Genomic DNA, 144,179 nt, shown 5'->3' on the forward strand with positions numbered 1-144,179 from the left:
CCCACATACAAAATAGAAAGAGAGATCAATTTCAATATGTATGTAAACAACACTGATGAAGTAAAAGAAATATGGGCAGTCAGACAACTTGACTCTGAAAAAAGTTCATTACTGTTCAAAACCAAAACAGTATTGAAATGTCAAAGAATTCAAAAATCTAATATTTAGTGATAAATTGCCTAAAAAGGGAAACAAATTGATAAACAAAGCTGAGAAATAAGTCTACTTTTTAGATGAGATATTTATTAAGACAACTATTCTGAGGGGGGGGGAAATACCAATAAATCTACATTTTGGGAATATGGAGCTCAAAACTCAAATAAAAAGTTAAATTAGCTGAGCACTATGAAGCTCACTATGAAGGTTCCTGTAGATTGAAAGTAGAAATGTATAAGACCTAGATATACCTCCAAATCTATAGCTCAAAGAATCAGACAGAATAAAATAGGTCCCTGCACATATATGTGTATCTCAACACTATTCACAACAGCCACAATTTGGGATTAATATCATTCACAGATGAACGCGTGAAGGAAATTTCCCATCTACGCTCACCGCGATTTTATTCGGCACAAGGAAAAAATTAATCTATGTAATTTATAGAAAAATGAGGAAACAAGAGGTCATCACGCTAAGTGAAATAAACCAGGTGCACAGATATAACTATCATGGTCCTGTCATGTGTACGTTTTGAAAACAAAAGGGATAAGACAGCAAGAGGACACCCACTTAGAATATGGAAAGGACAAAAGTGCTATGGATGGTGATAAAGGGGGCAATAGAGGGGATGGATATGACCAAAGTACATTAAAACCCTGCGCAGAAATGTCACAATGAAAACTCATTATTTTTATAATTTATGCTAATAAAATAGAATTCTATAAGGCCTAAAATAAAGATGAGTTTTGTTTGCTTTTATTAAATGCTACAGACAATGAACTACTTTAATTTATGGGCATTTAAAAGAACTAAGTGATATGTTTACAGACTATAATCTGGGTAGGCTATAGCATCCACCTCAATTCTCATACTGTTATTATTCATTGAAGGCTAGAAATGATCATAATGAGTGAGTTAACCCAGAAGCAGAAAGACTTAAATGGTATATACTCACTTATATCTGCATATTAGCCCAAGGGGCATGTCCCACGAAAGCCTTCACTTACCAGGAAACTGAGACAGAGGGGAGGACATTCTAGTGGGACTCTAGATGAGAGAAGCATGGGAGAATGGCAAAGTAGAAGGATCCAGAAGGTCCTAGAAGCCTACAAGTAGAACATTATGATAGGCAGATTTGGGCCCAGGGGTCCCGCTCAAACTAAGGCACCAGCCTAGGACAATACAGGTGGTAAACCTTAAACTCCTACCCAGATCTAGACAATAGACAGAACACTCCCCACAGTAGAGTGGAGAGTGGGATATGACTTTCTCACATACTCTGGTGCCTCACCTTTGACCATTTCACCTGGAGGGGGAGACCTGGTGGCACTCAGAGGAAGGACAGCAGGTTACCAAGAAGAGACTTGATACCCTATGAGCATATACAGGGGGAGGTAATGCCCCTCAGCAATAGTCATAGGGGAGGGGAATAAGGGGAAAATGGGAGGGAGGGAAGAATGGGAGGATACAAGGGATGGGATAACCATTGAGATGTAACAATGATAAATTAATTTAAAAAAAGGAAAAAAAGAAGGATCATTTCATCACTATCGAAAAGATGATTGATTTTTTTTTTTTTTACAGTAAGATATCATGTTGGTTTTCTTTCAGGCTCTGATCTATCCTTAAACTGAAGAGATACTTAAACTTTCAAGGTCCTAACTGTTGACTTCCTGTTATCACCAAGCACTGGGCTTTATTTCCTGTCATCTTGACCCATTGAGTTCACAAATACAGCCACTCCCCAGCTCCAACAGTTTTACAACTGTCTTAATGTTGGATGTCAACTTCTGGGCTGTACTTAGTTTTTCCAATTGGCAATTTTTGGCAGTGTCTGACATGAGGTAGTCTGAGCTTCCTTGTGGCTTGCTAACGTGTAAAATTTATTTTCAGGATTTTATCTATGAAATCAGCAGGTTTTCAATGAGCATTTGTTGCAGGAAACTGAACATCTGTAGTATGAACCAGTAAGGGCAATCCTGAAGCTACCCACAAACTCAAATTCGATCAATTAGAATCTATTGCATTACATGCTTCTGGGTTTTTGTTTTTTGTTTTGTCTTTACTAGGCCTGTATGTTCTCAAAGATCAACTTTTTTATTTCAATATTTGGCATTATCGCTAGGATGTTAAAATGGATATTAGCAACAGAGCTTTACTTAATATCAAAACAAAATTTCTTCCCCATTCTTTTTTAAAATCAATTCATTAATTTACTTGACCTCCTGACTCAGTTTCCTCTCCCTTCTCAGTATTCCCTCCCAACTTCCTCCCCCATCCTCTTATCTTCCTTATCTCTTTGAAGAAGGCAAGGCCTCCCATGGATATCAACTAGCCTTGGCATATCAAGTTTGGAGTAAGACTAGGTTTACCCTCTTGCTCCTACAATCCTTTCTCACCCTCTCCTGCAGCCTAATGTTTGGCTATGGGTCTCTCCATCTATTTCCAATAGTTTATGTCTGAAGCCTCTCTGATGACAGACTCCTGTCTGCAAGTATAATAGAATAACATTAACAATATCGGGAGTGGACTCCCTCTCGTGGCATGGCTCTCAAGCTGGACCAGTCACTGGTTGGCCATCCCCTCAATTTTTGCTCCCTCTTTTTACACCTGTACATCTTGTAGATGGAACACATTGTAGGTCAGAGGTTTTGTGACCCAGTCCCTCAATTGGAAGTCTTTCCTGGTTATAGGAGATGTCTGCTTCAGGCTCCATATACCTCATTGATTGGAGTCTTAGCTCGGGTCCCCCTCATAGATTCTATGAGTTTCCATTGTTCTAGGTGTTTCTAACTCATGCCAGAGGTTCTCCACCCCATTCCAGTTGTGTCTCCCAGTGCTGTCTCCTTCTGTCTTCTCTCCACCTGATCCCTCTTGTTCCCACTCCAATCCCAGCCTAGTGCAGTCCACTGCCCCCATCTATCCAGGATAAATATTCTACTTCCCCTTCTCATTGAGATTCAGGTGTGTCTCCTTGAGCCTTCCTTGTTACTTAGCTTCTTTGCATCAGTGGACTGTAGCATGGTTATTCTTTACTTTACTGCTAATATCTACTTATGAGTACATATCGTGGTTGTCTTTCTTAGTTTGGGTTACCTCTTTCAGGATGATATTTTTCTAGTTCCATTCATTTGCCTTAAAATTTCATGATGTCATTTTTAAAGAACTGAGTTACACTCCATAATGTAAGGGTGATTTGATAAAGTGTAATTTTCTTTATCTGTTCTTCTGTTGGAAGACATGTATATTGTTTCCAGTTTCTGCCTATTATGAATAGAGCAGCAATGAACAAGCTTGAGCAAGTGTCCTTATACTAGCATGAAGGATCCTTTGGGTATATACCTAGAAATGGGTATACCTCCATCTTTAGATTATAAATATTCCCTTCTTTCTGTGGAACCACCATATTGATTTCCATAGAAGCTATTCAAGTTGCTACACAGGAATTTTTGAGTGTTCAGCTTGCCCCGAATCCTTACTATCATGAGCTGTCACTTGTATTATTGATCCTAGCCATTCTGAAAGGTGTAAGATAAAAACCCAGAGTCATTTGATTTGCATTTCACCTGATGGCAAAAGGTGTTGAACATTTATTTAAGTTATTACCAGCCAGTAGAGATTCCTCTGTTGAGAATTCTATGTATAGATCTGTACCTCATTTTTAATTAGGTTATTTGATATGTTGATGTCTAGTTTCTTGAGTTCTTTATATATTTTGTATATCTCCTCTCTGTTGGATGCAGGGTTGGTGGAGAGCTTTTCCCATTTTGTAGACTGCCATTTTGTCCTTTGACAGTGTCTTTACCCTTACAGAAGCTTTTCAGTTTCATGAAGTTTCCTTTACTAATTATTGTTCTTGTTGCCTGAGTTATTGGTGTTCTGTTCAGGAAGTTGTCTCCTATGCCAATGCATTCAATGCTATTCCACACTTTATTTTCTCTTAGGTTTAGTGTATCTGGTTTTATATCAAAGTCTTTGATCCACTCAGGCTTGAGTTTAGTGTGGGATAATTAGGGACAGTCTATTTGTATTACTGTGCATGCAGACATTCAGTTAGATCAGCAACATTTGTTTAAAATTCTCTCTTATTTCCCTGTATAATTTTGTCTTCTTTGTCAAAATTCTAGTGTCCATACATGTGTGGATTTACTTTCGGGTCTTCAATTCAATTCCATTGAATAACCTGTCTGTTTTTATGCCAGTACCATGCAGTTTTAATTACTATTGCTCTGTAGTAAAACTTGAAATCATGATGATGTTACCTCTAGAAGTTCTTTTATTGTACAGTATTGTTTGATATCCTGGCATTTTTTTCCCTGATGAACGAGTATTGTTCTTTCTCCATTCCTGATTACTTGCAAAGTACATCATTAGACATAAAACAGGACAAGAAAGAAATATTGTTTTGAAATATGATTTTTTAGTTAGAGCTCAAATACTTTGTCATATATTTTATTTTTTAAATTTCATCTAACTTGTCTTGGTACTGAGGTTGAAATCTAGTACTACTGAATTCACTGAGCTTGATCCCAAACCCTTGAATGTTCAGGTACTTTAGAATGTTTGTATTAATGTTATGAGGTATGAGCAACAAATAAAAGTTATTATTTTAGTTGTTCAGTTGAGTGTAAATCCTTCATAAACACAAAGTAGTTGTCCTTCCAGCAGAAGAATAAAAGAGAAAGAAATCCTGTTATTTAACATAATTTTTTCACTTCTTAAATTTTTGTGGCCTGTTGCTATGGAAACTTCACTATTCTATCTCTAGACAAATCACATAATTCATCTGCAGTATACAAAATGGAAAATTTACTGCAGGCAAAGAAGGCAAGTAAAGGTTCTATCCACCAGTGTGATTAGCACTTCACAGGCTGAGGCAGCTCCCAATAGGTTCTACTTTTTATGTTGGCAATACCAAACAACAGAGACACATTTGTCCTGAAAACTGAATACATTAATGCTGAACTAACACTTTTTTTTCCTTTTTGAGACAGGGTTTCTTTGCATAGCTTTGGCTGTCCTGGACTCACTATGTGCACTAAGCTGGCCTCGAACTAACAGAGATTCACATGCTTCTGCCTTCTGAGTGCTGGGATTAAAGGCATGCACCACTGTGACCATCTTGTGCTAACACTTTTAAGGGTTAAGAAGAGAGACTGTCACAGGATAATACAGAATTTGTCTGAATTGATAAATATGGTCTCTTCTCCCCAGTGTCTCATCCTTATGCTATACAGTTTATTGTTACTGATACAGAATGCTTCAGGATTTCTAAGTCTATATTTTTCATTAGATGTTGGAAAACCCAATGCTTATTTCAGAATTATGCATGATGAGTGACAATTGTATATAGATGACAGGTGGATTGTGGATTATGAGTTAGAAAGTTTACTCTTTATTTATCTCATTTTATACTTAATATGGGAAGATAGTGGTTATTATTTGCATGTAACTCTCTTACACACACAAAATGGACATTTATCTAAATACTTTACTATATTAGTTTATTTTCTAAGATTACCTTAAAGACAGTTGTTTCTAGATCAACTTGTCCCCTACAAACAAGAAATCAAAAGATACAAATATGTCTTTTATGTTTAGTTAGTAAATGGGTCATAATACAATAAGTGAACACAGACTCAAGTATATCTCAACTTTCACTCAATAGTTGGTCAGATTTCAAATCAGACTACTTTTCTTGTCCTAAGAAGGTGCTTTAAAGCTTTGTGTGTTTTTACTGACACAGAGTCTTATGTGGTCCATGTTGATCTCCAACTCACAATGTAGCCGAAGTTGAACTTGGTCTTCAGGTCCTTCATACAATTTCATGAGTGCTGTGATTAAATGGCTTCTACCACCATTCCAGGTTCTACGCGGCACTTGAAACCTAACTCAGAGTTTCATGAATACTAATTAAGCAATATCAACTGAGCAGCATTCCAATCTATTATGTCTTCTTTAGTTATCCTATAACTATGATGTTTCTCTTGCACAGAGCTATGAATAGAGATTTTTTTTTGGCATGGTGATAAGAATTAAACCACAAGCTTTGTTCATGGTAGCCATATACCCTACCACCTGGTGCATAAGAGGTTTGTTAGTTACTACTCTTATTGCTGTGACCAAATATCTCCCGGAACAACTCGAGGAAAGAAAGATTTGTATTAGTTGATGATTTTAGAACTTTTCATGTATGGTTATTAAGTCCCCAGAGCTTGTATTGTCATGGCACCAAGAGAAGGCAGAAGAGTATTTTCACTTCACCATTACCAGAAGCAAAGAGAGTACCAAGAGGGATGCAGGGAGAGATACATCTGAAACAATCACTCTGAGTGCCTTTCTTTCTTGTAACAATATCTCATCTCCTAAAATGTCCAAAAATTCACAAAATATTGTCCCTTCTTTAAAATAAATGTATGCAGTACACATCATGTCTATATGGTAACAAAAGACGCACAGCCACTATGCAATGGAATATATTATATCTTCATATCCAAATGTACACTTTTGCTGCCCATGTGACTTTCTGATATGTACTTAAGTACTTTTTAGTTTTATAGTTTCAAAAATTGACAAAATGAAAATATTTTCCTCAGAAGATTCTAGAAAGAAACAAAGGAATCACTGTACAGGACCATACAACTGCTAAGCAAGTCTTAACAGTGACAAGTATTTCCATATATTTATTCATTTATGTTGAAATAGAATCCTATCTTTACGTATATAAATAGTATTTTTTTCATTGTGGACAAGGATATCTAGTAGAATACTCATTTTGAAACTGTGGTCCCCAAACAAACCATGGAAGAACAGCTCAGAACAGAAATGAAAACCACATTGCTGGTGCTAGGATATCAGCTCAACCACGAAAGTTCTTGCTTTGTAAGACTAAGCACCAGAGTTAAATCAACATCACCCACATAAAAGGCAGACGTGGTAACATTTGCCTGTCATCCTATCTCTAAGAAGGCAGATAAAAGGATCCCTCCTAGGGGCTCTCTAGCCAAATCAGTGTAGCTGAAAGGTCAGCTAAAAACCTTGTCTGAAAAAAATAAGGTGGGAAGAATGAAGAAGATAAAACCAGGCTTAATCTCTGCCCTCCACACATGGCTCCACATATATACACACTACATGAACACACACACACACACACACACACACACACACACACACACACACACACGGTGGAGGGGGGAGAGCATTGTAAGTCCTTATTTCCAGGTTGACCTAGTAAACAAGAAACTCTGAAGATGTAGTCCCCAAATATTTATAATCTAACAGGTCCAGTGCACACCAAAGCTTAGGAAACAGCATGGGAAAGTAAAATAAAATGTTTGTCCTACTTTTATCCACAGCCCATTCTGCCTGAAGATGATTTTGGAATCTATCCACAATGCAGTGATTTTCCTAGAGTCAGTTCACACAGCTTCAAATGGATGCCGCAATCACGCTGTTGCTTTGAGCCCATGTAATCACTAAGATTCTTGATTAATAGCTAATCATTTCATCTTGACTTCATTTTAGATGATCAATTATTTTATAATGATTTCCTCTTCTGTGGAATGAGATGCAACACTCTCATTATCAGGGCTATTATAAAACACTGCTGGAATTTCTCCAGAGTTGAAGTACAAAGAACCTTCGAGATGCTCCTAAAAGCAGGCTAGCCTCAATTTCAGCATTTAAAAATGCAGTATTGAATGGAGATCTTTTTCTACCCTAGCCCTTCACTTCTTAATAAGATTCATAGTGGAAAATGAAATATCAGAAACTTTCAAATTAAGTAAGATTCCATTTGGACCTGAGTGAGATATTTAAAATGAAATTTTAGCCTCAAAAGTGAAAATTAAGCTATTTCAGGTAAAGATATTGAATTAAATGCCTTTTTATCCATGTTGGTTTTGCAGATGAAAGGGCTTAAGTGATTTAAATGTCTAAAGTTATTTTAACCTCCATGTGTCTCTTCTTTTATGCTGTAAGCTGAGGAGTTATTTCATTGATCTCAAAGATTTCTTCAAACTAAAGTAAAGAGCAATGCACCAGACCTTTTGAAAACAATATTGAAATCAATAAATAGAATGTGTAAGTCTTTCACATGTTTTGAGGAGGGCCCTCAATTATTACCAAGTGAAAACGTTGAGTAAAACCTTTTAAATCTACAGAGGAAGCATCATATTTTCGGGAATCTGAGAATGCAGTTCAGTGGTAGAGAATATACTTTGGAGTTCAAGACCCAGTCACAGCCCTGCTCCCATATTCAACCAAGGTATAGACTTTATAATCCTTACTGGAACTACAGGCTTTTGAAGTTATATGGAAGCTCCTTGTTTGATCAGGTGGAAAGAAATCCTAATTAGGTGATAGACAGGTATTTCTCTGTTTTCCTATTTCACCCTCCTCTGGTTTTCAGGTGTACTGATAGTACACCTCTCACACAGAGGCAAATAATAATCTTCACGTATGGATTTAAAAACTGATGAAATATAACAATCTAATACTTAAATGCTGCATACAGAGGGTGCTTTGTTAGTGTGTGTATCCTAGAACATATTCTTGGAAGTTTTCTTACTAAAACTGTGGATTCTTGAGATGAGGGAGGACTTTAGCTCTTTGAAGGGCTTCCAGTGAGCCCAGCACAGTGGCATACAATTATAATACCAGAAGTCAGGGAGCCAGAGGCAGGCAGAAATCTGTGAGTTCGAGGCCAGCCTGGAACACAAAATGAGTCCAGAGATTGTGCAAGCATGAGGACCTGAGTTCAATACGCAGAGTCTACGCTTTAAAAATACGATGAACGGTTTTTACATCCCCTTGTAATTCTAATGCCAGGAAAATGTAGAGAAGTAGATCCCAGGGACTCACTAGTCCAGCAAGTATCGCCATATTTGTGAGTGCTGGGCCAGTAAGAGACCATGCTTCAAATTTAAACTTATTTTGCATCACTATACAAAATTCTCTAACAATGAATTAAAAATAACCTTAAAAATAAAAATTAAGGCCTTAATTTGAGGAGTAGATTCAATAATTTACTTTTTGTCCTATCATCCTTATATATTTCTGTATTCCTTCTTTTTTTTCAGCCCCTATCTTCAAACATAAGAAAGAAAGATATAGGAAAAGAGAGACATCCCTAAGTCCAACCTCATTTTCTCTCTGAATAAGACCAATAGTAACTGATAACCAACTCCCAGTGAAAATAAACACATATAGCCCAAGAACGCAATAAAAAAAAAACCTACCAAACCCCATTTAAGGGAAATACGGTGTCATTCTCTTAAGGGTTTTTCTTGATGATTTGGGATGAATATTACATTTGTAGGGACCACATAAAATTGGGGAAAATGGTTAAACAAGCTAACAATAGTATTTGTGGTCCAGTTTGTAAATGTTGAGAAATTCCAGGTTTAACAAACATCTGTTTAGGACAGTCTGAAATGCTGGACCAATTGGAATTGAAAGATTTCTTCAAAGCTGTCCTGTTCTAATGAGGCACAGCAACTGAAGCATTTGGTTCTGGAACATGAAGCATGCAGGATGTCAGCATCTAGCATGCTGAGAAGAATGAATCCTGTCAGGTCTTATCCAGCATCAGTGCCTGGTTCTTTTGTTCTGAAAACATATAATTTCTCACAAGCATTATACAGTTCCAAAATAATAAATGTATGAGGTGTGTAGAATGCACAGCACAATTAAGGCTGGTTCTTTGCTCTTTGTATGAACAGAAAAAAGACATTGGTAAATCTTCATTCACGCCATATGAAGAGTGGCATCTAATAATAAGTCACAGGGATTCTGTGACCAACAAGAATGCCTATGCATAGACATTCATGTCTCAACCAGTCTCCGAGCTATTCCCATATAGTAGGATTAGCAACAAGTATAGAATTAAAATTTAAGATTATCCTTTACATATATTATATACATATATATTTCTATAATAATATGAGGTATTGTACCCATACAACTCAAGTTGAATACAAGGTTTACCTCCAATATTTTGAAAGTGCTTTGCAGGCTTTTTAGGATAAGTAAGTTATATGAGTTAATTGTTATTTGATTAAATCATAGTCATGTCAATTACTAGTCTATTTTTATCACAAGAGAATACATCTTAGGTTTAACAGATAGATATGATTCTATAGATAGACAATGTAAAACAGTTAGATAAGGTCTTAAGAGACCTCAGAGATCTACAGGATATGGCATTGAAAGATGCATTTACTATTTTAAAGATTCATTGACAATAAGACAGGTTAACTCCTGGCAACACCCAGCCTACCTCTTGACTACCTCTTGAAAAACAAAAGTCTCAGCCTTCTATACGGCAAACTAATCCCATCCTGCAACTGGTATAATTGTCATCATCGTGGTGTGTTAACATTCCTGGGTAGAACACAGACGTGGGTGCAGCTTGGGAATCTGCCTCTTCATCTCACGCTAAAGTACCACTGACAATAAATCAGTGCGAATTTGTATAAATGCTTATTTCTAGTATAAGCTGAAAAATATGAAATATCTCCTATATTTTTTTCTAAAAATCAAATGCAATGTTTTATTCCTGTGAAGTGAAAAAATAATAATCATTTCACTGAATGTCATAGGAAGCATAAGGTCTCTGAAAAAACAGGCATTTCTTGTTATAAAATAAAACGATTTATATTCAGAGAATTTCTTTGGGATGTTTTCCTTATGACTTGCTAACATACATGAGTAAAAAGAGAATAAATGTGATAGTTCTTATTTTCAATGGGATAATTTAACAGCTGTGTTATAGCTTTATCTCTCTAATTTGTAAGCTATTAATTCATTGCCGGACCAAATTCCTTCATAGTGACAAAACAGGAATTATTTCCGAGCAACATGAAATTATTGACACAAGCATTCAATCTTCAGCACTTACACAAAATGCAAGATGGAGAGGAGTTAGTAGAAGGCCCATGATACACGTAGGATCCCAAAGCCTAAAAGCTACATAGCTACATATGTGGCCTGCATGCAGCCTGTGATTGGACAGTCATACTGAGCCTTTCTTGGCTGGAAATATCTACAGAGTCCCATTTACAAAGAACCCTACAAACAAGTTCCACTTTATTTTGATTCAAGATGAATAGGTGTATGTAAGAAAAGAAACACACACACACACACACACACACACACACACACACACACACACACATGAGTTAGAATTGTCTTTACTTCTTCCAAATCCCCTGAATTTTGTTATGATTTTAGAACTTATTAAATTAAGATATAGTAACCTCAAGGACAGCTTTTATCTGAACTAGACAGAGCGCTACTTCGGGCAAAGTAAACAAAGGAAAATAAAAGTATAAAAGTGTCCTCTCCACTGAAATGTCTGTATTTCTTAAAAAAAGAAAAAAGAAAAAAAAAGAAAGAAAGAAAGAAAAAAGAAAAGAAAAAGGAAAAAAGGAGAGGATATTGGTTTGAAGAAAAAAAATCAGCTATTTGTGTACTAAAAATGAAGAAATGAAGGTGTTTGCTTAAGGTTAGAGTTGGTAAAGTTGAGAAGATAATTCCTAAACTGTATCCCGTATATAGTGAATACATGCCAATAAATGTGAGCATTTGGTGACAACACCCAGGCTTACAGTGTGGCCTCTGGAAAAATGCAGAGGCTTCAAAATGACATGAGCCTGTCTGAAGACACCACCATGAACTCATGTCATAGCTATAACAAACAGTAATAACTCAGATGACTCAGTATACACAAGACCCAAATAAGCTGGTATTTGAAAGCAAACATGTATCGCATTCTCTAAGATTTCTAGTAGTTCTCGCAATGTAAAAGACCATTACAAAACTGCTTATATCTTTATGACACTTAGGGACTGAACATGTAAAACATTTATTTAGAGAAAACATTTAGGTTTTTTTATTTAAATAAAATGTACCATTCATGTCTTCTCTTTTACGATAGAACTTAAAAATAATACAACTGCTAAAAATCAGAATAAAATATCAGACACTGGAAGTCATGTATGTTAGTGGAAGTTTAAAACTTCTTAAAGGTTTGAGATACATAGACTCAGAGTGAGAGCCAGCCTTGGTTACTTAATGAGACCCACTGTTAGTTTTCTGTGAAATGTCTCCTTTAAGTTCACATAGTTTAAAACACATTACTAGATGGTGCTATTCTGGAAGTTTATGGAACATTTAAGAACTGTCAGTAAAAAAGAGGGTCGGGGAGTGCCAAACCCGGGGGTTTACAGCCCAGCCACTCTTTCAGGCCCAGCCTCTCCACTTCCTAAATACCTAACTAACCAGCCATCCCATGCTCCCATTGACACAATGGCAGCCACCGTACCTTCCTTGCCATGGCGGCCTTTGTGCCTGAATAACTGTCCTCTTCTTTAATTTGTTTGTCATAGAATCAGTCAAATGATGAGAAAATAAAAATAATATAGATAGACCCCATGTCAAAAGAAATCACTTATGAGTACATATTAAGAGGGTATTTTGTATTCATGAATATGTTCTTTTGTTTTTTCTCTCTCTGTTCCATGTTACATGATTGAAAATTTAAGCAACTGGGTATTTGATTCTATTTATCTGTATCAGAGGAAGTTCATAACTTTACCGACTGTGCCCATGTGTTCGGGGTAGGAGGTTGTTCTTGCTCTGTGTAAAGTAAAGGACCACTGGGTTACAGATCATTGCAACAAACTCATCACTAATAGGACCCTGGTTGGGAAGAAGAGTTTTGGTAGGAGGAAAAGCGATGCAGTACTATAATATATAACAATAATATTCATTGCATGGATGTATGGGACAGTGACAGAATAAATAATAACTTTTAAAAAAGCATTAAATGTAGTGAAAAATTAAGTAGTACATATATGGTAATGGCTTTAGTTGAACAGAAATAAAATAGAAGTTAAAATATAAATAATATAAATAATGTAAATAAACTAGAAAAAACTCCTCTGAGTTTTATAGTCATTAACAGTCTCAGCTTTTCCAAAGATCTTAATTATCTTTTTATGTGTTTGAGAGCTGAGGGGAATTAGGAAGAAATTAAAGGCATGATTTTTAATATAGTACTTTCAATTCATACTTGAATTCCTTTCATATACTTCCAAACACAAATGAGATATAATATGTCACAATTATACAAATCCCCATCTAACTTTCTAAGTTGAAAGAAATATGAAAGCACTTGAAAAACAGAAAATAACAATATTCTCAAAAAGTTATTAAGTTTTCTGAATTTTATGCCCTCCACATTGTTACATGGAAAACAAAGAAACTTGAAGATAAAAGAGAGAAAAACAAAACTAATTTGGAGAATAGACCATCTGCCTTGCAGAAACATTTTTATTTTCCCAGAGCTTTCCTATGGATAGATTTTATTGCTTTCTTTGATTAGTATTTTAAAAATGAGAATATTATCTCCAGACTGCTGAAATGTAAAGGTCCCAGGTTGGGGTAAGGATTTCTGTCTTTTCCATGTTTTGGTGCCTCAATTTAGCATTGTAAATACAGAAGTACTCTTCCTTGAGCTTTGCAAACTGCTGATGAACAGGAGCCATGGCTCTTGTTGCTAGAAGCACAGTTTAGAACTCCAGGTTGTAATCCCAGCTAATAAGCAAGAAATCCTTGATGCCTTTGATGTTTAAACTTTTCTTATACCTTGGGATTGCTGTAGATATTTTTGTAGCCTGAATAAAAAAGTAGGGTTTTCCCCTTTATTTCCTTTCTTTTCCTACTTTTTACCTTTTGTGTGTGTGTTGGGGGGGTATTGGAAATCAACAACTAGGCTGCACATATGCAGGTTCTATCACTGAGTTACAACTGTGGCCTGATTTAACTAATTTCTTAGTTAATGTGAATAATATTGTAATAAATATAAGCATGAAGCTATGTTTGTCGAACTGTAGACATAGATGCTCTAGTTGTAATTATTGTATCCTATAATAATTCTTTTTTTGACTTTACAAGGAACCCCTACAGTGTTTTGGATAATAGTTGCACTAGTTTATCTTCAGAGTGCAGTAACTTCCCTTTCCAGGCCCTCACCAACATTTCTCATCTTTTATCATTGAGATAACAGCAGTTCCAGTGTTAAACCTCCCAGGTTTCTACTCTCTGGGCCCGGAGGAAGAAAATTGATGCAAGTTATTAAAAATTACCATTCCCTCTTTAACATTCATCTTGAATAGAAGTTTAGTTTAGGTCTTGAATTTCCACACTCACACATATGACTGATACAAAGAGTAATTTATTATTGGACATCTTTTGCCCCAGTTTCAAGTGGAATATTATCAGATTTCCAAACTTTGACAGGCTAGGGGCAGGAAGCTTTGGTTCTGTACAGCTGAAAAAAAAAAGGCAACAATATCTCAATTTATCCATCTCCATTTGATATAAAAGGGGAAATATAATTATGTTTCTGTCAGGGATTGGTGAAGAAGGTACAAAATATGCCAATTCTTTTAGCAGAGAAATTTCAATGTAAAAAATTATTAACTTAAAACTGAATAGAAAGAGCTAGGAAGGGAAAGAAGACAGAAGAACTAAGTGGTGGGTCACGAGGTAGTCAGGGGACATCATATACAGTGGACAGCCCCCAGTATGGTTAGGCATCAGCCAATCAGCTGAGGATGTATAAAGTAGGAGACTGATATCTTCCAGGAAGAAAGCATTCTGCCTCTAGACTAAATTTAGACTTGAATCACAAAATAAATTCTGTCTTGGATCCCAATCCTGCTAGTCTACCTTTCCAATTTCAGAATAGCTTATGGTTATAATTTCCTTAAAGTGTGTCTAAATAATCATATATACTTTATACATATATACATATACATATATATATGTATATGTATGGAACAGGGTGTGTATACACACACTTATATGTATTATCCTAATTAAAATATTTGCAAATAATCCCTACTAGACTAAGATGACTGGGGCATCCAGCCAATCTTTCTCTGCTATTTGATATAGTGCTAGAACCTAGGAAACATTCGATAAATATTTGTCAAACAAATTAATGAATGGTAACATTTAAACTTTTCCCACAAAATGAAATGAATATTGTCTCTTCACAGGAAAATGATAAAAAGCAAACAATAAAAATGGATTATTTCACATGATATTTGTGTGCCCACACCAGCGATTATGTGTGCATGTGTACTCATTTATGTGTGTATAAAAATTGAAGTCTACCCACAAATGAACAGATAGAAATAAGGATGAGAGGAAAGGATGTGAGATATTCATTGTTTACTAAGTATATTTTCCATACTTCAGATATGTCAATGTTTCTCTACTTCTTGTTTCTGTTCAGTCAGAAAATAAAGAATGATTTGCTTACAGCCTTCTAAGGACAATATACTGCTTAGAGCATAGAGTCAAACTATTGGCGCTATGATTTGTAATGGGTTCCTAAGATTCATTGAGGAAGTAATGATTTTAAAAGCAAAGTATATAACAAAAGCTGAGGTGTTGGGTAGACAAAGAACTTTTATGGTTGTTGTTATCTTTTTGAGCATATAAATGTAATGTTCATATATTCAGGAGTGATATAGTTCTGTTTCTAGTGTCTGTTGTTTGTGCTGGTATTTAATGATGGAATTTGGCCTCTTTATATATCCAAACTTCAAAATTTGAGCTCAAACATAGGGTTGAAACTAAAGATAATGAATAAAAAATATCTGGAAGATTCTGAGAGCAGACTTACATGAAGAGGAGATGCTGGCAAGTACACCTGTGGAAGTGGACATGTTTTCTCACCCACAATGTGCAAGCTGGTTATTGGGAGGGGAAGCACAGCATTCACAGAGCAGAGCTACCAAAGAGAATAAAGCATGGAGTCACAGAGGCTATTGTTAGGCCTTGAAAATTAATCATATTTTGAACTTGTTTGAAACAAAATGCCCTACTTTTCTTTCTGTTCCTTCCTTGTCAGATAATAATGTATCAATGGCCCTAGGCCTGCCCCACCATTGTACTGGGGAAGTGATGCTTGTCCTACAAGGTCCTCAGGTTGGCAGGTGAAAAGCAACTGTGTCCCATGGTGAACCATACCCATAGTTTCATTCATACTTAATTTTGATGGTTTAGATAAACAGATCTGAAAACTTTTTTTGAAGTGACATTTAAATGGAATCTAAAATTAATGCTGGCTAAGTCCATATTCTTTGTGATGTTGGCATATAGATGTGAATTTAAGCAGTCAATAATGCTGGGTAGAATGGTGTTCCTGAACAGTTCGCATCTTCCCACAATATCAGAATATGACTTTATTTGGAAACAGAATTTTTTAGATATGATCAAGTAAAAAGATATTATGTTGGGTCAAATGGGCTTAAATCTGATACGACTAATGTCATTATAAAACAAAGAGGGACACAGAACTGCAGCCATGTCCACAAGGTAATATAAAAACAGAAGTAAACTTTGCAGGGATGTATTTAAAAAGCCAAAGATTTCCAGTGGTTGCTGCCAAACAATAGCAAGGCAGGGAAGAGGGAACTCTTCAGGCACACCCCAGAGAAAATATCTTGATTTCAAAGCTAGAGCATGAACAGAAAACATGTCTGTGGTTCTATGTTACTAACTCTGTTATAATGTTTCACATAGCCTTGGGAACCTAGTGTCACTATGAAATGCTTGGAGCTTATGTGACATAATTTCAGTTTAATTTTCCTTGTGTAAGTACAGAAGTCTGGGATTGTGCCATAGTATTAAGTATATGCTTAACTTTATTAAAAGATAGCAAACTGGCAGTATTTCAAAGTAGTATCTTTGTATTACCAATGGGTTTTTATCAGTTTTTTTTCCAGTGTCTTCCCAATGCTTGTTATTTTGGTCATTATAATTGTAGCCTTGGAGGAGGATGTCTTCTCATGTCCCACTGTGATTTTAATTAGTGAAGTATTTAATCAAGTATTTTCCTAACTTTTAAAATTTTACTGATATGCAACATTTGCATGAGCTCTTTGTTTGCAGAATACAAGTCTTTTGTCACACACACACACACACACACACACACACACACATACACACACACACACACACACACACATACATATGCACACACAGAGACATACACCAAATATACACACTTGTATTTTTATTTCCCTAACTGTGTCTTTCAAAGATCCAGCTCTCAGTTTTTTGTGAAGCCCATTCATCTGTATTTTTGTTTGGTTGGTTTTTTTCAATAGTTCACATTCATTTTTGTTTGTTTGTTTATTGTTCTAAAAGCTTACATGCAACAAGGCCACAAACACTTTTTTTTCTTTTTTTAAAATTTCCCATCATACTGTCAATTTAGGTCTATATTACTTTTAATTTAGTTTTCATGTGTGATATGAGATGACTGACTTTCCATTACTCACCCTCTTCCTTCTGTCCCCACAATAGTACCAAGTACCCACTGGATCAGCTCTGAGACCACACAGGCACTGAGACAAGAGTGTATTCTTCAGATGCTCATTTGGAGAATCAGCTGAGCATAGAGAACAGTAAATGTCTTTGTTGAGCTGCTCCAGAGGTGCCCACTACCCGTTCACCCACACACCTACCTCATCTTCTATAAAGCTCCTTCTTGCATTTCAGGCATCTCTGTGTTAAAGAAAAGCTTGGTTTCTGATTTATCATTGTTTAGACATGGCTAAGAGCATAATTCAAAAACTATGTGTAGATACCTCACTTGAATTCTGAGTCTGTTTTCAAGCATTCTAGCCATGATAGCCAAGGTTCCAGTATTAGGAAGAAGCTACTGTGTGTCCCTCACTATTTTCCTCCAACTCCCTCTATTGCTCCTCACCCTTTATCCTCAGAGTTATTTATACTCAGAATATTCAACAGACATGGGTCTCTTCATTAACCACCATTCACTGCTAAAAACAGCTTCTTTGACTAATATTGGGAGCATCACAAATATATATATATATAAACAAAATAGTTAGAATATAGTTCACAGAAAAATATCAATAGGTTCACTTCAGCTTCAAGGCCCCTGCAGGGTCTGTGTAAGAGAAGCAGCAAGAAGAGCTTCATGGGTCAGTGAGAGTTTGACTTCCTTTTGTTCTACATCCAAAAAGAGTGGTTTCTTCAGCAATAGGGACAACTATCTATTTATGATCACCACTCATCTCACTGAATGTCACATGGGAACAAATGTACAAGACTAATCTATTGGGGCTCAAGAAGAGACATTTTTTTCTGTAACAATAGTTTCTGATAATGTACTATGCTGGAATACATAGATAAATAGACTGGCCATAACACATTGAAGATGAAGAAAAATATGATCAGATGTGAAATGTAGATGTGACATTAGAACTGTGGAATGATTAATAGATGAGAACAAGAATGCCAGGAAAAAGATTTTCATTAGAGAAATTATAAACTCTTAGAACTGAGAAAGTAGAATGGAATTTGAGGCATGCATCTCTGTACAGTGTTCTAAAAGAATATTTGGTTAAAAGATACAACCTTTTCTTTTTGGTATTGCCAGTTGTCTCTGTCTCTGTCTCTGTGTGTGTGTGTGTGTGTGTGAGAGAGAGAGAGAGAGAGAGAGAGAGAGAGAGAGAGAGAGAGAGAGAGAGAGAGAGAGAGAGAGAGAGAGAGAGAGAGAGAGAGAAGAGAGAGAGAGAGAGAGAGAGAGAGAGAGAGAGAGAGAGAGAGAGGGAGAGAGAGGGAGAGAGAGGGAGGGAGAGAGAGATTTCTTGGATTCATCATTTTCTTTGACTGATGTATCAGTTTCTTCTATTATATTTTCTACACCTGAGATTCTTTATTTCATCTCTTGGACTTTGTTGGTGATGCTTACATTTGTTTTTTCTCTTCTCTCCCCTAGGTTTTCCATCTCTAGGAGTCTCTCAGATTGTGTTTTCTTTATTGCTTCTACTCCCATTTTCAAGTCTTGGGCAGTTTTATTCATTTCCTTCATCTATTTAATTGTGTTGTTCTATATTTCTTTAAGGGATTTCTTCATTTTCCACTTAAAGGCTTCTGTTTTATTGTATTTTCCTGTAATTTTTAAGAGATTTATTCATTTTATCCCTATCAATCATCTTCATAAGATTGGATTTAAGGTCATTTTCTTGTTTCAAGTGTGTTAAGATTTCCTGCACTTACTACAGTATGATAGCTGCATTCTGGTCTTGCCATATTGCCCTGGCTCTTATTGGTGTTCTTATCCTAGCCTTTAGTCATCTTATTGTCTTTGGTATTGGCAGGCATCAGGTAACTTAGGCCCAGTTGTGGGCCAGAATATAAAGTGTGGAGGAGAAGCTGTAGTTTATCTCTCAATGGAAGTGTTTTAGAGCAACCAGCGGGCCGGTTGGCGGGTGGGATGAATATTACCTTGTGGTCCCTGATGGCCCTGTGATTCAGAAGATAGAGCAGGCAGGGTGGAAGGCATGGCTCACCGCTGCTGTACTTGCCCAGGAGTCTATGCAGGAAGGGGTGGTGCATAGAGGTCTCACCTGTCTCTCCCAGGTGGCCACCATGAACATCCAGGGATGGGGGTGGCTGTACTATCACCTAGAAATGGGGTGCTCAAAAATCAACTTTTAATTAGCATTGGATTGATTACTGTGTACATTCATCTCTTTGTCCCCTCGTACTATTATTTGTTCATATATTATGCTTCTCAGAAAAGTTGTAGAGTCTAGGCTTTGTTCCAAAATGATTTTTTTGCTTGCAACAAGAAAAACATGTCATTTTTTTCAGATAATATTTTTGTTACTCTCTTGTATTTTTGTTTTGTTTGAGATTTGGAGGAAAACACTTTTATTATCAAGTAGTGAACTTTATATTTTTCCATTATGAAGCCTTCTACTATTTGATTCTTAAAGCTTTCTCTTATTTACCCTGAGCATGGTAGCACATGCCTTTAATCCCAGTACTCAGGAGGGAGAGACAGGGTGAGTTCAGTGTCATCCTGGTCTACAAAGTGAGTCCAGGAAAGCCAGGACTAAAAGAGAAACCCTTTCTTGAAAAGAAAGAAGTTATCTCTTATTTATAATTAGACAAAATTTGCCCCATATTCTTCCTGGCTTTATGTTTAGTTGATTTTGTTTTGGTGGTGTTTTTGTAGTTGGTATGCCTATTTGCTTTGACATTCAATTTCACCAGAATTAACTTTGTCCCATAGGTCCAATATTTAAAACTATTATTTTTCAAGTGAACAACTATTATTATCACCACCATGTTCAACTTATTTATAAAATAATAATAACACTGGCCTTTATATTTTCCTCTTTTTATTTTAGTGGGTGTGAATGGTTTCATTGTTCATGTAGGTGTAGTGTTTTCCTTGTATGGGGTAAAAAAACAAACAATCAAACAAACAAAAACATGTATCCCAGGCTGGTCTTGAACACCAGATCTTCCTGCCTCTGCCTTCTTCAGCAAATCCTACCAGCTTGAGCCACCAGAGGTGGCACATTTTCCTCTTTTTAATAACTGAAAGTGCCATTTAAAAAAAGATGGGATAACCATTGAGATGTAACAAGAATAAATTAATAAAGGAAAAAAATAAAAGTGTATCTCTGAGCAAAACTAAAATAAAAAAATTTCAGCTAGTTTCACAAGAAAAACAAAAATGTATTCTAATTACAATATTTCTCACTTCCCTTTTTCCCCTTAAACCCTCCTGTATATGATTCTTTGCTATCCTTCAAATTCATGACTTCTTTTCCATCAATTGTTATGGCATATATATGTATTCGTATATACATATATACTCACAAATGTAACTTGTTGAGCTTATATAATGTTACTCGTGTGTATGTTTTCAGGACTGACAGTTTGGTGTTAGACAACTAGTTGGCATTCTCTTCCCTAGTGAGGGCCACGTAGACTTACTCAGTACCCTGTAGCTCTTTGTGTATGGTTGAGGCCTAGCAGGCTTTTCACAGCACAGTTTGGAATACTAGTAGTTGTCATCCTTGTTATGTTCATGTTTGGGTGGTAATGTTGGTGGGACTTTACAAGTATAGCACCTTATGTTTCCAGACACAATCACAGAAAAGTCTCTGATGCTCTGGCTTAACAATACTTTAAAATCCTCTTCTACATTTTTGTCAGAGCCTAGGGTGCAGGAGTGTTTTGTAGATGTATCGACTGAGACTAAGACCCACAACTCCGGATTTTGATTAGTTGTGTTTTTCTGTAGTGGTCTTTGCCTGTTGCGAACAGAAAGTTTCTTAATGAGGAGTGAAGACTACACTTATCTGTGTGTGTAATCTGTGGGTAGACTGTAGTGAGGGTTTATGATGGTTTAGTAGACTATGCTTATAGATTATCCTCCAATAACCATGATTGTCTTAGCACTGAGTGGTATCTAGGTTTCCAGAAGCAGGTATGGTACCCTTGTTGAGGGTCTTAAATCCACTAGAGGACTCTTGGTTACCAACAAGGTATGTATGCCACTGTCACACCCATAGTGTTACTGTGGCATGCTAGATATTGATGTGGTTCACAGGTGTCATATCTGGGTGGGACCATTGGTTGTCTACCTCCTTTGACTTCTTGAATGGTACCTTCTGGTACCATGAAAGGTAGACGTCAGAAAGGGGCATTGAGATCAGCTCCAGCTCCAGGCCTCTGGGTCCTGTTTCTGAAGTATATAGTGTATAGTGTATAGTGTATAGTGTCTTCACAATAGGGACTTATCATCCACCTCTTATAGGTAAGCAAGGGCAGCACAATTTTTGCTACATGTTTTGGGAGATTCTTAGGCATCCCTGGCCAACAACTCTAGAGAAGGCTTCTCATGTCTTATATTAGGGTTTTGGCTAGGTGGCCTCTTAGAAAAAGTGTCATCATCTCAAATGAGAAGAGGCCATTAAAGCTATACATGTACATGCATACACTGAGTTACATGCATATTATGTTTGCTTGTTTTGTAAACAGTTAACAGTATGATTCCTAGTGGCGTTTTTAGAAATCTATATTGTTATTTTAATTCACTCCCTCCAGGTCTTTCCCCTTTCCCAAGGAGCCCTCTTTCCCTATTTTTCCTATCAGGTATCAGTTGTATCATGATTCTCCTTTTCCCACCTTCTTCTGTATTCGCCTCCCTCCTCCTCAGTATGGAGTTCCCAGTCTTCCTTCTTTTCTTCTGTCAGATTACTGTCCTGTTAATCTGTTTTCTGACAGAAGTCCACCAGTATAGTTCAATGACTGAGATGTCACTGAAAATAAATTGGTAAGTCATTGCCAAATATGTATTTTCTTACATTTTGATTTTTCTTAGTAACTTTCATTCTATTTGTTCTTTCGGAAGAATTTTAGAATTTTTGTTATAGTCTCATCCAAAATCCTTCATGCATTTATTAACATATCCAAATTACAAACTAACTATGGAAGAAATTATATGTTTAAGTTAGTTTAGAGTGAAAAATTCTGTAATAGGATAAATGAGCTCGTTTGGATTGTGGATTCTCTTCCTTTTTCAAATAGGTAAATTCTATTCAATTTTCAACATATTGAGTGTTATTGCCTTTTCTTTGTAATTTTGATTTGAACTCTCACTGGTTAGAATAAAGTTTCATTTTAATCTCCCATATTAATATGTATATCATTTTAGTGTCACTGACTGAAATTTCACGATTGTATTTTTACCCATACTATGATTTGATCATCAATGTTACCTCTGTCATTGAACTCTTAGATGCAAGACAAGTGGATTGTTTTTCTTTATCTCAAAGCAAAAATATCTGTCTGGTCCTTAGACAATATTAACTACGTGTTTATTGAATTTGTATGGAAATTTGCATTTCTTTATTTTTCAGATAGACATATTTTGTTACACATGTATAAAACAAACTACCTACAGCAAGGAGAACCATGTGACAATCATGAGTTCTATAAATGTTACATTCATAGGGGTTTGGCTATTTGTATTTGTCAAGTTTGAAGTAAGTGTCTCTCCTGTCTTGTTAGGTCTAAATTTCTGAATGAAATGCAATATCTATCCTATCTCAACTCTAATAACTTAACTCCTTTATCTTGATCTAAAAAGATCTTATCTTGTAACCAACTAAACTTGATTACAAAACATAGAGGGAGGATAGAAAAACAGCTACATGATTGAACCTATTCCTTAACTCTAGGCCTTAATTGTTACTTATAATGAAGGTTATGCCTAAGTCATTGGTATAGAATTTAGTATATTGATACAAAACATGGGCATGTCAAATACTTTTCAGATTCTAGCACAAGAATACATATCCTAAGTCTAACAGAGAGATATGACTCTATCGATATACGTAGTAAATAGTTAAATAAGGTCTTCAAAAGTCTCAGAGACACACAGAATATGGCATTTAAAGATGCTTTTATAATGCTAAAGTTTCTTTGACAAACAAGACAAGTTAACTCCTGCCAACACCCAGCCAAGCTCAAAGAAAATGATGAGCATCAAAGAGCCTCCTTATGGAGATGGCTTCAAATGTGGCAAACCAGCCACTGGGCAAAATGTCCTAATTCCTGCCAGAAACAGAATTCTGCCTAAAACTGGGCACCTTAGATGGAGGCAGAGTTGATAGCCACACTCTGCCAAGACAGGGTAAGCAAGTCTTCTATAGTCCCTGCCTTGCAAATAAGTCTGGCAAAGATATTGTTCAGAAGGCCAAAGATGAGGCTCCAAATTTATAGAATATTGGGTGACTGTTCAGGCAGTAAACGGTCTCAGTCAATTTGTTCATTTTGGAAGCTGCTAACCTGCACTGCTGGTTCACTCGGGTATTTAAGTTTTATTCTTTCTCAAGTCTCTGAGGGGCATTGAAGATCAGATAGTTTGGTTTTATAATCAAGCCTTCCTTTTTTTTTAATTAAAAATTTTAAATGTTTTACATATATACTTATATTATAACACATATATACAATAAGCTACTGATAGCAAGAAGAACCATAACACAATCAGGAATTATATTAAGGATACATTTTTAGTGATTTAGTTATTTGTATTTAACAGCCTTGAACAAAACATCTTTCCTATCTTGGTACATCTAAAAATCTGAATGTATAGTGTGTGTGTCAAGAATAATCTTACATTTGATTTCTATACCCACTGTATCTAAAATTAAACTTATTTTGCATCTATATAAAAATTTTCTATACCAATGAATTAAAAATAACCTTGCAAGTAACAAATGAGGCATTAAGTTGGGGAGTAGATTCACTAATCTACTTTTTGGTCTATCTTCCCTATATATTTCTATATTCCCCCTTCTTTCTTTTCATCCTCTATCTCCAAACTTAAGAGTGTAAGATAAAGGAAAAGACAGATATCGCCGAGTCTAACCTTGTTTTCTTTCTAAATAAGACCAACTCCCATTAATAATAACCCCCTATAGCCCAAGAGAGCAACCAAAATCCTACTTGGCTCCCCTTAAAGGAAATGGGGTATCGTTCTCTTAAGGTTTCTTCAGGCTAATTTGGGATTAATAATACTTTTGTAGGGGCCCAAATAAAATTGGGGAAATGGATAAATAAGCTAGGAATAGCACTTGTGGTCCAGTTTCTAAATGTTGAGAAATACCAGTCTTATTTAGAGTCCTGTATGGGACAATCTCATATACTGGACCAATCGGGATTGAAAGATTTCTTTGAAAGTGTCCTGAGAACTGTCTTGATCTGATGACAAACAATTGAAGCACTTGGTGCTGGAAAATGAAGGATACAAGATGTCAGTGACCAGTATGCTGAGAGGAATACATCCTGCCAGGTCTGATTCAATGTCAGTGTCTGGTTCTTTTGTTCTGAAAGCATATACTTTCTCACAAGCATAATACAGTCCTAAAATTATAAGTGTATAAGGTGTGCATGATGCACAGAACAATTAAGGCTGGTTTTCTGCTCTTTGTATGAGCAGAAAAAAAGGACATCTGTAAATCTTTATTCATACCATATGGAGAATGGCATCTAATAGTAATTCATAGGGATTATGTAGCCAAAAAGAAGCATTGTCTATGCCTAGACATTCATGTCTCAGACATATCAGAGCTATTTCCATATAGTGAGATTAGCAATATAAGTTACCTGCTTTTTCTGCAGTTTAAATTCTTCTCATCCCTCCTGTATCCCCCTCCCTCATTCTCTCCTGATATCCCATCCCTCCCTCATCCCTTCTCCCTCCCTCCCTTAGTCCTCAGAAAGGGAAGCCCTCCTCTCCTAACATCTAACCTCAGCCTATTAAGTCTCATCTGTACTACCTGTAACCTTCCTCTGTAGCCTGACAAGGCCACCCTACCAAGTGGAAGTGATCTAAATTCGGTGGCCAGAGTGCATGTCTGAATTAGTCCCTACTCTCCACACATGGGACCCACAAGGAGACTGTGCTACTACAGCTAAGCAGAAGGTATGGGTCCACATCATACATGGTCCTTGGTTGATGTTTCAGTCTCTGTGTTGAAGTGTAGTTATCCTGTATTATGTGGCTAATATCCGCTTATGTGTGAGTATATTCCATGTGTGTCTTTCTGAGTCTGGAAGAATTTGAAGATTTATGAAGTTGGAATGATTGGGAGAATCAACATAGTAAAAATGGCAATCTTACCAAAAGCATTCTACAGATTCATTGCACTTCCCATCAAAATATGCATACAATTTTTTATCAGCCTTGAAAGGTCAATTCTCAACTTCATATAGAAAAACAAAAATAAAAACCCAGAAGAGATAAAAAGATCCTGTATAATAAAAGATCTTCTGGATCTCCATCCAGGAGCTCAAGCTGTACTATTGAGCAACAGTAATAAAAACTAACATGGTACTGGCATAATAATAGGCTGGGTGATCAATGGAATTGAATCAAAGACCCAGAAATAAACCCACATACCCCTGGATACTTGATTTTTGACAAAGAAGACAGATATGTACAATGGAAAAAAGATAACATCTTCAACAAATGATGCTCGTCTAACGGGATGGCTACATGTAAAAAATGAAAATAGATCCATATCTATCACCCTGCATGAAACTAAAGTACAAATGAATTAAAGTTCTCAACATAAACCAGACACACTAAATATGATAGAAGAAAAAGTAGGAAATAGCCTTGAGATCATTGGAACAGGAGACAACTTCCTGAACAGAATTCCAACAGCTAAGGCCCTAAGATCAACCATTAATAAATTGGACCTTGTGAAACTGAAAAACTTCTGTAAGGTGAAGGACACTGTCAACAGAACAAAACGACAGCCTACAGACTGGGAAAAGATCTTCATTAATCCCACCTCTGACAACAGGATAATATCCAAAATATATAAAGAACTCAAGATATTAAACACCACCAAACCAAATAATACAATTAAAAATGCAGTACAGAACTAAGCAGAGAATTTACAACAGACAAATATCGAATCACTGAGAAACACTTAAACCCATCAGAATGGCTAAGATCAAAAATTCAAGTGACACCACATGCTGGTGAGGATGTGGGGAGAAAGGAACACTCCTTCATTGCTGGTGGGAATGCAAACTAGTACAACCACTTTGGAAATCTATCTGGTGCTATCTCAGAAAAATGGGAATAGGGCTTCCTCAAGACCCAGCTATTCCACTCCTTGGAATATACCCAGAAGATGCTCCAGCACACAGCAAGAAAATTTGCTCAACCATGTTCATAGCAGCCTTATTCATAATAGCCAGAACATGGAAACAGCCCAAGTGTCCCTCAATAGAAGAATGGATAAAGAAACTGTGGTACATATACACTATGGAATACTACTCAGTTATTAAAAACAAGAAAATCCTGAAATTTGAGGGCAAATGGATCAAACTAGAAATGATCACACTGAGTGAGTTAACCCAGACTCAGAAAGACTCACATGATATATACTCACTTATAATCAAACACTAGCCCAAAAGGGATGTCCCATGAAAGTCTTCACTTACCAGGATATTGGGATATATGCAGGGATTTCCTCTTGGGACTGTAGGTGAGAGAAGGATGAGAGAATGTGGAAATAGAAGAATCCAGAAGGTCCTAGAAACCTACAAGTAGAAAATCATGATAGGTGGATCTGTACCCAGGGAGGTCTGCTCAAACTACTGCAGGACAATATATGCAGTAATTATTGAACCTCTACTCAGATCTAGCCAATGGATAGGAAATTATCCATAGTCTGGTGCCCCATATTTGACCGTTTCCCCTTGGTGGAGAGGCCTGGTGGCATTTGGAAAAGAATAGGCAGGCTACCAAAATGAGACTTGATAGGCTGTGACCATATGGTCGGGGAGGAGGACCCCTTATGTCACAAACCTGGAGAAGGGGAATCGGGTGAAAGGTGGAGGGAGGGAGGAATGGGAGGAGACAAGCAAGGGGATAACAATTGAGATTTAATCTGAATAAATTAATAAAAAAAGAAATGCTCAGCATCTCCAGTTACCAGGAAATTGCACCTCAAAATGATTCTGAGATTCCATCTGACACCTATCCAAATGGCTAAGTTCAAAAACTCAAATGACAGCACATGCTGACGAGGATGTAGAATATGGGGAACACTCTTCCATTGCTGGTGGGAGTGCAAACTTATACAACCATTTTGGAAATCAGTCTTGTGCTTTCTCAGGAAATTGGGAATAACTCTACCTCAGGACCCAGTCATACCACTCCTGTGAATGTACCTGAAAGATGCTCAACTATGTTCATAGCAGTTTTATTCATAATAGCTAGAATCTGGAAATAACATACTTGTCCCTCAGTTGACAAATAGATAAAGAAACTGTGGTACATTTACACAATGGATTAGTATTCAGCTATTAAAAACAAGGAAATCTTGAAATTTGCAGGTAAATGGATGGAACTAGAAATTTAGAATTCTTAATGTATGATAACTATATTTAAGTCAGGAATTTAGATGAAATCAAAAATCAAAAATTTTATCTATCTCCAAGAAACAAATGTTTCTCAGTTCAAAAGCAGGTGTACTATGGCATCTCTATGTTGATGCCAGATAAAATCACATGTGGTAAATATCTTTGAAGCTAATTCTTACAGCCACTTCCACACTCATAGGCACTTTCAGTCCACTTTTAAATAACACCTCAATATTAAAACAAAAAACAAGAAAAACAAAGATTGAGCTGAAGAGATGGCTTAATGCTTAGGATTGTATACCACTCTTATAGAACACACGAATTCAATTTCCAGCACCCACATCAAGCAGTTCATGATGCCTCTGACCTATGTGTGTAACAGTACTTCTAGGCATATATGCTCCCATGCAAGTACATATAACTAAAAATAATTCAACAGATCTTAAAAGTGAACCCTGAAAAAAACAAAAAAACAAAAAAAAAAAAAGAAAATGAACCCTGATACTTTTGAAGATATCTTTCTCACATCCTGTATATTTACATGACTTTTTAAACTTTCATCATTATTTACTATTATATTGCACCTCCATTGTAAGTTTTTGATGGAGGTAGTGTGAGAAAACATGACGATCATTAAAAATGAAGAGGAAACACATAGGGTTATATATATTCAGACAAAGAGTACACCACTTCAGTTGATGGTCCTAGTGTGCTCTGAGACCTGATTCAGCTCAATGCAGGCTCTGGAATGAGACATGCAGCTATTCACCTGGCAAATGTGTTCTTGAATCTACATTAGTAGTGAAAAAATTTACTTAACTGCTTCCACTAGAAAATTACAAGATTACTCTAGCAGAGGCCAGTGCTAAGCCTTCTGTACAGAACAATTTCTGAAGGAGGCCAACCAGCCAACTGGGATAGTTACTACATCACTAAAACTCAATAAGTGATTTAACCTTAACAACATGGAAACTATGGAGGGAAGTCCGTTCATAAGAGATAAGAAAATAGAGCAAGTCCCCATTAGGGAATTTTCATAAACTTGGTCCAGGAATCCCACAGTGTCACCCTGGGAGTCCCACAATTTAATACCATAGAGCTACATACAGTTCAGTACCCTATGACCTGAGACTTTGGCCCAGACTAAATTTTGATTAACCAGAATTAATTGTATTTGGATGACCCTGGTTTTCATGGCCTATATTTGCATGGCTTTATTTGTATGGCAGAAATTATACAACTGACATTTAGATATACAGTGGCTCCTGCTAACCTCCCAGAACCAATGGGCCAATATGGATTGCCTTCTTTTGTAACTTATAAAATTTATAACCAAAAAACCTGCACAAAATATCACCTGAACCATAGAATACTCCTTTATAATAGACATCCCACAGTCCACTGGCTTTTGGATAGTTAATACTCTACAGACTGCCCAGCATGTATTCAGTAAAGTCATTTCCTATTCTGACTTGAAAGGTGAATTCATCTGCTGCCTGCTAAGCTCAGCATATGTATTTCCTTTCTTAATCTGCACCAATTTACAACACATAACTGGTCATTTTATCAGTCATTGTAGTCAATAATTAAAATGAGACAATTATTGTATACTTGTAGTGTCCATTCACCTTATATATACCAGAGCTATTGCAGGCAGTCTGCAGAACAGTCAAAGGAACTAGGTAAATCACAGATAATTTGTCAAATTGAGATTGGAGACTGTGCTGTATCATATATAGTAAACCCATCACTATGCTGTTAAATTACTAAAGGATGAGAAATTTTTTTTTTACCAGAACCCAGAAGTGACATTGGTACTGCTTCTCATCTTTATCATCCCTAATAATCCACTTACAGAGTTTTGCCTTCTGTTACTCAAACTTTAGTCACACTGCAGGCATTGTTATTAATGAGCAAGTGCTTCTACTAAGGATACTCTAAGGAGACCCCTGAACTTGAAGCCATAACTACAGTCTGTCCACTTTGTTCTTCTAATATCTTTGAGACAGCATGCAGAGAAAGTTCCATTAGGGACAATTGGTGCTGATTAGCATAATGGTTGGAAGCTGTTGCCACAAATTGGAATGGAGCAAGATTATCAGATGTCCTGGGACTTAACTTAGGTGCCAATTTATTTTCTCTGTCCAGTGATGAATCAGCTATTGTTGCCAACAAGTCTTTGCAAAGGCACAGTAATTAAGGGCTCAGATCATTTGGGAATACAGATCTGGGTCACCCCAGTAGACAAATTACCAAGACCAATTAAAGTGCTCACCAAAGTGGAATGTCCATTTTTAGAATGGTGACAGAGGAAGTAACAGTAAATGTGTGCAATGATGGCTATAGCTATGGTGTTCTCGGAATGTTTTATTTTCTCTAATCTGCACATGTTGTCTTTGCTCTGATTATGGCTACCAACAAGGGGACTACAATTGATTGGGTTCAAAAAAAAAAAAAGAGCACAAAAGGACAAGAGTGCTACAGAAGGAGAAATACAGCAATCATTTGAGCACTGTTAGGAATTTTATCAGATGCAACTTTTATTTTAGCTATGCTTACTTCAGCTCTCTTCCAATGAGCTTCATGCAGTTACAAAGGAAATCATCAGGCTCAGTTATCTTAACTCTTGCTATGCTTGCTCTTCCTGTTGGAAGCAAAGAATGATGTCATTTGTGAGCATCACCTGATGCTATATGTACACAGATCCAAAAGATGAAGCGGTTTATCAATCCACAGGAAAAACACTGAACCAAATGGAAATAGATCTAAGACATTTCACAATCTTTTTTGGATGGTCATTTTTGGAACAACCGAGAAGCCAGCAGCATATTTCTAAGCCACTCTTTTGTTCCTCTCTTCCTTCTGACTAGTTTCCCATTCTTCCTATTAGTGTTGGAATCACACTCGTCTGTAATGTACTCTTATGTAGGCTTTTTCTTGGGATCAATTTACTGTGGAGTGACCAGTGAGAACATTTCCATTAGACCAAGTCAAATCCTAGGTAATTCAATGATGAACCTGGCTTTAGAAACAAATGTGGTCTAAGGTGTGATCTGTCTATCTGCTGCACTCTGTTCATTGGCTCATTTCTTATTGAAGCTAATAAATTGATTACTAAAGCAAAGAGGTAGTTTAGATGCCCATTCTAGTAATCATGACTTTTTAATATTAAATATTTATTTCTTATAAAATTTGAAGTAGAAATAACATAATTAATTTAATAAATGACATATGAAATATATTTTTATAAGGAATGGAAACCTGACATATTATGTTGGAGAAGAATACCATCTCCTGTTAACAGCTTTCTATTTCATTTCCCTGGTTACCTTGAGAGGCTACTTATAGACTTAACTATCATAATAGCAGAAGTTGAAAGCATAAGAAATGTTCCTCTTTCTGCTTTTAAAGATTAGAGCACCAAAGGCAGGGGAGATTAAGTTACGCATCCAATCTCACAAGCTCATTTGTAGCAAACATTTAAATTATAACTAGATAATCTAGAAAACTGAGTGATTATGTTTCAGAAAAGTTTAAGCACAGATTCATAGAGGATCCTGGGAATTTTCATCAAGGCCTCCTGAGAGCCCATCTAATATTACATTACTACAGCTCTATATAATCATCATATCCAATGAATTAATTATGACACATATTTTCCCAATGTAATACAGATGGCTTTATCATATAATTTCAAGGTATATCTAGGAATGATTCATTGTTATTTTAAAGACACCTTTGCTTTTATTACCCAGAAGAAACTCTAGATAGATACATAAAACTGCTATCATTCAAAAACACATCATTGATCTAATGAGTCTCTTTGTACCTCTGAGTGTCCATCTCAGATGGAATTTTGACAAGCTAGATATAGTTCTAAATATTGAGTAAAATGGATATGCTAGTATTTCAGGGTCTGAGAGCATATCTTAAAGTATGTGCTGATATGTATCAGATCTGAATATCAGAACTCACTTATTCTCAGCAGTACAGATTAAAAACAAAGCATTGTGTATGATAGACAAGTGGCCCACTACTGATCTGTATTCTCAGGCACGCTGACCTTGAACTGGTGATCTTCCTGCCTTTGCTCCCCAAGTGCTAGGGTTATAGGCTCATAACTCATTTTGAGAAGTTCGGAAAACAATGTTTCTGAGAAACAGTGCAATGTGGCACCGCTTGACTTTCTTCCATAGAGTCCCTGACATACAGCTACACTCTCTAACTGACCTGCTGCCTAAATTAAGTACTGGGTCACCTGTTTTGGGGGGAAATAAACTGTCTTATTTGCTGAATATTGTTTTTGCTTGTAGTAGCACTTATTCCATTAGGAAATTCTCATTGTATTGAATTCACATATGTATTGAACAGAATAAATAGTAGGTTCCAGTTAGACAGTAAAATACAAAGACTATTATGTTTAAACAATTAGTTTGGTTAATTATATTTCCTATCTGAACCTCTTAAAACTAAGTAAAAAAATCTCACCCTTGAAGCATCTCAAAATTAAATAGGGAAACAAATGCCAATTAGTAATCAGCAAGAACGTCATGGTAGAGGTGCACAGAGGAGGCACCCGATCAAGGATTGTTTCCTGCAGATGACAGTATGTCTGCATTGAATACTAGAGGATTGAAAGGATTCCATAAATTATAAGAAAAAACAGTCTTCCAGAGAGTACAATATATAAAAGGTGGAGATGGTATAAAACAGTTAATAAATTATAACTAGAACAAAAGTCTGGCATAGAAGTCTGTGAGAGAGATTGGTCAATAAGTCTGACTAGACAAATAAGGCCAAATCGTAAGACAACCTAAAAGAAGTAAACAACAAGGTTTAGGGAGGATAACATTGTGCTCAGATCAATCAGCAACCAGGCAGTTATACATGCTAATCATTACAGCATTTTATTTTTGGTAAACTAGATGAAAGCTCTTCAGACCTCCCAATACAATTCTGCTACAGTACAAGAAATGGCACCTTTTAATACTGTCATACCTTTGCTTTCTATTGCTGTAATAAATACTATGACCAAATTCAACTTGGGGAGGAAAGAGTTTGTTTCAGCTAACAGTTGTAGTCTCTTGTGAGTGGAAGTGAGTACAGGAACTCAGATCAGGAAACTGGAGGCAGGCTTTGAGGCAGAGGTCATGGTGGTGGAACACTGTGCACTGCCTTGCTTGCTATGTCTCACGCAACCTCTTCTGTTATACAGCCCATGAGCACTTGCCCAGGTGTAGCACTACCCTCAGGGAGTTGGGCCTTCCTACAGCAGTTATGAATCATGAGAATGTCCTACAGACTTGATCATAGGCAAATTTTATGAAAAAAAATTTCTCAATGGAGGTTCCTTCTTCAAAGAGAACTTAGGCTGTTTCAAGTTGACAAAAGCAAACAAACAAATAAACAAACAAAAGCCCAGCCAACACAAAAATCATAGAGTTAAAGAAAGGCTTCCCCATGTTAAGTTTTCTCTCTACCCTAGAACATTTTCCTGTTAATTATCATAGGAAAGAAACACAAATTAAGAAAAAATACAGTAAAGCAGCCTTTACAGATGGTTACGTCCTCAGCTTTTTCATGTTGATTTCCTTTTGGTTATCTTTCTCTTTTCTTAATTAATTTATTTAGATTACAACTCAGTTGTTATCCCATCACTTTTATCCTCCCATTCTTCTCTCCCTCCTGCTCTCACCCTATTCCCTTCCCCTAGGTCTATGATTGAGGAGGACCTCCTCCTGATTATATGGTCATAGGCTATCAAGTCTCATCTTGGTAGCCTGCTTATTTTATCTTTGAGTGCCATCCTTTTTGATATCTTTCACTGGCTCCTACACACTATTACTTTCCTTCTCACTGTGACAAGACAATGGACAGAAACATAGGAAGACAGTTTCCTTGATCTCACAGTTGCAAATTTTGTCATTCCAGAGAAAGCACCTCACAGAGCCACATGTCCACACGAGCCTATACTGCAGTGCCATTATTATTTTTCTATTGCTGAGATAAAAGGCTGTAGCAGAGGCAACTTATAAGAATTTAATACAGAGCATTAGAGTCCATCATGTTGGAGTGAAGGCATGGTAGTAGGAGTAGCTCAAGCTCACATCTCAAACCACAAGAAGGGGGCAGAGAGAGATAATTGGGAATGGTGCAGGTCTTTGAAACCTCAAAGCTCACCCCCAGCGACATACCTCCTCAAAACCAAAATTCCCAATCCTTCCCAACTGGGGACCAAAAATCCAAACATAAGAGTCTGTGGGGACATAAGCATTGAAACCCCCATGTGTAGATTTTCACACTAGGAAACAGAACAGAACCAGAAGCCAGATCAGACAATAAGTTTCAAAGTCCACAGTGACCAACTGCGGCCAGCCAGTTCCTATACCATAAAGGTCTAAAACCTCCCAGAACTGTGACATTACTAAGTGTTTAAACACGAGAGATGATGGAGGACATTTCATACACACAGTTCACAACATTCAGCTGTTGGTCCCCATAATCTCATAATGAACAGTGCATTCAGCTCAACTTTATTTAAGAAATGTCCTTTATATTTTTCTTCATTGGCTACAGTAATTTACATTTTCACTAATACTATGAGAGAGTTCTCTTCTTCTCACATCCTCTTTTGTATTCACCATAATTTATTTTTCTTATAATAGTGGTTTCGAAATGATATCTCACTGTGCATTTGAGCTGTATTTCTCTTTTTATTTTTATTTATTTTTTTTAGGTTTGTTATCTTTTTTTCTCCTTTATTGTATTTCTCTTTTTAAATTAATTTTAAACCCACAGTGAAGTGTTTCATTATGACATTTTAGACATACACATTATTACACTCTGGTCTTTTTACTCCCTTCTTCTTACTGGATTCTGTTTATCTATGAATAATATTCTAATTACATGTCTCATATTTCATTCTCATTTCTCATAAACCCTTTTTATCCCTTCATTTCTCTTCTTCCTTGCTCACGGTGTGATTTCCACTTTTTGTAATAGGTATAAGTACATATGAATATATTTTTGTATAAATTTAAAACTAAAGTCCATTTATTGAGGAAATGACATCCCTTTTCCTGATTTATTTCACTTGACATAATAATGATAGTATTTTTTACAAACGTCATAATTCCATGGTTTCTTTTAGCTGCATAAAATTCCATTGTGTGTATTAGTACATTTTTCTTTTTTCTTCATATATTGATGGACACTTAGGATGCTCACCTAGGCTGTACTGACTACTGCAGCAATATGAATGGATACAGGTTACTCTGAAATATACTGACCTAGAGCCCTTCAACTATAAAGTTGGGTTATGCAGTAGTTCTGTTTTTAAGGGTGTTTATTTAAACATTGTTTATTTTTTATGTATACATTTATATTATTACACATATGTATAATAAGCTACTTATAGCAAGTAAACCATGATACAATCAGGGATTATATAAATGTTACATTCTTAGTGTTTTGGCTATTTGTATTTGACAGCCTTGAAGAAAATATCTCTTCTATCTTGGTCCATCTAAAATTCTGTATGTAAATCAATGTCTATCATATCTTATCATTATCAACTTAAAACATCTATCTAGACCTAAAAACATCTTAACTCTTAAACAACTAAGCCTCATTGTAAAACTAAACTATCTGATCTTCAACCCCATCTGAGACTGAAGAAGGAATAAAGTTGATTGCCTGAGTGAGTATACTGGGAGTGCAGGTTAGTAGATTTCCAAATGAGATGACAGAGGCAGTTTGCTACCTGAATAGTCACCCAAAACTCTATAATTTTGGAGCATCTTTGTCAGCCTTCTGGCCTAATATATCATACAGACATATTTTTGAGGCAGGAACTATTGAGGACTTGTTTACCCTTTGTTGGCAGAGCTTGGCCATCAACTCTGCCTGCATGCAAGCTTGCCAAGTTTTAGGCAGAATTCTGTCTGTGGTAGAAATGAGGACATTTTGCCCAATGGCTTGTTTGCCATATTTGAAGCCATCTACATAAGGAGGATCTTTGATGCTTATCATCCTCTTTGAGGTTTAACTTGTATAACTTATTTATCCTAATTAGCCTGTAAAAGCATTTTCAAAATATTGGAAGTGAATTTTTCTTATTCACTTGAATTATAAGTCAATTATATTACCAAGGATTTGAGGTCATTTTCTTGTGTCCCCTGGAGGGGGAGACCTGGTGGCACTCAGAGGAAGGACAGCAGGTGATGGAGAAAACAAAATATTCCATGACAAAAACAAATTCAAATAGTACCTATCCACAAATCCAGCTTTACAGAAGGTACTAGAAGGAAAACTCCATCCCAAAGGGGCAAGCTACAACCAAAACTACTCAGGAAATAGATAACTATACCATGACAAAAACACAACTACACAAATGCTCGACTGGAACCAACATCAAAATTAAGACTCTTAACAGTCACTGGTCATTAATATCTCTCAACATCAATGGTCTCAATTCTCCAATAAAAAGACACAGACTAACTGAATGGGTGCATAAACAAGATCCAACATTCTTCTGCATTCAAGAAACACATCTCACCCATAATGATACGCATTACCTCAGGATAAAAGTTTGGAAAAAATATTCCAAGCAAATGGTCACAAGAAGCAAGCAGGCTTAGCCATTTTAATATTAAACAAAATAGACTTTCAACCAAAATTAATCAAAAGGGATGAGGACGGACACTTCATACTCATCAAAGGTAAAGTCAACCAAGATGACATCACAATTCTGAACATCTATGCTCCCAAAAGAAGGGCACCCACATTTGTAAATGATCTGCTAAAAAGGCTTAAACCACACATCGATCCCCACACAATAATAGTGGGAGACTTCAACACCCACTCTCACTGAAGGATAAGTCATTGAAACAAAAACTAAGCCGAGGAATAACATCATTAACCAATGCCATGGGTCAAATGAATCTAACAGATATCTATAGAACCTTTCACCCAAACAAGAAAGAATATACCTTCTTCTCAGCACCTCATGGAACCTTCTCCAAAATTGATCACATCGTAGGTCACAAAGCAAGCCTCAACAGATACAAGAGGATTGAAATAATACCTTGTATCCTATCAGATCACCATAGGCTTAGGCTGCAATTCAACAACAACAGAAATAACAAAAAGCCTACACATATGTGGAAACTAAACAACTCTCTGCTAAATGACACCTGGGTCAGGGAAGAAATAAAGAAAGAAATCAAGGAGTTTCTGAAATTCAATGAAAATGAAGGAACAACATACCCAGATTTGTGGGGTACATTGAAAGCAGTGCTAAGAGGAAAATTTGTAGCACTAAGTGCCTTTAAAAAGAAAGCGGAAACATCACACATAAGCACCATAGCGACACAACTGCAAGCCCTAGAAGAAAAGAAGCAGAAACACCCAAAAGGAGTAGACGTCTGGAAATAATCAAACTCAGGGGTGAAATTAACAAACTAGAAACTAAGAAAACAGTGCAAAGAATCAACAAAACCAAGAGCTGGTTCTTTGAGAAAGTCAACAAGATAGACAGACTGTTAGCCAAACTAACTAAAAGGCAGAGAGACAGTATTGAAATCAACAAAATCAGAAATGAAAAGGGAGACATAACAACAGACATTGAAGAAATACAAAGAATCATAAGATCCTACTTTGAAGACATATATGCCACAAAATTTGAAAATCTAAGGGAAATGGATGATTTTCTTGATCAATTTCACTTGCCAAAGTTGAGTAAAGAACAGATAAACAAGCTAAATTGTCACATTTCCCCTACAGAAATAGAAGCAATCATTGATAGTCTTCCAACCAAAAAAAGCCCAGGGCCAGATGGTTTCAGTGCAGAATTCTACCAGACCTTCAAGGGCGAGCTAATACCGATACTCTTCAAGCTACTCCAAAAGATAGAAAGGGATGGAACATTACCAAATTCATTCTATGAGGCCATAGTCTCATTGATACCTAAACCTCACAAAGACTCAACAAAGAAAGAGAATTTCAGACCAATTTCTCTGATGAACATCGATGCAAAAATACTAAATAAAATACTTGTAAAATGAATACAAGAACACATCAAAGATATCATTCATCATGACCAAGTAGGCTTCATTCTAGGCATGCAGGGATGGTTTAATATACGGAAATCCATCAATGTAATCCACCATATAAACAAACTGAAAATAAAAAACCACATGATCATCTCTTTAGATGCAGAGAAAGCATTTGATAAAATCCAACACCCATTCATGTTTAAAGTTTTAGAGAGATAGGGGATACAAGACACTTTCCTCAACATAATAAAAGCTATATAACGCAAGCCAATAGCCAAAATCAAAGTAAATGGTGAGATACTCAAGGAAATTCCTCTAAAATTGGGAACAAGGCAAGGCTGCCCACTCTCTCCATATCTCTTCAATATAGTACTCGAAGTTCTAGCCAGAGCTATAAGACAGCAAAAGGAGATCAAGGGTATCCAAATGGGAAAGGAGGAAGTCAAATTATCCCTATTTGCAGATGATATGATAGTGTACATAAGTGACCCTCAAAATTCCACCAGAGAACTCCTACAGCTGATAAACACCTTCAGCAAATTGGCTGGATACAAAATTAACTCAAAAAAGGCTGTAGCCTTCCTATACACAAATGACAAGCTTGCAGAGGAAGAAATTAGGAAAACTACACCCTTCACATTAGCCACAAGCAATATAAAGTACTTAGGAGTTACTCTAACTAAGCAAGTGAAGGACTTGTTTGAAAAAAATTTCAAAACTCTAAAGAAAGAGATTGAAGATGACATGAGAAGATAGAAGGATCTTCCTTGCTCATGGATCGGGAGAATTAACATAATAAAAATGGCCATCCTACCAAAAGCAATCTACAGATTCAATGCAATCCCTATCAAAATACCTACACAATTTTTTTAAAGACATTGAAAGTTCAATTCTGAACTTCTTATGGAAAAACAAAAAACCCAGAATAGCTAAAACAATCTTGCACAATAAAAGGTGCTCCGGAGGAGTCTCCATACCTGATCTGAAACTGTACTATAAAGCAATCGTAATTAAAACAGCATGGTACTGGCACAGCAACAGGCTGGTTGATCAGTGGAACTGAATTGAAGACCCAGATATGAATCCACACACATATGGTCATTTGATTTTCGACAAAGAAGCCAAATCCATTCGATGGAAAAGGGATAGCATCTTCAACAAATGGTGCTGGTCTAACTGGATGTCTATGTGTAAAAAAATGCAACTGGACCCATATTTGTCACCTTGTACAAAACTCAAATCCAAGTGGATTAAAGACCTCAACATAAAACCAGAGACACTAAGTCACTTAGAAGAAAAAATGGGAAGAGCCTGGAACATATTGACACAGGAAACAACTTCCTGAACAGAACACCAAGAGCCCAGGTATTAATGTCAACAATTAATAAATGGGATCTCATGAGGCTGAGAAGCTTCTGTAAGGCAGGAGACACTGTCAAGAGAACAAAGCAACAGCCTACAGACTGGGAAAAGATCTTCACCAACCCTACATCAGACAAAGGTCTAATATCCAAAATATATAAACAACTCAAGAAATTAAAGACCACCAAACCAAATAACCCAATTGAGAAATGGGGCATGGAACTAAACAGAGAATTCTCAACAGAGGAATATCAAATGGCTGAGAAACACTTAAAGAAATGTTCAACCTCCTTAATCATCAAGGAAATGCAAATCAAAACAACTCTGAGATTCCATCTTACACCCATCAGAATGGCTAAGATCAAAAATTCAAGTGACACCACATGCTGGCGAGGATGTGGGGAGAGAGGAACACTCCTTCGTTGCTGGTGGGAATGCAAACTAGTACAGCCACTTTGGAAATCTATCTGGTACAGTCTCAGAAAACTGGGAATAGGGCTTCCTCAAGACCCAGCTATTGCACTCCTTGGAGAATACCCAGAAGATGCTTCAGCACACAACAAGAAAATTTGCTCATCCATGTCATAGCAGCCTTAATCATAATAGCCAGAACATGGAAACAGCCTAAGTGTCCCTCAATAGAAGAATGGATAAACTGTGGTACATATACACTATGGAATACTATTCAGCTATTAAAAACAAGGAATTCCAGAAATTTGTGGATAAATGGATTGAGCTAGAAATGATCATAATGAGTGAGTTAATCCAGAAGCAGAAAGACTCAAATGGTATATACTCATTTATATCTGCATATTAGCCCAAGGGGCATGTCCCACGAAAGCCTTCACTTACCAGGAAACTGGGACAGAGGGGAGGACATTCTATTGGGACTCTATATGAGAGAAGCATGGGAGAATGGCAAAGTAGAAGGATCCAGAAGGTCCTAGAAACCTACAAGTAGAACATTATGATAGGCAGATTTGGGCCCAGGGGTCCTTCTCAAACTAAGGTACCAGCCAAGGACAATATAGGCGGTAAACTTTAAACCCCTACCCAGATCTAGCCAATGGTCAGAACATTCTCCACAGTAGAGTGGAGAGTGGGATATGACTTTCTCACGTACTCTGGTGCCTAACCTTTGACCATGTCCCCTGGAGGGGGAGAACTGGTAGCACTCAGAGGAAGGACAGCAGGTTACCAAGAAGAGACTTGATACCCTATGAGCATATACAGGGGGAGGTAAACCCCCTCAGGAACAGTCATAGGGGAGGGAAATAAGGGGAAAATGGGAGGGAGGGAAGAATGGGAGGATACAAGGGATGGGATAACCATTGAGATGTAACAAGAATAAATTAATTTTAAAAAAAGGAAAAAAAAAGAAATCTTTCTGTGGTTTTGCCCCCGCTCAATTGCATGCAGCTTTCATAGACAATATCTGCCTGGGTCTGTGCAAGACCAACAGCAAAACAGCTCTATAACTCATGGAATGCAGCCCACAAGTTATCAAACCCGTGATGGGTGTTTCTTGGAGAGGCATAACCCTGAGAACTGTGTGTCCTGAGGACTTCATGCTATCATGGAGCATAGCTTTGCTTGTTACCTTTGTGGTCCTTATAATCCCCATAATATATGAATTGTGTGAATACTATAAAGGGGGCTCCCATCCCTTCCCTGGGCAGTATCATTGGCATCTGCAATAACAATGCTTGATCTCTTTCTGGCATTGCTGCTGGAGCAGATTAAGGATTCAACCACCATCTATGAAAACAACCTATGGATATAAATTGCTAACAATGATTACTACCGTTGGAAAGAATTTGGAAAAATAGATTGTTCAACAAGGTTAGATAGAGATGTTTTTGCTAGTGGCTCTGATGCAGAAAGTCTTAAGGAAGAATAGATTGTTTAGCAAAGGAAGGTAAAGATGTTTTTGCTGTTGGCCCTGATGCAAGACATCTTAGGGGACAATTGAAGTTAAGAGAAAGTACCCTCTTATTAGTAAAACTAGAGACTTTTTGAGGTTGACAAAGCAAGAACAATGGCCCATAGCAGCACTGGCTGATGTGACTCTTTCAAGCTGGGCTGGTGACTGAGATGATGATTGATTTCCTTATTCTATTTTTCTGCCCTCAGCTTCCTGATATGAGTTAATAAAACATATTAATGAGTAGATGGGCACCTTTAGGACTTAAAATAGATATGTCTGATTATTTTTATATAGGAGTTTAGATTTGTGATTCCTTTAAGCTCCTCATAAGATTACTTCTTAAGATAATTGATTCCTTCTTTGTAACTGCAAATTGCAGCCTTCCAGTAAAGAAAAGCTGGCTGAGAAATTTCCTTGCTTGCTTATACTCTGTTAATATGTAACAAGTTGCTTATGTACAAATGTATGTGGGTTCTCAGAAATAACTTGTTATTCATGTTTGTTCCTTACTCATAATACATAAAACATTTGGTCATGTGAAGGTATTGTGGAACATGATTTTTTTTTACGTATACCCATTGTAATAATTTATAGACAAATAGAATGTAAACACATTGTGATTTTTGTACTGTGTGAAAGACTTTGTTGGGCTATACACACTGTGAAAGAAAAAGGATAAATTTAGAAAGAGAAACAGGAAGAAGAAGGAGGAGGAGGAGAAGAAGGAGAAGAAGAAGACAGATTTAAAAAATAGGGATAAGGATGAAAATAAGAAGATAATAATAGAAGGAAGAATAAACACAGCTTGTTGAAACCTACCAGCTGGAGTCTGTCTTACTTCATCATCTAGTGTAAGTGTGTGTGTGTGTGTGTGTGTGTGTGTGTGTGTGTGTGTGTGTGTGCGTGCGTGTTGCTATATAACCCAGATTGGCTTTGAACTCACAACCCTCTTGCGAATGCCTCCTCAGTACTACTACTACCTGCATGAATCACCATACTTATCAATAAGTCATTTTTTTACCTGAATTATATTAATTATAAATCACAGTTAATGTTATATTTTAGATCTGAGAAAAAATCATGAAACTAAAACAGAAATTTAAAAAGCCAGTACATATCTACTATTAGTAAAATTAATATGTTCAATATGCTATATTATTGTCTTTTTACAGATCCACGAAATTTTATAATCTGGGAGTCTTATAAGTAGACTACGTAAAATAAAAGTAAACTTGTATGAACATGTGTGCAGTATGGTGATAATGCTTGTCTCGTGGAGAAGTCAAGACTATTAGTGAGGTTAAAGAATTATAAAATCGTTCAATCAATTACAGCCTTCTCAGTTTTCTTGGCTTCTAATGACAACTTCTAAATGTCTAGAATTTTACAAGATGTTCCACTGTCCTCAATATGGTGTTCAGAAAAGTTTCTGAAGGAAACAGCCCAAAGGACCTCCAAGAATTCATTCATTCTGTGCCCTCTTTCTATCCTCACAAACATCTGTAGTGGTTAGGGCAGCAGACCAGCCTCGGCCATGGTGAAGCTCTTCATTTAGAATAATGCCTTATTTCTTTTAGCAATACAGGGGTGGCAGAGCCAACCATGCTGAAAGTAAGTTGCCACTGACTCATCTTTGATTTTCCTTGTTATTCACTTTCTTGATATTATAAACCATGGGCATAGTCATGGGGAACAGCCAGGTAGGAGAAAGGCACTGGATGAAAAGACATGGTGACTTCAAGTTTGTCACAAGAAAAATGAAATTTATTCTAGCCCTAAGATCAGGAGATAATCTCCAGAGAGCTTTCTGATGTCAATTGCTTGGTTGGGCACAGGATTCTTTATGAGTCTAGAGATGAGTTTGGCTTTACATAGAAAGTGATTTGGGTAAAGGGCATCACAAGATGTGAGACTTCATTCACATTCATAGTTTAAATTCATCACTTACATAATCCTCAACACATTACTTATAATACTCTGTAGTCCTTGCTATTTGTTTATGTACAAATAAGAGATTTGCATAGTCTAAAGAATATGTACTTCTTTGTAAATGGGATTGGGTCCACAGAAATATTGTACTGGTTTTTTGTTAGCAAAGAAAATGTTGCTAACAATGTCGGTAGAAGTTTTTCTAAGAAACACTTCAATGGTATCTAAGAATTACTTCAAAAAGCAATACATTCTTTGCATATATATATATATATGCATTCTTTGCATATATATAATGTACACATATATACATATATACACATATACAACATGTATATATATACAAATATGATACAGATATGAAGATACAAATATATAATTAGATAATGCATTTTCATGAAAAATTCGTACTGTTGACAAACCTAAGAACTTCAAGGTCTATGTTTCCTGGGCTTGATTTTCATCTGGGAATGTTCATTTTTCATGAATAAAAAAACATTACTATAGAAGATATCAATCAGGGAATATGAAACTGTTAGGTTATAAATTGTGCCACGAGGGAAGCAAACAATGGGCAGTCTGTTACAAAACCAAATGTTCTCAGTAATTAATATCTTCTGGAAAGTTATTGTAAGGAGATGACAATATCAATAGAAAAGAACCTATGCTGTGTGGATAGCTATGGTGAATAATGTATTATTAGAGTTGAAGATGCAGAGAACAGTGACAGGAATAACAGTCATGTTGATAATGATGATGTTGGCAGATAGCTGGTTTTTTTTTTTGAAGTTACTAAACACTGTATTAAGATAGGTAAAATTACCACCTCCTTGGATTTTCACCATAAAAGTATAATGTTGGTATCTATAACTGTATGATTAGACTTATTTCTAAAATTTGAAAAAACTGAATCACAAGAAGCACAATAACTTCTCCAAGATAACAAATGTTTTAAATGATGCACTTAGGATGGTATATGGAACCAGGTATTTGCAGCTTTGTCACAGTGTTTACTTTCTATGATAAATAATACTAATAACCATCCATTGAGTTAATAGTGAGCATCAGTCAGACAAAAGCATGATGGATGACCATTATATCCACTTTATAGATAGGAAAATTGAGCTCCATAGAAGATTAGTCATTCAAGAACACATAGCGATGTCATTAATAGCCAGCTCACATCTGCTGACTCCAAGGCCATATTTTTTTTCACTATTCCACTGAGCTCCTCATGATGAATCCATGCAAACTTGCCAGAGTGAAGCCCAAAGAACAACCCTCAGAATCCTCCAAATAGGCCCCAGACTGGGTACTTGAAATATCAAAGTTTCTGTGGGTATTGTAAACCAGCATTTGTAAGCTGTGTCACCAGCTGTTCTTTCATCAGCTGTAGATCTCTCTCCTGCCATCCAGGTCAGAGCCTTGGAACATTGTTTTGCTTAGGTCAGGCATTTCAGTATAAAATCACAAAGGTTTGAAGTCAAGTGATATTATTATTGATGCCATTTATTTTGCCATTCTGATGTGATCTCTTTTATACAGAGAAATACTTTGAAAACACTGACTCTTGTTCTAAACAGCCTACCTCCAACTAATGGCTAACTCCACAATATTGAGGCTTTTTTTTTTTACTTGTTACTAGAAAATGGCTCTTTAGGTAATTCCTCAAGGCTGGACTGTCAAGTGTGGCAACTTAATTGGGAAAAGGAAAACAAACAAACAAACAACAAGAAAAACCCTTTGCAGGATCAAGGATTTAATTTTCCATTATTGAAAGAAAGCATTAGGAGTTTCATCCATAATAGAATATGACTCCCAGAAGTGAATTTCAGCCTAATTTAGAAAAATTCAAACTCTTTTCTCCAATCAAAATTAGTATAAAATTAATTTTTACTTTCTCTTATCTATATTCTATGAGAATACATTTGACCCCATGACATCATTTTGGCACAGCCAAAATGATACTACAGTTAACTTTGCTGTGCATTTAAATTTTATACATTTAATTATTTTATCCACATTAGCTTTTTGCCTTCATAGATGGATGTGTACCATATGCATACCTGTTGCCCATGTAGGTCAGAAGAGGGCATTGGATCCATTAGAACTGGAGTTACACATAGTTGTGACTCACCATATGGGTGCTGGGTGCTGGAAGTTGTCCCTGGGTCCCTTGCAAAAGCCACAAGTGCTTACAACTTGGAATCACCTCTCTACACCCTCAGCTGTGTATTTCTATGCACAGAAATTTTTTCAGTAGTAACTCTAAAGTATGTTTTATTAAATTATGAGCAACATGAGTATCAAGGCAAAATCACATTTATCTTTGATTATGACACACATCAAAATTTACACAAATACTACTAAATTAATATAAGTAACCTATGAAGTGATTGCAGCAAAAGGCAAAAAAATCAAAATTGATGTCTTTTATGAGATCTGTGACAATTTTTCCTATTGGAAACTTATATCAATACAACAGAGCCTAAATGTTATTGCTTTTATGGTTAGCAAATATTCCCTAAACTTTGAGCAATGACATAAGCCAACTATGTTATAGAAGTGATAAAGAGTATCTGTCTTTATGGTCTAGTAGCTTTTCAGACAGTCAGATAAGATATACATTTTGTAAACCAAGATACCTATTCTGATCACAGGTGTGTGAGGATGCTGTGCTTCCTGACCCTTGGTAGGTAAGCTAGAAAGCACTTCAAAGAAACCAGAGGGTAAAGAAACTAACATTTCTAGCAAAAATAATTATATGGATAGTTAGATAAGAGAAAGCAGATAGGTCCAAGATCACCTAGGCAGGCACCAGGTGTCTGCTGGTCTGAAATGAGGGAAGAAGCAAAAGTGATCGCCTGGTTCTAAAGGTTTTAGTATTGCTAAAAGACTAGCTATGTGTGCTCAATGAGCATTGTTGTGTTTTTCTTTTTCCATTGCAATTATATTTCCACCTTTCTCCCAGAGTATAGACAGGAAAATGCAAGTCATGTCACAAGATTTCATCCATTCCTTTACAATCAAGGAAGCCCAATGGTGCAACCGAATGAGTGTTACTTGTGCTAGTACTAATCTCCATTCAGATATGATGAGGAAAAATTATTATTATCAAACTTTTATATTTTAATAGTTTTAATTACAGTATGACTTGTGACATTATGGACCTCTCCAAAACTGTAATGTCCCCACATCATGTTTATACTGTGCCTCTGGGAGTTTGTAACTGAAAAGTGACTGTAGTTATGGAACCACACAATCAATTATTCACTTGTTTGAAGCCAGTGGTAACATCCTTCCCTTCCCCTAAAAAAGGGAATGTTCAAAGCATTGGAGATGTAAGGTCGTCAACACTGTAATTCATCATTTCATTTGTAAGACCTTTGTACAACTTGCTATTTGTAACGAGTTTGGATTTTACAGACTTTCCCTTGGCCAGAATGACTTTGGAGTGATGTCTGTCACGGGATACATCTGTTTTGTTGCTCTTGTTTGAAATTGATCTCCCTACCTTGGTTCAGAGTCTCCAGTCTAGTAATTAGGAACTGCTGTGCCCACTTGTTTCTAGCTGAATCTCATACTGAGAAAATTACATTTTACTTGGCTTGAGTTCTACTCTTGAGTGATGCTCAAGTTTAAGCAGGTGTGCCTGGTGGCATTTCATGCCTTTGGTGAATAAAGTGCTATGCATGAGATGGCCCATGTAGACTGAGATCCAGGAAATGCAGAATCATTAATTATCATTTTTTCACTTTCAGTGGGAACATGATATAGTTCCTTGTGACCTTTCCCCTACAGGATCATAGTGACTTCCCACTAGTCTCTCTGGTAGAACTCAAAAGCGGTTTCCTAATCAAGTCACTTATTACTTCTGGGATGATCGTTCAACAGATTAGAATCCTGCCATTTTTTTTCTTTTTTAAAATATTTTTTATTAATTTATTCATATTACTTCTTGATTGTTATCCCATCCCTTGTATCCTCCCATTCTTTCCTCCCTCCCTCCCTTCCTCCCATTTTCCCCTTACTCCCCCATTTTCTTTTTATAGGCTTTTTGAGGTTTAGAGAAATGAAAAGAGGAAGTTCCTGAGTCAGTCATGTGTTCCTTTTCAAGTCTCATCACATCTTGTACTCCGCCTATTGCACTAACCTATTTAACAAATCTCTCTCTCTCTCTCTCTCTCTCTCTCTCTCTCTCTCTCTCTCTCTCTGTGTGTGTGTGTGTGTGTGTGTGTGTGTGTGTGTGTGTGTGTGTGTGTGTGTGCGCGTCTTGTCTGTCAGTCTCTGATGCATAAGCATGGGCAGTTCTTTGCCTGTCTGAAGTCATTCTATCAAACCACATAAGAATGTGTGCTCAGAATGGCTGTGTACTTCACAGTCCTCTATTAACTAGCCACAAATGAGGAAGGTGTCTTTTACTCTTCTGTTCCTCAGTTCACTCATCTGTAGAATGGACTTCTATGAGCCATCCTCTTTTTCTTACTGTCTCTATGTGAATGAATGAAATCCCTTTATCCTTCACCAGTGGTTTCTTTGGAAACAAAAAGAGAACAAAACAATGATGTGGCATAAAGCAAAGTTTTCCCATAGGAACTGGGTCATTTTTTTCATTTGACTTATTTTGATGTAATAGATAAGGCATGGGATTTGACCATTTCTGGTGGATTAGAGAGGCCGAGTAATCAACTCTAGTTAATTTATGCCCAAATTAATTTATTTAACTCTGTTGTATAGGTAACTAAATCCATGAAAATTTTGAATGACAAAGGTTGTGAAAAAAAAGAATACTTCTGGGTGTAGACAATAGGAATTATGAGTTTTTTCAGTTGTTCATCTTCCATCTATGAACAGATGCAATATCATACTGTATAAAACTCAAAATACCTAGAGTCAAACAATTTGATGGTCCTATTTTAAACAATTCTAGGTCTGGATGACAGGGACAAGATGAAATAATTTGGATGAATTGAAAAAAACTAAATGAAGTTGAATAAAATCACTTTCTGTCTAGCAGAAAAAAAAGGGGCTTAATAGAAAAAATAAATGCTTTTAGTTGAAAAATAATAACAGACTTTAAAGCAAGCTTTCAGGAAATCAAGAAAGCTGATAAAATGGAAAGGGTAACAATTTTGGAATTGAATGCCCTATAATCCAAGTGCAAATACTTTGGCATCAAATAGGTTTACCCCTACTTTGAGATTATTTTGATTTAGGGTAAATGGAATAACCTATACAAAATGTCCAGTTCAAAATGAGTTCCTAATAATTTTTTTTCTGTTATTCTTATTACTAGACCATAGTACCTTCAGAGAATTCTGGAATAAGAGTAAAAATCCATAATGACATATTACCAGAGACCCCCAGATGCTACTAAGAGGACACAACTGAGAGATAATCAGGATGTAGCCCCAGGATGTGTACATGTTTCCAGATATCTGATTGCAGAAAGTCACTATCATAAATTAATCTTAGAATTGCCTACTGCTGTGCCCTCACTGTAGCACTAACCTCCTCTATTCATTATCTTTGGCCCAAAGATATAATATTCTAATAAAGAAAATGAAGAAGCAAGTTTTAATATTTGATTAAAATTCAAGATAATGTACTTCACTCTCCCTGCATCATTTGATTCTCTGAAATGCAACCAATTATAAATATCTTTTTTTATATGCGCAACTGTTTTAATGTGTGTGGTCACAGGTCAAGTCCATACATGTTCAGACAGTAAGTGGATTTGTTACCTATGAAACATTTCAAAGTAAGGAAAACAATTAAATATTTTTTTCATTTTTTAAAAATTTTTATTAATTTATTCTTGTTACATCTCAATGGTTATCCCATCCCTTGTATCCTCCCATTCTTCCCTCCCTCCCATTTTCCCCTTATTCCCCTCCCCTATGACTGTTACTGAGGGGGACTTCCTTCCCCTGTATATGCTCATAGGGTATCAAGTCTCTTCTTGGTAACCTGCTGCCCTTCCTCTGAGTGCCACTAGGTGTCCCCCTCCAGGGGACATGGTCAAAGGTGAGGCTCCAGAGTATGTGAGAAAGTCAGACCCCACTCTCCACTCAACTGTGGAGAATGTTCTTACCATTGGCTAGATCTGGGTAGGGGTTTATAGTTTACTGCCTGTATAGTAGCCATTTAAGCAATATGAATAATATGAAAGTCCTCCTCAATCGGTAGAAAAATCTCCTTTCCCCACTCTTCAGTTTATCATGTTAGAAGAATGTGTTTCTCATCTATTTGCCAGCACAATCTTTTTATTTTGTTCAATTTTTGGATCACCTGCATGGACCTTATGGCAGAAGTACACTGAAGGTCTCATTAAAGTGATACACCAGCTTATGTTCATCTTGTTAATATTTTTGAGGGTTTTGTATTATTATCAATTAATTAACTTTACACCCCCTCCCTACAGTCCTTCCAGTCTCTCCCTATCACCTCACCACCATCTTTCCTTTCCTCTTTCTCCCCAGAAAAAGAATGGCATCCCATCGGTATCAACCAGCTTTAGCACATCAAGTTGCAGTGAGACTAGGCACATCTTCTCCTTTTGATGCTAGACAAGGTAACCCAGGTAGGGGAAAGGGATCCAAAAGCAGGCAACAGAGCCATAGAGAGCCCCTGTTCCCACTGTTAAGAGTTCCACATGAAGACAAAGCTGCACAACTGTTATATGTGTGCGGAGTGCCTAGGTCCATCCCAGGAATGTTTTCTGGTTGTCAATTCAGTCTCTGTGACCTACTAGGGGCCCAGATTAGTTGATTATGTAGTTTTTCCTGGGTTGTCCTTGACCCCTCTGCTTCTTCAATCCTTTCTTCCCCTCTTCTATAGGATTCCCCAAGCTCTGCCTAATGTTTGGCTGTGGGCCTCTGCATTTTTTTTTTCAATCCGTTTCTGGGTGAAGCATCTCTGATGACAGTTATGCTAGGATATTTTCTGCAAGTATAGCAGAATAGTATTCATAGTGTCAAGGGTGGACTGTCTCTCACGGTATGGGTCTCACGCTGGGCCACTCATACCACTCTGAATGCACCTGATCTTATCTGATCTTTTTAAGGTTGTTAATTCCTAGCTTTGTTGGGATGATCTTTTAACACACTGTATAAAGATGGTATTGTTCAAATGTTGATTTCTGTACCGACAGAGACCTGAGTACAGGCTGGGTTTTACATTATTGTTTCTATGGCTGCATTATATTTTGGAAACACTTTCTCCAACACCTTCTAATCGGTTTAATAAAGAGTTGAACAGCTAATAGTTGACACAGGAGAGAAAGGTAAGACATTCAGCAGAGATAGAGACTGTAGGAAAGAATCAGGCACAAAATGTCATCCACCAAACACACAGTAAACAAAAAAAAAAGTGCTGGGACTAAGATTGAGAGGTAACAGGCCAGGCTGGAGAGATGGCTCACCTGTTAAAGGGGAGGCTCACAGCAAAAATGGTTATATAACTTAGAATCAGTAAAATGAAATATTAAATTAATCATCTTAAATACAATAACATTTATCTATCAAAAGTAGAACCGTAGCTCAGATTAGCAACAAATAGACAGAATTCCTATGACAATGTTTACCACTTAGCTTTCAAAATATATTACGTATCTTTCTGTTAATAATGATGGAGTTACAGATATAAAGTATATTATATGACTAATTTAGATGGGGATACACACTAATAAACAGACAATTTCTCTGCAGTGTGACAAGAGCTTTAATGAAAGTACATGCACAACACTCCAGGAAAACTGAGTGGGGGTGAAGGTCAGTGTCATTGCTGAGTCAATCCATTGTTATTGGAACTACTAATAGATATAAAATACCTGGGAAGTGAATAGGCTTTTATCAGGAAAAAGGAAGGAAAGACTTCAAAAGGGATTATAGGCAGTTACAAGGCCTAATTCAAAGAGCAACAGTTTACTATTTCTTTTGAAAGAATGGCACTGAGCAGCTAAAACGCATCCTCAAGTTTCAGCTGGGTAGACACAGCTCTGTACTTCACTCTCACCCGCCTCCGCAGGATAACCTTCAGTGCTACTTTCTCTAAACTAAATCACACACACTGCATCTCACTCAAGAAAGTGGCTCAGAGAATAAAGTACTGTTCAATGTTTATCTGTTGAAGGGGCTGCTTGCTCGATAACCTCATAAATGAAATTTCGTTCTTAACAAATTGAACCTTTATATTTTTCCAGTCTAGGGACCAGAATTTTGAGCTTGAAAAACAACAGTACCTCTCAAGTCATATTTACAATGCTATTTTTCTTGTCTTCTTGGAAAAAATAAAAAAAAAGAGAGAGTAAAGTAACTAATTCCTATGTAGAAAAGCATGCCTTTTGCTTCTTGACAATTATGTTGCATTGTGCAAATATGCACCACCTTTTCATTATTTATTTATCACATGATGGACTGCTAAGTTGTTTTTATTTCCTCCCTATTGTAAATAAGGACGCAGTGAACACTGATGAGCAGCTATCTCTGTAGTAGGATATAGAATCCTTTGGTTATGTGACCAAAAGCGGTATATCTAGATTGTGGAGTAGATCTATTTTCAGAATTTTTTAGAAACTTCTACACTGATTTCCATACTATATAGTTGTACACTCACCAGCATTAAATAAATGTTCCCCTTCCCTTACGCCCATGCCAAATATTGTCATTTTTTATGAAATTAATGTAATTTTAATTCATATTTCCCTGGTGGCTAAATAGTTTTTAAATGTTTCTCAGCCATTTGTGTTTCATCTTTTGAGAATTCTGTTTAGTTTCATATACCATTTTAAATTGGGTTGTTTTCCTTCTTGCTGTTCAGTTTTTTTGATCATGTTAGATAGATAGATAGATAGATAGATAGATAGATAGATAGATACTGTCCGTTTATCAAACCTATAGCTGGTAAAGACTTTTTTCCATTCTGTAGGCTACATCTTCACTTAAAAGATGGTGCCCCTTGTTTTTCAGATAAGGTTTTAAGAGTTTAATCTGGTTTCATTTATTAACTGTTCATTCTTAAAGCCTGTATCCTCAAAGTCCCGTTCAGAAGATAATTTCCTGACCTCTTGAGTTCTGTTCCTAACTTTCTTCTCCATCAGATTCAGAGTATACAGGCTTTTGTTGAGGTTCTTCCCCCATTTGAAGCTGTTTTATACGGAGTGAAGAACAAGGAGCTGGTTTAACTCTTCAGGCAACTGGCTGTCCAGTTTGACTGTCACAATTTGCTTAAGATATTATCTTTTCTTTAAAGTGTACGCTTGGCATCTTTGTAATACATGGGTGGTTGTAGCAGCATGATCTTATATGTGGGCCCTCAGTTCTAGTCCAATAATAAATGTGTTTTTCATACCAGGACCATGTTTTGTTTTGGTCTTGGTATGGGTTTGTTGTTGTTGTCTTTGTTTTGCTTTGTTTTATTTTGTTTTTGTTTTTTTTTCTATAGCTCTACAGGATAATCTGAGAGGGTAATACTTCCATAAGTTTTTTCATTGTTGAGAATTCTTTTGCTGATCCTAGGTCTTTTATTGTTTTAAAAGTGTCTGTATTATCAGTAGGTCCAGCTAGCAATCAATTAAGACACTGACATTTGTTATATTTTAAAATAGCTTTAGTTAACCTGGGACAGGGTAGATATCAATCCTCTAAATTACTTCCCATAGTGGGGCAGGCATGGGATCCCTGCCTCGATCTCATGCCATGTGTTTTCAATGACTTCTATCAAGCAACCTCCTACCCATAATCCCAAATACTTGCTAACGTTCTTCATCTGGGCCAGATTCTCCATTCATGCCAGACACATGTTTCTCCTCCATCTAACCCACGGTGGCCTTCCTCTCTGCCCTTCAGGTCTCTCTCCTTCCTCCTCATGGAGGTCTTTGTTCTTCTTCCCAGGATCGATCTCTCTCTCTCTCTCTCTCTCTCTCTCTCTCTCTCTCTCTCTCTCTCTCTCTCTCTCTCTCTCTCTCTCACCTTAGCCACACTTCTATCTCCTCTGCCCTGCCTAGGTGGGACAGCTTTCTATTAATCAAAAGGTGGGTCACAGAGACAGCAAGGAGTAATTAGCACCAAAAACATATCAGAGCATCCGCCAACAGTATTTTGTGTTTCCACGTGAGATTTTAAATTATTTTTTCCATTTCTTGGAAAAACTGTTATAATTTTGGTGGAAAGTGCATTGAATCTATAGATCAATTTTGGTAGGATGATCATTTTCAAGATATTAATTATACTAATTTATGAGTCTGGGCTACATATAGCCAGTGCTTGCTACTTTCTGGGTTCTTCTTTCTTCCACTCTTTGACCCTCTACACTAGATAAGAGAGAAAAAAGATAGGGAGAAAAGGGGAAACCTTACTGTTAGACTACTTCCTGCTGATTAGGGGAATAGAATTCCTTGAGTAAAGCTTGATCTTCACCACCAGAACATCTAATTTCATGTTCTTTTTGTTTCTTCTTTGCACACAACTACTTAGCAAACTGCCTCAAACAGCAACCAACAACTAACCAACAACCCACCTACTGAGGACCTAACATTTACCCTCTGAAAAGTCCCCAGAACTCCCACAACTGTAGAATTTATCTGCAGCTGGAAACATTACCTCTCTGCTAGAGTATGAGACAAATCATAGTCAGCTGCTGTGAAGGAGTCCCATATCACCACACCTGGGATTAAAATGAAAGCATATTCTTGTAACCATTTCTGTGTTTTTTTAAAAAGAAACCAAAATTACAAATTTGTCACTCTAGAGACTGTCAGAGCATCAATATAACTGACCTGGCAAAAATGTGCCCACTTGTGCAATAATGGCAGGAATGTCATAAAAGTAACCAACTACTTTCTGGCTGTATTTAGGGTCCTCTTGCAAAATAAAACCTGTCCTTGACACCTTATTGTGTCCAAGGACCTGTTGCTGAAAAGGTAATGGTCCCTAGGAGAGAACCTACTCATATTCTGTTTAAAAGAGACAATATTAAATCAATTTCCAAGGATTTGTGATTATACCTATATATTACTGCATCTCTCAACCTGCATCAGAGAAGTTTTCTTTATATAGAATACGATGATAAACACAGAGACTTGCAATGGGTCAATACAGAGAATAAAATGCTTCAGAATTCTCAGCCCTAAAGAGAATGTCTATACCACAACCCCTCCTCTCAAGGCTTATAGATCATGGTGTACTGGAGATGGGGCTTATAAGAACCAAAAATGATGCACAAGAAGACAGCTGTACATATGAACCAATAATAATTGTCACAGAATGTGCAAGACATGTAAAATCTCCAGTCAGATAAAATTCTATCATTAAAATTGGGGTAGGCACAATACCCCACCTCTAGCTCAGGAAATGATGGCAATCGGTAGGTGCTAGGAGGGAGAAGCAGTTTTTTTTAAAGGTATGGCCTCTGGTAGGTTGAACACTCTCCAATGCAAGCCATATATACAAAGGTATATGGCAAGCACAAATTGGACTTCATGGTTTTAAAAATAATGGGATAGAAAATTGGGTAAGTAAGTAAGAGGGGTGGATTTGAAAGGCATTGGAAAGTAGTGAATATGAAAAAATACATTGTATAAAATTCTAGATTTATATAGACAAATAAATTCAGCATCCACATAAATGTTTTAGAGTAGGAAATTAGTGAGTAATATAACCCAAGCATGTTTTGAAATATCTTAAAGTTACTTACTAATTATTCATTTTCAGAAGAAATATGTTAAAGTTATTTCAGTGAAATGTCAGAAGTAGGATATCCACCCATTTATGCAAATTATCTGTACATTTCATTGTTTATTTTCAATTAATTAGAACCTACTGTGTTTTGATACTTTGCTACTAATAAGGGATGTATATGTGTAAAGGGCATGGTGCTTTCTTAAGCAGTCTTCATACTAGGAAGAGATATAATTAATAGACTGAAATATAATGGTATGTTTTAAAATAAGATTGTCCATGATTAGAAACACTGAAGGTGAAGTTTTCAAATTGTCCTTGGTGAGAGAGACTAGTGATATAAGGGATATAGTTCAGCATAATAGAGATAAGTTGTAGAAATCCTATAATCAACATCAAAATAACCCAGATCTAGCCAAGGGACAGGACATTCTCTACAGTTGAGTGGAGAGTGGGGACTGACTTTAACACAAACTCTGGTGCCCCATATTTGACCACGTCCCCTGGGTGGGGAGACCTGGTGGCACTCAGAGGAAGGATAGTAGGCTACCAAGAAGAGATTTAATACCCTATGAGCATATAAAGTGGGAGGAAGTCCCCCTCAGTCACAGTCATAGGGGAGGAGAGTAAGGGGAAAATAGGAGGGAGAGAGGAATCGGAAGATACAAGGGATGGGATAGCAATTGAGATGTAATATGAATAAATTAATAAAATATATTTTTAAAAAAATAAGTGGAAAGAAATTCAAAGCATGTCCACTAAAATCAGCAACAAAATGAAGATGTCTATTCCCCAATACACACTGCATACTGCACATGGGCAAAATTTTTAAGTTTTCTAGTATCAAAGAGCATGAGCCACAGGATAAATAACGTAGTGCATATAATCAAAAGTTAGCCAGGCATGGTCATGCAGGCCTTTAATACCAGCACTTGGGAGGCAGAGGCAAGCAAATCACTGTGAGCATGAGCTCAGCCTGGTCTACAAAGTATGTCCAGAACAGCCAAGACTACACAGAGAAATGCTGTCTTGAAAAACAAACAAACAAATAAATAAATACATAATCAAAAGTTCTGAGAACTAGAGTTCCCCCAAATTTTCTCCATCCACGTTGGGAAAGGATATACAATATGGGCAAAGCTGAGATAACAGGTGTATCTGGACTGAAATCAAAAGGGGGAAAAGAGTTGATTTCTCTTAGATGAGTCTCGGTGTCTAATTTCTCCTTCTCCCTCCTTCCATTCTAGTAGTTTCTAAGTGTCATGAGATGGGTAAAACTAAGCTTACTCTATATTTCTTTAGTGAAACTTCTTTAGTAAGAGACCATCCATCTAGCTTCTTTAAGTGGAAACGAAAAAGAAGAAAGAGAAGGAGAGGAGGCCAAGATGCTAAGGGAATTTCTGAGACAGTCTTGGCTTCTAGGGACAAGGAAGTGCAGCACTGGCTGGAGCACCGGTCTTGGCTTGGCTTCCTGATAACTTTCATAGCACAGTGACTCCACAAGCCCTTCAAAGGTCAGGCACAAAGCCAATACCTCAAAGAAGTTTTCCAATATGGCTTTGGTGAATAAGGTCAGACTGACACAGCATATTTAAAATTTAATCTTTGGAAATAAGCTGAAGAGAGGTGTTGCCTATACAGTTGACCTGATGAAAATCTTCTTCATAAGGAGAAACTTAATAATTTTCCAAGCTGCTATCTTGTCATATCTCTTACTTTATATCCTTGGATATTTTAACCAGCAAGCTTTCTTAAAAAGAAAAGGAGAGAAAGATACAAGATGACAAAATTATAATTTCCAAAATAAGAGAAATAACTAAAATACCAAAGCTCACTTTCATAAATTCAGGAAGACAATGTGCTGATTTTTTTCATTTCTGATATTCAAGGATGAGTTGGAAATATGAACAATGAGATGCAGTTGAGTTCAGTTTTCAGCTCAAGATACACTATGCCTCTAACAATTATAAGCAATTTTGCCTGATTGTTTCTCAACATTTTGTCCTCATTTCAAGACAAAAACATAAGACCAAAGAGCTTACAGGAAAAAGAAAAAATGGCTATTTATCCTTTATCCTTTAGTTTTCAGCTACATTTCATTTTGATGACAAATCCCAGGATTGATTCTTAATTTTCACTCGTTTTGAATGTTAAAATATTCTTTAATTTGAGTACACCCTCCAAAAAAAGCTACACAAACCAAAAAAAAAAAAGTCATTTTCACAGCAATGTTTGAGCCTTTTTATCAAAATCTGAGCAGCTAGTCTCACTACTAATGTGTCACTGGGCATGATTCTGTTTCCCAAGTTACCTAGAGTAAAACATAACAGGCTGCAGAATTTGGAAGTAACAACAGTGCTACCAAATGCAGTATTTATTACTCACTTGGTCTGAGGCAGTTGGCTCAAAGAGACCATGAAAATATTTTTAATAGTAGAAACAACTACCTTTCTGTTTAATCTTCTATAGAGGTCTAAAACTAAACAAAGAACTAACTTCTTAACTGAAACGTCTCAAATGTAAAATAAGATATAAAATCCTTTTCCAGCTCAAAGAAGTTCCTTTCAAAGTTCAAGTTGAAAAGCAAATAAAACAAGGAGTATAAAGATGATGACTAAATATTTAACAAACACCCAACAATCTTTGAAGTATTTGTCCACAAAAGACTCTCTGCATTTAACTTGAATTTCTTATGTAGATGTAAATTTATTTCTCTCAGCCCTAGTACCAGGTATCATGCTAAATACGTCCTTTATATGTAACTCAGCTTCTTTGTGAATTATAAAGTTGACTCTTGATTTTTTTCTGCAGTTATGAATTTACAGATAAAACCATTTTCCAAAATCTTATTGACAGAGCAAGACAGTCATGCTTCACAATGGTTTCCAAGACTTAACTCCTTTCAAAACAAGCTCCATAATATCTGATGGATTTAGCATCATAGCTGTGTCAATGAAATGTGAATGGATAAAGAAACTGTAGCACATGGAAAACTACTCAGCTATTAAAAACAAGTAAATCATGAAAGTTGCAGGCAAATGGGTGGGAACTAGAAAAGATCATCGTGAGTGAGGTAACCCTGACCCAGAAAGACACACATGGTATGTACTCACTTATAAATAGATATTAGCCATATTGTACAGAATGAACATACTAAATGCACAGACCCAAAGAAGATAAGTAACAGGGAAGATCCAAGGAAGGATGCTTGGGGAAACAGAATAGGCAGAGGTAGTGGTTGAAGAGAGGAAACAAGGTAAGAGAGAGCACAGAGAGAAATAAGGGTGGAGATCAGACCAGGAGAAAGTGGGGGCAGGAAGACAGAAGGCCTGCAGCAAAAAAAGAAAGTATGAGTGAGGGCATAAATCTCTGTTACAAGCCGGAGATCTAAGTCAGTGTAGGCCTCTGGGAGAATATGAGGGAGACTAGCTGAGAATACTAGTAGCAAGGGCCATGGAGGCTGAAAGGGACACCCTCTAACTAGACAAGAGTCCTTGTGGAGGGAGGAAAACACCAACGCACCTACAAAATGTTCAATCCAAAATTTACTCTGCCTACAAGATAGGCAAGGAAAAAGATAGGGCAGAAAGAGTGATATGGAGAGACTGTCCAACCAATACCTGGCCCAAACCAAACCCAGCCCATGGGATAAATCCAACCCCTGACATTAGTAATAATACTCTGCTATGCTTTCAGACAGGAGCCCAGCAGAATTGTGATCTGACAGGCTCCATTCAGCAGCTCTTCAAAACATGCTGAGACTCATAGCCAAACAGCAGGCTAAGCATAGGAACTCTAGTGGAAAAGTAGGAAAAGGATAAAAGGACCTAGTGATAATAAAAGCTCCACAGGAAGTCAAACAGAGCCAACTAACCAGGGCCATGGAGTCTGAAGCGCCGACCATGGACCATGCATGTACTGGATCTAGGTCCTCTATACAGATGTAGCTGATGGGCAGCTCAGGCTTCATGTGGGTTTTCCAGTAAGGGGAGAGGGTGCCGTCTCTAACATGGACTCTGTTGGATACTTTTTGCTCACTTCTCCCTGGTAGGATTACCTTACCAGGCTACAGGGTAAAAGAACAAGCTCAGTCCTGATGCAAGTTGGTGAGCTGGGGTGGGTGGGTAGGGAGTGTCCTCTTTTCTGAGGATTAAGGGAGGGAGGAGGAGGAGGGATGGTGGGACTGGAAGGAGAGGAGAGAAGTAAATGACTGGGAGTAAAGTAAGTTAAATAATAAAAAACAAACTAAATCTATTCTTCTATTGAGGGACACTTAGGCTGTTTCCATGTTCTGGCTATTATGAATAAGGCTGCTATGAACATGGTTGAGCAAATTTTCTTGTTGTGTGCTGGAGCATCTTCTGGGTATATTCCAAGGAGTGGAATAACTGAGTCCTGAGGAAGCCCTATTCCCATTTTTCTGAGATAGCACCAGATAGCTTTCCAAAGTGGTTGTACTAGTTTGCATTCCCACCAGCAATGAAGGAGTGTTCCTCTCTCCCCACATTCTCGCCAGCATGTGGTGTCGCTTGAATTTTTTATCTTAGCCACTCTGATGAGTGTAAGATGGAATCTCAGAGTTGTTTTGATTTGCATTTCCCTGATGATTAAGGAGGTTGAGCATTTCTTTAGGTGTTTCTCAGCCATTTGATATTCCTCTGTTGAGAATTCTCTGTTTAGTTCCAAGCCCCATTTCTCAATTGGGTTATTTGGTTTGGTGGTGTTTAATTTCTTGAGTTCTTTATATATTTTGGATATTAGCCCTTTGTCAGATGTAAGGTTGGTGAAGATCTTTTCCCAGTCTGTAGGCTGTCGCTTTGTTCTCTTGACAGTGTCACCTGCCTTACAGAAGCTTCTCAGCCTCATGAGGTCCCACAGGTTACCAAGAAGAGACTTGATACCCTATGAACATATAGAGGGGGAGGTAATCCCCCTCAGGAACAGTCATAGGGGAGGGGAATAAGGGGAAAATGGGAGGGTGGAAAGAATAGGAGGATACAAGGGATGGGATAACCATTGAGATGTAACAAGAATAAATTAATAAAGGAGAAAAAAATTTAAAAAAACTAAAGAAATATGTCCTTCCATTCACATTTTTAGATGGAGTGCACATTTATATTCTTCACTACAAGATAAATTAGCTGTCCAGTGATACTGACTTGTCAGTTCTTAAGATCTTAGGTCCAGTGAGATGAAGTTCAGTTCAGCGAGAACATAACTAGTGACTGCCTAGGATCGGTTGCTGTGGTTGCATGAGGGTTTAAGGGAAGAAAAGAACAGGGAAAAAAGAAAATGATAATACACAACCAAGCTGGTCTCTTGTACGAGAAAGGCATGGCTTCTAAGGTGGTACCACTGATTATTGTTGAGATGTGTGTCTTGTGTTTCTGTCAAACAATTCTTAATTTTTAATGGCAATTTCCTATGGTTAGGAGAATTATCCAAATGATCATAGTTTGGAAATTTAATCTACAGATGGTGGTAGAATTGACAGAAGATTTGATCATGAAGATTTTAATCTCATCAATGGATGAGTTCACTATAAATGAACTATGGGGAGATAGGGTCTAGTAGAGGAAGCAGGTCCCTAGAATTAGCCTTTGTAGGGTCTACCTTGTCTCTGAACCTTTGTTTTTTTTTCTCTCTCTCTACTTCCTGATATAAACATTCTTTTTTCCATCATGCTCTTACATCAGTCTGTCTTGATACATGCTTAAAGGCAATGCAACCACATGACCATTGCCTGAAACAATGGGAAGTAATATTACTCTTTTAACTTCATTTTTTCAAGCATTTTTATGGGTCTTGACTAGCACGTAACCCTACTGTAGTCAACCAGTACCAATATTTTTAGGCTCCTACATGATCTCAATCTGCATGCACATATGGCAGAGTCTTCCTCCCTCCCATGGTTCCAGAGACTAACCCTTGATAAGAGACAAATATTCCATCATCGTGATTCCTATAAATTCCTAAGTAAAAATTATTCTCTTTTAAGAAAATGGCAGCAAGAAAGAACCCCCATTTCTACCAATTTTAATGAAATCACAAAACACTTTGGTTTTAATCATATTTTTTGGCAATAATCTTCTGAGCAATTAAAAGCAAGATAAGGTTCTGCTTCAATGGGTGAAGCCAGATGGATCCCATAATTGTTTCTTTAAAATACATTTTAATTGGACTCTGCTAATCTACTTATCATAGTGCCTCCACGCAAGACTTAAGGCAGTGAAGCTAATATTTTGTTGAAGCCCCATTAGAGGAAATTTCCGGGCGAAATTATGTCAGATCACTAAAATGTCAGTTCTTTAGGTTGTGTGTAACAGGAAGAAATGAAGGGGCAGCAAGGGTAAATCTCAGCTCTTAGAGGAAAAAAAACCCACAAATGCAGCCAGATAGAAATGGAGTATTCTAAAATGTGACTAGTGGTGTTATGCTTTCTATATTAGCTATTAACTGCTGAGAATCAGTAGGCATAGTACGCAAGAGGCAGTAATTGAATGTTCGAATACTCAGCAGTGCCACAAAGTATCCACTGTAATTAGGAGTCATCCTCAGTATATGGGGCTTGTACAAGAAATGCTGACCTTGAAACAAGCTTGAGTTGTTCAAGGTGGTTTTCACCTCATTTTACGTATGGCTTTTAATTTAAATAGGCTTATATCACCTCCCTGCTTTCCTCTCTCAAGGTCCTCCTAGATACCCTCACTTGAACCCCTCCACTCTCAAGTTTATAGTCTCCTTCTTGGTCTTAGATTATTATTGTTACATAATTGGTATCTACCAACATTTTAATTTACTTATTGAGAAAAGTTCTGGGTTCAGCCTGTTTGTCACTTCTGGAAATCTTCCTAGGGGGACTCAAGGAGACAGGAAAAAATGAAGTCTTCCTCAATATAATATCTTCTCAGTTTTCCCCATTCGTTTTTTTGTGGGAGCGAATTTTTTTTCTAAGTCCCACATTTCTGAAGGGTGTTTTCCAAACTACCATCCCTTCCTCTGTCATGCAATAAACTGGACATAAAGCTGCTTGTTAATCCTTCTGGTCATTTCAGTATCCTGTGCCTGCAAGATCATCCCTTTCTGTGTGAATTTTACTTCCAATTCTGACTTTAATTACCTAAACAATTCCTGAAATGACCTTTTTCATAGACCCATCCCTCCACAAACAGCTTGAAACACTTCATCAGATTAGGGGTTTTAGTTAAAGAAGGGTCAGTTATATGCACAAAGAATATTGCTGTCTTTGTTCTTGTGTGCCCATTAGTAACTTTAGAATGAATCCAGATGCAAACAGAGTTGACTGCCAAACTCTGCCAAGATAGGGTAAGCAAGTTCTCAATAGTACCTGCTTCACAAATATATCTATCAGGTATACTGGGCCAGAAGGCTGAAGATTAAGCTTAGTTAAGATGTTTTTAGGTCTGGATAGATGTTCTTAGGTTGACAGAAATGAGATATGATAGATATTGCTTTACACTCAGAATTTTAGATGCACCAAGATAGGAAAGATAGGTAACCTTCCCAAATACAAATAGGCAGAACACTGTGACTGTAACATTCATATAATTCCTGATTGCTTTGTGTTTTTCTTGCTATAGGTAGTTTATTGTATATGTGTGTAATAATATAAATGTATATGTAAACATTTTTAAATAAAATAAAACTAAGCCTATGGGGGAAAGAAAAGAATATCATTGTCACTTTGATTGTCATTAAATCATTGTGTAGAGTTAAAAAGAAATGTCAATCATAGGTTTAACTAAAAGAAGTATTAAGATTAATAGAAATCTTAACAGGGAGAACAAGCCATGTGTCGATCAAGGAGTAACACCTGGAAAATCTGGTTATCATATAGGAAGGTGACAAAACTGCAAGTACATAGAAGGATGCAAGCAAATTGATTAGTGTCCTTTGCTTACACTTAAAATAACAGTTAGATTAAATGGAAATAACATTTCATCTCTATTTTACCACCTTAAATTTCCTTCTTTCTCATGTCTTGTTTCCTCCTCTGTGAATTACAGCAACAGACTCTCGACGCACTGTCTATAATATCTTCTCATGGACATCTGAGAAACCGATGCTATTTGTCAGGACCTAAGCTCTGATCTCACCTCTAGCCACACACTTAACATCCCAGGCCTGTGGATGTTAGCAGTGAAATCATTGTCACAATTATCCTACCCCACTTGACCGGTGCTATGTTGCACCCAAGTATACTTTAGCGGATATAGCTGTATGTCTTACTCTATTCTCCCTTACTCCCTGTCCCCGTAACATCCATTTATATTTCACATCTTAGCTCTGCTACCATATCTAGAGAGATGTTGCATAAAAAAATCTGCTTTTTTTTTTTTTGAGGGTTATCATTTTTACTTTAAAGAATATTTTTATAAAGCACCTTTTGCATATGTACTCAGCTAAATGACGGCCTCTAATGATAGAAATTATGTATGCCTTTGTCACTTTCTAAGCTCTACTACAGTTTGTAACACATGGTGGATATCATCTTTTTAATAAATAAAATAACGGAGGTGATAAACAAATGAGGTAAAATGCGCATTCTCTCCCCTTATGGCAGTGGAGATAGCTTTCCCAGTAGCTCACTGCAATCTTTAAAGTGTGTGTGTGTGTGTGTGTGTGTGTGTGTGTGTGTGTGTGTGTACATGAGGGCTGTGTATGCTATGTGCATGCAGAGGTCGTGCTGAACTACTTGCAGAAGTCAGTTCTCTCTTTCCGCCATGCTTGTCTATCAAGCTCAACTGACAGCAAGAAACTTTACCTGCTGAGCCATCTCATAGGCCCCACACTACCTGGTTCCTAAAATTTCTGAAACTTTTATATTGTTCCCCTGTTGAAATCATTTCAGCTGCAGGAGTCCTGCATGCCTACCACCTTCCTCTACTTCCAAGATCATTAGCACTTACTCAATAGAAGAAGCCTTCAGAGTACATTTGTCATTGAAGGCTGGACTGCCAGAGTCTGTATCTATTTGATGGAACTGTAGTGAAGATTTGTTTCTTTAGGATTTACAGCATTTCTTCTCGGTGTGAGAGCAAATCAACAGCTGCTATAGAAATGCCAACACCTACAGATGCCTTCCAATTATCTATGAAGCCTGGGTGACAGGAAAGAGTAACAATCTTTGCTTGAGAAGTTGCCTGAGGGAAAAGCTTTAGACGTTTTCAAGTGCATTGAATAAATGAATAAATAAGAGCGTCTGAATGGAACCACAGGCAAGCAGGGACTTTCATCATGGTAAGCTCTGCCAGGCCCAGTCATTACTCTGAAGAGGCCTGCTGCCACATGGTGAAAACCATACAGAGTTATCTAAAGATATGCTGCTTGTCTCCATTCATGTAAATTGAACACATGGTGGCTACTAGGCAAAGTTGGAGCACCAACATGGTTTTAATTCGACATGGAGCATTATATATATTTAACTTCCTTCGAAAGCTAACTGTTTGCCTGATCCCAATTCCATCACAGACTAGATGTTTCCAATGATAAGCATTATGTTTCCCTGGGGCAATATGAACAAATGTCCATCCACCATAGATTCAGCATGAATGAGATACCAAAGGAAAAATTCAAACCCAGTATAGAGCAATGACCCAGTGACCATGACAGTATAGGAGTTACTCCAGAAGCATAGGTGAATCAAAGCCATCTGCACCACTGAAAAGGTCACCACAATGTAGGTAATAGAACTGCCAAAGTTGCTTTTTTATAGCTCTCTGTATACCTAGAAAGCAGCTCAGTCAATCATAGTCCCTCTTTCTAGCAATTGTGTACTGCCTTTTATAATCGTGAGGAGGGACCTTGTGAGTCATGTAGCTTATGGTATATTCCTGGCCCTTTAATGTTTAATTTATTTCCTGAATGTGATGGAGCTCTCCTTTCTTTCTAGGAAGGAATGTTTCAATCTTCAGGGAATATTTATACAACAAATATAAGAATTATGTGACTGTTCTTATAACAACTGTGCATTGTTATACCAATTCTCAGCTAAGAACACTAAGGCCCAAAGATGATGAGTAGCTTTCCTAAGAGCACACATTTAAAAACTCTAAATCTCATTGTTTGAATACATAAACTTTCATATATGGGATCTCTATATGAGAGATGTGTAACTCAGAAGATTTTTTTAATCATATGTCTGGGTAAAATGAAAGGGTATAATTTAACTTCACACAATTACACACTGTCAAGTCACCAGCAAAACTATTAGCTGCCTATTTACAACTGTAAATAAGTAAAAAAAAAAAAGAAGCCTTCTTGTTTATGGGACTGTATTTAAGTAGTTTCTCATTATAGTCACTCTCCTAGTTAGCTTTAACTGTTAACTTCACACTATCAACAATTATCTACAGTCTCAAATAAGAGATTATATAGATCAGATTGGCCTGTAGGTTTGTCTTTGAGACATTGCTTTGATTGTTAATTGATATAGAAAAGTCACAGTCCATCGTGGGCAGCATTATTCCTTGCACTGGTCATATTTTGTTTGTTTGTTTGTTTTCTTTTTATTTTCTCTTTCTTCTTTATTTTTAAAATTTTTTAGTTTTAAAAAAAATTTTTCAAGACAATGTTTCTCTGTGTAGCCTTGACTGTCCTGGACTCACTTTGTAGACCAGGCTGGCCTTGAACTCACAGAGTTCCACCTGCCTCTACCTTCTCAAGTGGTGGAATTCGACAGATGGTTCTGAGAGGTGTAGAAAACCTAGATAAACATGGTCCTGAGAGTAAACAAATAAGCAGTTATCCTATAGCTCCAAAGAGTTCCTGCCCTAACTTTTCCCAGCAATGGACAATGACTTAGAAGTATGAACCAAATAATAACCTTTTCACTGGTTGCTCTCCCAAAGGTAATGTGTTCATTTCTCAGCAACCACATGGTGGCTCACAACCATCTATAATGAGATCTGATGCCCTCTTCTGGCATGCAGGTCTACAGGCAGGCAAAATACTGTATACTTAATAAATAAATAAATCTTTAAAATATTAACAACAACAACAACAATAATAATCATTTTCTCGCCCCCCCCCCATGTCCTTTTGGTCGGGGAGTTTTATCACAGAAACGGAAAGGAAACTCAGTCACCTAACACATAGTCTAATTACCAAAAATACTTCAGGTTTAGAGAATCTTTGTAGGTCCTTCCTAGGGGGAATCCACTGGCATCCGAATTAAGAAAGGATTTCAGAAAGATCAGATGAAGCAAATAATGTCATATTGATCCTTAGTAACCCAATATAAATCTGAGGCCCTAATGAGGCAGCATCTCTGAGAATTACAAATGTGATAGCCCAAGATACTTATGTGGCTGCAGAGCTTCCTCACCACAGAAGACCTGCAGAGTGAGGACCGTGTTGTCCCAGAGGAAGAACTGTGAACTCTGTAAGTCTCCTTCCTCACTTCCACAACTTTCAGGACAGATTGTTCCTTAACCCATCTGGCCTAACTTTCCAAGTGTCATTTCTTCCTATGGTTTACAATTTGCTTATTTCTATTGCACTTGCCCTGCCTTTGAATATCAAGCTTTTTATGCTTTTCAATACTTTTGAAGTTTCCCTTATGATAGCCCCAGGATCAATACTGATGTTTTTTGACATGAATGTGCCATGAGACTTAATTAATTACTTAGATATATTCTTATACTTAAAAAAACTTTTCAAAGTATTTTACATTTTCAGAACATTTTTATCTTTAAAAACTCTGTTAGGCAAAAATATTTTGGTATCCTCATTTTATAAATGTGATACTTGAGACACAGTAAAAAAAAATGATCACATTTCTGTAAGGGATTGCTATGAATCTAGATTTCTTCCACTATAGTGTAATACTATACCAAAGCTCTGTGTCTCTGCTGCCATGTTGGAAATAATGGCAACATGGTCTTGGGCAAAGCACTCTTATAGAGGAGAGGGTGATGAGTGACCAAAGAGGAAGCTTTTACATTTCCATAAATTAATAGTTCTTCTTACTGTTAGTGATTTGTACAAATTGTAAAAAAAACAAACAAACAAACAAACTCTAGGACAAAATGTACATTTCTTTTAAGACATTTCCCCTTAAGTTATTCCCCATTCAATCATTTGCTGAGCTTTATATTTTTATCCTTTTAAAATCTCCTAAAGTGTATCTTATTCTTTCATTTTGTAAGTTGTCTATTGAGGCTGTGTACATAGTTTGGTCTAACCAGTGGCATTAGAATTCCTCTCTAGTATTTATCCTTTTCAATCTTCTCTAAATACTTCTGCATCCAAGCCTTTCTATAAGACAATTCAGTCCCTGGTATTTTCTATTGGAGTTACATGTTTCTTTACTTTTCTTTTGTTGTTGTTGTTGTTGGTGGTGGTGGTGGTGGTGGTGGCGGTGGTAGTGGTCGTGGTGGTGGTGGTTTTTCAAGACAGGGTTTCCCTGTGTAGCCTTGGCTGTCCTGGACTCACTATGTAGACCAGGCTGACCTCGAACTCACAGCGATCCATCTACCTCTGCCTCCCAAGTGCTGGGATTAAGGGCGTACACCACTGTTAAGTACTTCATTTTTTTTCTTGACAGATTTCTTCTTCTTTTTTTCTTTTTTCTTCTCCTCCTCCTCCTATTCTTCCTCTTCTTCCTCTTCTCTCTCTCTTCCCCCTTCTCCTCCTCTTTCTTTCTGCATGTCATGCAAGGCTTTTTATGAGCAGATTCCCATAAACTTCTACAGATTCCTTTCTTCCCTTTAAGTTCATATTTTTCTGCCCAAACTGGGTTGTTTAAAGCATCCCTCATCTCTCATTCTATTTATTATCTTTCTACCAATGTTGTAAAACCAAAATACACTTAAAAGTCAAGTTCATGACACTGTACACATGTGGTAAGATGGAGAAGTGGGATGATGGCATGGGTACAGAAAAGAGATTTAAATTTCAGTTTGAAAATCTATGCTGAGACCACACAGAACTGGTTTGACAGGCAGCTGGATTGTAATACTTGACCTTGTGTCTATATGTGCTTTTTCACTGATTACTAACACCCGAATTTCTTTCTATTCAGATTCTTCAGTATTCAGATGCATGCCTCCTCACTTTGGGTGTATCCTTCCATAAAGGACTCTTTCTGAATGTTTAATCTCGATTACAAAGGAGATTCTTAAAGGAACATGCTATATCTTGTTTACACTAGACTTCCAGTGTCTTCCATTCATTTGTTACTCAGTGTATATGTAAATGAATGGTCCTAAAAGTAAATCTGTTCAGGATTGAAAAAGATTAATGACAATAAATGAGTGCCTTGGATATAGAGTTCTTAGCCACATACCTGAGTTGTCTGTACAAATACAGAATGAGTTTTTTCTATCAGTTTCACCATATCTTCTAAAAGAACTGCTTTCTACAGTTCTGATTCCATATTTTTCCTTCACATTCTCCATGTTCCACATCTCACTTTGCTGAGTATCAGTAGTGTGAGCTTAAGCAGCAGCAACACCTTTTATTCCTAAAACTTAGAACTGTGGTTTTTGTTTTTCATTGTTTTGTGGGTAATTGATTTTCATTGAATGGTATATAATAGAGAAATGCCACCACATCAGAGTTCCATTTTCTAGTAAATGCCACATTATAAGAAGCAATTAAATATGAAGATCATAATCTTTTCATCAGCAACAATCTACATGTATATAATGTAGCAAGTTAAGGAAGATAATGGGATCATAATTGGCTTGGAAAATGAGGTTGGAGGAATAATAGCATGAGACGGGCTTCAGAAGGAATGGAGGAAACACATTTTCAAGGTCATTGGTGCGAAGAAATGAGAAAGTGGCTATCATAAAGGCTTCTTGAAAGAGATGTGCCTTCGGGAGCCCAATAACAAACTGAAATGGAGGCATCTACAACCGATTTGTCAATTACATCTAGGATAAAGAACTGAAGGACTCCCTTTTCCCCCCTGAAAAGCTGGTGTCTTGTAAGTAATAGGTGCCAAAAAGAAAAAACAAAAACAAAAACAAAAAAACTAGGCAGTCATAGCTTTATTGAGCAGCAAAGAATAAGAAATAAGAAAGAAGTGAGCTCCCAAGGCAGCTCAGTGAAGGGAACAGGGGCATCAGGCTGCTGAACAGTTAGGATGAGATCATTAGAGGAACATGATTATAATCAGGCTACTTCTGCCTGTGACACCAGGATCCCACATCTGCCTGAGACTGCAAGCTCTGAAGAGACTGCTGATTGAAATTGGGGTAAGTGGTAGTAGTACATGGGAGCCAGATAAACAATTGTGCTTTGAATTAAGAAATGAGTGTGCCTCAGAATAGAGAAAGCACTATTGTAGAAATGAGTTCACATGGCAGTGTCTCCCTTGGCAGCTTACATAACACAGTCCCCTAATATGAGAGCCAGTCCTCAGGGAGGAGGCTTCCAGGTCAGTTTCAGACCGAGTCTTCTAATCAATGTGATACATTCAGCAATAAGGTCTTACCTTCAAATTCTGGGAGGAAACCAATGGAAACATAAATAGCCTATATTACCTTGGCAATCTGTAGTGCTCCCTTGACCAACAACTCAAAGTGAGGTTTTTCCATACTTGGCACTTGATACACCCATGTACTTATGTATGACAGGTGTGCAAACAATAGCAGAATAAAGACACCACCAATGACATACCAAAAGGCATAGAGAAAATTCAACATGTTCTCACAACTAGATAAAATGTGTGTGTGTGTGTGTGTGTGTGTGTGTGTGTGTGTGTGTGTGTGTGTGTGTGTGTAAAACAATAATAATTAAAGAAGAGATCATGAATTTAGAAGGAGTTGGAGGATAAAAGGGGGCATGTGTGGTGTAGATGCAGGGTTCATGTATGAAGTTCTCAAGAAGACTGTGTAAGGTCATAGATTTTGAAAACGAGTCTACAGCTACTGCTTTTCTAAGGCAATACAATTCTTAACTCCATGCTGAATATGTATCCTTATATTCACAGATTTGTGTAGCTTTCACTGCTAAACAATGAAACTTCTTGCAAAGCAGAAAACCACAATGAATCAAAATGTAAAGTTGTAGAACCAAGTTCAGTCCCAACTGAAATATCTACAAAACAACTCCTACACCTAAGGCTCAGGGAACATCATAGAATAAGGGGCAGAAAATTTGTAAGAACCAGAGAAACCAGCTATTTAGTGTGAAATTGTGTCTCCTAGAAATAGCTAGGAAGCTACACCCATGAAGTATCAACACATGGCTAAAGAAGATCTGAACAACAAGGATACCTGCTAGACAAAGAAATGTTGACCATAGGAGAAAATAGCCTTCCCCAAGGAGGAGGGGACTCAATTGGTTATTCAGTGTCAAAGTCCTGAAATCACATCTATACAAGTAACATTTTACAGACTATAACTTATTTATGTATTTAGGGGAAAGTTTTATAAACACACACATACATATACAATTAAAAAGAGGCAAGAGGCCATCAATTTAAAAGAGAGCAAGTGGGGACAGGGCTACATGAGAAAAGTTAGAAGGAAAGAGGAAAATGGAATAATTATATATTAATTTCAAAAATTAAAACTCATTCTTAAAATGAAGTAACCCTCACAGAGTTCTTTTAATTTTTCCAAAAGGATGCATGTAATGATTATATAAAATTTCTTTATAACAATGAAAACTTCTAAAGCCTTACTATAAAGTGGCATTATTTTTTAATGAATCTGTCCATAGACTTTTGTGCTTCTCCCTTACTATCAATAAGAATGACACCTATGCCAACATGGATGGATATGTGGCACTGTTACTAACTTGCAACAAAAGCTTTCCAACAATAATTGCAGAGTATGATTTATACAAATATTGATCTGACAGACAAAGAAAGATTCATGCTAGCCCTTTATATTCATGTATTTAGGGAAATTTTAAAGGCGGATAACATAAATACATGAAAAATTTTCAACATCTTTTGGGACATACGATGATGTAGCTATGCTATCATCAGACACCAAGAAATAGGTCATAAATTTTAGTCATTAAGTCTGCTTGGCTATATAGTTTTTAAAAACCCCATCTCTTCATCAAGGAGAGATGCCCAAGTATGCTGACCAAGTGAACGGAGAATTATGCTGTAAAAGAGCTTTAAAGGAATAATCTAGGTTTGAATCCTGTCAGTTACTACCTATAGGTAGTATAGTCCTTGACTCCTAGTGCCTTAGCTGTCTCAGCTATAAAGCAGGGATATTTCATTAATATTACAAGTCTCTTACATTGGTTCTGTTGGTTACATGTACAAATGACAATATGCTGTAAATAAGCAATGCTGCCCTGCAGATGAAGAGGGAAATGATGGATACTTGTTAACAGGAAGAATTCATGGTGGTAGAAACATTTACCAAACTTCAAGCATAAAAATATGAGTCGTATAAACTTTCAATGCTTTGTTTCTTTTGAAATACAAAAGGGTATAATTGTGTGCAGTTGGCAACGATTCTTATCCTAACTATGAAATTTTAGAAAATCCAAAATGCAGTCTTGAGTTTTTAAATTTTGATCTAGAAGTATATTGTTCATCTTCTCAGACAGTGATTAAATGTCAAAGCACTTGCGTTCAGAGGAAAAGAAGGTCGACGTTAAACTTTTCAGTCTGTCTCTGTGAGTCTGATGCTAGAAGCCGTGACTATTTAAAGGTGTGGATTAAGGCTACCTCAATTCTAAATATCTATCATTGTCTTCCTTGTCTATCATTCCCCCCTTAACTAAGAACAGTTTTTAAGACCTGATCTTTTTAAGAATAAAAACTTTAATGTAGAATTTCTCAAATAAAATCAAGCCACCGTTTGTTATCCAGAGGACTAACAAGAAGGAGAAACTCATGGAGTGAAGAAGGGTACATGCCAGCCAAGGACAACACAGGCAGTAAACTTTAAACCCCTACCCAGATCTAGCCAATGGTCAGAATATTCTCCACAGTAGAGTGGAGAGTGGGATATTAGTTTCTCACGTACTCTGGTGCCTCACCTTTGACCATGTCCCCTGGAGGGGGAGACCTGGTGGCACTCAGAGGAAGGACAGCAGGTTACCGAGAAGAGACTTGATACCCTATGAGCATATACAAGGAGAGGTAATCCTCCTCAGGAACAGTCATAGGGGAGGGGAATAAGGGGAAAATGGGAGGGAGGGAAGAATGGGAGGACACAAGGGATGGGATAACCATTGAGATCTAACAAGAATAAATTAATAAAAAAATTTAAAAAAAAAAGAAGGGTGCATGATAACCACTGCTCTTGGGTCTATTCACCTCTGCCATGACATGATACAAAGCACGAGATCATATTTAATACCATTTTGCCTTCCCATCTCAGTGCCCCAAGGTTGCAGCCATACTTGTTTGTTGTCTCAAATTTATTCTCACATAATATTCCTGTGCTGTATAGCTGCTTGTGTTGTTTCTTATTATTGCTATCAGCTAAGAAGCCTTATTTCTTTTTACTGTTCCTACCAATATTTACAACAAATTTGGCCATGACAAGGAAGTATGTTCTACAACTTTTTTTCCTCAAAGAAAATGAAACTGAAGATCGGAAAGGTCAAGGGGCCTTGCCCAAGATCATATAACAAAGAGTGTCAAACAAGGGTCTCCTGGCACAGGACTCCATCAACTGCTCTAGCAGGTGCTGCTAGTGTGTGACCAGGACCAAAACCATGCAGCAGGCATCAGTTTCTGTATCCAAAACACCTTACAGAATACCTAAGGATACTTCACAAATTCAGTGGCATCCTCAACTGTTTCTAAGGCCTGAAAGACAGGGCTCTCTTCAAAGAACACTTGGGACTATCGTCTCTCTACCTCCTCCACAAACACCAGTGTTGCTGTCAGCTTTCCTGACTTTAATTTGTGTTCTAGTCTCAACATTTTCCAGTTTCTCTTGTAAACACACATAAGGGTAGGGAAACGAATATAGGTATAGGAGGCCCAGCGCTCTGCGTTGAGAAGGGTATCACGCATGCTCAGCCTTATGCTTCTACCTTTCAAAATTTGACAGAAACTTGAAGTTGCTAGAATTAAATCATCTCCATTAAATGTGGGATCTTTCCATTTATTTCCCAGCCTTGAAATTCGGTAGTGTATAAAACTATGTGGAGACAGTGTGCGCTTAGCTTAAAATATGGTGTGTCTGATTAGGTAAGCTTAAATAAAGCTTCATATTAATGACAACCACCTCTACCAAGGCAAAAATCAACTGACAGAACTAGAATTGGTGAGGTTTACCTTCTTCAGCAAGAACTTTTTTTAAAGAGACCATCAGTGAGTTCAAGGCCGGTTTCCACTTTTTCTTCTAATAGAGTAGGTATATCGGATTTTATGTTGGAGACTTTGATTGATTCCCTTTGGACTTGAGCTTTGTTCAGGGTGAAAAATATGTGTCTATTTGCATTTTTTCTACATATAGACATTCAGTCAGACCAGTACCACTTATTAAAGATGCTTTCTTTTTTCCATTGTATGGTTTTGGCTTTTTTGTTAAAAACCAAATGTCCATAGATGTTTGTAGTTATGTCTGGGTGTTTGATTCAATTGCATTGACCAATCAGTCTGTTTCTATGCCAGTACCATGCAGTTTTATTACTATTGCTCTGTAGTACAGCTTGAAGTCAGGAATGGAGATATCTCCAGAAGCTCTTTTATTGTATAAGTTTTTTTCAGCTATTCTGAGTTTTGGGGACAGCCTAGTATGACTGTCATCTAAGCACTTCCACCTAGCAATGGATCAAAACAGAATCTGAGATGCACAGCCAAACAATGGGCAGAGTGTATGGATCATTTTGAAAACACTGGGGGGAAGGATAGAAGGAGCCAGAGGGGACAGGAACTCCACAAGAAGACCAACAGTGCCAACTAACCTCGGCCCAGATGGGCTTGCAGCGATTGAAGCACCAGTCAAGGACTATGTGTGGACTGGACATAGGCCCCCTACACATGTGAATTCAATGGGCAGCTTGGTCTCCATGTGGGTCCCCTAGAAAACAGGATGAGAGCTGTCTCTGACATGGTCTCTGTTGCCTCCTTTTCAATCACTTCTTCCTCATGGGGATGCCTTGCCAAGACACTGTGAAAATATTATTGCGTAATGATTTAAAGCCCACAATCCCTGTGCCAGTGTATATTCTCAACTCACCATAGGGACTTGAGAAGTCAAATATTGGATTTTCCAATATTGGACTCCAATGTGACACATTCATTTAAAGTGGTATAGTTGATCAGACAATTCAAGGTCAAAATGAAGCATTATAGAGGAAATTGTAGGAAAGAGATGTAAGTGATGTTTTATACATAGTTGGAAGTTCAATTTGTACAGAAAATCGGGGAAGTGTTTCTTGGAGGGTTTTTAATTTGTTTTGCATTTACTCTGTGTGTGTGTGTGTGTGTGTGTGTGTGTGTGTGTGTCTGTGTGTCTGTGTGTGTGTCTGTGTGTGTATGTGTTTGTGTATATGTGTATGCGCATGTACGCAGGCATGTGTGTGTCTCTGTGTGTATATGTGTTTGTGTGTGTGTGTGTGTGTACACGTGCACATATGTGTGTGTGTTGTGCCATGGCATGTGGACCTCAACGACAGCTTGTAGTAGTTGGTTCTTTCTTTCTACCATGTGGGTCCTGGAGACTGGATTTTTGTCTATTGAACTAACTCATTGACCCTTCAATCTGTTTTCAAAATCTGTATGAAGATGACTATAAAGTCAACTAAAGTGCAACCACACTGTAATGCAGAGGAGACAATTTACATCAATCCTGCCTAAAGAAATACCACGATCCTTCTACTTTGCTATGAGGTCTCCTGAATGGGGAGGCCTGGTGGCACTCAGAGGAAGGATAGCAGGCTACCAAGAAGAGACTTGAGACCCTGTGAGCATATAAAGGGGGAGGAGGTCCCCCTCAGGAACAGTCATAAAGGAGGGGAGTAAGGGGAAAATGGGAAGGAGGGAAAAATAAGAGGATACAAGGGATGGGATAACCATTGAGATGTAACAAGAATAAATTAATAAAAAAATTATTTTGAAAAAACAAAAGGAAATACCATGAGTGAACAAGTGTTAAAATTCGTTCATCCTTTTGATTAAACTCAGTTGATTGATCAATATTAATTATGACCATCCTCGTAATATTCATGTAATATCTCATATTGGATGCAAGGTCCATGTACTTCCCTGTTAGAAACAAGTAGTTGTTAATTACATATAAAACAGGGCTTGGTAACTTCTAAAATAAATATAAAAATGCACAAAATGTAATAGCACAAATAGCTTTATGCAGGAGTGAAAATAATAATATATACTTACATAAAAGAAATCTGTGATCCAGGCATTGTGGCACATGCCTTTAGTCCAAGCACTTAGGAGACAGAGGCAGATAGAGCTCTGTGAGTTCAAGGCCAGCCTGGTCTACAAAACAAGTCTAGAACAGCTAGAGTTTGTTACATAGAGAAACCTTGTCTCAGAAAAAAATGATAAAACACTATGAGTCACAGAATTTAAAAAAAACTTTATAAAATGCTAATCAAGACCATGATCCCCAAAGCTTTAGAGAGGCTGAGCTAGCGAACATAATTCCTAGACTCAGTAAGACAGAAAGCATTCTACCAGACTTGGACAATTCCCAAACCTACTTTGGGAAGCCTAAATTTTCCAATTTGGCTGCTTCATTATGACTACATCAATTCTAGGGCTTCAGCTATCATTCAACTGTTTGGAACCAACAGCAATATTTTTTTAAGTATAACACAATGTTGTAATCAGATGTGTTCAAATCTGGTATTTCAAAAGTCATTGTATTCTCATAGAATAAATGGAATTTGATACTGTCTTGAATATCATGACAGATGGGCTCATCATTTCATAGCAGATGGTGAGATGATTAGGCTAAACTCAGAAATTTTAAATACCAGAATATGAACATCTATCCACCAGCTAACAATATTGAAGATATCCTTTTAGAAAGCCTGAATTTTGGAGATATGTTTGTATAAGACTCAGGTATTCTTCAAGTCCTGGGGAGATCACATTTTCCTTGAGGTGTGTGACTTTTTCTGTGTGATTGGCTGAGGCTTGGTTAGCCTAAGCATCAACCTAGACTTGCTATCTACATGATACATGATAACTTGGATTCTTGTGAAAGCTGTGAAGATGGGTTCGTGAGTTTTGAGGAATAATTTGATGACTTAGAACACTGAGAGGTTGTGTAGATGTGACTGGAGAATAAAAGGAGTCATCAGTCTTATTCGTGTATGAACGCTGAGAACACATAAACACTTCACTTATTTTCATTCCCTACAAATATCTTTCTGAACCAACTAATAATAGAATGACTCGACATTTACAGCTGAATAGAAAATACAATCTCTGCAAATATTTTCTTACATTTCTAGACAGAAACATTAAAACATACTCTAAGAATCAAAATATAATAATGATTGAAAAATTATAAATACATTAGCATGCAAGTATATATATGCTAATATATTTTCTTTTCAACTCTAATTATATTCCTGGAATAATGATTTTCTTTGCTCTTCAATGTCTTTGAATAAAGCAGAATTATGTCTACAAGTAGTAAAGCTATCATGAAATCAGTTTAGTTTCTAAAAAGGCTAAAAATAGAACTACAGCGCAATCCAGTTATACTACTCCTAAGCACATACCCAAAGATTCCTACCCTGCCACACGCATACTTGCACATTCATGTCTATTACTACTCTATGCACATTTGCAAAGAAATTGAACGAGCCTAAAAGCCCATCTAGAGATGAGTGGTTAACACTGATACATATATGTTTACATATACACAAAGGAATTCTACTCAGAACTAAAGAAAAGTAAAGGTATCAAATTTATGAATCAAATGAGTGGATCTAGAAAGTGTTAAGTGAAACAAGAAGACACAGGTTCAGAAAATTTTTAAACATCACATTTCATTTCATAGTTAGTCCATAACTTGTACTGTGTGTATATATGTGTATGTTTATATGTATATAAATAGAGGATAATTTCAGTAAAATATAAAAAAAAAAACTACAGAGAAACCAAGGAGAAGAAGAAAGGGATATTGATGAAGGTATGCTAGAACACATGTAACATGAAAGGAGATGAAGGGATGAATACAAGAAAAATTAAAAGGAGGGACGAGATAAGGAAAATCTATTAAAACAAACTAATGCTTTGTGTGCTAATGTGAAACAGTTAAAGAAGGCTGTCATGGTGTTGCTGGGTGTTGGGCTGGGAGGAGTGAAGGAAAGGGAAACTGCAGTTAGGACATAATATTTGAGAGAAGAATAAATAAAACACATCTTTTATAAATTAAAGAAGAAAGAAGAACGAAAAGAAAATTCTTCCTCTTTATATTGGTATATGGTCTTGCAACGGGAGTAGCCATGCTTTAATAATTAGGTAAGGGACAGATTATAGTGAGCAAAGCATTGTATGAAAGTTGAGGCAGAACAGTATAGCAGGGATTAGTCAGAACCACCACTGCATGAGACAGCACATCTTGCCCTGTAAAGCACTGTTGTAGCTTGCACTACTCACAGAGCAAGACTGGCAATTACTTTTCCCCCCTACGTTGAGATTTTACCAGGTAAACTGAAAGGCTGGACACTTTCCTCCATTTATATTTTATTCATTCCCAATTTAGGTTAATTATCTTTAATGTTTCCTCTAAATGCCTTAATATAACCAGACCAAACAGTGTCACGATTTCTATAGAACTCTCAAACATATATCAGAAAACTGAAGAGCAGAGAAAGCTATTGTATTTGCCATGCTAACTCCCTATTTCTATGATCTTTTCTTTCTGATCTCCCGCAGCTCCTGTTATCATTTCTTATCTTTATGAAAAGACCACTTGTGACAGATTTGCTTTACTTTCGCTCCATCTGAGAATGTCTTATCCCACTCCCTCCATCTCTGAAGGGTTTTTTTTTTTTTTTTGCCACGTATAGTATTCTAGGTTAAGAGACTTTTAAGTACTTGGAAAACACTGTTTGGTCTCGTTCTTACCCTTATAATTCCTCATGAGAAATTTGTTGTCTTCGAGCTATGTTTTCCATATAAGCAAAGTACTAGGTCATTTTTTGATACTCTCACTAATGTATCACTGTGGTTCATCTTGATAGTTTGACTGTGAGTTACCTTGGGCTGGAATTTCTTTAAGTTTATATTTTATTTATAACGTAGATCTTTAAATTTCATCTTTGTAAAATTTGGAGAGGTGTTTAACAATTACTCCTTAAAACAATTTTTTCAGTATCATCTTCTCTCCTTTTTGATTCAGTTGGTAAGAATTTTTTTTGAGTCAATTTTCTCTCTTTGTCACATGAAATAATATGAAATTTACTCATATTTTTGCCTTTGTATACTATGTTGTAAGATCCAGTCTATATACTGAATTTTATCTTGGTTTCTTATAGTTTTCTGCTCTATTTTTTTTTCATTTAATTGTTCTTTATATTTGATGTTTCATTTCTAAAGCTTGCTACTGTGTTCTAGATCTGTTGATATCTAGTTAACAAGTAAAAATAATATTCATTTAATGCAATGTATATACATGTATTGACCTTTGTATACACCATGGTGTTTATCACACACAAGCTAACTAACAAATTCATTACTTCATGTAGTTACCTTTGTGTACAAGAACATTTAGAACCTATTCTTATCACAGATTTCCAATTTTCAGATTTCAAATGTGTACCTATTGCTCTTTGAATAATTTATATGATACTGCTTTAAATCTTTATCTGATAATAAGTTTACTATATACTACTTTACTATCTATCTATCTATAGGTATATATAGATAGTGCTTGATAATAATTTTATGAATTTGATTTTGTATCTATTTAGTATACATATATATATATGTATGTAACAATAATTAATGAAAAAAGAGGTAATGAATTAAAAACACAAAGGAGAGCATATAGAATATTTTAGAGAAAGAAAAGATATGAAAAAATGATGTAATTATATTATAATATCAGAAGAGAAAGAAATAGTTTTTAAATATTAAATTTAATTTTTGGAGAACAAGGAAAGAAACTGCATGTCTTTCTATTACTAAGTATTTGAACTTATACAGCATCATTGCTATTGACCTTTACTTCTTGAGACACCTATAATCCCTCATTCAAAGTCAAGAGGCAAGGACCTCATATTTAATTTGGAAATATGTTAAAGGGTGTACACAACTTATAAGGACTACATTATATTGGATCCTCACAGGAACCTTAATTGACTTAAATTAGTTTTTCTGATACAAAAAGTAATACACAGATATTAAAGATTTATCTTGGTACTTCTTGATGCGTGGCAGAGTCAATATTTGAACCCACTGTTTATGTCTAAAGCCCATGCTCTTATTTACTAGTGCTACACTGGTAATTTAACTGTTTTGCAAATTAAAGGAGCCTGTTGTTTGTCCACATGTTCCCAGAAACACTTTGAGGTGGAAAAACATCATAAATTAGACTTTGTGGCCAACCCTGTAGAGGTAGGACTCAAACACATGTTTGGTTTTAGCTGAGACAACATCTTATGGTGTTACCTTGACAGCCCAAATGATAAACTCTAGTGGAAGAAACAATTAGTTTCAGTTTAATCTTTACCACCTAAAAATTTACAAAGTGTGAGAATCCAGCAAACCTCAGTAAATTCCAGGCATAATATCACCTTAGAAATGCTTGGAAGGATAAATATCAATATTTGTTTACATAATTTTGTACCACTTGAGCAAAATCTTTTATTTTTTGTGGCACTATTTCTTTTCATTACTCTGAATGAGGTCCACCCAAGTTTAATAAGTATCAGTAAACACTTGCGTGTTGAATGAATAATTGCACTAATAAATCAATACATTTCTTATTAGGTCCATTGCCTAATGGAGGCTGGTATGTGGAATAAATCAGGATGTGTTATCATCAACTATCTCATTTCTCTGATGAATGAAGAGACAATAAACCAAGAAAAAATTATAGGAAGTGATCTGAATTAAATCCCTACTGTGGCTCATAATTACCTTGATTTTTTATGAATTTGCTATGGAGGAATAATCTTTGCATATACCTACACTGCAATGTGAACGGAAGGATTTTTCACTGAAAATAAATTTAAAATCACACAAATAAATGTTTGAAGGCAGTGTGCTGCTATAAAAAAAAAAAAAATAACACACCTGGGGAGCCAGAGGACTTGAAGTAAAACTTGATTCTGATATTTGTTTCCTGGGTGATTTGTTTTGCCTCTGTGCCATAATTCCTTTAGTTATAAAATAAGGGCAATAATGACTTCTTCCTGGTCCATCCAGAGCCCAAATAAACCAATTTTTGGCAACATTTGTCTCAATGTTAGAACATTGCAGATACCCATATATTTTTATTAATACTTTAATTGGTGGGGTTTTTTTTTTCTTCATAGCTCTGAAAAGAAATTGGTCTGTATTTCATGAATGGTTAAAAATATGCATTATCTGCATTCAGTCCTCAGCCTCCCTGTACAAAGCAACTTGTATTGTTCATCAATGCAGCCCTCATTCTGTTTTCCTTGCAACAGCTTTTTGAACATGGAACAGCTAGCAAATCCTGCCAAGACCACTGCAGATCCCTTTCCTGCCACCTAGGTGAGCTTGTCTCCCTGTAATCCTGTCCCTTTAGTGCTTTGCAGCTGCAGAAGAATGACAAGCCACTTTTCAGGAAAGAACAAAGCAGAGGAAGGATGGAAGGAAAGGAATTCAGTAGCGCCCTCCAGAAAGCAGCCAGGACCTTTGGCTATAATTGTAACCTTTGGTTCCAGTGCCTTTGTCATTCACATGAATAGCACACACTGTGATTCCTTCTAGATAGCCACATGGGCTCCATTCCCAGCCCTTTCAATGCCAATACACGGTACTCATCAAACTTATCTGTTCCAACACCTTGCATATGCTAGTGGCTCCTCTGGAAGGATTAATTTCATTTTTATCGGTTCAATTCAAATTAACTTTCATTTTGGAAGAAAGGGGAATAATTTTTAATGCGCTGGAATTCTTCCAAGGCTTTATGCAGCTGTAGGGGTAGAGGACAGGCCCATGAGGACAAAGGAACTTTAGATCACTTATTACTAAATTATTAATTTGTTAATATTTACAAATGATTATAAGAGCATTTGCATCTAACTGACTTGGAAGCTACCCAGATTTATCCATTTGATTCTGGTTGGTCAAGCTATTTTTCTCACTACGTGAAATAGAAATAGTAACAATACGTTACTGGTGCCCAGTAAATTATATAGATTATGGAGAAATTGGCATAAATATTTCATATGCAAATTCTCACAGCATAAGTAAACAATGTTTGCTCACTGTTGGCTTGATGAGCCTTGGTCTGGCATGGAACTGGTTTTTGTTTTTGTTTTTGAGGGGGGTAATCCATATACAAACAAAGACTCTATCTCTGAATTCACAGGTAATGACTAATTACAGAACAGAGTAGATGTAAAATTGTAATGCAGGAGATACTGTTATTGAGATATAGAGGCAATCTAAAAGTGGAAGTACTCGGTTGTTCCCACAGTCTGCCATATAGCCTGCAGTGCTGAGTAAATATCCAACAATATAAGAAGAGTAGGGGAAGTGACACATAAAGTGTGTTCTTGAAAATTAAAAGACTATTATTCAGGGATAAAAGATTCTGTGCAGAGGAAAATATTAAAGGGCTCATGGTGGGAGTACAGTGGGCTAGACAAGAAATTTGGGTTGTCATGTACATTTGTTGAAAGGCATAAAAGGTAGAAGAAAAAAGGTTTTAGTTTTAGGCTTGAATATAGTGATCAAAATGTAGCTGAAAAAACGAGTATAGTGATTCAAAATGAGAAGATTGGGTTTTGGCAGAGTTTGAAAAAATAGAGGGGAGAGTTAAAGGGCATTTTTGAGAGGCTCCCCTAACAATTAAGAGTGATGGGACATGGAGACTAACGGATCTTGAAGAAAGGAAGAAATGACCACTCCTGTAAGTCTGACAGTTGATAAGAGTAGCTGTGGTAAGCATCACAGAGCATGCAACCTCTCGCTTAGAAAGAAGAGCTCCACACGGCTAAACCTGCACTGATTCCATCACTCTGTACCAGTTAGTGATTTTAGACAAAAGCTGGTACTCAAAGTCCTGTTGAAACCAGTCATGAAGCACTTACTTCTTGACAGAAAATAGAAGCCTGTGGCCATGGTATTGCGAAACAAGTCACTGTCTGCTTCATACACTTTCCTAGTCAGCCATCTTTCTAATACATTTCTTGACTATCCACCTCAAACCAAGCTCTGTTCTGCTTTCTAAATATTCTCTAATGGTAGGCAGTTTTCTGGGCCCTCCGAGTTACGCAAGCACAACAGCAACTGTACAAAGTACAAAATGATCTTAAATTTTTTTATTACATTGATTGGTTCTGTTTCTTTGTGGAGGGAGGAGTAAATTACTCCTTTAAATTTAGCTTTGAGACACTATAATTTCAGCTCTAAGTGCGGAAATTGAACTGCTTTCAAGGATAGCAAAATGATGGCTGTGTCCCGCTGCTAAAAGACAATGAAAAGCTAAACTACAATGCACCACTGTATTGCCCTCTGGGAGCTGTGCATGCACGCCGAGAGGGGAAGGCAAACTTTGAGAACAGTGTACTTTAATACGTTCTGTTAAACCATACTGCCCCACCAAGAAGCAGAGGTGAGAGTTCCTAGTCTGTGTAACTGATAGACCAGGTTTGACAGAAAAGCGCAAGAAACAATGTCTGTGAATGCACCCTGAAAATCATAAGGAAAAAAAAAGCACATTGTCTTCATCATTACAAGTGAGTTATCTTTTTTAATTTGTTGGAAGTGTCTATAATTTCACCGAATTTGGTGAGATATCTAGCATTAGTTCAAGGGATAAGTTGATGATAGTTTTTTTGTTGTTGTTGTTACCATCTGGTTAAGTGAATCTGAGTTCAATGTTTAACTTCACATTTATCATGCTTAAAGCACAGACAGTGAGAAATAATGCCTGAGAATATTTGTGGACAGCCTAAGCCTTTCCACCCGTCGCTCGGATCTGTCTCCAGACTGCTTGAATACGGCTCGGATTTCTTCACAGAGATTCATGTCTTTCCTTACCACATGCCAGGAGCACCAGCTCTCCAACAGGAGTCTAATCACTGTTTACTCATCTCCCTGTAGACTTTTATCAGACTGCTATGATATTCTCAGTGATCGTCTTTCTTCCCCTGTAGCCTAGGCCATTCACAGCATTGCCTCATTCAACCGTATCTCTAGTACAAAATATAGTAGCTACATAAGGCAAGTAGGTAAATATTCACTGAAGTAAATATAACACACACACACACTCACACACACACACACTCACACACACACACACATATACTCACACACACACACATCTGTATAACACTTTGCATGTTATAAGTAATTTACAGAGCACTACTTTTTAATTTCTTTTGCTAATAATTATTGTGAGTACATTTTCCGCAAAATAAAACTGAATAGAGTCAAAAAACACGAAGAAGAATGCTTACCAACCATTTGGCCCAGAATTTTTCAACCAAATGTAACTTTTCTCCACAGCATGTTTGATTGCCATAACTTCACTAGGGCATTCCTGGCACTCAGTGGACACAGACCAGGGCAACATCTTGTCAATACCTCACAATGCATGTGACAACTCTCTCCAGTAAAGAGTTAACTTGGCCACAAACAGTGCTAGTGTCACAAATTCTCACTATAACTAATGTTTCTGCCACAATTCGAGAATTGCTGCCTTTCAAAATCTGCTAATGATTTGACACTTCATAAGGATGTCTGACAGCTGTCAACTTTGAGTTTCACAGAAGAAACTCTGGGACTGCCTCTAGGAGTTACTTTTGCAAAGAAACTGGTTTTCTGCATTCAGACTGACAAGAAATCTGCACCAGGAAAGCTTACAGAAGCCAGCCATGTGATTTTTAGTTTTACAGTCTCACAAAAGCAATATGAATTGAGTAGAAGGCATCATTTAAATCTAATCTTGTCCCAAGATGGCGATATATCCTATGACAACAATTTACTATGCTATACAGCAGCGGAGAATCTCGGGTCCCAGGAAGCCATGCAGGCATGAAGCCACAACTGACACTACCATTTTGGTTTAATTTTGACATTCCATATGCACCTGGAAATTCATCATTTGGTTTTAGATTTTCCAGTATAGTGAAGTATGGGCTTTTAAAATATGTTCCAGTCCTAATGATTTTCTGAATTGCATTGTATCTCTTGTAAAGTTCCATGTTTCATCTCTAATTTTAAATAACTTTGGTTCTGTCTGTCTGTCTGTCTGTCTGTCTGTCTCTGTCTCTGTCTCTGTCTCTGTCTCTGTCTCTGTCTCTGTCTCTCTCTCTCTCTCTCTCTCTGTGTGTGTGTGTGTGTGTGTGTGTGTGTGCGCATGTGCGCATGTGTGTGCGTGCGCTCATGTGTGTATGTTTCTGTCCTTCTCTTTGTCTCTCTCTGTGTCCTTATCTCTTTTTTGTTTAGTTTGGCTAAGGGTTTGTCAATCTTATTTAATTTTCAGAGAACAAACTTTTCATTTTGTCGTATCCTATTACTGATTTTTTCATTTTTATTTCATTAATTTCTCCCTGATTTTATGCATTCCCATATTCTGTTGTCAGACTGTTTTTTTTTCCACCCAAGGCAGTAAGGTATCTGATTAAATTTCTTTATATGAATTCTGTCTTATTTTTCAGTGTAAGCACTTAGCAATATAATCTTTTGGGGAAACGCCTTCAGTGTGTCCCATGGATTTTTAATATGTTGTATTTTGTTGTCATTTAATTTCAGAAATTGTTTTTAATTAATTTCTTTCGTGATTACATTTAACAACCTGTTTGTTTGGTTTTTTTTAATTCTCACACGTTCATTTATTTTCAGGAGTTTCTATTGCTGTTGATTTCTAGTTTATCTTATTGTGTCAGATAGATTGCAGGATGCTGTTGAAATTTTCCTAAATTTGTTGGGAATTGCATTGTCCCCTAATACGTGATCAATTTTAAGATAGTAAATGTATATTCCTTAGTAGTGGGATAATTGTGTATATCCCTCATGTGTATGTGTGTCTGTGTGTGTCATAAGAAGGGAATAAAGGGTCTAAAAGTAGCAGAGAGTATAAATAAGGAAAGTTATTGAGAAAATATATATTTAATATATGTAATATATATATTAGAAACAGAGGCTATTTGATTGGACAAAGGAGACTAGCAACAGAGGATCAAGGCACCAGGAGAGTGTTTAGGGGTGTTGTTCAGTCAGAACAAAATATGATAAATACACATTTATATTATATATGCATATATATGCATATGAAGCTATCACAACTAAACCCATCTGTTTGTATGCTTATGCTAACTGAAAATGAATTTAAAATAACAATAGCACCTATTTCTAATCAGACAATTAAGATTTATGAAGAATCTACCAATTCTATTAGTTACTTGTCCTTTGCATGTTGTCTGAGATTAAAGAGTGAGAGAGAGAGAGCACTAAATTCACACAGGTGACCGTAATAGAAGCTAGGTGCTTCTACTAAACCAGATGCATGATGGAAAGGGACAAGTTTAGTAATGTATATTGATAGCATTAACTTTTCACATCTTCATCAAATACTTAGTAATGTGTAACAATCTCTGTGATAAGAAAAGCAACTGAACCATGTTAATTCACATAGACACTTAAAGAGCAATCCCAAGTCTGAATTTACAGTGCTCGAAACAAGACAGGGTTGAGGTGATAATATAGTGGGTCAGTTTCTAGACATGTCTTCATTCTCAGCTCCTTGTTTGTAATCCCACAATACATTTTCAAGAAGTCGTGTAAAATCAAAGGAAAAGTCAGGCTTTCTGGCCCACCGAAGGCCAAGTCTCTCCAACCCTTTCCTTCCATGTCCTCTGTCTCTGAGAGTGTCCTTTGCACATGGCCAAGGTCTGGTCTTCTTCCTCCTCTGCTGCCTGTCTTAAGCTGACTGTCTAAAATCATTTTTTTCCCTATCCTGAATCGCTTTCCTGAGCACAGGCCCAAAATGGAAAGTAAAAATAAGAAAGGCTTTTTTTTTTTTAAATCATGCCCTTGTTGCTAAGTAACCATTTCCTTTGTCTCTAAGTTTACGTAATATGACATTGTTTGGAATGTATTTTCAGACCTCACCTTAATACAAAGAAGCAAAGTAGGAGAGCAGGAAAGAGGGAGGAAGAGGTGGTATCTAGAAACCTCTATGTTGAAAAACGGAAAGATTATAATATGCAGGGAAAAGCCAATGACCCCATGATGGATGTTTCAACCCACTACCCCACATGGTGCCAAAATATTCAAAATGGAGCAATTCCTACACTGGCACATTTTTATGGGAACAAACATATGGTTATAAGCATAGTCTTACATTCATTATAATCTGCTTGCTTCCTCTCCACAGGAAAATTTAAATGCACTGTTGACAGCTTTTTATAGTCACATAATGAGAAAGCAGGAAAAGAAATGCCATGGTTGGACTTGCTCACAAGATATTATCTATTTAATTATTCTTTTTTATATTCATAAGGCTTTTTGGACTCCATTAATGTACTTTTGTATTTATTTAAGACAATTGTGTCTTCTCGCCTTCAAGGAGCTCTCTTCTCCCTTTCAACTCTCCACTATTCAGACTGAGCTTTTGTCCTCCTCCTGCTTTCTTAGGATCCCAAGTGACAACTTTGTCACCATTAGATATGCAAAAAATCCACTGGTTGGATTAAGAAAAGACAAAAACATCATGAAGCTTGCTAGAACTCTCAGACACTGCCATTGGCAGCCCAGAAAAGACAAGCTAGCTTTGTTTGAACATAATTGCTTCCCAGAAAATACATTGGGTCAAGAATCAAGTCTTAGGATTGAAGTATTCCTTTGCTAACCAATAGGATATTTTTTATGCAACTATTCCTCCTGGGATCTTTCTATAGGGAGACTTTGAACTTCTCTAGGCAAAACAAAACAAACAAACAAACAAACAAAAAACTCCACGTTGTTGTCCAAAATTAACAGCTGGCAAAGAAATGAATTCTTTTGGAACCCAGATATTTAGACTTTGCCTATGACTTGTCTATGAAGATCTATCCTCATCTTGGACATTAACTTATCCTCTTGGAATCTCTTTTTGTAATATGAAATGAATACTAAGAATAGTAAAGTGATAACCGTATTCTTAATATTTCATTATAAGCACAAAAATTCAAAGCATTATGAATATGAACTCTCCCATAGTGACTATCTCTGGAATTCTTTACACACTGACACTTTTTAGTATTTTTCCATTCCTCACCTGTATTCCAGGGACCTCGTGAGTCTCACTGCTGTCTATTGTTCAGATCAGAACACCACAAAGTGGAACGATCTGTTGTCTGTCTCTAAGTTTTCCCCAGTCACAAGAAGGATGCTGCAGGCAAGTTTTCAGAATACACTCCCCTGACACTTGCCCTACTTCCAAGAGTAGTCCATGCAGAAGAATTTCTGTCTCTAAGGCTGCCTAGCAGCCAACTCAGCAAGTACCATGGTCCTATGTCCATGGCAAAGCAAGACGGGGGTAGGGGCGGTGGATGTCTAGCTCTTATATGGTTTCTGCCCTTCAAGATTGCTGCCTGCTGGACTGGAGATCTGTTCAATAATGCTTCTGTTTTTTAGTTTCTCTTTGGTTTTTCCCTTTTGCTCTCCACCCCTCCCTCCATAACATCTCTTGTTTATCTGCTCTCTCTCTTCATTTGTCCAGTTTCCTCTCCCTGTTCCCGTATCTTCTTCCTGCCCTCTCTATGTTCTATCTAGTTCCAAAGGTGCAGTGCACAAGTTGTGAAGTGCTGTCCTTATCTTAAGCCATGATTCTTGCCTTCTGTAGTTGCCTTCACTTTGCATTTGGAGCTGAGCAGACTATATTTGGGGCTGGGCTCTTCAGAATGGACTGCAGCTCACTCTGTTGTCCTTTTTTATTTTTTATTTTTAAATCAAACTTCCTTGACTTTCTTTGTTGCTCAAACTCTGGTGCCTTTCCACCTTCACACATTCCTAAAGGACAGCTACTTTCTAATTGTCCCTAGCGTATCTCCAGAGCACCTTGCAGTTAATGCATAACTGTAATCTGCCTCTTCAGGATGGTGGACAATAGGTGTTGGGACCTACACCCAGCTATGGTCTGCTAGGTTTCCTGTCTGTATCCCCGTTGGGTCAGGCAGAAGAGGAGCAGGCTGAGAGAGTTCCAAGCCCAAAGTTGCTCAGGTGCTCCACAGTCCTTCCTGAGATGGCAAACCTCTGACTATCTGCTCTGTGTTCCAGATAGGCCAGGCAGGTAAGCAGCTGAAGAGCTGTGAGAGATAGGAGCCCAAAGCTGCTTGGGTGCCACACAGTCTTTCTCAGGATGGCGGCTAATGTGGATTGGGCCAGGCTGGTAAGCAGCTGGGGGGCTGAGAGATATTGGAGCCCAAAGTTGCTTGGCTCAGTCTCTAAGATCAGCAATTAATAATAAATGGGACCTCATGAAACTGAAAAGCTTCTGTAAGGAAAAAGACATTATCAATAGAACAAAATGACAGCCTACAGACTGGTAAAAGATCTTCACCAACCCTATATCTGACAAAGGGTGAATATCCGAAATATATAAAGAACTCAAGAAAGTAAGCACTACAAGGCCAAATAACCCAATTAACAATAGGGTACAGAAATTCTACCACAGAGGAATATCATATGCCTAAGAAACACTTTAAGAATGCTCAAAGTCCTTAGTCATCAGGGAAATGCAAATCAAAATGACTCTGAGATTCATCTTATACCCATGAGAATGAGGAAGATCAAAAACTCAAGTGACAACATATTCTGGCGAGGACATGGAGAAAGGGGAACATTCTCCATTGCTGGTTGTACTGCAAACTTGTATAACCACTCTGGAAATCAATGTGGTCCATTCTCAGAAAACTGAGAATATCTCTACCCCATGAACCAGCTATTTCACTCTTGGGAATATACCCAAAAAAATGCTTCACCATACAATGAGGACATTTGCTCAACTATGTTCATAGCAGCTTTATTTGTAATAGCCAGCATCTGGAAACAACTTAGCCCTCAACTGAAAAAAGGATAAGAAACTGTGGTACATTTACACAATGAAATACTATTCAGCTATCAAAAACAAGGCAATCTTGAAATTTGCAAGCAAATGGATAGAACTAGAAATGATCATCCTGAGTGAGGTAATCCAGACTCAGAAAGACACACATGGTATATACTCACTTATAAGTGGATATTAGACTAACATGGGTATCCTCTGAGAGACCCACCCAGCAGGGGATGGGGAAAGATAATGGGACTTGCAGCCTGAATCTGGGGGAGGAGCTGTGCGTTGTATGAAAGAGATGAGGGATGGAAGGATGGGGGGTGGTTCAGGAGCTCCACAAGGAGACTATCAAGGCTGCTGAATCTGGACTCAGGAGGCCTCCATGAACTGATACACCAACCAAGGACAGTACAAACAGAGACCTGGACCTCTTGTTCGGGTATAGTTAATAGACAGTTCATTCTCCACATGGGCAAGGGGGAGGGAGTGGGGACTGCTTCTGACAAGATCGCTGATACCCAGGATTTGATCACTCCCCCTTGGCAGAGAGGCACCCTGGGAACACAGAGTAGGGGCATGCAGACTGTCCAGATGAGAGCTGATAGGTTGTGGTCAGATGGTGGGGGAAGAGGACCCTACCTGGCAGAGGTATAGGGGAAGGGAATAGATCAGAGGGGTGGGAAGGGTGGGAACAGGAGGGTTAGAGCAAGGAGATTACAATCTGGATGTACTGTGAATAAATTATAATAACAATAAAATGTTCTTCTAGCCCTCATGCATCTTTTATGAACCCTTGAAAATAAGTTCAGATACTTTTCTTTAACCCAACAAGTATTTGGTCTTATATAAAAACACATTGCACACCCTAAGTGCAAAGATATGCTTTTACTTAATTGATTTATAGTGATCCATAAATGAAGCATGATAGGGCTGTAACATGTTTTATAATTGGTAGTCTATTTTGCCAGACAGTTCTATGAATATCTAACAAGATGTGTTATCCTTTCCAGGATACAATAAGGGTCATACATTTCATTTGTCTGTCACATCCTGCTACTATTGTCCTTTAATTTGCATTGATTTATCAGTTTATTTTAATATTTCTTAACCGTGAAAGTCGTAAAGAGATGAAAATACTAATATTTCCAAATTTCACTTTGTCTAAGGTTTCTTATGAATAGATGTGTTATGTTTTTTAAAATAAAGAATACCCAAATGATGATGTTGGGAGACACAGAATGTCAGTGAGTGCTAACATTAATAACATCAGCCTCACCAATTGATGTGGATCAGGATTGTGATTGTTGCCTTTGTAGCTAAACATCTTATTTCTCACTAAAAAATGGCATATAGATAGATAGGTAGATAGATAGATAGATAGATAGATAGATAGATATAGATAGATATAGATATAGATAGATATGTGTATGTGTATGTGTGTGTTTCTACCTCCATCTTCCATTCCATAAGCTTTAGCTGTAATTATGCCTTCCATTTATTTAACTGTTCATGTGTTCTATCAATAGAAATTCATATTTTGTTTAATGGGTTAAATTCTTTATTGAATAGATTTGTTACCACAGATCTGGCTAAGAAAAGCTGTTTTATCTTCTATAGTGGTTTGATAACGATTTATATATATAGTTTCTTTCTCTCTGCCACAATACAGTGTTCCAACATCATCTCATAATTTTTCTGTCTCATTTCCTTTTCTCCAAGAAGCTTTGGTTCTTTTAAATGAGAATTATATTTAGTACTGATGATCTAAGCTCAAGGAGTTTTCATTGATACTGATACCCTTTTAATGATCATCTACAAGGAATGCACAGGTACTTAAAATCCTTGACCGAGATCATGACGCAGCAGTTTCAGCATTACTGAACCATGCTACATGAACCTATCGACCAGAATTCACCAGGATTTGTACATCTTACTTAGGTAAGTTTACATTCAGTGAAATGTAGAACTCTTAGATGTAAGAGGTAATTTTTAATAAATATATGTGTATATTATTCACATTCTTATTGATACATAGATTATTTCCATAGCCTCAGAAAATTACCTCAGTATCGTCCATATGTAGCCACCAGTCCTTACCCACCAGAGAACTCTAATTTTTTCAATAACTTTATAATTAAAACTAACTGTTTACTGTAGTTCAAAGTGACAGTACACAGTTTGTTAAATATTTTGAAATAATCTGCATTCCTCATTTCATACTGCATTTTTATTTCAGTTTCCAAAATGTGCCGTCAGTTTACAAAACTATCATTTTTCGATACTGACCTTGCCTCTCCTGACATCTTGATAAATCCACTTGTTACTAATGACTGCTGCGTAATCTTCTTAGTGGTTTCTAGAGAGACAGTTACATTTCCTACAAAAAGAAGCACTTGTAATTTTTCCTGAAACATAATAATGTTGGTTAAATCTCATGCCCCGCTGCATTATCATAACTGCCAATAGAGCATTGAATTAAAGTATGAGAGCAGACAATCTTGAATTTTACCATCAAATATAATATTAGATGGGCTCTAATAAATGATGAAAAATTATAGTTCTCATCTAATCAAAGTTCACTAAATGTTTTGCAATAAATAACTGTAGATATTTAAAATAAAGATTGTTATGTATATTTATTTATTCCTTACTGTCCTGGTTTGAGCTATATTCATCATAACTGCCTCTACAATGTTCAGTTTGTATTATTAATACAAATTTGTATTGTTAATAATAAAATACTGTACTTGCTAACTAATATGTCATTTGTGGTGAGGCCCTATGGGGTCAGGGAAGCATATGGCATGACTTGCCAGTGAACACAGACGCCATTTGAGATGGAAGAAGAAACAGAATCTAGAGCTGTGCCAGTGTACCAAGCTACTTGTTTGCTATAGCTACTTCCAAGACTATCTCAGAGGTAAGAACTTCTCTCAGTAAGCATCATACCATTCTAAGTCTTAAAGTGGGCTAGATGGGAGCCTGTCCATAGCTTAGTATCGCAGTATTCCCTACACCATGTGCCTATTGCTTAACAAATTTGTGTTGAAAACTTCTACTGGCCAAGTGTGGTCTTATTAGAGACGCTGCCGCATATTAGATATTAATTCTGCATTCTTAGTTGCTTGTTGTACCCTATTCCCAAATCTCATATGCATGAGAACCCTTCTTCAGTGGGTACCCATCTTTCTGAGTCAGGCTTATTGGAGGTTTACACAGAGTTGCAGTGAAGAATATCCTACTTGTTTTGGGATTCTGCTGCTTGAAATCTTACATCTATGTGGATCACACAGCAGGGAGGCATGCCCGTAACATGTTCACAGCAAGCAAATCCTGATTACAGGAAGCACTCCTCAAAAATTGTCATAGCAAAGCAGAGGCAAATGGAGAGGGCCAAGGAGTCAATGCCCATGAAAGTAGAGCAGCATCTCTGTACTTTCCCAGCTACACGCAATCCACTCTCCTCCTTATGTGGGTTTTCAAGTAGCTCTAAAATATTTGTTATTCTGTACACACATTCCTGGTTTTTTTCTTCACGTGTCTATGTTATTCTTTCGACTGAGGGTGCTAGTAACTCTTCTCCATTCTCAACCCATGTCTCACACACCTCTTTTCACCTAATATTTGGCCATTTTCCAAGTATTAATAAGCACCACTTTATGAGCAAGGCTCCATGCTAGAAGATACAGATATGAATAAGTCAAAGCTCCCATTTTAACAGGGATCACAGTGTATTGTAAGGCTGGCAGGCAGGGCCCGATACAGCACAAAGGAATACCCTTCACCCTCGAAGGCCATTTAAACTTTCCAAATGAAGACTGGCTGCATAAACCAGAATTGGGAGGATGTCTTTGAAATCACCAGCCAAAGGGGAGAAATGTAAGGGCCACTGCTCATAGAGTTAGACTCCAGTTTTAAATTAGGTCCCACATTCAATACCTTCTAGAAGACTCCCTGCTCCTATTTGTACCCAGGCTAAAACATCTCAGGACCTCTGAATCGTCATTAGCTTCTGTGCAGATCTCATTGTGGCATTTACGACCCTCTATTTATGCATATGGGTGTTTTGCTTCCTCAAGGAGCCATAAGATCTTTAAAAGTAAAACCTAGGCTTTATTTACCTTACATGTCTAATACATAGAAATCAGCCTGGAATGATAGAATACTTAATTATTTATTGAGGGAATGAATGAATGAACAAATGAATGAATTCTTGTGAGATATTCTACAGGAGATGTTCCAATTGTATTTTTATTAGTGATTAGAAAACAAACTGTACAGCAACATGGACCATAGGCAATACAATACAATAAAGAGATAACAAATTGGGAAGAAATTATATTGTTTCACTGTCTAGGTAAACATAATCCACTGCATACATGTTAACTGCTCATCTAATATAAAACCAATTTTGATTTCATGAAAGGAACATACCTACAAATTGGAGGCAGATAAACTCCTGTAGAGTCAGGGAGACAGGGACACCTCCCCATATGAGCATTGTGAATATAAAGTAGAGAGGGACCTGTGACAGGCATTCCTGACAGGCAGAATTTTTGAGGGGCCTAGTCAGCTTTTCATAAAGATTTGCATCTCCAAAAATAGGAAAAGCATTTAGAATTTCAGTTTTTCCAAAGGAATATTAAAACTGAGAAAAAAAGACTTCCTATTCTGTTGGCACTAGGGAAATATATATATATATATATATATATATATATATATATATATATTGATATGTATAGATTTATTTCATAACACTTATTGCACATAACCTAAATATAATTTTTTTCATGTATAAAGATTAGATGTGCCCTTCAGCCAGGTCTCACGCATGCTATTACTACACCTGTTCTCTCTCATATGACCTCTTTGATCTTCACTTTCAACCTGTGGTTGATCCACGCCGAGTGCCTGTCCCTCAGGAAACCTGTGGTTCTAAACCACCTGTCCTCACAGCCTGTAGATAATGATCGTTTCGCTGGCAGACACACCAGCGTCTGCCTATTCCCAGCACCCTAAGATCAGACCCATCTGTCGTTTTTACTGCCTCTTCCTGAGTGTGCCCTCGGAGCAATGCTTCTCAGACATTTATGTGCCTGTGATCACCTGAGGGTGCAATCAAATGGAGAGTAACTCAGCAGACAGAGGTTGTGCCCGCATGTCTGCATTTCCATGTTTTCAGGGGAGACCCTTGCTGCCTTTCAGTGGCTTTGCGTTGAGTGAGAAGACTTGGAAGAATGGCTACAGCTCTTTCCAAAGCCTAGGGACATGGTACTTCCTTATACTATGGTACATTATTTTTGTGATGTTTGTTGCTATTAGTTATTCATTAAGTCACTATACTTATTATTTATTGACTGCATACTGTATGATAGGGATTCCTTATATAACAACTGCCCCCTTTCTTTTTCTTCTTACCTCACTCCCTTCTTTCCTCTCATTTCCATTACTAACAGGCATGAGATATTGAAGCTTGGAGCAACCTTCTATCAAACCCCTGTAGGCTGTTCTGGTCCATCTGCAACAGCCTGTCACTAAGACTGCATACGCATTTACCATGTGAATTTTCCAGGGCAGCTCACATTCACATTGCAGATGTTCTCTGCTTTGTCTTTCCGTGAAAATGGATCATCAGTTGAAATACATTATAACAAAAGATGAACCAATGTTGAACACCTCAGACATCTACAGATTCAAAAGACTAAAGATCTCTTGCCTTTCCATGCTAGCTTAGGGCCTAGAGAAGACTATTGCCATATGTATGTCTAGTGTGAACTGCACAGCTGGCTTGTTCTGCCGACTTTCTCGTCTGTAAGACTGGCCTCTTACTCAAAGTCTCAGGCAGTAAGACCTCTGAGCACTAAAACCTTGTAGCACAATGACTTCTCCCTGTCAATCCACAGCCCATGAAATGAAGCCACGTTTAACAGTAAGAACTTAGTACATCCAGGGAATGGTTTAAGACTTACCTATCTCACACAACTGAGTCAACTAGGAGGCTATTCAACATATTTTGAAAATTTTAGAAAAATACAAAGATTTGGTTTAGAAGGAACTGGCTCGCATTAAAAAACATTTTATCTTGTTTTAAACAAAATATTTATGTTTCACAAATTGAGTTCGCTGGAGATTTTTGAACCTTGACAAATTAATAATTGTGAGAAGGAGACTAAATCACTTATTTTACATGACAATGTGCTTTTAATTTCTGCTATATGAACCTTCTTTATTTTAAAAAACTGTACTTGCAGGTATGGATTATGTGCATATAATACATATATGGTAAAATGGATCCAGTGTCTTAAGTACAAAATACTGTTACATATTTATCTTATCGATGTTCACCAACATACTATACATATTTTACCTATATAGCACATTCTACACATATGTATATTCACACTGAGATACACTTCATATAGTTGTATAGGACATATGCTGTCACTTTAGGGTGTGTGTAACCAAAAATATTAGTTATTAAATATGTCATTTTCTATATGTAGTAATATATATATTGTGATCCTATTATAATATTCAATTTTTTAGAATAGAGACTTATACATGCACACAAAACATTCTTTTTCTCAAATATGTGATGAGGAAGTTTTCTAAATTCACTTCCAAATTTAAAGGGATGATTCAAGGCACAGATACACTGTGCCTATAGCCTGAGTTAATATGTATCCTCCTGAATTTGACTTTTATGAGCTTTTATTTGAGTAAATTATGCACATCGTAATGCATATTTTGTAATAAATTATTCACCGTTGACTTAACCTGCTCAAACTAAATTACCACTCAGTAAGAAAGAAGAATTGCTGTTCTGAACCTCTTCATTACTGAGTAAGCCAAAATTTTTCATCATTTTTCTATAAACCTGCAATCAACTGGGAGACTGTTCACTTTAGAGTTTTTGGCAACAGTTCATCCTCCTCACTGATTAAAGCCCACACATCTCTAAGGAAAGTCAACGAACTGGTACAAAGTATAGGACATCTTTAGAAGAATCCCATGGAACAAATATCATTCTCATCTGATGAGCTAACTGAAGCGGGTGGTGAGTTAGTGAGGCTGCTACTGAAACCCAAGTAGGTCAGATGGACAGAAATCGTCATCTGTCCTGAAGGGAAAGGATGCTCATGCAGCTTTATAGAAGGCCCTGGGGCAGGGTGGGGAAGGAAACTGGAACACAAATACTGTTTTTAAATATCCTTATGAAACCAGATTTTAGTATCCAAAATAGCTTCTCATGTTTCTATTTTGTTTATTCTAATGGCAACTTCCCCCTAAATTAATTCAGACCTGAAATCCTGACATTGGCCTCCCTTTATGTACAGTCATGAAATGTTACCTACACCTTTCGAAAGATCTAACACATCCGCCCTGGATGCCCCTACATCTGCGTAGTTCCCTCCTAGAGGTTTTGGCACTGTGTTGTTTTTGTTTTTGTGTGTACACATGGTGTGTATGTAAATATTTTCCTGTCTGTGCATGGGTGTATGAGCATGTGCATGTACATGTGTGCATGTACATCTAGAAGCCAGAGGCCAATGTTAGGTCCCCACTTTAATTTATTTTTGAGACAGGTTGTCGTATTAAACCTGGAGCTGACTGATTCTATTTCTAGACTGACAGGCCAGTGAATTCAGGAAGATAACTACCAGTCCTCATAGCACTGGAGTTACAGGTGTGATATGCTGAACCTCTCGCACATGGGTGCTGGGAATCTAAAAGGTCTTCATACTTGTTCAGCAAAAACTTTACCAACTCAGAACACCCTCCTTTGGTTTGTTTCTGTATATCATCTGCTAGTATGCTGTCTTAGTCAATGTTCTATTTCTGTTATTAGACACATGACAATGGGAAATCTTATAAAGGCAATCATTCAATTGGGGATGGCTGATGTTTTCAGAGGTTTAACCCATTAACAGGCAGAAATGGTGCTGAAGAGATAGCTGGGAGCTCTACATCTGGATGCACAGGCATGATAAGAGAAAGAGAGATATAGAGTCTAGTTTGAGTATTTGAAACCACAAATCCATCCCCAGAGGCACACTTCCCCCAACAAGGGCACACCTCCTAATCCCTGTCAAGTAGTGGCACTCCCTTATGACCACCCATTCAAACCACCACAAATGACTTCCAATAATTGTAAACAAATGATTCTAAATATAAAATTACATATACGCACCTATGTGATAGTTCTGAAATACAGTCTTAGCAGAACTAAGCTATAAAGAGTGCACACTTCTGTTAGCTTTCAGTTATTGCCAAGTTACTCATTGAAGTGACTATGATGTTTTCAGCCATACTAAGAAAGTGTACGGATCTCATTTCTCCACAACACTGCAAAACTTGGTATCATCAGCCTTTGGTTTTTGTTTTATCTACTGAAGCAATGTGGTATCCCTTCCTTGTTCTGTATTCGCCCAAATGTTAACACATTTGCACTGGCCTTAGGTATTTATAATATGTCTGTTTTTTTACTCCATAGTCTTGTGTTGCTTTGTGTGATTCTCTTTCAAGTTTTGTCTTTTTGTTTTCAGTAATTTTCATGTTGTCTAAATCCCAGGCCTTGGTTATATGTACCATAAATATCTTTCCAAGTATGTAATTTATCTCCTCTGTTTATTGGTCCTGGTCACACACATGATTTCAGTTTCTAATGCAGTCTGTTTTGTCAGTCTTCTCCCTTTCATTTCATTTTCAAAGAAAAGATTTTATTTATAGTTTTGTTATAAAATGATTCAACTCATTTAGATAATTGTGTTCTATAAATATGATAATACTTGTTTGGTTTTTCATAACATCTTTAGTCAGTTTGAAATCCATTTTCAAATCAAGCAAGAATTTGAGATCTTGATTTAATTCTCTTTGGTTTGATGCTCTTCCATTTTCCTAAAGCCGTTTATTATGCAACCTATATTTTCCCACTGCCCTTTTCAATGTAGACTATCTTAAAAGCAAAGTGGTTGACAGTCCACCTGATTTTGCACTCTTTGTTCCAGTTATATTATCTGTTGTTCTCACCTCAAATCTCCAGCACATGTCTTCTTATGGGTTTGTATTTGTTTCATTTACTCTACCAATTGCATTTTACTTGATGTCATTTTGTATTTTATTTGAATTGTACTTTAGTTTTAGTTATAGTTATTTGGCTTATGCATTGTGTCTCTTCCCATAAATACTATATCTAAATAGCCACAGCATCAATGATGCTCTTTTTTTATTTCCTCCTTCACTGACAAAAATATATGTTATTGCGTGTCTGCTTTCAAGAAGGTGAGAAAGTGTCAGACCCAGGAGGAAGACAACGAAACTATTGCATTGCTATAAAGATACTAGAAACATTGCCTTCCATCCTCAGTTGAAGTTATATGTTGAAGACTGAATTCTAGGGTGTAAGTTGCTCCAATATCATGAGATCTGATATATTTTATTTAGTTATGTATTAGTGTATACATAGGTATAAATGTGTATACATGTGTATGTACATATAAAGTGGATACACAAGTGTGTTCACATGTACATTCATGTGCTGGTGTATGCCTGGGAATGGAGGCTAAAGGACACCCTCGGGTGTCATCCTCAGAAATGTCATTTACCTTCTATGAGAGGGAGTCTCTCTTTGGAATGAAGCACATCACTCAAACTAGACTAACTGCCCATTGAGGCCCAAAAGTTCCCCTGTCTCTGCCTATCTAGGTCTGGGATTAGAAGAACACACCAATACATGCAGCATTCAGATTCCATGTATAATGAAAGAAAGATGATCAAAGACTTTTAATAATTGATGTATTTTCCTTTTACTGAAAATAGATTCTTTTCTCATACAGTATATCTTAATTATACTTTTCCCTCCCTCCACTCCTCCCATTTCCACCCCCTCACCTACCCTTTAGATCTCCTCATTTCTGTCTCTCACTGGAAAAGAATAGGCTTCCAATAGACAACAACCAAAGATGACAAGATAAAACATAGTAAGATGAAGCAAAAACTATCATAACAAAGTTGGACAGAGCAATGCACCAGGAGTAAAAGAGTTCAAAGAGCAGGCAGGAGAGCAGAGAACCACTGTTCTCAGGGGAGTTCCATAAGAATACTAAGCTAATATCTATAATGTGTATGCAGAGGACGCAGCAAAGGTCCTGGTGGCACTCAGAGGAAGGACAGCAGGTTACCAAGAAGAGACTTGATACCCTAAGAACATATACAGGGGGAGGTAATCCCCCTCAGAAGCAGTCATAGGGGAGGGGAATAAGGGGAAAATGGGAGGGAGGGAAGAATGGGAGGATACAAGGGATAGGATAACCATTGAGATGTAACAAGAACAAATTAATAAAATAATATATATCTTGGAAAAAAATAAAAGTGAGTTTTGTCTTTTCAAAAAAAAAAAAAGAAAAGAAAAAAAAGCTGTGCAGATTGGTATACTTCTGAGAAGAAGACACACAAAGGAAACAGTGTGTAAAGAAGGCAGAAATAGCATTTGACATGCTGGAGCTAAATAATACCAGGAAGTACAGGAGCTGGAAACAAGAAAGGAGACTTGCAGAACTGTAGCAAGGAACCAGGCCCTGCCAACTCCTGCCATTCAAACTCCAAGCCTCTAGAACTCCGGCAGAAAATTTTACTATATTAAATCCACTGTTTTCTGTGACCTGTTGTAACATCTCAGTGTAACAAACATAGGCCAGATTTACACAGTGTCCCACAGACTAAAAGGGCAAAACTTCCTATTGATTCTTCAGAAGGATCTTCAAAGTGTTAAGCTGTTAGACTGTTAAGCTCCTCTGTCATCCCTCACCCATGGCTGCTCTATGTTTACATCCGAAGGTCCTTACTATGCATATGAATCTTCAGTCTGCCCTAAGAAAAGGCACCACCATCTTCCCAGCTACTCAGACCATCTATCTGAGTGTCATCCTTCTTGCCATTTTTCTCCTTCATCCAACACATTTAATCAAAAGATAAGCCCTGAATTACTTTCATATCTCTTAAATCTGTCTGCTTCTGTGCACCCTCAATTTTACTTCCCTAAGTGAGACTATAGTCATCCCTGAAGCAGAGACTCACCTAATGCTTCATTCACCATCCATCCATCTATCCATCCATCCATCCATCCATCCATCCATCCAAGGAATACATAGCATGTCACCTCTACAAGATAAGCACTGTGCAAGGAACTATGAGAACAGAAAAGATTAACTTCTTTCCTAATCTACTTGATAACACAGGACAGGAAGATGTGTTAATGCAATCATAGCACAGAGCACTATAAAATTGTCTCAGGAACAAAACCACTGAAGAAGAGGTCCTATAAGATGAGTGAGGCCTTTTGAAGAAGCTCTTTTCCTTCTTTCAAATAGAACATCTGTGAAATTTTAAAGGATCATTTAAAGTTGATGGTTGAACCTGCATGAGTGCTCAGCACTCACGCCATTTCCAATGTTTCCAAAACTATGTTATATTTGTTCAAATGAGCATAATACTTCATCTGGTCTGTCATTCCAGCGATGGTCCTATGGTTAATTGTCTGTTTCTCTTCATACATCCCTAATAGCTTGAAGCCTCTAGAAGGCAGTGTATTCCTTCTTAACTACTATGTGGTAAATACCAAAATATTACTAAAGTGAACCCTTTTTCAGTAACCTTCTCTCTCTCTCTCTCTCTCTCTCTCTCTCTCTCTCTCTCTCTCTCTCTCTCTCTCTCTCTCTCTCTTTGGTTTTTCAAGACAGGGTTTCTCTGTGTACCCTTGGCTGTCCAGGACTCCTTTTGTAGACCAGGCTGGCCTCGAACTCACAGAGATCTGCCTGCCTCTGCCTCCCGAGTGCTTGGATTAAAGGTGTGTGTCACCACACTCAGCTAACTTTATTTCTTAATGGCATCAACAGCTCATGCGGGCAGGGCTGGAGGGTGTGGAAAGTGTTCGCATCACTGGTGATGATGTGTATTCCTACCAAGGATGTTTTTAAATCTTTAGCATTGGTAATTTCACTCAAAGATGAGCAAGAGAAAAGAGAACTTCACTGCTTGTATGTACTCCAGAATGTGCTTTTCTTATTTACTTGGCTGAATGATTCTTTAGTGTGAACTCTATATGGCTTCTAAGAGTGCCAATTATTTTCTGAACAACAGCAAGTCAGTGATCCAAATTAAACGTCTTTCCTCATCATCCTCTAATTAGAATTCTTCCTAGTAGGTAAAGTTTCTTAGCACAACATTAAATATTACTGTATAATTCAAGGTCATGTTTGCACTGAATAAATTACCTTAATTCAAGTGTCACATTAATTAGGGATATTGAGCATATGTACATGTGTTTATAGAGCTCAGAGAGCTCACAGAATCACTGAGCAGACTCTGGATATTAATATTAAAAATAATCTTCAAAGGAAGAAAATGTAGCTATTTGCCTTTCCTGAGATACAGAACCAACTCATCACTAAGAAACAAAATTTATTTTTATAACCAGAAATAGTTTTTCTGGAATTTGAAGAATGAAATAATTATTGAAAATAGTAAATTTTTTAAAAAGTCTCAGCCATTATAAAGTGTGAGAAGCCGCTTAGATAATATAAGATTATAGGTCAGCCTAGTGTGTTGGTGCATGCCTATAATGCAAACATTCAGAAAGCAGAGGGAAAAGAATTAAATAGATGAACTAAACAGAGAATTCTCAACAGAGGAATATCAAATGGCTGAGAAACACTTAAAGAAATGCTCAACCTCCTTAATCATCAGGGAAATGCAAATCAAAACAACTCTGAGATTCAGTCTTACACCCATCAGATGGGCTAAGATAAAAAATTCAAGCAACACCACATGCTGGCGAGGATGTGGGGAGAGAGGAACACTCCTTCATTGCTGGTGGGAATGCAAACTAGTATAACCACTTTGGAAATCTATCTGGTGCTATCTCAGAAAAATGGGAATAGGGCTTCCTCAAGGCCCAGCTATTCCACTCCTTGGAATATACCCAGAAGATGCTCCAGCACACAACAAGAAAATTTGCTCAGCCATGTTCATAGCAGCCTTCTTCATAATAGCCAGAACATGGAAACAGCCTAAGTGTCCCTCAATAGAAGAATGGATAAAGAAACTGTGGTACATATACACTATGGAATACTATTCAGCTATTAAAAATAAGAAATTCCCGAAATTTGTGGATAAATGGATTGAGCTAGAAATGATCACAATGAGTGAGTTAACCCAGAAGCAGAAAGACACAAATGGTATATACTCACTTATATCTGCATATTAGCCCATGGGGCATGTCCCACGAAAGCCTTCACTTACCAGGAAACTGGGACAGAGGGGAGGACATCCTATTGGGACTCTAGATGAGAGAAGCATGGGAGAATGGCAAAGTAGAAGGATCCAGAGGGTCCTAGAAACCTATAAGTAGAACATTATGATAGGCAGATTTGGGCCCAGGGGTCCCGCTCAAACTAAGGCACCAGCCAAGGACAATATAGGTGGTAAACTTTAAACCCCTACCCAGATCTAGCCAATGGTCAGAACATTCTCCACAGTAGAGTGGAGAGTGGGATATGACTTTCTCACATACTCTGGTGCCTCACCTTTGACCATGTCCCCTGGAGGGGGAGACCTGGTGGACCCAGAGGAAGGACAGCAGGTTACCAAGAAGAGACTTGATACCCTATGAGCATATACAGGGGGAGGTAATCCCCCTCAGGAACAGTCATAGGGGAGTGGGATAAGGGGAAAATGGGAGGGAGGGAAGAATGGGAGGATACAAGGGATGGGATAACCATTGAGATATAACAAGAATAAAATAATTTTAAAAAAGAATTAAATAGATGGAGCTAGAAAGAAATAAAAACACCCTAAGTGATGTAACACAGAGCCAAAAAGACAACTATTTACTATACATTAAGTCCTCAATAAGCAGGCTACAATCTCTATCACCACAAATGTACAAAGCAAGGGGCTGGGAGAGCAAGGGAAGTAAAATAGATGATTATGGATGGATGAGAGAGATTCAAATAATGGAATCAAGCAAAGAGGAAGAGGAAAGATGGGAGTAAAAGAGGGAATATGTAGTGATACAGCTAAAACTAAGGAATGTTTGATAGGGATGTATGGAAACCTAGTACAATAGAAGATTCCCCAAACATACGCATGTATGAAAGTAATTTAAGTGGAATGGCAAAATGGAACCAGCCCCAGATGCCTATTTCTTGCAGCCAAATGAAGACTCTAGTTCTGGTAGTGGGTTACATCTAATTGAGTGGTTGGCCTAAGGAGCTCCATGTCCCCCCAAACCACCCAGGATATTACCAAAGCTATTAGTTCATCTCCACAAACTTATAATAAGACCCTAATTCTGAATATACTACCAGCACAACACATTGAACATAGAGACGTTGAGCTGGTGACTACCTAGAGCATTAACCCCTGCTGACTAACGTTTAAGGTACCGGAAGGTACTCTGTATGCTACCATGTAAAATGGTAAACATTAGCATGACTGTAAATCTTTTTACCTCAATGGTGACCTATATACAAAATGGGTTATTGCAAAAGTCACACAAAGCTTGTGGCAATAGCCAAGCAGTATCTGATAGGATTTAAGGTACAGTCCATGAGATGGAACCCATCCTTGACACTGCTCATGTGTCCAAGAACCTGAGACTAAATAGACAAGGAACCTAGAGGAAAAGCAAATACTACTGTGCTGCTAAAGTAGTAACATAACAGAAAGATGTTTCCTACCAGCATTCAGCTATACTCATACATCAATGTCTTACACAGCATCTTGATCCATGTTTTGTTGCAGTGAAGAGACACCAGGACCATGGCATTCTTATAAAGGAAAACATTTCATTGGGGCTGGATGACGTCTTCAGAGGTTTTAGTCCATTAACATCATGGTGAGAAGTGTGGCAGCATGCGGGCAGACATAGTGCTTGAGGGGTAGGTAATAGTTCTACATCCCATGGGCAAGCAGCAGGAAGAGAGAAACATCTTGGGAATGGCTTGACCATTTGAAACTTCAAATCCCACCACTAATGACACACTTCTAATAAGGCCGCATGTATCCCAACAAGGGCTCACTTCCTAATCCATGTCAAGTAGTTCTATTCCCTAATGACTATGCATTCAAATCTATGAGCCCCTGGGACTCATTCTTACCCAAACAACTGCATTCCACTGCCTGGCCTCTGTAAGCTTATAGATGTATCACAATGCAAAAATACATTCAGTTCAACGTCAGAGACCCCTAGTCTAATCCAGTCTTGACACTGTTTAAAGGTCCAAAGTATAAAGTCTCTTCTGAAATTCACAGAGATTTCTTAACTTTAAACCCTTATAAAATCATAATCAAAAGTCAGATCACACACTTCCAGCACGCACTGGCACATTACTATTCCAAAAGGAAGTCATAGTGAGAAAATATTGAGCCAAAGCCAGACCAAAAACCAGCTTGGCAAACTCTAAAGTGGGCATTTCCATGACTGATATCAAACTGCTCTTCTTATCTCCATCATTTTTGTTGGTTGCAAGAAACCTCTCTCTTGGGCTATTTCCACTCCCTGTCAGCTCTCCTTGACAGGTATCCCATGGCTCTGGCATCTCCAATATCTTGTGGTCTCCAGTGAAATTCAGGCTTAACTTTCACAGTTTCACACAATGGCATCTCTGAACACCCCTGACACACAACTGTCCTCAGTGGCTTTCCCTAGCCACAGAGGGAGATTCTGCAACCTTGTTCTTATATCCTTGTCTGAAGCCACAACTGCGTGCATGAACTGCCAAGCTCTTTTGCTTGCTGGTGCTGCACACACCACTCTCCCTCAAATGAATTTTCACCAGCTGTTTGTTTGTTTGTTTGTTTTACTGCCTAAGCTTGGCTGTTCTAGAATTTCCTCTGTAGAGCAGGCTAACCTTGAATTCAGAAATCTGCCTGCCTTTGTATGAGCATAAGGTTATTTTGTAGTTCAAATTCTCATTTCTGTACATCCCCTCCATATCTTATTGCAATCCTTGTTCTGCGAATCTCCTATCTCAATGTTGTGAACACACTGCTTCCCAGTTGGTTGTCCCCTGATATGCTATTAAAGCATCTTACAGCCAATAGCTGAGCAGCAGACAGACTGGGGATAGGCTTCCTACAAGCCAGGGAAGGAATAGTTCGAGGAGGAAGCAAGGATTCAGCCAGGAACAGAGGTCCGAGAGACATCAAGAGAGAGGTGCCAGAGCAGTAAAGCTATAAAGTGCAAGTATCTCTGGTACATGTGCTGGAGGAAAACCAAATTGGCTGAGATGGTTAAGAAGAGAGTAATAGATGCTCATTTATTGTGATGTGAAGCTTATTATTAAACAAACATAGAAACGTCTTAGTTATTTGTGTGATAGCCAGGTTAAGAGAGAAACTGAGACACAAACACAGTTTTATAAAAAAAAATAATAACTTTAACATTTTAGTGCCCCAACCAAGGACCATGCATGGACTGCACCTAAGGATCCCAATACAGATGTAGCCAACAAGCATCTCAGACTTCATGTGGATCCTGTAATAATGGGAGCAGGGGAGGTCTCTGACATGGATTCTGTTGCCAACTTTTTGATCACTTCCTCCTGGCAGGACTCCCTTACCAGGCCACAAGGGAAAGAGACATGTTCAGTCCTGATATAACTTGATGAGCCCAAGTAGATAGGAAGGGGGCTCCCCTTTTCTGAGGAATAGGAGAGGGAGAATGGGGGAGACAAGGTAGGGTGGGACTGCAGGGAGAGGAAGGGTTGGGCTATGACCAGGATGTAAATTGAATAAACAATTTTTAAAAAAAAATAATTGGTACCTAATATGGGACGCTACCTGTGGGCTTAGATTTTTCTTTCAACATACTTAATTTAGAGTTCCTTAATGCCTCTACCTCCCTTCCAGCCCACTGGCCCTAGGTAGGACAGAAAGAAGGTTAGTAGGGAAACAGGATGTAGGCCTTTTTAGATTTAGTTCCTCAGGGTGATTCCAGCAGTCCACATAAACAGCAAACAACACCAGGAACAGCAAACAGTAGCAACAACAGCAGAATGAATCAACAGCAGCCTTCTCGAAGTGTTTTCTGGAGTCTTTCTCTCTAGGAACATCTCGAAGGGACCTCCTATTTATACTATTGCTGAGTCCACAAAAGAATGCTTTCCAGACGGCAAAGACCACCCCCCCATACACAAAGCAGTTCTCAGATGACAAGATCACATACCCTCTCATGAGACTATTAAAGGGAGTTTCACATCCCTCACTTTGGATTAAAAAATAAAACCATATATATATATATATATATATATATCATAACCAAAACTTCCACTACACCTGCTACTGATGCTAGGATGCTAAAATTAAAGACCCTAAGCTTTAATTCATAGTCACAATTTGGAATCTTAACTGGATAGGGTCTTACCCTGAGATCACCACCCCCTTTTTTCCATTTAGCATCAGATTTTCTTTAATCCACTTATCTCCTTGAGCACAGGACTTAGCTCCATTTTCTCCTTTTTTCTTCAAACTGTATATTTTGTATTTTTTTTCTTGGTCAACTTGCTTATTTTAATTCACATATGCATAAGACCAGCCTCTAATAACCACATAGCATATGCTGCCCTGAAATCTCCTCTGACAATGCTATCAATCTAAAACTCCTCAATTTAACATCAGGCAGATTTTTTTTTTGTACGAAGGCCACATTCTGTGCCAAAATATCATTTGAACCAGTCACGAGGCCACTTACTAATATTCTTTCCCTCTGAAACTTCTTGAGCCAGGCCCAATGTTCCAATTGCCATTAGCACTGTCTTCCATGGTATGACCCATTCAGCCCATCTTAAAGTGTTCAACTGCTTTCCTAACCCAAAATTCCAAAGTAACATTCAGCCCCCTGTCCCAGCAATACCCCGTTCCCTGGTACCAACTTCTGTCTTAGTCAGTGTTCTATTCCTGTGAAAACAACCACAACCATGGCACCTCTTTAAAGGAAAACATGTCATTGAGGCTGGATGACAGTTTTTGAAGCGAAGTTCATTATCATCAAGGCAGGAAACAAGGCCACACCTACTCCGACAAGGTCACTCATCCTAATCACTGTCAAGTAGTGCTACTCCCTAATGCCTATGCCTTCAAGTCTGTGAACCTATGGAGACCATTCTCATTCAAAGTCCCACAGGAAGCCATGGTCAGAGAAGCTTCCTTATATAGCATATGAGAATAAATGCAAAGGCCCGCAGCGGAACAATATGCAGAGAACGAAGGGCCTTAGAGCACTCAGTCCTAAATGGAATGTCTCTGTCAATTCCCCCTAGGCTAAGGGAATCCTGCAGAAAAGGAGAAAGAAAGATAGGAGGAGCCAGAAGAGATAGAGATCACCAAGAAACAAGGTCCTCTAAATACAACAGGACCAAAACACATATGAACTCACAAAGACTGTAGCAGTATGCACAGGACCTGTCCATGTCTGGGCCTGATAGGATTCCCAGTGCTGAGAGTGGAAATGGACACAATCTCTCATCCCTAACCAACACAGATGCTATCTCTAAATAATAACCACTGGAAAATGAAAAGTTAGTGTTCTCCAACAGAGTCTCCTGAGTATACATTCCACACTTAAGAGCAGGTCCCATGCTCAGCAATGGATGGCCAACACCACACAAACTCTTTGCTATTTTTGGAGGGTTTTTTTAAAATTATAATGTTTTGTCTGGGCATATCTTTCATTTGTCGTTGTTCTGGTTTTTTGGTTGGTTGGTTGTTGGTTTGTTGGTTGGATTTTCTTACCCTACAGGTCATTTGCTTATAAATTAAGTCTATCAATTTTGTGGTTTTTATGAAATTTCCATGTTCGGTAACATGTATCTCTGCATCTATGTGTGTTTCTTGTGCTTTTTGTTTGCCATTTTGTTTTTCTACTTGTCTGTTTGTTTTGTCCTGCTCAGATTATTTATTTTTATTTTATTGTATTCAATATGTTTAATTTTGTTTTTTAGATACCTGTTTTCTAATGAGAGAGACAAGAAGGGATATGAATTGATTATGTAGAGAAGTATGGAGGAATTGGAAGCAGTTGGCGTAGAGAAGCCATAATCAGAATATGTGGTATGAAATAAATCTAGTTTTAACTAAAAACACAACAACAACAACAAAAACTACTGAAAGTTAAAGGCCAGGCTAGTCTACATATGAGTGTGGGGCAACCTGGGTTATACATCAAACCCCAGCTCAAATATCTTAACTTAAATAATAAAATATTATGATCCCTTAAATAATTATTTGTTTTAATCCAACATGCAATGTGTAAAACTCATTGGTTATGTTTTGTTTTGTTTTATTTTTCTTGTTTCCCATTAGTTTGTAATTATATGAAATTCTTGACTCCTTTAGGCCATAAAACCTGTGAAAGCCCATTTGTTTAAGAATATTCATAAATTTGTAATTTTAGGACTCAGTCTCCAGAGAAGGCAATGTTAGGACAATAACATTGTCCTTTTTCTTCTACACAGGTGGAGGCATGTGAATCTCTCTGCTGTCACTTCATGCATGTGCCTATAAAGTAGGTGTCTCCAAAAAAAAAAAAAATAAGTTTCTATATGTCCAGGAAGTAGAGCAGGCCAGACTTCTTCCTGAGCACATGAGCTCTCTACTTGTGGTCAGCTGACTCCTGATAGGCACGGGCTTCTTGTGTGCCATCTTGATCCTGTGGGTAGTGATGGCAACCATGTTTGAGAAAGACTATAATTTACCTCTGATGTCAATTCCAGGGGAAGTGTAAGTGCCCTATATTTCAACAACTGCCCAGACCATCCACAGCTGGATGATTATAATTGTGTGAATGTATCCTTACAATTTTTAAAAAATAGTCTCATCAAGTTGCCAAGTACAGAAGAAGATGCAAGAGATCATTAGCACACTGACTCCTTGCAAAGACTCCATAAAAGCAACAGTGAGTCCTAAAGTCAGAATCACCTCATGAAACTCGGAAACAAAGAAGGGTGTCTAGTTTCCAACTATTTAAGGAATCTGGGAACCAGGAGCTCATGGAAAATATCACTCTCTTGTAAAAGTAAAAATAAATAAAAGTCAGACAGAATTGTTTTGTTAGACTTAAGAGTGGATTTGACTGGATCAGTCTCATCTCTAATATTCCAGGTGGATAATGTGGAGGTGTCTTTCCTCCAGTGCAGAGGAAGTCTCCTCACAAAGTACGCCTCTCCCAAGCACTTCCTAGACAGCCTGGCTTTCCCCTTCAGAGAGGCTTTCCACTCCAGCAAATTCAACCTCAAACACAAAAGACTCCCTGTGCAAGGAGGACCCATGATTTGATCAGATTTTTCATATGCCTGGAGAAAGTCTAGAAAGGATGGTTTTAATGAGCTGCTGCTTTTAGCTCCCTGAGTCTTTTTTAATCCTCTCTCAAATATGTCCCTTAGGCTTCAGCTGAGCTGCAGTGAGCCTCTCCTGTCAGGAAACTCACTCAAGACAGAGGATTATATTCTAAGGCAATTTAAAGAAGCTTTCAAATACAATTAAACAGGAAAAGGGCTTTTCAAGTATTTTAGGATATTTAAATGGATTGTAATTTTAGTTACAATTTATGTTTTATGCATACTGGGGACAGGAAGCAGACAGTGTCAATACAATGGAGATTTGTCCATGAACTTCACCTAGTGATACCAGTGTGCACCAGCACATAGCCTTTTGTTTCTTCTTTGTGGTTTAGTGAAACAGCAGAGCCCACACCCACAGAGTGTCTGATGGAGTGGCAGTGAGTCCCTTGGTGGGAAATGTCACAGCAAGATCCACTTTGATTTTTCAGAAGTATCAACCTGTCCATTCTAAATTACAAATCCACAGACACACAGCCTGCTCTGCAGAACACTCATAGCAAAACATCCTTCCTGTCTATCTAGTGGGATTTAAATAACAGAAGGAATCATAACAATACACTGATGATTTAAAGTCAACATTTCCACTTGAAAGTTCTGGGGAGATTAAACACAAAATGAAAAATTCAGCACTATAATGAGCAAACAGCACAGAAAAAAATCCATCTCCTCAAAAGTATGAAACATGAATAAATGAAGCATACACAATGCAATGCCTTTATGATATTCATAAAATGGAGGTAAATTAATTAAAAATCTTCTTTATAGCATTGATTTTGAGACAGCATTGCTAAAATTTTGATAAAAATTCTAAATTAGGGCTTGTATGTTGCTCAAATATGTAGCAATGATGACAATCTGTTTTTTAATATAGTTTTTATACTGCATTTGTCTTGAATATACATGTTGTAAGAAAATTTGAGCAAGCATTTTAATATAATCTAGAAAGAGATGTCAACATAATTGTGACATATTTCTATGCTCTAAGGCAAAATATTGTGTTTTTAAATTTTTCCAATAAAATAAAAATGGTGAAGATAGATATATAAAGTCAAATTTGGGGTAATTATAAAAGCTCAGAAATTCTTAGGATCCAATAACATTATAATTAAGTTATGAAACATTCATATGTGAATCACAGGATGAAAATACATCCCCTCAACTGTTTGAGGCTACATAACTGAGTCCATTGATAAACTTACAACTGGTAGATTGATCAAAAGAAAAGGAAATGCATTCATTGTTTATACAGAGGCGTATGGGAAAAAAGCAAATTAATTCATGGAGAAAGATTAGAAATTTATGCAGCATCTTCACAGAAAGAAAGGGAAGTATAAATAATTTTTACAGAAGACATGTGAAGTCTTGTACAATATAGGAAAAACATGATAGCTTTGACATGATGTCTCTATATACTGAATTAACTTTCAATCACCTCTCATTCAAAGATTTTTTAATATTTGTTCATTTTATATGTATGTGTTTACTTCTTGAACATATGTAAGTACACTGTAAGCATGCCTGCCTGGTGTTCATGAAGGTCAGGAGGGTGTGTGAGATTTCCACAAGGTGCCTCTAACCCTCCCTGTGGTGCTGGGAACCAAGCCCAGGTCCTCTTCAAAAGCAACAAGTACTCTTAGATGCTGAGTCCAGCCTCCCATTCTCCTCTGTTCTAAGAAGTATTCATCTTCACTTATGATAAACCTCCAGCAAACTGATGAAGACATAACCTTCAGTTTGAAGGGTTTGTATGCAGTAAGCACCCCCAAACACTCTAGTCCAGGCTTGGAATTTAACTAGAGAAGAAAATGAAGTCACAGATTCAAAGTTATCAAATATTTATTAAGGATTATGCTGGCTAATTAAACGTCAACTTGACACAGGCTAGAATAATCTGAAAGGAGGGAACATAAATTGGGAGAATACCTCCAAAGCCTTAGGGTATTTTCTTCATAAGTGATTGATGTGGGAGGGTTCCACCCACCGTGAGTGGTGCCATCTCTGTGCTAGTGGTCTTGAGTTCCAAGAAAAAGCAGGCAGACAGAGGAAGAGGGCTCAGGCAGTCCTGATGAGACCTGATAGGCTGGGGTCAATTAGTAGGGGAGGAGAGCTCCCAGTTTCTGAGAACCAGGGGAGAAAGAGGGGGGAAAAGGGAGGGATGGAGGGTGGGACCAGGAGGAGACAAAGGAAGGAGCTAGAACTGGAATGTAAAGCCACTAAATTTAAAAAATAAATTTAAATTTTAGAAGGCAAGCTGACAATCAAGTTTAGTTGATTAGGTGATAAGATCTAGTTAGGTCAAGATAAAGGAGTTAAGTTAATAGAGATGAGATAGGATAAATACTGAATTTCATTCAGAAATTTGGACCCAACAAGACAGGAAAGATGTTTACTTCAAGTTTGACAAAAACAAATAGCTAAACCACTATGAATTTAACATTTATAGAGCTCACGATTGTCCCATGGTTCTCCCTGCTGCTTGTAGTTTGTTTTATGTATGTGTAATAAAAATAAATGTATATGGAAAATAAAAATAAAAATGTACACACACACACACACACACACACACACACACACACACACACACGCAGGCTGAGCAAGCCATGGGAAACAAGGCAGTAAGCAGCATCCTCCCCTGGCCTCTGCATCAGCTCCTGCCTCCAGGTTTCTGTGTTTGAATTCCTGTTCTCTCTTCCTTTGATAATGAGCAGCAATATGGAAGTGTAAGCCTAATAAACATTCTCCTCCCCAACTTGAATTTTTGTCATGGTGTTTGAGACCAGTAATAAAAACCCTATGCCAAATTGGTATCAGGATAGTGGAGTATTGCTGTGACAAACCTGACTATGCTGCTTTTAAGAGGGTTGTGAAAGAACTTTGAAACTTTGAACTGGAAAGGCCAATGCGTGGTGAGAGCTCAGTGAGCTGTTATGTGGAGCTTGGAAAATAAGAGCATTGAGAACAAGGCATATGACAGAGGCCTGGCTTGAGAAGATTCAGAGGGAAGCAAAGACTCTACTGGGCCATCTGTATGAAGTGTTAGGTCCTGCTGCAGGGCCTGGCTGTCATGGTCTGCACTCAACCTAGGGACTGGGCTTCCCCTGTCCCAGAGAATCACTACATAAACAGACATTTTGGTTCCTGCGTACTCTTCCCTTCCCTCCCTCCCTACCCCTTTTCCTTCCCTTCCCACCCACCCTAACCCCAAGCACATGCTTCCCCTTCGCTTCCCCCTCCCTTGCCATTTCTAAAAAACCTGCATTTATATATTATAGCTTTGTCACCAATTGGCTCATTCTGTTTATTTAATCAATCATGAAGAATCTGTGACGTCTGGTCAGCTGGAGCTGAAGAATTGGCTATGATTAACAAGAGACCAGAACCACTAAATTAAACCTTTGTTTTTCTGAAACAATTGATGATGTACAGCCAGGGTTGAAGAATCGGCTGTGACTAAGAAGAGCAGTATCATTGAGTGAGATCTTCTGGGAACTGTTCCCACCAAGTCAGCACATGCGAGCTGTGCTTAGAGGCTTCCAAGGTTACACCTTGTGCTACAGCCAAACGTGGTTGTGTATAATAGTTTCTCAGTTGGTGCTGGTTTTATTTTTATTTTTATTTTTTGCTTTTTTTTTATTAATTTGTTCTTGTTACATCTCAATGGTTATCCAATCCCTTGTATCCTCCCATTCTTCCCTCCCTCCCATTTTCCCCTTATTCCCCTCCCCTATGACTGCTCCTGAGGGGGATTACCTTACCCTGTATATGCTCATAGGGTATCAAGTCTCTTCTTGGTAACCTGCTGTCCTTCCTCTGAGTGCCACCAGGTCTCCCCCTCCAGGGGACATGGTCAAATGTGAGGCACCAGAGTACATGAGAAAGTCATATCCCACTCTCCACTCAACTGTGGAGAATGTTCTGACCATTGGCTAGATACTACTCAGCTATTAAAAACAAGGAATTCCTGAAATTTGTGGATAAATGGATTGAGCTAGAAATGATCATAATCAGTGAGTTAACCCAGAAGCAGAAAGACTCAAATGGTATATACTCACTTATATCTGCATATTAGCCCAAGGGGCTGTCCCACGAAAGCCTCCACTTACCAGGAAACTGGGACAGAGGGGAGGACATCCTATTGGGACTCTAGATGAGAGAAGCATGGGAGAATGGCAAAGTAGAAGGATCCAGAGGGTCCTAGAAACCTACAAGTAGAACATTATGATAGGTAGATTTGTGCCCAGGCACCAGCCAAGGACAATACAGGCAGTAAACTTTAAACCCCTACCCAGATCTAGCCATTGGTGCTGGTTTTAAAGGCATGGAGGAGTCATGGAGAGCATCTTGAGGCTTGACACTGTGAGAGACAAGGAGAGGCCATTAGGAGAAGGAATAGCAGTTGAGTTCCCAAGGTTGAAAGGGTCATAGAGAAGAGCTGAGGCTTCTCATCCTGAAAGGAGCCCAGGGGAGGTTATTGGGGAAGGTGCAGCTCAGTTGCAGAAAAAGAACCCAGCATTTTGGAGACGGCAGTATCATATGAGGACAACCAAGAACAGCAGCAGCTGTGGAATGGAGCCAGCTGGAGATTGGAAGACAAGCTGTGTGTGCTGTAGAGGGTGGCGCTTGAGAAGTGACCCAAGTCCCGTAGAGGAGCCCAGAAGATCATGAGCGAATCCCAGATATTGAACATTGACTTATTTATACTGTTAGAATGTTGTTTTGCTTTGTTCACATTGTGGCTGTACCCTCGTTCTTCACTCTTGATGTAAAAAAGTATTTAACATTATTTTGTTTCATTTTGTTTGTTTTGTTTAAGTAGGAGCACACAGTTGAGGAGCTTTGAATTTTTTTAAGAGATTTGGGATTTTAAAAAAACTACATTTTTACAGAGATTAAGCCTTTTAAAGTAAATTTGTAAAGATTTTTTAACTTTTAAGTTTGCAGTGTATTTCATATTTGTGATATTTATTTATCTGGTTTCTTGGGGACAAACCAATGAAAGGAAAAGCTATAACTTAAAAAAGTATTATATGTCAGGTTGAAAAGGGTCAATTGTATTGACTACTTCTATGTCAACTTGACAAGCTAGTGTCATCTGAAAGAGAAAATCCCAATTGAGAAAATTCACTTGTAAGATCAAGTATAGGGAGGCCTGTAGAGCATTTTCTTAGTTATTGATGTGGGAGAGCTCAGCCCCATTGTGATGGTGCTATCCCTGGCCTGGTGATCCTGAGTTCTATAAAGAAAGCAGGTCTAGAACCCCATGATGAGAAAACCAGTAAACATCACCGCTCCACAGTCTCTGCATCAGTTCCTGCCCTGTTTGAGTTCCTGTCTTGGCTTCCTTCAGTGATGGACTACAATATGGAAGTGTAAGCCAAATAAATCCTTTCCTCCCCAACTTGCTTTTTGATCTTGGTCTTTCACTGCAGCCACAGAAACCCTAACTAAGACAAAAACTTACTTTCCTATAATTGTACTTTCTTGTTTAATGTTCTAGTTCAAACATATTGGGAGTATGTGCACACATGTACGTGTGTGTGTGTGTGTGTGTGTGTGTGTGTGTGTGTGTGTGTGTGTATGAAAGAGAGAGAAAAGGAGATAGAGATAGAAATATACTCATATGTTTAATTCCAGAGATGCACATAACCAAGTAAGGAATTTTTATCTTATTCGGCAATAATAATAGTAAATACTGCCATCAAACATGTATTGATTGCCTAGGAGCTAATACTGTTCAAAGAACTTTCATTTTAACACTTCTGTTTTATTCCCACATTTTTATTGTACCATTGTTATTCTACTCTATAGATGAGGAAGCTAAAGGGAAAACATTCATTAACCCTACTCTTATATCTATTATTAAACCCATCAATTCATCTTCTCTTCATCTAGAAACCTCACTGAAAAGAATATAAAGAAACAAAAATCTATAAACTCCTAAAGCAAAAAACAAAGTAGGAGTGGAGAGCTGATGGGAGATGGACAGCCCTTTTACCTCAAAACGGAATGCAGGCATAGGGATGTGAAACAAGCACAACCAGAGGGAATGGAGTCACCAAGTATGGGTGAGAGCCTTAGGACGTTGACATCTGGATCCCAAGGCCCCTTTCTGCTCCTCTTGGATGGTAAACAGTGATGGAGAAAAGGCTGGGCATACTGCATGCTCATCGGGAATGGCAATAGTGAGTCTCTCGACATACTCACTTAAGGATGAGAAGGCAGAGCGGCATCCAGTCTCTCTCCTGATCCCAGGGCATTTGCAGCTAGACTACAGCATCTTCTAGGCATGGCACATGACAGACAGAGCAGCCTAAAGAAAAATAAAGAAAACAAAATTGGGAGCCTCTACTGAAAAGGTTGGTTTGCTGTACACCTACTATAGCTATAAAGCTCTACTCTGCACACTTCTAAGACAAGTATCTCACTCATGAATCATTTCCCAAACCACAGCTGAATTAATTTTTTCTTTTTCTTTTTTTTATTAAATGTAAGTTTAGTATAGACTTCCAGTAGATTTTCTTTCAGAGAACATAAGCTTCATAAACATTTTCTGAGATGGTATTATGGACAATGGTGAAAGTGTTTGTAATAAACTGGTGATGATCTTTTTATTAATTTATTTATTTACTCACTTTACATCCTGGCCATAGGCCTCTCTCTCCTCTCCTCCAAGTCCCACACTCCCTCCCTTATTCCTCGGAAAAGGGGAGCCCCTTATCTTCCCACCTCAGCTCAATAAGTCAAATCAGGACTAAATCCACCCTCATCCCTGTTGGCCTATTCAGGCAGTCCTGTCAGGAGGTAGTGATGAAAAAGCAGGCAACATAGTCCTTGTCAGAGGCAGCCTCTGCTCCCCTTACTAGAAGACCCACATTAGCTTGAGCTCCCCTTCAGCTACATCTATGTAAATGACCTAGGTCCAGTCCATGCATGGTCCTTGGTTGGTGCTTCAGGCCCCATAGGCCCCTTTGGGCAACTGGTTAGTTGACTCCGTTGGACTCCTTGTGGAGCTCTTATCACCTCTAGGTCCTTTTATACATCCTTCCCCCGACTTTTCCACATTACTGCCTATGCATCACCCAGTGTTTGGCTGTGAGTCTCAGCATGTGTTTCAAACCAACTGCTGAGGGCAACTTTGATAGGCTCCTGTCTGCAAACATAGCAGAATATCATTAATAGTGTCAGGGTGGGTCATAGGTTGGGCCTTTCTCTCAATCTCTGCTCTATCTGTTCTATCTTTATCCCTGCATGTCTTGTAAGCAAGGTAAGTTTTAGATCAAAGATTGTGTAGGTGGGTTGGTGTTCCCCTCCCTGCACTAGGACTCTTACCTAGCAAAGGGTGTCCTCTTCCATCTCCATGGCCCCACTAGTAGGAGTCCCCCTCATATCCTCTCAGAGGCTTAGTCTGACTTAGGTCTCCTGCTTGTCACAGAGATGCCCCTACCCACAATTTTTATTTTTCTTGCATGCCTTCTGTCCTACTGCCACCATTTTTCCCAGGTCTGATCTCCACCCTCATTCCCTCTGTGCTCCCTCTCCTACCTTGTTCCCTCTCTCCAACCACTACTTCCTTCTATTCTATTTCCCATTCCAAGTGAGATTTAAGCATCTCCCCTTGGGTATTCCTTGTTACTTATCTCTTTTGGGTCTGTTCATTGTAGTATGTTTATCCTGTACTATATGGCTAAAATCCACTTAAAACTGAGTAAGAATAAAATTGATTACTTATTTAGGATGGCAACATGAATCAATAACATTTATAATTTCTCAAAGCAGGTAAATACAAAAAGCCTCACAAAAATCTATAGGCAATCACATGTCTGTGTGAACATCAGTATCAACTAACTGCCCAATTCAATTATATTTTACTACCTTCTAAAAATATTTTAGAATAAAAATAAGATAAAAATTATTTTTGGGATTATATTTACATCATCTCTCCCTTCCTCCAAACCTTCCCATATACTCCACTCTCTTACTTCCTTTCCATTTCAAATATACTGAAGTTATAGTAAGGGAAGATAATGCAGGAAGAGAAGTAAAATAAAGGCACAATGCTCATGAAGCAAGTAAAATATATTGCAAAAATTAACACAGAGAAAAGCTAGTTCTTGTGAAAGAAAGTGTTCATGTTAGCTGTAAATTAAAGGATCATCATGCTTCAACCTACAGACCCAAAGAGGCTAAGTAACAAGGAGGAATTAAGCAGAGCTGCAAGATCTTCTTGGGAAGGAGAAATAGAACAGATTTCGTGGGTGGACGGGGGGTGGGTGGAGATGGGAGCAGGAAGGATCAGGTGGAGGAGGAAGGAGTGACAGAATAGTGAAGAGATGGCTGGAGGGAGGGGCATTTTGGGAGCAAGGTAGAAACCTAGCACAAAGGAAACTCCATGGAATCCCCAAGGGTGACACTAGTGAAGAGTCCTAGTAAGGGGGGACAAGGAACCTGAACTGGCCATCCTTTGTAACAAGGCAAGGCGTCAAGTGCAGTATTTGGTCGATGTCCTTGGAAAGCCTGCCCTTTTTTGAGACATGATGAAGTGGGGTGGATATAGGGGAAAAGGAAGTTTGGGGGAAGGCCCTGGGGAGAAGGAAGGGGAAACTGGGGCGTAATAGATGAAAGAAAAATAATAAAAAGGAAAATGTTAATATCAGAAGTAAATGTCAAGCAAAACGCAAACAATGAAACAGTGTCTAGAAAGATAAATTAGCAGGGCATGGTGGCACACACCTTTAATCCCAGCACTCAGGAGGCAGAGGCAAACAGATTGCTGTGAGTTCGAGGCCAGCCTGGTCTACAAAGCGAGTCCAGGACAGCCAAGGTACTATAGAGAAACCCTGTCTGGAAAAACGATAAAAAGAAAGATAAATTAAGATGTAACACAAGAAAAAAGTTAAAAAGGCAAAACTTAGCAATCATAGTACTGATTCAAGATGCTCAATTTATAGTTAGTAGGAGTTCCAAGAACTAAGAAGGTAGAAAATGTAAAAAAATAAGTTACCAAAAGACAATTAGTGTTTATATATTTCCCTTCTCTTCAGTGAAGAGAGCAGCAGGTTCCTACGTGTTCAGAGCATAAACAGATATTGTCCATATGCTGTCATATTATGAGGAATGCTCAAATACCAAAAATAAAGACAGGATCCTATTTTTTTCAAAATCAACAAAGAACTCAGATAAAAATCAGACACTGAAGTTCAGAAACAGCCATGAAAATTAGGACAGCTGAGAAGTGTACTCAAAGCACTAAGGAAAACAATTTCCCACCCGAGTTCTCCATTGTGCCAACCCATCAAATGACTTAGTTCTCAACGGCTTGACTTCTCAAGTATTCTTTCTCAAGATTTGTGCCACCAAATCAGGAGTGTTAAGTTAGGAGAAAGGGAGTAAAAAACAATACAGTAATATCAAATTTTGCACAATACACACACACACACATACACACAAAAGGAGGTCCTGTAAGGGAAGAACAATCAGACTGATAGAGGCATTAATTATTTTAGAGTAGGAAGATACAGGTTGGCAATAGAAGTGACACCAGGGAAATGAAAAACTAGTTATGTTGTCAGAACATTGGGAAATGTATGGGCAAGCACTCTACAAATGTGATGAGAAAATTACCAATAATTACATAGAAAATAACAACTGCAGACATACTTCTGTGAGTAACTACAGAGGGAAGAAATACTCGTATTCCACAGAAGAATACACAGGCATTCATGCATAAAAGTATTTATACAGTTACCAAAAGGTAAATATTAAATATTCACACAAATCAAACCATGAGTTAATCTTAAATGTGCAAAATTAGTATATGTCATGTAAGAGAAGCTAAGTTTCAGCCATACTTAGGAAGACAATAATGTCTAAAAATGGAAAATATCCTTAAAACTACATTATCTAACATACTGTTCCTTAAAAGAAAAAAAAATTTTGTAAACTTCACTGGTTAACAAAATCAGAAATGTGAAGAGTAAAATTGATTTTATTGTCATTTATTTAATTTCTTTATAATCTTAGAAAAAGCAAGGAAAGACCGAGGGTAGAGGAGGGAGGGAGAGAGGGAGGCAGGGAGGGAGGGAGGGAGGGAGGGAGGGAGGGAGGGAGGGAGGGACAGTCTACCTTGCTGGGCATGGAACCCAGGGCCTTACGTGAGCTGTACAAATGCCTGCTGAACTTCATCTTCATGCACACACTGCCCTTTTGAAAGCAGCCATTTTATAGTAGTGAAAGCTGCACTGGTTTCATAATAATTGCTTCTGTGATAGTGTTTGCTCATTATCCATTTCCCAATCTGCTGAATAAGAGTGGTGTCACTGGGGCTGAAGAGATGGTTCAGCAATTAAGGGACCTTGCTGCTCTTGTAGAGGAACAGAGTTCCTAGGACCCATGTTGAGTGGCTCCAGCTGCAGAGGCTCTAACACGACTTCCTGGTCTCCGTGGGTACATCACATATGTGCTTATATACACGGAGACACGCTCAAATACACACAGATTTTTAAAAGTTACGTCTTTCCTAGCTGCATTCATTCCTCCACCTGAACCCAAAGTCTTTCTTTCTAAGAAACCTCCAAACAGTTCACCATATGTTTAAGAACAAATTCCCTCACATCTCTCCCCTTCAACAGCTCTGCCTGATATTCACATGCTACAGTCTCTTTTCTCCCAGGCACTATGTACACTTCATAGTTAGAAGGCGATGCCCAGACTACAGAGTGAGTTCTAGGACAGCCAGAGCTGTTACACAGAGAAACCCTGTCTCAAAAAACCAAAAATCCAAAAACAACAAAACAAAACAAAACAAAAAAAACAACCAAACAAAAAAGCACGTGGCGCCTAAGATGAGTGAGATGACTCAACCAAGGATCCTACTCTTGAAGTGACTGTAGACAATTCTCGTGCTTTCGAGACTGACATGGAGCTTTTGCATTTTTGTAAGTATGAATAGATGCCATCCTCACAACTGCTATCACGGTTACTTTTTAAGCATCCCCACCCTTTGACAACAGTGAAAGTTTAATGAGCTTACCTTGCAATGCAAAGGTGACTTGGCAAATGTACAGTGATGTAAAACTACTGTGATGTAATATTTAAAGGGATATTATTAATCACAAAGGTAGGATATTTTATGACCTGCAGAGTTAGTAGCCCATCCAAGAACAAGGCCAGACCCAAAACTTAAGTATTGTACCTCCCAAATAGTAATACTGCTTAAAGTAACTTGACCTATCTCAAGTCCCAATGAGAAGAGGTTCTGGAAAGCCACTGAAGACATAGCAAGGCTGCTGGAGATCCCTACCCTTGGGTCTTTCCCTCACACCCAGCTAAGGTCTGAACTCCCTTGCACTTGCTCCCACGTCAACCTTAGGTGCTATCCCTATCTTTCTCTTTGTCCCTGGACTCTAGATCTCTGTCTTTTCCCCAGACCCATTTTTAATTGCTGCTTTCCAGACCATAGCTCCCACATTCTTGTACCATGCCACAAGGTCCCCAGCAGCTTCCAGAAATACAAGAATCTTCATGTGACAAAGCTGGGACAGAAGAAAGCGTCAAGCAGTGTGTTAAGAACACAGGACACAGCTGTGTGGCAGCTGTTGCTTCAAGTCTTCAGATTATTACAGATCTGCAGTAACACTTAGCTCCCAAGGATCCAGGGTCTATGTTGGAAACCACTAGTTAATGGTTCCACTCAATCTTTACAGAATCCCCTGTGTTTGAGAATGTCTCAACATGATCCAATATTGAACTGTGCCCTTCCCAGTAAATTAATATTGCCTGCCACCTTGATTCACTTACTGACTCACTTGCCTGGGAAAGAAAGTCAAGGACAACACTTGGAGTGGAGTCAGGCTGACTCATCACAAAACTTGGGAACATTTCACTTTGTGCTTATCCTACAAATCAGTGGCTGTGTGTGTGTGTGTGTGTGTGTGTGTGTCTGTGTGTGTGTGTGTGTGTGTGTGTGTGTGTGTTCTGTTTCCAACAGTAACAACTGACTAATCAGAAATCAGTAGAGTTTATATGGAAACATTAGAAGCCTTAAAAGTAAAAAGTTGAAAGGAGAATGACTAATTGAGAATTCTGGTAGCATATTTCTTCTACTGAAATACTAATGTCTATTCCAACAGAAAATACAAATAATCACCCTTCCATCTACATGAGGTGCCTTCTGCTTTGTTGGAAAATGTTCTTTGGTCTATTAGAAGATAAACAGCTATGAAGCAAAACACATAAGAATAAAATAAATAAGAAAGCCTATTTGACATGTATGGTGGAGCCCATGAAGTGGGAGCAGTAGAGGTAACACTGGAAGACCAGGAACTGGGGTCAGGAAGATGAGCTTGTGGGCTGAACCCCTTCACAGGGTCTGTGCACAGGTAGCATGTCATGCAATGGTCTTCTTTTCTGGGAGTTTCAAAATGGCATCACAATTAGTGTCCTTTCCAGCTCTATAAATCACAATCCTGAAAGTAGTCTCTCATAATTGAGTTCAGTCCATTTATCCTTACCTCTAAACAATCAAATAAAATGTGAAAAAATTTAATAAGAATCAAACCCTAGCTCTTCCCTCAGTTGTGTGACTTTGGACAAGTCGTGGTCTTTTTTATTCTTCTTATTACTATGTATTATTTCCTCAATATGTGATACTTTTCCTTATATTGTTGCTGAAGTTAGAGAAAATAAGCATATACACGCCTATGTATTCTAAATTTAAATCATAATACAAACATCCACTTTTAATATTTGCATGTCCTCATTGGCAAGGCTTGCTCAAACTTTGGTTAGTGAGATATGGGAAATTGATATTTTCTAAAGTAACAGGTAAAATATTCTGTCTGTTTTCTCTTTACTCAGCTCCCACTTTTAACGTCCATTGTTTTATACTCTATTTCTATAGAGATTTTTAAAAAGCCTTGAGCACTATTACATAACTTGTAAAATTAATAATATTAGATAATTTAAGCATATGTATATTCTAGTTGTTCTTGCCTTAGAATGCAACACTAAAAACTGAATGCGTCAGCCCCGCTCCTTTAGCTGCCCTTTCACTCTCTATGCTTATTCTATTTCACCACAGTTCATTTAAAGAGAGAAAGTGGCTTGAGTAGAGCATTCCTCTTCCCCCCGAGCTCGTTTGCAGAGACTTATGAGACAGACTTATGAAATACACTTATGATTGTTCTATTATTAAGCAATGCCTCTCTAAGTAATTAAGTACTATTATTAGCTTTTAATTAGTTTTTAATTAATTTCACAGTAACACGGTGTTGTTCCAAAGTAAGGGAGATGAGGCAACATATTCAACTACACAAATATCAACCATTAAGGTGCACAAAATAAAACTTCTATTCCTGTGGCATTCACTCAACAAGAAGGTGTAGAAAAGTGTTGTTTGATGCTTATTTTCCCTTCACTCTCATAACCTTTAGCAATCTTTTCCAGACTCCTAAATGATTTTATCACATCTTCTTGTCTAACCAAGAGTTACCAAGAGATATTTGCTCTGGGGGAAAAAAATAAATTAAAAATTATTACTGGGTGCTGTCTTGTTCATGGAAAGTTACGCATATGCTCATCTTTTTTTTTTTTTAATTTTCGAGCATCCTGTGGGAGCATCATTCTCCTCCCCAGAATTCCTATTAACATTACCTATCTCTTTCCTCTTTACTCATATCCCACCGTTAGGGAGCTTTGTTTTACTCTCTATCTCTGTATAGATTTTTTAAAGCCCGGAGAGCTATTACACAACAGAATATTGTATACAGTGTACACTGACTTAACTTGGAGCTCAGAAGGAAGCTGGCAATCAGGTAATACTATGGCAGAATAACGAGTAATAGCATAAAGATGACAAATCTCATGAAGAAATGTATGCTCTCTCTTGGGCCACCACAAATGTCAGACTCTTCTAAAGAAGCCACCCTCCCCGCTGGGTAAGTCAAGCTGGTATTTTAAAACAATCTTATCAAGGGAAACCTTGCAGTATGACAAAAAAAAATACTTTCCCAAATTGTCTCCCAGTGTTCTTCTTTCACTCTTCGCAAACTGATAACATGTGGGCTAGTTAAAAAGTTCCTGAAGTAAATGTTAACGATTTGACTATCAAATATGCATAGCATTGTGTCGGACTTTTTACTGTAACCAGAAAATTTATTTCTCTTCTTTGGGCATAATTTTTCACCAAGGAGTCTGAAAAAAAGTTTTGTTAGGAGAAACTTTTCTGTTTGGGCACTTCTGTTTCCCAATGATGATGGTAGAGAATGTTTCCAGGAGAAAGCTGATTTGTAATTAATTAAGTGTATCCACAGATATCCTGAGAACATTTCTGCAAGAGAGGAGTGTTTACAAAGACACCTTTATTTGATATAACACTACGAGAGAAAAATAACTCTTAAAAGTGTAACACCTTTTTCATTTCCCATTTTTCTCAAGGCTGCTGCAATTCGCTTCAGTGGCTTTATAGTTTTCAGAGTGATGTCTAAATGCAGGACTGCTATACTGTGCTATGCCCCATCTGAAGAAAACTTTGTCCCTTTAGCTTTGCTGGGGTCACCATGCTTTCCACATGCCACCGTCCTCGCCCTGCACTGGAGTTATCTTCCTGGTATGTTGACAGTTGTTCATAAGACATTGCATAGACCTAGATTCACCCCTTTCCCTCCAATACTCACATGTGGTCTGAATGAGGAAGCCTAAAGCTATCTTTGTAAAAATAAATGCTTAGATTAGCAAAAATATATTAATAAATTGGTCCTTACCATAATGTTCTGTTCTTGTTATTCACTTTTCTCCTCAAAGTGTAAAGTGTGAGAGATATTCTATTGAACTGAAGCCATAAGCAAAAAAGGATTTGGATAACTGGGCCTTTCGGATAACTTCATTTTATGTAAATATCTTTTTATATAAGCTTTCAGTTGAGTAGTCATCAGTGATGTGGGTTGGGGTTTCTCATCTGTCTTTTCCTTCCTTGACCCTTGTGGCTTGGAATATAACTTTGAGAACAACCCAAAGCTACTCAAGGCACATTTGGAAGAAAAAAAAATGGCGTGTTAAGAAATCCTCATCTGAGCAGGGCATGGTGGTGCACACCTTTAATCTCAGCACTCTGGAGACAAAGGCAGACAGATTGCTATGAGTTCAAGGCCAGCCTGGTCTACAAAGTGAATCCAGGACAGCCAAAGTTACACAGAGAAACCTTGTCTTAAAACAAAACAAAACAAAACAAAACAAAGAAAGCCTCATCCGGACACACAGCTTGACAGAAAAGGGGAAATGAAAGGAGGGGAATAGACATAGGGGCTGTTTGCCTGGTGGCACTCTGGCTAAGGACACATCCCATGTAGGCTTATCTGCTCTGTGCCAAGATAATGCTTCTATGTCTGTATGACAATCACTGTGACTCTGAGAATCATCTTCATGACACACAGGAATCTTTAACTTATAATCAAGCGCCCAGTCTGCATGCTGGGAGATGTTACTATCATAGATAATCCCTCCATCCTATTCTTCAACCTCACTATGGAAACAGAAGGCCAATCACTTTCCTGTTGCCTTTGTCCAGCATTGGTGGATCCCAGCCAGTTGAGAACACTGCCTAAAGGCTTCAGGGAATGTTCACCTCTGGGTGGACTCTGAAAGACACAGTTTGGCAGTTATGTGGACATCTTGGAAATTCATCTTTCTCTAACTTCTACAGCAACCTCTCACCAGGATTTTGCAGGAAGCTGGGAGCTCATCATCTCCAGTACTCACTTTTTCTATTCTGAATAGAAGAGACTCCAGATTTATTTGCCTGTAAGAACCCTTGCCTGCTAGACACCACTTCCACCTGCTGCTCTCCTGTACCTACTATAAATAAGAAAAAACAAATGAATAGATGCTCTAAACCCTCCCAACTCAATATCATATTAGAATTAAAAAGCGTTCTGACCTAGGACTTGGACATAGTTAAAAATGCATTCGTTGCATATTTGTTATCTGCAAACTCGAGTAAGGTGAAACTACTGTCCTGTAGAATTATGATTGTTAGTGAAATGATACAAAAAGTGCTTGGTGAAGACCTTGAGGTCTTTATAGGTACTTGGTGAGTAGTAACAAATATATACTGGACATACAAATAAATATTTCCCATGCTAACTCATAAGGGAAGCAGAGGTTTGTGGGCAGAAGCATAAATATTGGAGCTGAACTATATTTGGCTATTCAGCAGTGCCACTTAGCAGCTTCTTAACTTTGTGCAAGCCACTTAACTTTCTTCTGTCTCACTTTCCTCATTATAGAACATGGACAATAACAGATTCTAATTCACGGACACTATAAACAGGACAAATTCACTTTCCAGGACGTATGATGCCAGCTCAGTGGGCTCACCATGGGGCCACAGGCAGAGCAGCAAGTTCATAGTGAAGAAGCCCACAGGATCACTGCAAAGCCCTCTCATATGTAGTAGGTGATGGCAGAGATACTGCCTGCTCATGGCCTATAGCGTCAGTTCTCACTCTGTGAGTCTCAGCTCCTTGGGAGTTGCATATCAGATATCTTGCATATCAAATATTTACATTAAGATTCAAAACAGCAGCAAAGTTATAGTTATAAGGGAGCAATGAAAAAATTTTATGGCTGGGAGTCACTACAGCATAAGTACCTGTATTAAAAAGTCACAACATTAGGAATGTTGAGAACCACTGGCCTCAAAAAAAATCTTTTTTTTTTTTTTGCACTAGAATAGTATTTACTTTTCCTTGGCAAAAAAGCCAAATGCTACATTTTTAAAAAACAGAAAATCTCAAGACAATCAAAAGCATCACAGGAGGCAGTCTGGCGACAGCACAAAACATCCCATTCAAGAGTTTCCTTCATAAATGCAAAGGTCAGTTTACAAGGGCAGAAATTCTGTGAGAACTAAGACATCTACAGCCTGTAGTTTAGTAACAGAAAAAATTAAGACAAAAAATTCATAGTATCCAGCATTTTGCTTAATTTCCTATTCATAGCACCTATTTCTCTAGGTTACAGGATGCATGTTCTAAAGCCTGCAGCACACGTTGTGTCCTACCACAGGCTTGCTGCTTCCCTCCCCAGCAGTCCACAGAATGCATGTTCTAAAAAACTTTAAACAGGAATCTATCTAGATCCATTCTAGAGTTTCTGGAGTAGTTCAACATGGAAAGAATAAAGCAGAAAGGACAAGAATACAGGTGCCTCAACTCTTTTCAGCTGCAGACATGACACATTCAAAACTTATAGGCCAGTGCTGTGAAGGGAAGAGAGGATTAAGCTATCCTCCACGAAAAGGAGAACATCAAAGACCATTCACCAAAGATGCTCTACCAGGCAAACAAGCCTCACTAGAGAGAAGCTATGGCCTTGACTACGAGGGTCACAAGATAGAAAGTGACTTAAAAGTTGAGCCAAGAAACCTAGCACCAATGCCAAAGAGCTAAGCACAATGGAGACCCAGAAAGGCTTTTTAAGAGTCTTTATAGTTCTGTAAAACAAAGCCAGTAACGCACGGCAGTCACTTTGACAGCACCAAGAACCAGAATGTAATGGTACCAGTTAAGTGACACATTCTGTCTTTAGCTTCTAAGTATCAATCCCTTGTCTGTCAAGAAAAAGAAGCAGGAGGAAAACGGAAAAGGGAGAGACACAATACCAAAATCATGCCTTTATCCTTGACTGGTTTCCAACTTATAGTCATAAACAATAGTCTGCATTTGAGAATAAAATCCTAATTCACAAGAGCTTCCAGTTCCTGTCCACCATGGTTGACTTTCAGGTACAAAGGAGACAACTCTACATTCAGAGTTGTGAATCAGTGCTAACAGCTGGTTTGTGCTGAGACTCAGTCTCTCCATATCAGTGCAACACCTGAGCTGTGGATCAGTCCTGATGCAGAGAGGAAGCAAGGAAGGCAGAGTGGGGTTGAAATACAAGAGGACCTTATACAGCGGGCATGAGACAGTATTCTTTATTTAGAATACAAAAAAGTAAGATCTGAGCAGCAAAGTAGATTCACTGAGCACGACCAACAAACTCAGTTTTCAAAATGGTATCAAGAAAGGCCAAAGAACATTTAACAAAGCAAAAAAAAAAAAAAGTAAAGTCAATCTCTTAGTGTCTCTCCAAGTACATAATGTTTAATTTTCATGTTACATTTCAGTAACAAAGGCTCTCTTGGATGTTAATCACAAAGAACATTCCAGAGGAATAATGAATCTTCTATGGATTATTCTCTCTCTCTCTCTCTCTCTCTCTCTCTCTCTCTCTCTCTCTCTCTCACACACACACACACACACACACACACACACACACAACAACAACAACAACAAAAAACAACTTCCAGGTTGGGTGACCTGTCGTAAAGAAAGATCATGTAATTTACTTTGAATAAAATGAAAAGGATTGAACAGTATGTGGATCATGAAGTTACAAAGTAGAAATTCGGGTGATTTTGAGGAAGTATAGATTAAGAAAGCAGGTGCCCTGAGGTTTGTTTTTCTCTGCTCAGCTCTGTGGCCTAAGCAGGGCTCTCGGGTCCCCATATAAAGATGTTTTCCTTGCAAGAATTTAAACCAAGAGAAAGGATTGTTTTGTAACTCGGAACTCATTGGAGCCTAATGACTCTTGGAAAGGTGTCCGGATAAGACCTACCCCCGAGACATTCAGGACAGCCTCTTAACTTAGACCAATTAGTCTGTGTTGTATCTCTAGTATCTTCTCACTACACATTTAATAGCACAATGGATATCAGAGATAATTTCCTCCTCTCTACCATTTAATTAGTGAAAAACATCTGGGGAAAGGATTTCTCAAATATATAGATTAAAGAGTATACATCCTACAAATAATTCCTTCTGTCTCTCATCATATGACACTGTGCTTGGTTGTTGTTCCTGCTGCTGATGCTGCTACTGGTTGAGACAGTCTTGTAAGCCAGGCTAGCATCACACTCATCGGGCCACTGATGATCGTCTGATCCCACCACCCTAACTGTCTGGTGGCTGGGGTTACTTGCATGCACCATTCAACTTACTAGGTGCCAATGAAGAAACTTCATGAGTACTAGGCAAGCTGTCTACCCACCAAGCCACATGCCCATTCGCCTCTCCTCTGTTTTTCTTAAAAGGGCTTAAAGGCCCCAGCTGGGAGAAATTAGGCACAGATATGACAGTGCTCAATCCCGCCCAAGTTATACTTATCTTTATTCTATCAAATTTAGCCGTCTTCTTGTCTTCCTCTATACATATTAGCGTCTTCATTCTCTCGAATCTTGTCTTCATGTACATGTCTCACAGCTTTGAAATTGGTAGTCTCGAGAGCTGGTAAATGGTAGGTATAATTTTTTTTTAATTTTATCCCTTTAGCAAATAGAAAGACTTTTAATCTTGTTTGATACCTGCTGTCTAGCTAATAATATATTCTAACTGACAATAATATGATTCTTTAAATTACACACAAAAGAAATACAGTGTTCTTAAGACTACGTGGATAGGAAGATTTGGGTAGCAATAGAGACCTGTATGATACGTACAACTATCAAGAAACGGAGCATTTGCACTTTTCTAGGACGATCATTTTTATTCCTTTTAAGCAAATGACTACGCCTTTGAAGAAAGATCTATTGCTCTTGTACTTGGCAACACAACTGGTTTGCGTACTCATGAATTTTACCTAAGTAGAGTTAGATGCACCCTCCTAGATGCACCTATCCTATTAATAAGTTGTTACCCCACATTATTTCCAAATAGCAATTCATTTTAAGACTATGCCACATTTGCTTATCTATTTATTCATTATTAATGGACAATCAGACTCTTTTTAGGTTTCCACTTGTATTAAGTTTTTCTCATATTAATATCCAGTTGCTCCAAGGTTGTTTGTTGAAATTATCTCCTCTGCCCATCTTAGCACAGCTGCCCACACTGGCACCTTTGTTAGAGTTTAATCATGTAAATATGGGTTGTGCACTTGTGACCTCTGATTACTATAATTGTGTAGTGAGTCTTGGGTCCACTTAAGTTCTCCAACATTGTTCACCTTTTCCAAAAATGGTTTGCCTGTTTGAGATCATTTGTATCTTTATAAAAAATTGTACTACCTGGTTGGCAATTTTTACCCAGAAATGTGCATGGGGTTTTGGGTGACACAGTTGCTTGTTTTCAGATCAAGGAGGACTTGCCATTTCGTGGTTCTAAGGCCTCTGGTGATTATACAAAGCATAGTGCTCCATTTCCTACAGACTTTCTGGATAGTTTAGGTGTTTTGTGCCTTTGTATGTCTTGATACTTCATGCATTTGATGCTATACAAGTTGGATTGTTTTATTTAAAATCCGTATTCTTACTTTTGTTATTTTGTGAAGTTGATTTTAGTGATTTCAGGAGCTACATCTTTGTTAAATGCATTTATTATTTCTTGTACTTGTTTTTATGCCCTCAAGTATTTTGATATATGCAAGTACATTGCCTAAAAATGTGCTTACTTTTTTCTTATAAGTTTATTTTTCACTGAAACATTTCACTGGAAATACTGAATTGCCATAACAGCACTGGAACATATTTTCACTCTCTGATCTTGGATATTGTATCATTAATTATTGTATTAGCTGTAGATTTCATGTGCATGACCTTTATCTGGTCAGGGAGGCCCCGTTCAGTTCCATTTTGCTCAGTGTTTTTCAATATGATGAAGTACTGAATATTTTAGTACATTTTTCAACTACATGGAAAAGCTCATAGATTTTTGTCTTCTATTATGCCTAAATACTGAATTAGAATGATTTATTTTAAAGGTTAAACAAAGCCTGAATTAGCAGAATAATCACCATTTGTTCCTACTGTGTTTCTATTTGATACATTGCTTAAACCTTTAATAGAATTCACCAGAGAACACATTCTACACTCAATTTTTCGGTGCTATCAAGTATAGAAACTATAAAATCTTCATCTTATTTGATGAATATAGGACAACTTTTAGAACTCCTTTTTGCCAGTTTTTGCAATTTGTTTTATATATTTTGTTGGTTTCACTAAGTGGATCCAACCTACTGGTTCCTGAATGTCAGTCAGCTCAGTGTACAGAACTGCCCGCCATAAGTGATTCTTGTGTTTCCACTTTCCATGTGGTGATCTGTGTTTGCTCTAGCTTTTTCTTGATATATATGAATTTACCTTTATCAGTTCTATTGCCTTTTTTGTGATAAGATCTCACGGTGTATCCCTGATTGTCCTGGAACTTACTACATAGACTCAGCTGGCTTTAAACTCATGAAGATCCCTCTGCCTCTGCCTCTGCCTCTGCCTCTGCCTCTGCCTCTGCCTCTGCCTCTGCCTCTGCCTCTGCCTCTGCCTCTGCCTCTGCCTGATTAAAGTTATGTTCATTATGCCCAGCCAATTACTGATCCATTTAATGAGCCAGCGTTTGTACGTGTTACAATTTTCTGCTTGTTTTTGTTCCTTTGTGTCTTCATTAGTCTCCACTTTTATCTTGGCGTTTCTTTTCTGCACACATTAGGCTTAATTTTCTATTTACATTCAACTACAGTTTTCCCCTTTGGCAATGTTCAGTCTGTTATTCTCTCATTTAATGATCTTTCTTTTAAAATTCAAATATTGCATATGCTACAAAAGAAAATTTTTGTTTTATATGTCTGATTTAGTTTTCTCTGCAAAACATTCCATAGTTCACTCACATTTTGTATGTTTTTAAGTCCTGGATTCTATGCATAGCTGCCTTGAAGTCTTTTTTTTTTTTCTGTTTTTAACATCAGGGAAAAGTCAGTTTCCTGACTTTCCCTCCTAACTTCCAGGCACATTTCCTTACTTGCCTCATACAAAGTACACTTTTTCTTCAGCTTGTTGAGTCAACATCTGGTTGTCTTACTTTAGCCTGTTGAGTTTTGTATTAGAAACGACATATTTAACTGGTAGTTTGTAGGAAACAGGCCCGACTAGGCTGCCTGCCTGTCTTGCTGTTTCATGTCCTGTTTCTAGCAGCTTCCATGTCTGTGTTTATCTTGGTTAGCTAGTCATGTTTACTGCTTTGAGAACTCACCCCTCCCTTCCTCTAGACTTTTCCTCCTGTGTGTAATCACCTCTTGAGGGATTTCACCTGGGAGGAGGATTCCTGTTTTGCTGCCTATAAGAAGGCTCCTTGGAACTCTGAGGAGAATAATAAACCGCTGCCGCGGCTGCTGCTGCGGCTGCTGCTCTCTTAGCACAAAGGACCCGCTGTGTAATTGTGTGTGTGTGTGTGTGTGTGTGTGTGTGCGCACGCGCGCGCGTTAAATCCGCAGTCCCTCACCCTCGACTCGGTACTGTGGTGGTGCGGGCGCCATAGTAGTTCACTACTGTCCTGGCAAGGATTGCTTTAGACTTTTTTAGGGAATGTGGAGAACAGTTCTGCTCTTAAGGCATGGCTTTAGTGGAGACTCAGCTAGAAGTTCTGGTAGCAATTTTATCTGCACCATGAAACATACTGAATCCTCTGTTTGGCTCCTAACACCTTACTACAGTCCTTTCTATGCCTCCCAACTCTTTTTCAGATCTGTAGCATCTTTTTCTTAAATATGGTCAGTTTTGACCATTTCGTATTAGAAAATCAATTAGAGCACTTATCCCTGGGGAATACTGAGTCCCCCTCTCTCAACAGTCATTATTGCCTGCAGCCCTTCCTATAAGAAGGGCTTATAGCTTTGTGAAATACTTCTTATCCACACTAGCATATCAACTGCTATTGTTATTATTTCAGTCTTGTTTAGGTAACCATATTGTTGAGAGTTGATAGATACAGCTTACCTTTCATATCTTATATGAAAGATACAATCTTCCAGCAAGTGTCCTAGTCATCTGACACTTAACATCCCTCCTCCTTCTTCCTTAATGTTCCCTGAGGTCTAGGTGTAGAGGTTATGTTGTAAATGTATCAATTGAGACTTGTTACCCCATGGTCAGCAGTCATCAGCATTGTGACTAGTTGTGTCTTTCTGTATTAGACAGCTGTTGGTTGCTACTGTGATAAAAGTGCCACTACTGCACCTTGGGAATATTTTGCCTTCTTGGTTATTGTTCATAAGCCTCATAGCTGAATAGTACTATTTTTTTTTCTCTTAGCATATTACACATTACCTTCTTATACAATAAAAGTTAGTCCTCAGAGAAAGGGTTTAGATCATATTCAACTCAATGTAAGGTACAGGTGTCGTCAGCATTAGGGACTTAGCTTAAAATATTGGAAGGCATTCACAGGCAACAACTATAGCCAATATTATATTGTAGTCTGTTGTATTTCTCTGACCAATAACTCAAAGACAGATTTCTCATGCCTGATCCTGGAGAGGTTGTTTTTTTGTTTTTGTTTTTTTTTTATCTTCTATTTTTCTCCTCTCCCTTCTTCCTCTGTAGTTAAAGCGTCTTCCCCGTTTTTCCCATTAGCTACATCATAGCATTTGTATCATACTATTCCCCTCTCTAAAGCTCCTGTCTCTTGATCATCGTAGTACCTTTTACTTTCCTAGTTTCTGTAGTTATTCTGGGTTATATTCATACACCTGAATATTTGAAATTAGGAATTACAGGTAAGAGAGAACATGTGGTATTAAACTTTCCAAGTAAGACTGGAGTTCTTACTTGGAATAAAGTAGTGAGGAAAAAAATAGCTTAGTGGAAATAATTTGAAATTTTATGTTTTACTAAGTGGATAGGGCATTCATTTTCAGTAAGAAAGCCTTGGACTTGAAGTTTGTCTGTTTTACTGATGAGGAGAGTGGCTTGTAGAGTTTACATATCCTCTCTGAAACTTAGTGACTTCATTTGTCAGATGGAGAAATTAGCTCTCATTTGTAGAGCCTTTGTTTTGTGGAACTTAATGAGTATAAATGTAAACTATCTACCATTTGAGTAGAGTGAAGGCTGCATGGCCAAGAGTTCTTTCTCTTCTCCATAACCACCATTTTATAAAGAACATAGGCAGAGAAAACCCCACACCTCAAATGGTCAAGAGCTTATGTTCTCAGGAAAAGTCACTGCTACTCTCTGACTCTCAGGATGTTTTAATATTTGTCCTATAAAATATTGTTGATGTGATCACATGTTCTATCTAGTTACAGCATGCATCCTAGGGGGTCTATGAATACTAAGTCTACCAACCATCTATCTTTTGCAATCGCCTTCTGAGCTAATCCAGTTCTCATGACAACTAATAAAAAGGCAAGCAAAATAACTTAAGAAAATCTGTTTGTTTGTTTGTTTCAAAAAGAATGGTGAGAAAAGTAGATCCAAACAAAATGTTTGGAATCTAATGGCAAAACACATACGCTCTGGCAGCTGGAATGCTTCTGGCCCTTTGAGCAATCTGCTCATGAAAGTCCAGAGAGATGACAGGAGGAGGAAGAGAAATCTGAAAGGCTAGGGACTGCTTTGGGCAGTGCTTAGATCTTCCTGCCTGAAGCATTACAGTTTAATTTCTAACTTGAAAATCACTAACTAAACTTAGCTTAGAAATGTCGATTCACGAAGTTCTTAAACTTTAACTTTCTTTAAAGAAGATGAACCCCCTCTTTTTTTTTTTTACTGGTTTTCTTTGTAAAATATTTAACTCTCATGTTTATTGTGTAGAGATTTAGTGAAAGAAGAGACGATCACAGAGGTTTTAGAAATAAAAATCAATACCAAAGAAGAAACCAATCTTGAATGGTAAGACAGAAGTTGCTTTTGCTTATTTGGTTTCCCTTTTCCATCACAACCACAGTAATATACACACTGGGACATAAAATTGAGATTGCCTGGGGATACTAAGTCAAATTTTGAAATTTACGTACATCTTCTAAGTAAAGAAAAGGATACAAAGGCACGTTATGAATCCTCTCTTTAGTTCAAGGATCAAAAGCATCTGAAGCCTACCATACCTGTCCTCTGAGAGGCTACACCCAGCAGCAATTTGAAATATATGCTGAGACTCACAGCTAAATATTGGTCAAAGTGTAGAGAGTCTTGTCTAAAATTGGGGATAGAAGGATAGAAGGACCTGGAGGAGACTGGAGCTCCACAAGAAGACCAACAGCCAGGGCCCAGAGGGGTGTGTGGAGACTGAAACCCTAACCAAGGGTCATACATAGGCTAGACCTAGGCCCCCTACACAGATGTAGCTGGTGGACTGCTCAGTCTTCATGTGGCTCCCCTTGTAAGGGGATTGAGCAGGAGCTATCTCTGACATGGACTCTGTTACCTGTTTTTTTGATCACTTCCTCTTGGCATGCTTCCTTGCCAGGCCACATGGGAATAGGGCATGCTCAGTCCTGATGTGACTTGATGAGCTGAAGTGGTAGTAAGGGGGCTGCCTTTCTCTTAGGAACAGGTGAGGGGGAGGGAGGGGTGGGAGTAGGACCAGGAAGAGAGGAGGGAAGGGACTAGAATCAGGATGTAAAGTGAATAAATAAATTGATTAATTTTTTAAAAAGAGAGAGATACTTTGTGGAGGACAAGGGATAGCTCAACCGTTAGGAGCACATGCTGCTCTTCCAGAGTACTCAAGGTCAGTCTCAGATCCCACACTGAGTGCTTCACCACCACGTACAACTCTAGGATATAAAACATCTTCTTCTAGCATTCATGGGCACCTGCATGCATCACACACACACACACACACACACACACACACACACACACACACACACACACACTCTCTCAGAGAGAGAGAGAGAGAGAGAGAGAGAGAGACAGACAGACAGACAGACAGACAGACAGACAGACAGACAGACAGAGACAGAGACAGGACAGAAACTGAGACAGAGATAGAGACAGAAAGACAGAGAAAGAAACAATACTTAAAAAAAAAAAAAAGAACATCTTTCCTGAATCCAACACTAAGGAGGATAAGGCAGGAACATCATGAGTTTAAGCCTAGCATAGGTTACATAGTGAATTCAAGGCACGCCAGGACCACCCTGTCTCAAAGAAACAAACATTAAAAAATATTCCAGAGGAAAAGAAAACAATGTGGAGTTAGTTAGAAGAATCTAGAAAGCACAGTTAAGAGTTGATGGTTAGCTGGGTTCAGGATGCAACAGTAGGGCTAGGAAGAAGCAAGTTTATCAAAAGGAAAAAAGCATCTGCATCATCAGGACATTTATTAGAAATGCATAATCTCAAGGCTGGAGAGATAGATCGGTGGTCAAGAGTGCTTACTGCTATTGCAGAGTACCTGGTCTCAGTTCCCAGAGCCCCACGTGAGGCAGACAGATCTCATCAGTCAGTTTTACCCACATCAATTACAGAAGATCTGACACCCTTTTCTGACCTTTCTGAGCACCATCTAGGCAAATGGTGAACATACACATATACAGGGAGAACGGTTACACTCAAAATAAAAATTAATAAATCTTATGAAAAAAGAAATGTAGAATCTCACATGCTTTCCCATGCCAATTGGATCAAAATCCTATGTCTTTTATTGAATCAAAATCCAATATCATTTCTGTTCAGGCTAAAGTTTAAGAATCCCTGACTAAGAACATAGAAAGAAACTGCAATTATCTTCAAGTCACTTTCTTAAGACATTCATATTTTATTCTTTTCTTTGGTAGTAATGGAGGGCCCTATTAAGGAGATCATTTTCCACCTTGGGTGTCTTCAGGATAGGAGGGAAAAGAAATGTGCCTGGATATTTCACTTTGTTACTAGTATTATGACATGGGGAAACATATTAGTTTATGTATTTGCAAAATTGGGTCAATACACACAGTTATACTGTACCAAAAGTGAAATGAAGAACAGCTGGAGATTGCTTAGTGGTCAAGGCACTTTCCACATAAGTATGAGGAACATAATTAGCATCTCCAGAAGCTACATAAAATGAGAGGTGCAAGACAGCAACTAGGAACGCAGAATAACTGGATAGATAGACTAACATGCCAACGAGCTCTGGGTTTAATTGAGGACTATCATTTCAATGACTAAGGTGAATAGATGGTTTCCACCATCAGTCTCGGGTTTCCACATGAAAGCACACAGAGACACTCTTGTGCCCACACATGTGAACATCTACATACATCACACATGCACATAAAAATGGAGAAAGTAGGAAAGAGACATAAAACAAGGCTTTCAATCTGATTTCTGTTTCTCTGTCCTACATCACATTCACTTATATTTCTAACTCTATATGTACACAGTTCCTTCTATGAGCTATAGTCAGTTCTCTTGCTCTAAAACTCAAAACCCTACTTATCCAGAAAACCTCAGTTCAAATGTGTCTCCCTCATAAAGATTTCATATATGACACTAATTAGACACCATTTAACATTCTTTTGCTCAGATACGTTAACAACCCCTCTCTGAATTACAATTCTACTTTATTCTCTGACTCCTCATTGGTCATGCACACCTCTGCAATACCTTTGAAGAGCCAACTAAGTGAAGAGAGAAGCTACATGTCACTCATCAGTGCTGTCTCCTCCGCCATAAACACAGTGCATTGTAGGTAATATGAAATAAAAGGTTGAGAAAATTAGAAGAAGGAAAACAGGAAGAGATAACTTCTCACTACACTTACAAACATGGAGGCATTTTTATTCTGAAAAGTGTCCAGTGAAATTCCTCTAGAATAAAATGACCAGTGTGTTATGTGTCTGATACCATGAAGGTAGGAAGTGAAGATGAATGTCATCCAACTGTTACTCTTTCAGTATATATCTAATGTTTACCAGGGAGCCCCTGACATCCAAACTGTACCCCCATGCTTCCTTCACTTTGTTCTTGAAGAAGTGTGGATTGGATTGCTTTCCTACAGACAGTCAAGATTGCTATTCATTTTAGTTGGCCATATACTGATTGCTGCTTTAAACATGAATTTCCTTATAAAAAAGCATATGTAATAGTTCCAAAAATCTCATGAAAAAGATTGTTGTAGAAATACAGACACACAATCAGTGAACAGGAAGAAGAAAGAGTAGATCTTGATTAGCATTTTAATTTTGGAACTGCATAAATAAAAGATTCCACTGATCTTAAATCCTTTCTTCTTCTGTCACAGAATTGTTGCTATGATCAAATAGCTGCTAGGTTGTGGGGGTTTTTAAAACAAATTTTATTTAGAGGTTGCAAAGAACCATGCATATGAAAGTATCACAGACTATTTGAGCTAAAAAGACATTTTTTTTTTCAAAACAGGGTTTCTCTGTGTAGCCTTGGCCATCCTGGACGTGCTTCGTAGACCAGGCTGGCCTTGAACTCACAGCGATCCACCTACCTCTGCCTCCCAAGGGTTAGGATTAAAGGTGTACGCCATCATACCTGGCCCAAACGAGACAAATTTAAACAGACCAGCTGTATAAGACTAGACAATTAGATAGCGGGGCATGGTGGCGCACGACTTTATTTTTAGAACTTGTGAGGCAGAGGCAGGTGGATCTCTGAGTTTGAGGCCAGCCTGGTCTACAAAGTGAGTCCAAGAAAGCTAGGGTTGTTACGCAGAGAAACCCTGTTTCGAAAAACAAAACAAAATAAAAAAGACTAGACAATTAGTACTAAGATGTTAACTGAGACACCCCAGATTTCATATCCTATTTCTGTGATGAAAACAAACAAACAAACAAACAAAACTGATAAAAGCAACAAAGGGAGAAGAGTTTATTCAGCTCTCAACCCCAGCTACAGTCCTTTCTTTAGGGGAAGTCAAGGTGGCAGGGACCCAAAACAGCTAGTCATATCACATCCACAGTCATGAGCAGAGAGCAATGGACTAATGGCAGCGTGGGAGGGCTCTCGTCCCCTCACAGTCCAGGCGATGGTCAGGTGATGCTGCTGCCATCATGAAGACTTAACCCAATCAAGAAACTCTCACAGGCATGACCACACAGCAACCTAATCTAGAAAACTCTCCTAGAAACCTATTCCCAGGTGATGGTGTCAAGTTTGTAATTAAAAAACAAACAAACAAAAACAAAAAAGAAAAACCTATTATTAAGCCATACCTTCTTTGTTATGACAAGGGATATAGATAAGAACTAGACAGTTGCTCTTTTACCTGACCTGCTCCCAACTCACAGCAGACCATAGACTCCTCCCACAGCTCTATTGAGTTAATGGAGAAGCAGGGGAGGTGGGGGCAGGAGAGGGGGGAGTGGTTGTCATAGAGACTCCACCACCTTCTAAAATGGCAGGACAAGAAACCAGAAATAGAGGTTCAAGATAGGAGTATAAGCTGCCATTTCCTACCAGAAATATTTTTATTTAAAATATACCCCTAGGAAGAAAGAAAGAGGAGGCAAGATGTTTGTGTTTTGCTTACATAACTAAATAAAATTTCCAGCCCCAAGCTACAAATGGAAAGAATGCCACCTGTGAATTCACATTAATTTGAACTTGAATCTGGGTCAAGAGCTGTGAAAGGCTGGGATCCGCATCCCTCTGAAAGCTAAGTAAGACATTCTTCTGCTATATTTAACATGTATGCTGGTCCTAGAATCCATGGATCATTGGTAATCACAGCAATAGAAGTTGGCAGAGTATTAGCAGTTTTGTCACTTCTCTGAACTCTAATTTCATGAACTGATAAGAGGGACACCTGCACTCACAATGAGCTGTGTTATAAAAGACAACTCTGAGCTTAAGGGCCGAGAATGTTTACCATAGATAGTAAATATGCCTACTTCATGTTTCAAAGAGCTTCCATCTTCTTGTACTTATTTTGCAAACGTTGCATATGCACAACTTGTGGTCCAGAGCGAAACACTGCTCCTAACTTCTAAAGCTGTTTCCAGCACAGCCTTCTTGGAAATGGCAACCCAGTACAAACACAAACAGTGGCTCTGCTCACAATATCAAGAAGATCACAAAGTCCATGGAAAATTTTCTCCCTGTGGATTTTGTCATCTATTGTATATTATTAAAATGTAAGAAACCTGTGGCAATAGAAACTCCTAGGTATCCATGAAGGTGACCCTAGCTAAGACCCTAGCAATGGGGATATGGAGCCTGAATCAACCATCTCCTATAACCGGGCAAGACTTCCAATGGAGGGATTGGGACACCAACCCAGCCACAAATCCTTCAACCTACAATTTGTCCTGGCTACAACATGTGCAAAGGTATAGATGGAGCAGAAATTAAGGAAGTGGCCTATCCATCACTGATCCAGTTTGAGACCCATGCCATAACAGGTTGCCCACCCCTAATACCGTTAACAATATTCTGCTATACTTGCAGACAGGAGCCTACCATAACTGTCATCAGCTAGACTTCACCCAGCAACTGACAGAAAGAGATACAGAGGCCCATGCCAAGTATAAGGCAGAACATAGGGAATCCTATGAAAGAGGGGAGGAAATATTGTAGGAGCCAAAGGGGTCAAGGGTATCACAAGAAAACATACAAAATAAACTAACCTGGGGCCACATTGGCCCACAGAGACTGAACCACCAACCAGGGAGCCTGCATGGGACAGAATTAAGCCCTCTGCACAGATGTGCTTGGTCTTTATGTGGGACTCCTAACAGTGGGAGCAGGGGCTGTCTCTGGGTCTATTGCCTGCCTTTGGCACCTTTCCCCTAGTTGGGCTGCCTCCTCTAGCCTCAACAGGAAAAGATATGCCTAGTCTCACTCTAAGTTGATATACCAAGCTGGTTGCTATTCATGGGAGGCCTGGTCTTTTTTGAAGAGAAAGGGAGGAGGAGTGGATGGGGAGAGGAAGCAGGGGGAGGAAGATCCAGGGGGAAAAGAGGGAGCGGAAACTAAATATTTATTTATTTATTCATTCATTCACTTATTTAAAAAGCATCTTTTACTCAACTTTGAGCACAAAGTTCTGACCTTCTTTCCCTATGCAATGAGGGTAACATCAGCCTTTATCTCCCAAGGATAAAATACAATAAACAGTTTTCCATGCTTAGTATACACTACCATTATTACATCAGTAAAGGTTTAAGCAGCTTAATGCAAGGATAACAAAAGTATGTTCATGAAAAATTCTTTAAATTTCCTCCTAACTCATAAGCATTTAATTTGACTAGGAGATTTGGCACAGAGCAATATGAGTCTCAATCTAAGTAAGTACCAGAGACATGTATTGAAGAAAGAATTTTCTCAACTTTTTTAAACATCCTTTTCTTCATCCTATCTAACTTACCAGGCTGATATATCATTTAAACTAATCAATTGTCTAACAAAGAGTATTTGGTACAGTGGTAGGCACTCAGTAAATGGCAAATGCCACAGTCAACTGGTTCAAGAAAACATGATAATTGGTTATAAAAAATTTTCATATTCTCCAACTCTCATTTTGGACCCATGATCTCCAATCAAAAAGAACGAAAAGATAACTCATGCCCATGAGACTCAAAACATATCAAGATGCCAACAACTGAAATTGGTACATCAATAAACCCATGTTATGTCTTACTGGAAAAAAAAACTTTAAATTATGTAACAGCCTCCTAAGATCTACATACTCTAGAACTCTACAACAGAACAGTAATGACTGATGTATAAGATTTCTAGGTCTCTCAGCATGCACACAATGTTCCAGGAAACTGAATTTTTATAACCTCAGATTTTCAAACATTCTTAGAACATTCAAGGCACCTTCCCCACATTCTTGCCCACTAATTTGGAAGCCCCACCATCACTTCGTCTCATCTTCCATATTCACTGACTATATCCATCTTATTCCCATCTCTCCTCTCCTTTATTTTTTTAGTCAATTTCTGTTTTATTTCTCCATGAAGTATTTATTTCTAGACACTACAAAACACAGCAGTAACATTTAGAAGCAACACAAATGTTGAAGCTATGATTCAAGGACATGAAAATCTCTGTAGTACCAACTAGATAAATCACCAATCTAGTTGGTATTACAGAGATGTTCATGTATGACAGTTTTTAAAGACAGAAATAAAACCATACAACCATTTACAACTCACATACAAACACATACACATGTAATAGAATGCTCAGCTTTCATTAGCAAAAGTGTCACTCCTATAAACCTAGGTGCCCAATATGGGTACATGAAGTGCACACACTCCTATATACAAATATCATATGCACTTCATAAAGTGAGCTGAATAGCAGATACACTATGGGCTGATAAAGTTCTTAGCAGTTTTACAGCTTATTGTAGGACAAAAAATCCATGGTAAGCACATCTCTGACTGCCACTGTCAGATCTGGGCAGGAGTAGGACAGTAATACTGAGAAACAGCAAACATTTCTGCTGTCCTTAGCCATGAGGTTCAGGTTTAATGTGACAAAGTAAACTTATTTCTAAAATTAATGATACAGTAGACTGTTGATGACAACAATCACCTGCCCTTGACCAGATGGCCAGTGCTCATTGAATTAATAAGCCCCATGTAGCTTCTCTATCACTGAGACCTTTCTAACACCCTTCATCCTGTATTCTAGAAGATTCTGGGCAAATTGCCCATAAGTAGATGCAAGTTGTTTTGCTTCCAATTATGTCTTTGCTTTATAACTGATGGGCCTATCTATAAACAGTGTGGTGCTGACAGTTCCAAGTGTCACGTGGCATGGGACTCTTCAGACATTGATAAACAGTGACAAGAAAAAGAGAAGATGTGCCTTCTTTACAACTTCTCTTGTTTCCTCTCCTAACTCTGACCTTATTTTAATCAAAACAGCCTAGTATGGACTCTGTCCTGTAGTTCAGTCTTATAAAGAGTGTTTTAGTGAAACATGGCAAGCTTAAAAAGAAAAAACACAAAATGTATGGCTCAAAGATTAAAGGGGAGCCTGGAAGTGGAATGGAGCTAAATCTTGTATTCAATGAGAAAAACAGATTACAGATACTAAATGGAATTAAGGGAATTGTGATTTCCCATCCATCTAAGCTTCCTTTTTGTGAAAGCTAATTAAATAAAGCTTAAGTCCAGAAGTGGTAGTACACACATTTAATCACAGCATTCAGGAGACAGAAGCATGCCTCTGAGGTCAAGGCCATCCTTATCTACAGAACAAGTTCCAGAACATCCATGCATAGGCAGTAAAGGAAACCATGAAACCAAAGCTGGTGATTATGCACTTGAGCCGGATGGCCATATTCCAACCCCAGAAAGCAATAGAACTTGTCAGCTTTGGCCATGTAGTTCTGACTTTAGAATAAAAGATGGAAGAACTGGGTTATAAAATTTTCCTCTACAACTAAGGAAAGCTGCTGGGGCCAGGAATGTGTCAGAGATGTCCCTGCATGGAGCCTCAGAGAGCACAGTGTGTGAAAGGAGTTATGGAATCTTTCTCTGTGATCAGGTGTGTTGCAATGCTGTCTCTGCATGGAGTCCTGGAAGGGCCATTGCATGAAGATGTGAAGATAAATCCTGGATTGCCTTGGAGACCCCAGGATATTCTAGATGTCATGGGAGATACCTGCCAAGGAGAGTGCTAACATGGAGTGGAAACAGGCAAAGAAAAAGAAGTGTGTTTCAGTCAACAAAGCTGAAAGGAGTTGGAGATCTGAAGGGCATTTGGACATCAGACATTAAAATGAAGGTTATGAAATCTGCCCAGCTGTGGACCTTGCTTTGGTCCAGAATTTTCTCACTATGCTACCTTCCCTACATTTTAGAATTGTAGTATATATCCTGTGCCATTATATATTGGGAGTATGCTATCTTTTTTTTTAATTTTTATTTTATAGGGGATTACAGTTAGGAGATTGCATGAATCATAGAAAAGACTTTGAACTTTAAACATTGTTGAGACGGTGATAGACTATAAGGACTTTTAAAGCTGGAATAAATGCACTTTGCATTGTGTTACAGCTACAAGCCTAGGGAAGGCAGGGAGTAAAATGCGGTGGTTAGATGTAGAACCTCAGCTCTTCCAGCACCATATCTGCCTGCATGCTGACATGCTTCCCACCATTATGATAATGGACTAAACCTCTGAAATTGTAAACCAGCATCAATTTAAATGTCTTCCTTTATAAAAGTTGCCTTGGCCATGGTGTCTGTTCACAGCAATGGAACCCTAACTAAGACATACTATGGAAAATACAAAGATGTACAAGTCATAATACCTTCTAGGAACAAAGTAACTGAAAGAAATGAATAAAATAATAATTTTTTAGTTTTTATATTAGCATTTCTGCTATATAAGATCATTTAGTCCTCAAAAAAAACTTCATAATACATGTTTTATCATCTGATGTTTCTGTTAACTAAACTGAGACAAAAAGAATCATTCAGCAACTACTATCTTTAGTGTCCTCTCTATTCTATTCCACATTGTGCTTTAAAACATAGAAGATATTTTCACATATATTTTTTGTGATTGAGCCCTTTCATCAGCCTTGAAACCTAGCCAAATGCTGTTTCCATTTGCCAAGATAACAGTCTGGGGGCCACAGCTATCAAGTAAATAAAAAAAATCTGCTGACTTCAGAGTGCACTAATAAAAAGTGAAAAAAAAACTGTTATGGAATTTTGAAGTTTTCCTCAGCTCCACAAGGCTTCCTCACCTTCAGTCACAGCATTCCATGTAAGTTTATTAAACACTATTTCCCATTTGGTCATTGGATAATTCTAGCCCCAAAGTTAAAAATACATGTTACCTTCTGAAGACATCATGCATTTCAGACATAGACCTAGAAGACCTGACCTGACAGCCTCCTTCTTGAGGACAAGCTTTCGTGGTACCAGAGGGTGCCATCATGCAAGCTTCCAAAGGAAGAAAGTAAACAATAGTCCTACCTAGCTATGAAGTTTATGAGACACAATAACAGCCA

General features: G+C 37.8%; 1 long non-coding RNA gene across 1 annotated transcript; it reads right to left on the bottom strand.

The window, feature by feature from the left end:
* Window positions 1–27,069: 27,069 nt before the first annotated feature.
* LOC311584993 lies at window positions 27,070–115,692 on the bottom strand. The gene is made up of 3 exons (XR_014775075.1): window positions 115,645–115,692; window positions 91,328–91,418; window positions 27,070–27,138 (listed from the first exon to the last, which is right to left on the bottom strand). It is a non-coding gene; the product is annotated as an uncharacterized lncRNA (long non-coding RNA).
* Between the last annotated feature and the right edge of the window lie 28,487 nt (window positions 115,693–144,179).

Source organism: Acomys minous (assembly GCF_964271855.1).
Source record: "Acomys minous genome assembly, chromosome: 2".
Lineage (NCBI taxonomy): Eukaryota > Metazoa > Chordata > Mammalia > Rodentia > Muridae > Acomys > Acomys minous.